The sequence below is a fragment of the Neolamprologus multifasciatus genome, chromosome 19 (assembly GCF_963576455.1).
Source record: "Neolamprologus multifasciatus chromosome 19, fNeoMul1.2, whole genome shotgun sequence".
Taxonomy (NCBI): domain Eukaryota; kingdom Metazoa; phylum Chordata; class Actinopteri; order Cichliformes; family Cichlidae; genus Neolamprologus; species Neolamprologus multifasciatus.
This window is the reverse complement of record NC_140457.1, coordinates 16,350,453-16,494,631: the sequence shown is the minus strand read 5'-3', so window position 1 is coordinate 16,494,631 and position 144,179 is coordinate 16,350,453. Positions and strand designations below refer to the sequence as shown.

Genomic DNA, 144,179 nt, shown 5'->3' with positions numbered 1-144,179 from the left:
TTCCAGCCAACCAGTACCTGAAACATGTTAACTACTACACCACTGGAATGCATGCATGATTTTCTCAGTGTCTCACTTTGTTGTGGAGTTATTCTGGCCCACTGTTTTTTTCAACATTGCTTCAGTTCATTGAGATTTACGGACATTTATTTATGCACAGCACAATCAAGTTTCAGCTACAGCATTTCAGTCAGGTTAAGATCTGGACTTTGACTAGTCCCTCGATTTTTTTCTCTTTTCAGCCATTCAGATTGGCTCCTGTACAAACCTATAGCTGTCAGGGAGACACTCTCACATTTAGCTCTGATAGTTTTCTGTACCGATGAGTTCATGGTTGACTCAGAGACTGTAAGGTGCCCGGGTCCTGTGGCTGTAAAAACAAGCACAAGTCATCACCACTCCACCAGCTGGTGTTATGTATTATTGCCAAACATCTCCACATTGAACTTGTCTGAAAGCAGATTGTTCCAGAAGTCCTGTGATTTGTTCAGAACTTTGCGGACCATTTTCATTTTAAAGAGAAGTTTTGCTTTCTCCTGGCAACCCATCAAAATGAGCCATACTTGTTCAATCTTTTTTAAATTTTACTGTCAAGAGTCTGAAATGCAGCTCTTGGCCTTTTTGCAGTTTCTCTGAGCATTGCATGAATTTGCTGGGATGTCAACTCCTGTAAAGACTGTGACATTATGTTAACACACAACTGAACCAGACTTGAAGTCACACTTGCCTCCAATCAGTTAATCTAGCACCTTTGATTTTAGCGCCCAGTACTTATCCTGTTAGTTCCTATGGAATTAGCAACCGTACATTCTTGCTGCTTAGGTTTTAAGAGGACTGCATAGGAAATTATTCTTAAGCAACTTGTTTAATGTTTAATGCAGGAACTTACAAGCAGCCTTAAAGTCACAGTACATTGTTATATCTGCCCATTAGATGCATTTCAGAAATAAACTCTTTGTCAGTAGAAAAATTGCAGATATACAGTATTTACCAACCAGGAAAATAAAGTCTACTATAGCACAAACTATTACAAAGACAGTCTTCAGTACTTTAGCAGGAGTCTATGTCTATGTCTCTTCTCTTGTGTGTGATCTTAGATTAAAGTTGAAGCTCAAACTTTTCCTTGAAAGGCTGAAAGAAAGCACCATCAAACTTTGTGTAATAGAAATGTCTTTTTAAAGCTGATGCTTTCTTCTCAGAACTTGTGTCGATACTTCATGTGAATGGAACTTAAAAAAAAAAAAAAACCCTCTTTGATCGCTTATGTCTTTTGTATTGTATGGTAACCTTATTTTTATCACCTTGACTCACACAGATCACAGTGGCTTTGTAAAAAGAAAAGGCTCACGAACATAAACGAGTTTGAATTTTAGCCTTACTTTGTTAAAGGGAAACCAAACAATTCTGAATCTTGGCTTTCATCAGCAAGTATAAAGCAGTTCCCATTACCGCTGTGGATCAGATAATCAGTTAATTTCATGCAGGACTAAACAGATATGTAACACTAAAGCAGCATGGTGATACAGAATACAGATTAAGCAAGATGTCATTATTATCACTGGGAACATGAGCCATTAGTTTGGTGACAGTATGCTGGTTCGCCCAACTTACTTGTGCCTGATTAAACTAGCATAGTTAAAAGGAAGCAAACGAATCAGGCAGTGGAAAACAGCTTTGTTGCTGTGATTCTCTGAGGATTACCAACTAAATGGTCCTGTAAGCAATTTCACTTTGCTAAATTGTTTAGAAATTACACTCACTTGTTTGCTCTCTAGTTAGAGCACTGTCACTTAAAAACAATAAACACATAAAATGCCCACCAACAGCAATAGGTGTTTTATTTATAAGTTACTACCGAAGCTGAGTGAATATGCTCAAAGCTTTATAACCCCGTCTTCCTGCAGGGAAAAACGTTTATAATGTTTATAAATGTTTTCCATTCCCAGTTACTCAGTGGTACAGACAGAGGTTTACACTCACAAAGCGAGGTATAGCCATCCTATAATCAATGCAGACAAACCCCACAAAGATGTAACACAGTGTAAATGGCTGTTTCATTTTGCTGCAGCTAATTTCAAGGCAGTTATTCAGTGGCATATTTATATGCAGATTTGAGACATTCAAACCTTCTGTTTAACTGTTGGCACATGTAAACAACCTATACTGTTTGCAGTAATCTGAAAATATGCCAGATAGGACAAAAGAGGAGAATAAAGCCTTTGGTTTGCCACAATGTAATCAGGTTGCAGTGTAATCTGCATGCATTAGGCTAATGCAGCACATGTAAATTATGGCATGTCGGCATCTGCTAAGGTGGTGAAAAATGAAATGAAAATAGTTTTATAAACACATTTTTGCGAATTGTTTGTGTAATGGGGTCCTTAGGGACTAGTAAAGCGCTATACAAATACAGGCCATAAGATTAGGTTCTCAAACTAGCTACCATGTTAATACTCCTTTAAATTTGGGAAAAGACATCCCGCAAAACGTGTTTACCCAGTTAGGTGTAAAAACCTGTTAATTATCTATTGTGATTCTGCTGGGTGGACTTTTTGTTTAGAGACCCAAAAGAAAGGCGAAGGAGACCAAAGAGATAAAGTCAGCATTTACTGCTAATAAGTCCAGGGAGCAAACAAAGATCAAAGCATGGAAATCCAAAATATCCGAAATCACCACACAACAGAGGAAGACTGAGATAATATAAATGAGAGGGGTGGAGGAAAGAGGTTATTAAGAGTTTTTTCATGTGCTATGTGCAGAGGTGTTTTTTCTGTTCTCAAACTGATCTCCCTGTTGGAGTTCAGTCTGGGGGGAGTTATTTTTTTCTCCTTATCTTTCCGTGTGGTGCATTTTCCATTGTTATACCTCTCTGACTTGTCTTCCCCATGTGATGTTTGCGTAATGTATGTATGGTCGGAGGGTAAGATGGCGCCACCATTGCGTGCAATAGGTCGGCAGCCTTATGAAATTTCCCCTTGTGGGACTAATAAAGGTATATCAATATCAATCTATCAATCAATATACATCTTATACAGAAAGAAACAAAACTAGAAAATAACTCATAAGAAAATAAACAAGGTTTCTAAAATTCTAAATACAGGGGCTAAATATTTATAAGGGCCATTGGGGAGGTAATGAAGAATATAGCCATTATAAATAATGATCCCCAAAAATAAAAAAGACCAAAAGACATTATGAAGTCAAAACCTCAAGTCCCTGGAACAAAGATGTAGGGACCATTAGATATAGTGTGTAGTAGCACACCCATCAAATGTCCAATTCTGGGAGGAGCGAGAACCCTGCATGTCCAAAAACCCAAACTCTATTTTATGTAAATATAAATTCTGTATCTGTAGAAGATGAACATTAGAAGTCAGTAAGTGAGGCCAGTATCTGATGGATGCTAAGATGCTAGATTTAGTTTTTGTTTTGCTAGGTTTTATTAGTTTTTATTATCATTATGACAGTAGCACAGTGAGGAACTCTTGTATACCTTCCAAGAGAAAATAATTCACGTACTCATCAAATTTTAATGCAGTGGGAAATTAGGGTTGTACATATCAACCACCTACTCAGCACGTCTTCTCCAGGATGTCTGTCTCAGAGATGAGCAAATTAGGTAGTGAGAAGCAAAATGTACGTTCCACTAATTCCCATCTCATATTGCTTCATTTGATTGCTTTTGCAATGTGGAACAGATGCTGACCTTTAGTCACATACACATTTCACACACACATGTGTGCTGTCATTAAGCTTGCTTCAACAGGAATCTTGATTATGCAGATTCAATATTATAAACTCTTAGCCTTTGTTAATGCGGCTGCGTTGGTCATGAAGTTCACCTGCTGATGGTTAATAGAGTTTACAAGGCTAATATTGGCAATCTGCCTCCTGAATTCATGTAGGTGGAGGCTGATGAAGTGAAATGGGTCTAATAGGGTAAACATGACCGTTCTGTTACCTAAAGTACCGTTCAGCTAGTAAATACAGGGAGATTAGTGTTCAAATTCACTTCTATACACTGCATTAATACTGGGAGAAGTGGGAGATCAAAGGTTTTATGAAGTCTGTGGTCTGGTAATTCTTTTTTTAAGTTCAGATAACAAATGGCTGGAGTAATTAAAGATCAGTGTGTAGGCCAGAGGGAGGATGGCACTGTGCTGCCAGCAGGCTGGCATAAGGTGATATATGGAGCAGCTGATCAGGAGGAGTCACTCCTGTGGGGAACCTCACTCAACTCTTTGGCTGCCCTGATTTTGAGAAATAAGGAGGACTGTAAATCTGGTGATTGCAGTATGAGAGAAGGAAGATGAGAAAATAAAGAACAGAGAGGCTGGAAGAGAGTTCAGAATGAGTGGAAAAGACAGAGATTTATTACTGTATATTTGTTATTTGCCTTTGTTCTGGTTTTTATCTATCTCTTAAAAATGTGGTTCATCTCTCAGCCAAACTATGATTTTAAATGGTTTCATTGTTTTATATCCAGTACTTGGCCATTGTTAACCAATAATCAGAACATTGCCATTGCATATTAATTGAAGTAAGCTAAACTTACACAGGCACTTACAGATTTTGATTTGTATTTCACCCAAGCATAACATGTAGAGTCCACAGCACATCAAAGAATCCAGATCTGTGACACAGCATTATCAAGACCCAGAAACAGTTACAGTTGACTGAAGTCAAAGCCTCAGTTGTTGGTTTAACAGTGACTATAATCCAGGCAGAAAACTGTGTATTAATCTAGTGTTGGCGTGTTTACAGCAGTGTGCATTCATGAATAGGGGTTCTTTACCCTGAGTCTGGTGTTGATCAGGAGGGTAAAATTCTTGAATGACTTAACTCTTGAGTGCATCTTTGTTGTACTGCTTCAAGTAATCAGCTTGTCCGGATTATCACACAGTGTAAACAGTAATAGGAATGAAGGAAGTGGGCAATTACTGTAGCAAGACACACATAGTGTCTTGCATGAAGACAGTTGCAATCAGAACAGTCAGTATAAGCCAAAGGGAAGGATTTTTTCATAGATTTCCCTGAAGGTTTCTGTCTAAAACAGTTGATTTAACAGTTTTTGACTTCGCTGACTCGTCTCAGCAGAGTGATTAATGATTTATTGTTTAAAAGTTGGGAGAATCCTCTTTTTCAGGTAGCAGCAGCTGACGTCAGCTTCAATTAATGTCAGCTCCAGAATGACTGCAGAATGTCCAAAGAAACTTCTTAAACCTTTCGTTGAGCACAACGCATTTCTTCCCTGTCCATATGCTCAGTATGTTCCAAACACTGCTATTTTCAGCAAATGTAGCAAAACAAACTTCTTCCAAATTACAATGATTGACAATGACTGCTAAGGTTTGGGATTTTCAAGAACATTGGCTTAATTTATACTCTGACTCTGAGTTTTTTAAGTTTGTATCGGTGTGGGGGACTGTATGAAGCCTATGGTTTATGTTGTTATGTGGTAATTATGAGACAATGCATTTCAGGTCATTTTACAGAAGAAGAAGAAAGTAATGTATCGAGTAGTGTAAGAGTTACTTTTGTTGATGAGAAATTAAGTAATGTACTCCATTACTTTTAACAAAAGAATAGAGTAAAGTGCAATGCACTTATTTTTGGAGGTAACAATCCCAACACTGTTGAGCAATGATGTGGCATGCTGCCACTGACAAGCTGTTTGTCTCTTTCTCCATACTTTTCTCTTCCCATTATTAAGGTATTAATCTTTGTTTTATCTGTCCAGAAATGTACTTTACTAGAATTGTGCAGGCTAGTTTAGATGTTTTCTGGCAACGTATAATCGTACAGTCCAGCCTTGAGTGTAACCAGTGGATTGCACTTTGCCGTAAATCCTCTATCTTTACATTTAAGACTGCACTGCTTTGCACTGATATTGACTGATGCTTTCTTGACATGGTTCGATGTTGCAAAGGAGTTTTGTTAATCAGAAACAATTCATTCATTTTAGTTGTCTTCTATACTCTGTCAAATCAAATGAGATGCTCAGAGCTTTCCTTCTCTTTAAGAATTGCCTGATTGTTGATTTAACTACTCCTAAGACTTTTTTCGATGTTGCCAAAAGGTTGATTTTGGATTTTTCAGCCTATTTTTGGCTTCCTTCACTTGCATCTTCTTGGACTTCACATTGGCAGTTCCAGTGAAAAGTTACCAAAATCTATTTCAACACTTAAAATCAGCTCCAGATCTTTTTATGGTCTTGGTGAAGCTGCCTGTCAATCAATCATCAAATTAATTTTGAGCCTCTGAAAACACTATGTATAAAAGTGTCAGCAATACCAAAGCAATTGTTGTTAAATGCTTTGAATTAAAGGTAAAAGTCTACACTTCAGTCACATCTTAACTGTGCCTTTTAAGGTGTGCTGCAGTGGTGTTGAGAGACATTGTCCAAATACTTGTGGACCAAACTTAACAAATACTTATATAACATGAAAGTCTAGCACAGATCAGAAAGAGGATGAAGTCATTACACTTTATCACAGCTGTCTGAAAAACAACATTTTCCAGACTGCTGTAAATCTAAAAGTAGTTCCATCTGGAATAAATGTAATATAAAAGTGACACAGACTGTGAAGGATACAGGGCAACACCATATGACAGATGATCAAAAAGAACATGTGATTCATGTAAATGCACTCAGTGATGGAGGGCTGTTTAATAAACCAAGATTACCAAATAAAAAGTAGTCAGATAAAGCTGCTTCACAAAGAAGGATTACATAATTGGGACATGACCATGGAAACCCCATCTCTCCAAGCTAACCCTCACCTGTGGTTAATTTTTGAGCTTAGCATTCACTAGCTTACATTGTTTACAGAATGTTTGGCTGCTCCTTTGATTTAAATAAGTTATGTTCTGATATTTATAATCTGTCCTCAAACTGGAGGATAAGGTTAAGGTCAACCCGGATTGAACCATCAGCTACGACCACATGGGGAACAACAACAACATAACCCCTTTCATGGACTTTCACGTCTTATAAATGCTCATTTTCACAATGGATTTTTGATATCATTTTTATCTTTGGCCCTGCGACATTCTGATGGCTTCTCCAAGTGTAGCCTGTCTATCACAGCTGGGTAACCTTACTCAGCTTATGACGATATGATAGTAGAGCCCTTCTTCTGTGACCCTGAAGTGGATAAGTGGAAGAGGATGGATGGATCCATCGTTATATTTTGGGGGTAAAATAAAACCCACATTGTGAAAATTAAACCTGTGCCTGTACATGTCGTGGTCTTGAAATCAGAGTTTTGACTTTTGTAGGTTCATGATTTCTTTTGGGTTTTGACAAGGGATTTGTATTCTAGCAGTATGTTGGTTGTAGTCTTCTGTTTATTGTGTTATTTCATGTTCCCTGGTGAGTCTGAGTTTCTTTGTTATCTGTGTCTTTAGTTCTTTGCTTTAGAGGATGATATGTTTGATTTTGTTTTGATTTCTTTTTGTGATTCTGCTTTTTACTATGTACATTCAGCATAAAAGGCTCACCTTATGTTCACTTTGTGTTTATTTCCTGTGTCCTGCATCTGGGTCTACAATTTGCCTGCGACACAGCTAAACATGACAGTACAGCCTTTGACTGCTTGGTTCCTTACAGGAAGCAACATTTCACTCATTGTCCTTTTTTTAAAGCAAAGAAACTTGCACACGTAAATCTCTCTGTTGGATTTAGAACTAATCTGAAGTCATTTAGCAATATTTTATTAATTAACTCACTTTCTTACTATAAAATAAATTACCGCACCGGTGTCCAGATGAGTACTTCAGGATGTTTACACATCCTATCCTATTGTACACAGTCATTCATAAGTAAACTCACACGATGATGTGAGTAAAACCAGTGCACTCCTTTTATATTTTATTTCTGCATCATGTGTAATGTGTACAGTTTGGGTTTCCATGTCAGTTTTCTTCATTATGAATTGATGTTTTCTGTAATTTATAGTCAGTTCTCAAATCTGATGTGAATTTGTTTGATATCATCAGCTTTGAAATAGCTTTATTAAACAGATTCATTGACATACTGCGCTTTTCCCCCTCATAACCTATTCTATAAAATATGATGAAGAGATGTCAGAAACAACTTCATAGGAATTGTCCCTTCCCTTCAAAAGCAGTGAAAAGCAAACCAATGACTGACGGGCGATATAATGTGTTATTACTAAGCTGTCCCTTTGCCCATGTTAGCTTGTCCTTGAAATGTAGAGCCTGGGTGGTAAAGTTCAGTTTTTTCTTTCATGTTTCTTTATGTCAAAAGAATGAAAAATGTAGGTGTCCGCACCACAGAGCAGAACTGACAGGCTGAAGAAAACAGTCAAAACCACCTGAAAATGTCGCTTGTTTGTAGACCTTTTAAAGGGTTTCTTAAACGTTTTCACTCTATCATTGGCAACTTTATGGCAAGAAAAACAGGTTTGACAGGTGTTGCTGGAAGGATTTTTTCAATCTGACTTTCTTGATTTCCACATTCCTGGTAAGTTTTCAGCAGTCAGAATTTTAATGTCTGTTGCTGGGTTTGTACCAATAGTAAATTGCTACTTCTGGGACAGGGCTCAGAGCCCGACTCTTACTTGTATTCCCCCTAAAAACCTAAACATCACACAAAGGAGAGGGATCCGAAAAAAGAAAGGTAGTTGTGCAGTTGTGATTTCCTGATTTAGGGAAGGGAAGGTTGGGAAGACTGAAAAGCAGCATCGGCCACATAATGAAAAGGAATGGATGCAGAAGCAGATTTAGTGAAATAAATCTGCTTGATATTTTTCTACAGTCGTTTCTTGTTTTTCTCTTACAGTATCAGGTCATGTTAGGTAACTGATGCTTGATCTCACAGCAATATGTTTTCTTATTGATAAATAAATGTAATAATTTGCTTTCTTTTTAGACTGATTCCCAAAGCGACATGCCGTTCTTCTTTCTTTCCATCTTGTCTATATGTCATTCTCCGTTTCCCCAGCTGGTCTGTCTTTCCATCTGTCATAGCCAGCGTGCTTGTGGGCTCGTGCACGTATGTCATCGTATTCTGGGTAAATGCTAAGAGGCACTTGCAGATTAAGAAAATTGCATCGGAACAATAGTCTATAATAGACTTTAGCTGTATGCTGCCGGGGGGTGACACCCCTATTATACAGACAAGTGGAGCAAGTCGCAGGGCTGTGTCAGCACAACAGAACTGCTTAGAGGAAAAGCCCCACCACCAAAAACAGAAATAGAGGTGCCATGTGTAGAGATATGGAATGCAAATATGTTTTCTCAGGCAGAGTCCAGAAGGTGCAGAGTCAATTTTATTCTTTCTGCAAAAGGTGAAATGTGTTCTCTTCCAATAAAATGCATCAGCTTTCAGTACTTCAGTGTACTTAGAAACTCTAATTTACCGCCTGCATTAAAGGCAAATATTCAGCATTTAAATGATGACTACTACTTCAGTGGTTTAATCATTAATCTTGTGCAAGATTTTCTTTCCCTATTTACAGCTTTAATTACATTTTTAAAGCTATAATTGCATCATTAATAGCTTAAATTAAGTCACCTTCTTGATAAGATAAGCTTACGTCTTTGTGACCTTGAATGTGATAAGCTGCTCAGAAAACTGATGAATGGATGCATATTACATTTTCTATGAGGCATCTCAACCTTTAATAAAAACCTAATTTACCTCATTTTTTATTGAGCATTAAAACAGCTGCTTTTAAGATTTAGGAGCTATTAGTCACAGCGGTGGCTGCTAACCACTATTAATTTTATTCTTGACCAGGGTAGGTAGCATTAATAATAACTTTGGACCTTCTGCATTGGGAGACTATATTTCAATAAAAAAGTTTTTTTAAGAAATTAATTTAAAAAATAATTAAAAAATTAATACTTTATAAACCAATATCATGCCTCATTTAGTTCTAGTAATATGACATTATTAATAAGCTGGCAAAAAAAGGACACATGAATAATTTGAAATTAAATGAGAATCAAAACAATTAGTGGTATTAGAACATACAGTGAGGTCTAAAGTTTGACAGTATGAACAACTATTAGCCAAACTCTTGGTTTTTCTCAGCATGATGTGCAGTCCCTAAAAAATGTAGAGGATACTGGACAAGTGGAAAACAAAAGAAGTGTCAGGCCTAAAAACACTATCTAATCTAGAGCAAAACAACAGTGTCTGAAAGTTGTGCCCTTAAGACCTGACACAGGATCTGAAAGACTGATCAAGGCCAGTTCAGTTTTGCTATTCACTGAAGACTCATCAGAAATGTAAGGGTGGCCAAGAAGCCATTCTTAAAGGAGAAAAACTGGGTGAAAATGTTGAATTATGCCAAATTACACAAGAAATGGTCTCAAAACTTGACATTTTTGGTTCAAACCACTGTCAGTATGTACAGAGGAGGTCAGGACACGGGTACAGCAGTGAGTGTCTACAGCCATCTGTAAAACACGGTGGAGGCTCTGTCATGGTTTGCTGCTGCGTTTTAGCCAATGGTGTTGGGAATCTTTAAAAAATGGAAATATGAATACAGAAAAGTAGAGTCAGCTCCAATATTCAACACCACACATTACTGAAAGAGTGTAGCATCATCTTGACTGAAAATGGACCAAAAGGCAGCTGACATCAGTATTGAAGAATAAAGTTGGTCATATCAAATTCTGACTTTTAAGCAAGTTAGAGTTGTCATGTATGCTGTATTTACATCATTTATATTTGCATAATAAATTACTGGAATTTCCATCTATCCTAGCAAAAAATGTGCAGGTATTGCATATGAATTGTAAAATACCAAGAAATTTGTGCAAAATCTGTGTTATTCTAGCATAATTGTACAATGTTAAAAAAGATTCTTGGGATCTTAGGAAAGACTGACTTTGTCTTTCTTGTGTCCTTCATTAAATTTTCATTGCAGCAGTTGTAAAACAAAACCATGAGAGTAAAAAGTTCTTTGGTCTTAAATAGTTCTTGCAAAGCTTTGAGGTGTGTTTTGGATCATTATGCTGCTGTAGCAATAATCCCCCAACAAACCAGTGAATGATGTTGGCCACAGTGGAGCCAGTGAGCGAAGGTGTGGGCAAGTCATCTTCAGAAAGGTTAAATTAGTATTTTCCCCCCCGAAGAAGTGATTTAGAGTCAACTACTCATCTGCTGAAACTCCTTAAAGACACCCTGGACAAAAATTCTGAAGTCTGTATCTGTGATGAAGTAGTTTGGATGAAGTTCTGAAATGTGATCTCAGACTTTTGAAACAAATTATATACATCAGTAGAGTCATAAACATTGTAGGCTGCAGGGAGAACAAATTGCATAATACTTCAGACTTTTGAGAGGATTACTGCATCAGCTCAAGCATGTATACTGTCAAATTCTCATCACTGGAAATGGAATGAATGTATGTGTTAGACCCTGGTCTATAGCTACCTTTTAAAACCTGAACAATGATTAAATATGATTAAGAGGACTTCAGCGATTGAGTTTAATGTTAGCAGGTATCTATAGCTATAGAAACAAGGTAAGCATGTAGATAAATAGCAGACATTGTATCTGCAGCTGCACTTACTGCTTCTAAAATCGAACTTATGGTCACAGACTCAATGAAATGATACATTTTCATTCCTCTTACACAGGACTGTTTACAGTTGTCCATGGAAAAGCAGTCTGTCCTCCCGCTGTAATGGTCTCTGTCACAGAACACATCATAGAAGTTGTCAAACAAGTTAAGAGAGAGCAAAGAAACACTGACATGCTCTTTTGTCATGAGACGTCCCAGATTTTGTGTAAGTTGTCTGTTAAATCGGAAACTATGCTTCTAAATCTGAATTTCCACCCCTTCTTTGTCAGCTAGGGTTTTTTCATGCTGAACTCATGGAGTCTGATCTCAGTGATCAGACATTTAATATCAGTTAGGGTCAGGAGTCATGTTGTGCTCAGTGAACATAAGGCAAGGTATTGATTTTGTCTTTATGTGCAACTAAATTCCTTAAATTTACATTTCCCTTTACTCCACAACTCGGGTCTTTTATTCAAATCACTGAGTATGTTTAAAGTTGATGTTCTTTTCAGACAACTTTATATACTCAAACAATACCAGACCTCCTCATGAAAGATGTAGGAAGAGAAGGAGCATCTCCGTGAAGGAAAATACCAAGTTAATGACACAGTGGAGATTTAAGCTGATCGCTACACGAAGAAATCTTTTGTAACTGGGAATGTTTTCAAGAAGCATTGGAGTGCAAATCAAATTGTAGGAGGAAGAAAATATTTGTACAAGCCTAAAATAGATCATCTTATCATAGATAACAAGAGGAGAAACAAAGGCTGTAAGATTTACATTAATCTCATGCACACTGTAATAAGAGTGTCTGTGCATGCGTTCATGCACGTAAGCATGTGAATGCTTGAATTCGGTTGTTTCTGTTTATTGTTGTCCTGCTGGCCATCCAACATGTTTATGTTGTCCCTCACAGGCTTCTTGGCACTGCTTCACCTCAGATGCTATTAACTCCCTCTGAGCACAGCTATTTATCATATGTAATATTTTCACTTTCCCTTTACTTTTTAATCAAAGGGTTGGATCCCATGCTGAGAGGCTTATTCAACTGTGAAACAAGGTCCTGTCATCCCCAGCTAACCATACGCATTCTTAACAGAGTGAGCTGCTTGCTGACAAATGAGTTCGGCTCGCACAGCAAGAGGACAGGCTGCTGAAAATAAAGGAAGGAACAAGAACAAGAAAGGAAAACAATACTTTATATACAAATGAATCGCTTCTTCATTTATCATATGCCAGTCTTTTCATGTTGCAGCATGTTTGCAGGGCTTAAAAAAGACAGTCTGTTTAAAATATTACTGATTACTGATTATATTACTTCATATGTTACAAGTGACGGGAAAAGTGCCTTCAACATTGATCATCTACAACATTAAAACCACTGACAGCTGCAGTGAATAACCTTAATTATCTCATTACAATGGCACCTGTCAAGAGATGGGATATATTGGGTAGCGAGCAAACAGTCAGGTCTTGTATATCACTGGGGGCAGAAAAATGAGCACGGCTTAGGATCTGAATGACTTTGACAAGGGGCCAAACTTTAATGGCTACATGACTGGGTCACAGCATTTCAAAAACAGGTCTTACAGTTGTGGCCAAAAGTTTACATAAAGTCATGATGAGCGTGAATGTTATGGTAACTTGGAGCTTTTGATTTCTCTTTTCTTTTTTTAGGATAGAATGACTTTCAATGACTTTCAAAAACAATAATTGGGTGCACAAATTTGAATTTATTTTGATTTTTTTTATGGTCAATACTGGGCCAAAAATATACATCCCCACTAATATTTGGTTAAATGTCCCTCAACAAGCTTTTGGATGGATATTTGACCACTCTTCTTGGCATTCTTTGAGTTCATTACCACCCAGGAGCCACTAAGGCTCAACCTTGCCATACTGCTGGCTAGTCCATTAAACTTGATTTTGGAGTTTGTCATGGTCTGGGTGGCAGACCGTGGGGGTGTGAGGAAAAGGAGGACCCAGGCACTGTGTGCTTAGCAGTGCGTTTATTTACAGTGGTAAGGAAAATAACAGTAAATCCTCTGTGCAATCCTGACTCCCGTGACGTATTCTCTTCCCAGTGTCAGTGTCCCTTCTCCCCGCTCCTTGGTGTCTGAGCACCCCGTGCTCGCTGTCCTCTCGTCTCCCTGTTTCTCCTGGGGAGATAACAAACAGGCAGCCGTAAGACACACACAATGCGGAAGAACAATTGTACTGACTGGCCGAGAGACTGATGTGAAGTCACGCAATGATCCCGTGTTGGAGAGAGCTCCACCACACTCTCAAGTAGCTCCTCCGACGAGGCCTGATCAGCTGCAGGTGTGTCACGGACTTCAGCAGGTGTGGCCAATCACCTGCCAGGGCCACACACACACACACACACACACACACACACACACACACACACACACCTACATACACACATATCTACAAGCAGGGAGAACGAGGGACAGCAATAACAAAATACATATGATAACAATCTCTGTCAGGGTCCTGGGTCGCTCTGACCCAGGACCCTGACAGAGATTGAAAAATTTTCTGAAATTTGCAGCTGCTCTCATGGACAAGCTAAATGCTTTCTGGAGAAAAGTGTTATGGTCATATAAGACAAAGACTGAACTGTTTGTCCTTAGTGACACGATGTATGTTTGGAGGAGTTAAGGTGAGATTTTCAAACCTAACAACACAGTACCAGCTGTCAAGCATGGTGGTGGCAGTATCGTGTTGTGGGGCTGTTTTGCTGTCAGTGGTACTGGTACACTGTGGAAAGTGGATGGAATAATAAAGAAGGAGTACTACCTCCAAGTTCTTCAACTTGAACTCAACTCAACAGTTTGTCAGTTGACAAGGTGACAACTATTGTCTGTTCAAACAAGACAATGATCCCAAATTTATATCAAGACTGGTTTTGGAACAGGTAAAGCAGACATTAATCTTCTGGATTTGCCTTTCCAAAGAAGCGACCTCAACCCTACTGACATTTTGTGGACTATGCTTGACAGCCAGGTCTGTGCCAGGAAACAACCAATATAAATGAATCTTAACAATTCCTGCAAAAAGAGTGGTCAAATATCCAGCAATAATTATGCAAGACACATCTGTTAGAGGTGTGTGTTTATATTAGAGCATATAAAGATAGAGAAAATCGAAAATTATTTCAAACTTATGTACACAATTCTTGGTTTTTAAAGGCATTAACGATATATGACATACAATCGATCCACTCTGGAAACAAAAATAACAATTCAGACAAACCATTAAAAGCTCCAAATGACCTTGAATGTATGTAAATGTATGTAAATGTCTGACTTTGACTGTATGTAGGAATCTAAAGAGGGGTAACCAGTGAACCACTGACGTATTCATGTGTGCCCAAAACTCACTAAAGGACATGGAGAGCAAAAACTGGCCCAAACTGCTCTGTGGAGCACGGTCTTGAGGTTAAATAATAAATTGGAAGAAAGCAAAGTGGCAGAAATAGTAAGATGCTCTGAGTAATGTTGTGCTGACAAACCACAGTTCCTAAAACTCATGTGTATATTACTTTGACTTATGTCAACTACCTGATGTTGCTCAGACCTTAACACCCCCATGGTGATGGTGTCCCCTGATACCCCTAATGCCCTATTTTATGTGGCTGTTGCACCCTGCAACACTGCAAATATGGTTTAGGATTGGTTTGACAACACGGCAAAGAGTTGCCTTAAGACACCATCAGAGGTCTTGTGGAATCCATAAAGGCAGCCCAATATTAGCCATGTGGGCTCTTTATTGTTTCTGAATGATACAACTCAGAGGATTAGCTTTGTGCATACATGCTTACATTACATCTTCTCTAAATGAAATCTTGAATAGTTGAAAGGTACATAATATTTTCTGTACATGCAGTGATGTATGCTGGTTTGAATGGATATCAAACATGGTTTGGTTTCAGGCTTTCAAACCTATTCTTTTAATCTGTATCAACAAAGTCTGACTGTTCAGTGCAAATCAATTCAATTTTGTTTAAGTTATATACGCCAAATCACAACAGTTGCCTCAAGGTGTCACTGTTGATGTCAATACTTTGGAACACGAATAATTGTTGGTGATCTCATATATGTTTTCAGTCATTTAACTTTACCGGTTTGATGGCTAAACATTTCAAGGAACAGTTAATATGAGCCCACAACATATAAAAATTAACCATGAAACTGAACTGCCAGAAATTTCTAACTTTTATGGAAAATGGAGTGTTTAGTGAGCCTACTGACAAATAATTTGCATATATGATTTTAAATTTATATCATATTTGCTAAATCACACATTCTTTATTAATTTATTTCTTTTAAAAATGTATTATTCAATTTATTTCATCACACTGATGATGTAGAAGTCTCAAAAACCCATATCAAATATTATAAACTGATAAACTTGGCTTTAAAGGGTTAAAAATGTCTTCCAATTACTTTAAATCAACACTCTGTGAATTTGCATTTTCTCACATGTAACACATAACAGGTAACAGTCTTCTTAAAATGCAGTCTTACCACAGAAAATGCACGTTTTGGTTTAGGGGAGGGTGCGCCTGTGAAGATCATGCAGACACCCGGACATTAATTCGCTGGCTGTGAATTTACTGGACAATTACCAGCTGTGTTGTCACATGCCGGCCATCAGAACATCACACTGAATTTGTAAACGTCAGCAGGCAAATTAAAATTTAAAATAATTTAAGTCGTGATTTGAATGCCTTGGGCAGTTGCATTTTCACACATACTTCTGCAGATGAATGCTTGGACAAGTTAAGAACTATATTGTAACCATAGTATTATCCTCCGGTGTTATGGGTAGAGTATTGTTTTATCATGGAGGTCCCTTTGGTTTACCTCATCACAAACCCAATTTGGCTTGGCTGGGTAGATGCTGTTACAGTCTGTTTTACCTTCCATGCACACACACAAAGCAGTCTGCTCTGGTGAAGCCTACCCGGACCACTGGAGCTCATACAACTGATAAAAACAAATAAGGGTATTTGGTTAGGCTTGCTGCACATTCTGGCATGGCTGTATCTGCTGGCATTGCCCTGGTGCGTGGTCGCCAGGTTTCAGGGGGCTACTGCATGGAAAAGCAAGGTGATTAGAAAATATGCTAATCATCTCCTCACAAAGGAAAATTGAGGAAGCAGCCTTCCCAGTTTATACCGCCAAATTCTGTAATAGCTCTCGTCAAAATACTAGGGAGGCAAACTCTACAGATAATTTCAGGAAGTTCAGGCCTACCTGCTGAGTTCAGGCACATTTAGTATTTTGGAAGATACAGATCATGTACATCATTACTATACTGGTCTTCTACTTCAGTTACTTCTGTTACGTAGTAATACTGCTTTTATGACTGTGTGGGTGTGTATGTATTTAATTATTTCTGATGGGCTGCTTGTTTTTCTGCTTTAACTTGTAAGTGTCTTTGTTTCCTATTATGTTTTCATGCCCGTGAAGTCCTTTGAACCTCTTTATGGAATATAGGACTGTACAAATAAAATTTAAGGGAACTGAACATTTTACGTGCTACATTGTTATATATTTGATACTTGTTCTATAATCCAACAATGAGCTTGTTATCAGCAACAGCACAATTGCAAGCAACAAAGGCCTTTCTGTGAAGTCCATGACTGATCAGTTTTGAAAAGTTCTTGCATTGTTAAGAAACACAGGCCTCAAAGTTATCAAAAAAAAAGATGGCAACATTAGTATTCTGTGAAGAAGATAGTGCAAACATCTTTCTGAAAATGAATGAGCTTGTTGACGCTCTCAGTGAATAATACCAAACCGTGCAGCTGACACTCTTCTGTCAGTCTGATATCTGCTGTTGTAGCTGCTTCAAAGAACACGCTGTTGTCTTGAGTTTGCAGAATTTGTGGACTCAGTAAGAATTTTGTCTTATGTTGGTAGGAGTATTTCAAATGTTTTATTTATACGTATTTATTGTCAGTAAATCTCATGAGAAACACACGAGAAATATGTTAGACTGTCTCTCATACTCTCTGACTTCCCTGCCTTGCCTCTGGCACCTCATCCAAAAGCATAAATCTTTATAGACATCACAGATATACAGTATAGTGTTTTTTGTTGTTTTCTGAGGGAGAATTCTTTCTTAAAAAGTTTCCAATTTTCCAAATAAATATGGCTTTAGTTGTCGATACTGATAAATCCACAGCGAAGCGTAACCTGACTCTGCAGCTCCCCTTGGCATTACAGAACTTAGTAAATTTCTTCCAATTGATTGTCTGTCTGGCCCACTATCACTGCGGTTCACTCTTAATGCTCCTTTTGTGTTGTTTTTGGCTAACAGCCAGTATCAACAACTTAGTGATACTGGCTGGCAGAGGGGAATTGTGCAGCTAAATAACTAGATATTTTCCTGGGAAGATTGAAAAGACCAAAATCAGAGCTGAAAGAGAGGGAATTCAGGTGACCATAACACCTCCAATGTATATCGAGACTGGTGGTGTTACAGAGATTGGTGACAATCTCGACTAAAGTCCTTTATACACCTTTTGTGTATTAAAAATATTTCTGAGACTCACCTATTCTTATTGCTGCCTTTCACACAGGTCAATTTGTGTCATTTTTTGGATCAAGCTCCATTTAAGCTCGAGTAAAACAACACTATTTTACTTTAGACACTGCTGCTCTGGATCAATTGGCTTTCTAAGTTAATTCCTCTGCCTCCTCAGATGTGGTCCCAACTCTGCCAACCACAGCTCAAATGCCCCTCTGACATCCTGAAATATGTACAAAAGCTGCCGTGATCCAGCTCCAACTCCTGGATCAAAGCATGAAATTTTCCCAGCTGATTCTTTCTCTTGAGATTTGAGGAACCAGGAATCTCAGTTTCTTCCTTTTCTTGTTTAGAAACATCAGGAGCACCTCATCCTTGCTTTATGTCAGCTCCTTTTTTTGTTCTGGTGCATTTTTGAGGATGTTTTTTTTTTTTTTTTTTGCAAAATCCGAACCCTGTTCTGATTTTTTAAGTTCACATCTGAACACTTTGGAATTTTATATCCATTTTTTGCAATAACTTGCTGCCTGATTCTTAATGGTTTACTTTCCCTGATTCGAATTTCAGCATATTTTATATAACTCTTGTTCACGAGTGATGGGAGAAAGGAGTGGGAGATTGGTGCTGTGGCTGCAGTGATGCAGATGCTGTACTGGTCCTTCATGGTGAAGAGAGAGCTGAGTGTAAAAGCAAAGCTCTTGATTTACCGGTCGATCTAGGTCTCTACCCTCACCTATGGTCACGAGCTGTGGGTCGTGACCGAAAGAACGAGATCACGGATACAAGCAGCAGAAATGGGCTTCCTCCGAAGGGTGGCTGGCCTCTCCCTTAGAGAATAGGGTGAGAAGTTCGGCCATCCGGGAGGGGCTCAGAGTAGAGCCGCTGCTCCTCCACATCGAAAGGAGCCAGTTGAGGTGGTTTGGGCATCTGAAAAGGATGCCTCCTGGGCGCCTCCTGGGTGAGGTGGTCCGGGTATGTCCCACCAGAAGGAGGCCCCAGGACATGCTGGAGAGCTTATATCTGTCGACTGGCCTGGGAACGCCTTGATGTTCCCCGGGAATAGCTGGAGGAGGTAGCTGGGGAGAGGGAGGTCTGGGTTTCTCTGCTTAGGCTGCTACTCCTGCGACCCAGCCCCAGATAAACGGAAGAAGATGGCTGCATGGATGGATGGATAAAGATATAATTATACTGTACTTAAATTTAGGTAATGTGTAACTTATTTCAAATAAGTAAGACCACATGTCAATATTGTGTTCAGATCATGTTGTTTTCTTCCAGTTACAAAAATAGATTTAAAGCACCAATTTTTAAGAGTGTATAGCTACAAGCTCCAGGAGCCTACAGTGTAATGCAAAGGGAATATGCATTAAAAACAACATCACTCTATTGGGACTGAAAGTTTGTCTGATAGGGTTACTGTGGTAAATGACCTTGAGGTCACTAAAATCAATCTTTGTAGCATTAATGTGCTTGGGAATGTCATGGCAATCAACCAGTCAAAGTGAGAAGTTGGCCTTTTGGCCTTAAGAAAGTGCAAGTGGAAAACTAATTGAGTTCCTGAAATGAACAGGAGAGATCCTCTGGGGACACAGCGGGATAATGAATGCTGAAATCTTTCTCTCATATTTTAGGCGCCTATCGTGAAACAAAAGTGACTCATTTCAAAATATTGAATTTATCTCTGGAAATCCTGCCTGCACATAAAGCAAGCATTTTGTTTAAACACCAGTTCCTGTTTGCAGTAGTCTTTTACCACGAGGGACGTGTTTTTGCTTTGTGAGTGTGATAATAATACAATGATATTTTTGTTCTGCACTTTGCCAAAAGGGAGGGGCGGCACTTTTAATCTTTTATGTGTTTAAATTGGAGATGCAATAAAGATTTCTGGTTCCTTCTTGGTGGATCTCCAGAAGGCTAATGTGCGCTAATATCTCACTCCATAAAGATACGACAGGATTTATTACACGCTTACTGTTACCACATGGTACTTGTATGTAGTACCTATATTTGTAATTTGGATGTCTTTTTATACTTAGTATATGCATATGATATTAAAAGTGTATTTAACATATTCAACAAACAAACAACCGACAAAAAAATACATTGTTAGTATGACCTTTTAATGAGGGACAGTTTAAGCAATTAAATTTGTATATTCTTGTATTCTGACTTTTGCAGCATCCTTGCTTTTACTGATTTGTGAGCTGAAGAACCTACTAACCCATTTCCTTGTACCTGACCATTTTCAGAGGAATGTTTTTTTTGTTTATTAAGCAAATTAACACTGACCTGCAAATAGGATTTTTGCACCAGCAAAGTGATTAACAAAGTGTTGTTAGCTGAAAACTTAGCCTATCTGAGCATGGTGTTCAATGCTGAAAAAAAGTGAGGAAACTGGATTCATGGAGGAAAAATGAAGGGGTGGGCCTACAAAAACTCTCTACAGCAGATGAGCAGTACCTGAAAGTCGAGTCATTAGGAAAGGGGGGGGGGAAAAATCTAGCAAAGACCCAAAAGATGCATTTGGACCTTCAGTTGCTCGATCTACTGTTCATATCATGGTGGACAGGTGGTAGGATGGTCTCAGTGTTAAGAAGCCATTCTTCATGCAGGAACAGGGAGAAAAGACTGGGGTATGCCAAATTACCTAAGAACTGTACTAAAAAAAGTACCAACAGCTCTTATGAAGTGACAAATGTTTGCTTCAAATCATTTACACTGTACAGAGGAGGTCTTGAGAAAGGTGAAAAAGCCATCTCTGAAGGCTCTGTCATTCTTGGGGCTGCATTTGAGCTTGAGGTGTTGGGGATCTTCTCAAAATTGAATTTTATAAACAGAAAAGTACAGCCAGATTTAAGTGACTGTGCAATGCCACCTGTAAAGTATGTGATTGGCCCCGTCTTCAAATATCAGCATGGCAATGATCTCAAACACACTGTCACTGAATTAAATGTAAACCTCGATAGAAAAAACACACAATGGGACTCTATCAGTCATGGTTTCGGCTCCCCAGAGCGCATCAACATTATTACTGCAGTATATTATCCAGACAGAGAACAGAATAAAAGGCAGCCGGCATCCAGAGAGGAGCTTTGAATGTCCTTCAGGAAGTCTGAAGATGTATTACTGAAGACTACATAAAGAAATTAAAAATAAGCTTGACTAAGAGAGTTCAGGCCTTTCTAAAGAATACAGGTGGTACCAAATATTGATTTTCAAGCTCTCTTATTTGCCTTATATAGTGTTTTTCCATGTTTGGTTGCACATGGTCCAATATGTAACTGCATCTATTACCCATTTGCCTAGCAAAATATAAAAAAACCAAGTCACGCCTCAAGGATTTTGCACCAACAGCTATGTACCTCATCTTTGCTATAACAACAGTTTAAGGCCACTAATACTCTCCAGTTATGGAGAAGTATTCCACTCACACTAAAACACACCATCAGTTTTCATTGCTCTGTGTTTCAGAGAGATGATAAAATCAAAGTAAAAATTAAAATTCCGTTTTAAAGCTGAGCAGCTTTTTGTTCTGTGTAAAACATCACATAAATCCTTTATGTACAAATGTGAGCCTACAAGCTCAAGTGATATGCTTTATTTCTTCCTTAACATTTACTGTAGATGAAGAGTCTGCTAATTTGCTTTCAAAGAGCTGGTATTGATTCAATTAAAGATAAGACGTACAGAGGATGGGAGAGAAACAGCAGTGCACACAAAGTACTTAATGAACTAACAAGGCTGTTCTTTGGGTGAATTAGTTTGGCTCATGTAAAATGATGTCGTTCCTACAATTTGTCATGTAATTCTTTTGAGGCTAAACCCTTGATGTCAGAAGAAACCACAACTCTAACATGACGTGCTTAAGCAAGATGCAAATTTAAAGAGAAACCAGTTGCTAACAGGCAGATACTTTTACTATATTCTCAATAGCAGCCTGTATCACACCTTTGTTTAAAAATAATGTGACCACCTAGCATTGCTCCTTGGGGGCACTCTTCAATTTCAGCTAAGCTGTCAAAGTTACTCTTAATGTATGTGGCCTCTATGGCTGCTCGTTTTCTCTACAGTCTCTGAATCAATCCAAGCAGAAGTTTCCCTCGAGGTCCAAATAATTTCCTTATGGCAGTTGCTTATTTCTCATTACTGGCATCTGTGCTGAATTCCACTAAAGTTCCCAGGAGTTGGCAATGCCAATATAAAAATGGATGAGATGTGGATGTATGATGAATAACGCTTTCAGCATATCTCCACTTTTGGAAGTTCACTGCAAAGTGGTAAACAGCGGACCAAGTTTCTGCAAACTCATCACTGCACAGCCACGCTCAAGAGGGTATCTGAACTGCATGCTGCAGCTGTCCACATCAGTTTAAAGTTTTATTTTGATAGAAATCACACGCTGCTCGGGTAATCTGTTCATGCCCCATGTGGAAAACAAAGCAAAAACAGTACCATATGTAAATATATAAGACCTCATGCTTGTACCAGTTTTCACCATCAGATTTTTAACATCCTTTAAAATGACAGTAATATAGTATTTGTTTGTGGTGTAAAGTGTAAGGGAGTGATGATGTGAGAGTGATTTGTGAATTACGCATGCCCTCAACTATACTCCCTTTATGCCCTGTTTTACTCTACAAGAAATAATTTACAAAATAAACATCATGTTAAATTCAGTGACACATGAAATGAGCACTTTTAATGATAGCATGATTGGTAAACTGCTTCCTGTGCTAATAAAGCCAGTTAAAAATAGATCAGTGTTCTTCTAACAGACTTCTATGCAATCACATTGAATTCAAACCAGGGGATTGGACCTCCGGCTGCGTATGAGAAAGAATACAGGTTTAAGGTATTGGCTTCACTTTTCAGACGCAGAAGCCAATTCTGTCTCTTTTATATACCTTGCTTTTAGCACGCTTCCAAATAGACTATCTCAGTGTCTGTTTTCATTCCCAGCCCACACTCCTTTCTGGAAGAGCTTGGTGAATGACAGAGCTGGAAAGGCAAAGCACATTTAGTTGACTGCATCGCAGCTGATCAGGCACAAATAAATCATCCTGTCATTTCCATCTTCCTCAGCGACTGATCATTTTCAATATAAATACAGCCGTTGACATCACAGCCTTTGTTTTATCATGATTTTGTCAGAAAAGGTTGCAATAATAAAATTGGGGTTTCAGCAGTGCAAAGGAGCGACGTGAAAAACTGTCATGTAAGTCAGAACAGGTTATCTTGTAGTTAATGGTGATGTTAGATGCCTGTATTTTCTGACAACCAAAACAGGAAAATATGCCAATGAGATGAGCTTCATTGGGAATTTAGCTCTACTGAAATAAGGTACTGTATGTTATATGCAAACATAGAAGATAGAAAAAAAGAAAGCTAAGAGCTGAGAAAAACAAAAACACTGTCAAGAATATAAGCTTTTATGTGCTCAGGTGTGGTGCCTCTAAATGTGATCAACTTTGTGCAAAACTTGTCAAAGAGAAAAAAAAGTCTTCTGATTCTGGTGTGTTTCCAAAATGAGAATCGTTTTCCATGTAACAATCATGAACTTTGAGTTCCATTTGAAGGTAAGTAGTAAATAGACTGGTACCTAAATAATGCCTTTCTACTCAGCTGAGCACTCAAAGTGCTCTCCCCAGTCACACATATTCATGCAGTGCTTTTATTTACTTTTCTAACTTTCGCAAACACACTCACACTCCGATGGATGCCTTAAGGTCACCTCAGGGTTCAATATCTTTCCCAAGGCTCTATCACTTAAGCCACAGTCCCCCCAACTAGATTGTAGCGTAATCTACACCATGCACTCACCTAGAGGCAGCAAGGTTATGCATACTTCGAGCTTGACAACTATTGGTTCTGATAAAAATCTTACTGTGTACCATCTTCCAGTTTGTGTGTATGGTACAAGAATGTAAAGAGTAAGAAGCAACAAATTGCAATAGCTTTGATTTGACACCTCTGAGTTAATCTAGAAAGAAACAAACTGAAAGCATATGCATTTTCACAAGATGATTTAAAAAAAAGTGTATCACTCTTTCAAGAACACCCAAGGCTCTTAAGAATGTGCTTTTCTTCAGTCTTAAATGAACCTCAAATATACTTGGTGGGTTTTTTTGTAAATAGCAAAGTTTAATAGCAAAATAGTTTTGTTCAGGTACAGTACAACAAAATAATTTTATATGATGCTATATGTCAAAGCATGCAAAAAGTGAATGCAAACTTACAGTGAGGGTTACATTTTCATTGTAAAGCGGGAGGCCAACGCATGCTGCATCAGCACTGCAGCGCATGCAGTGAAGTCTTGCACAGAGCTTTAAAAATCATCAAATTTTGATTAAGGCAATACATGCAACTGGGATGCCAGCATATGAGAATGACTCTTACAATTTAAGTCCTTAAAGAGCTTGGTGGAAACAGGAGTCTATAATTTAGCCCACATGTGGAGAAAACCGCGTTATTCCCTTAATTTTCTCTTTATTTTCTCCAAAGTAATATTGTTTAGTCTGTGACGCCGTCTTGGACCCTACACCCGGTCTGGAGCACCTCTAGCCAATGCTGTAACACTAACGGGGCGGACTGTCTAATGAATTACTTGGAAACGCGCCTGTGCTTGCAGCGGGTAAATTCGCTCTCAGTGCAGCCATGCAGCCAGTCTCAACTAAACCTTCTTAAAACGCAGGTTTGAATGCAACTTGTTGGCGTTTCTCTAATCTTCCCGGTGGAGAATTGTTCGCATCAGCTCCAGGAAGTCCCCGTGTCTTCCACCGGGGGGTTAATAATTACTGGAGACACCCCACAACGATCTGCATCCTTGCGCATACAACGATGGTTCGCCGGTACAGCAGTTTTCACACTTTTCAGACATAGTGGGGATTTAACTCTGGTAATAAAAAAAGAGAGCAGCTTTGCCAGTGACTGTGAAGAACTCGTTGAAAGTGTGAGAAAGTGTCAAATATCAGATTTGAACGCTGACCACACGACCGCCTTAACTGTATTTATACCCACACGAAGGATCTGCCTTTCAGATAAGTGTTGAAGGAACCTCAGCGCGCACAGCAGCAACATCTACAGAAGCAGATGCACTTTTAGTATAATCAGTCTGAGTTCCGACTGTTTGTACTGGACGTGCGTAAATAAAGGACGCCTCCGAAGACATTCCGGGATAGCTTTTATTCTTTGCTCCAAAAAGAGACTGAATATCAACAGACGAAGAACATCCACGGTACGTTTTATTGTCTTTCTTTCTTTCTTTCTTTCTTTCTTTCTTTCTTTCTTTAATAACCTCTGGGTAGACCGGTGACTGTTTGTTACCAATACGCATGGATCTGAGTGCGCAGAGCCGATGATTCAAAGACATCTAGTAAAGTTTATGTTTTTAAGTACAAAAAGAACTAACACAAAGACACAAGTAAAAGGAGGTACGCAATAAAAATTAAACAGCTCAGCGGAGAATTCTAAAATAATATATACAAAAGATACGACGAAGTGTGATAAGGTCACTGGCGCAGTTTACGTCCCTTTAGGATTATTTTAAGCGACACGGTAGGAAATGAAGAAATTTAAAGTAGGCTACAATAAGGCAACAATATGCTATAGACTGAATATAGAAGTCCCTTTGAGAAACTAATGCGATCTTAACATGAGCGATAAGACGTAAGAGATGTGAGGTGAGAAAAGAACAAAAAACAAAACGCACATGTAGAAAACCTGCATGAACCTGCATGAAGCTCCAGTGTGCCAAAAACGGATTCACAGGGCGAGTAAGCCTGATCTTGTCGGTCTCAGCTGAAGGTTGTTGCAGCGTTTAAAGGCAGTTTTGCTCAGGGAAATCAGGAAAACCCCAAAGACCTTTTAGCTCCCTAATAAATATAATTGATGTTGCAGAGTTATTCTTTTCAAACAATGGTAGCATATATTTGCTGGACCTGACTTCATTTATTTATGTAGAACGCTCTTTAAAGCTTCTTAAGTAAGAGGCTCAAACTTACAGATCTCATGTATTACAGAGCATAAGCTGCAGTGGGGGGACACAATTGAAAACATGTCGTACTTTGGTATCTGTAGAAGGTTTGAGCAAGACATTTAAATGAATTTCCGCCTTTACAACTGTTAAGGTGGATTAGTGAACAGCAAAGTCAACTAGTCAATTTCAAGTTGGAAAAATAGACCTGTGTGCTCTGTTGCAGTTCCCCCCCTTTTATTAGAACACTGATGTGAGAGATGATAAGCAAAATGAAAGAGATTCACCACCACAGTGCTCTGATGAAATGTGTCTTTCAGCACAGATTGTAACCCCATTTCACCACTGAGAGACACTCTCACACATGTGGAGTTTCCACTCTCACGTTCACCCTCACACCATTTTCTCCCCCTTCCCCTCACAGTCAAGCAGAAATGTGACACACACACACACACACCAGGAGACACACACAGACTCATCGGTGCACATACACCTTAACTATCAGGGTGTGACTGAAGATGAAGAACTGAATCCACCATCTATTTATAACCAGGCATTGCTTAATAACACTGAATAGAAAAACAGAAAAAATTGAAGATTATATTATTTTTAAATGAGTAGCTTTACCGTATTATGATAAAAGATTTTTCTCCTATTATTTCAGGCAGGAGACGAGCGCAGACGGGCACAGACAACTCATTTGCAGTTTTTTAGGCATTATATAAAATTCTGGTTTATCAGTTCATGTTGCACGAGTGCAGATGTTTAATCTCCTCTTACATTTAGAGAATATAGAAATTCAAGAATCACTGGTTGCTTTATGCCTCACTTGTTGGAGTCACATTAATTTTTCACCTATAAAATATTGAGCTATAATATATTGTGAGGTATGAGGACTTAAGTGAACATTATTTGTTTTGTGTGTCAGTTTCAGGTTGAATATTTATTGTGGGAAGTAAATATGCCCATTTTTTTTAGCTTATAGTGGCATTTTGATGAATATTGTCTTTTCATGTATAACACAGGATAGAAGAGCAGGATGAGCATCTGCTTTGGCATTTAACATGCAGCTTTAAACTTTAGCAAAACATCTCATATGCAGCCATCCGTGTTACTGTATAATTATGTGTTAGCTTAAAAATCATCCATGCACATTTTTATCTAGCTCTTGGAGCATCACTAGCTAAAGCTAGAGCTGATGAAACCAGTACATGTCATTTGATATGGCCACTGGATACAAATGAGAACTCTGTCTTTGTCTACCTCTGAGATCACGAGGTGAATGGTCCACCACTTTCAGTGTTAACTTTATATTTGCTGTGAAAGAATGTAAAGGTGTAGTAATGGTAACTAAGAGAGACAAGCCTTATTAAATGTTTAACTGTAAAATCTAGAATTATATAATGAAATGAAAGTCAGTAGACAGGAACCCAGTGAGACGCCAACAGCTTATTTCTCTCAGCTTCTTCTTTCTGGCACAGGGATTACCAAAAGATATGGACAGAAAAGCACAGTAATGACTGAGTCTTCCAGTGCATGTGAGTAAACACATGAAGGTAACTACTTCAGCTGCTTCCCAGAGCTGAACATTTGAGAACTATAGAGCTATGGTTCACACTTTTAGTATGTAATATAATGCAAACTTTATTGTCCCAACATGTACGTTTCCAAGACACAAAAACACTAGAAGCATAGTGTCATCCTTACATCCTTACACAAGTGCTGCACAGTACATTGCAGCATTACAGCATCTGCTTAGCATTACAGCTAAGCAGATGGTGAAGCAAGCAGTGTCTGTGAAGAAGAGTTCACCATTTGGCTATAAAACACTCCATCCTGAGAACATATTTTTGCTAAAACTCCTGCAAATTTCAGGGGAAGCTATATTCATTTGATTATTGCTTCTCTACCAAAGAACTGTCAGTGCCAATGTAATGACTGCTACTGAGTGTCTGTGCTATCACTCATCCATCTCATCTCAGGATGAGCCTTCATGCCTTAGTCATTAAGTAGCTCAACTTCTGACATAAAGGAGAGCTAACTACTGGCAGATAGAGTGTATTTCCCAAGACACTATCAGTCAGTCTGATAGCAGGTCTCAGTGGAGCATAACTTACAGACCAATGCATTAATGCTCTAAGCATAATGAATTTGTCACTGTGTGAGTCCATCGACTGTATATAAAAGGAGAGCGGTGTACCTTACTGCGAATGTAGCAACTTGTCAATCACAAGGCTGCACAGTGCTTTATTGTCTTTGATTATCAAAAGCAGACAATAGCAGAAATAAAAACTATAGTAACACAATGATAAAGCTTTAATTGTATAGCCCTTTTCAAAAAATAGTTACAAAGGTGTTTTACAGAACACATTAACTGACTCAGGGCTGTGGGGTGACACTATGACACCTGTCACAGTATGAAAGACTGGATACGTACTACACATGTCACCAATTTGTTACATGGTTAACACAGAGACAGACAACATAATCACATTTACACCTACAGCCAATCAAACCCCACATGCATTGGGGATAGATTACCCAGAGAGAGCCTACTCAGACAGTGGGAGAACATGTAAGCACTACACAGAAGGCCCCGGACTGGATTCAAACTGGTACGCAGTTTGGTACTGGGTGACTGTACTAACCACCACACCATCATGGTGTCTGTTAAAAAAAGAAAACAACAAGAAAAATAAATAACACAAGGCTAGATAAAATACGTGAGTAATATGACAGGTATAAGACTTGAGACAAACAAAACTTATGGGGAAAGATTTTAGTGAGGTATTAAATCTTGTAATAATAAAATTAAATTTCAGCTGTGATTGGTGGAAGGCCATCACAGCAGTCTTGATGACAGAAACAGGGAGTGCTGCTTGTCAAAGAGGGCTCGATTACATTAGGGTGGAAATGTTATTAAAAAACACACGCATGCACACGCACATGCACAAATATAGGCTATATTTAGAAGATATTTAATATCAGCTATACATTATCGCTGAATTACCAGCAAACCGCTCAAAAGTGAAATATTACATATAATTAAACTACTAGTTTAATTATATTTTATTAGTAACACAAAACGGAGAACAGATCAGGTGGGAAAGCTGTAGGAACTGTCGTCAGATACATAAATATGCAAAGTGAGTCAGCATGTTGTAAGCACAGTAATCTATGAAGTGGAGATGTGTAATAAGAGTCCTGCTAAGTGTCATAGAGGTGTTATAGGAAACATTTTTATGTGATGGAAAAAATTACTCAGACAAACTGTCTGATTTAGTAAAGCAGCTGATTGGTTTGAGAGATCACATTGTCTGATGGTTTTGCAGTAAATAAGACAACAATGTAAGGTGGTGAGTGAGCTGCTGCAGTATTCTAACTACAAACTATGTTTTTAAAAGCTGTGAAAAGCTTAAAGAAACAGACCCACAAGTCAAAACCAGTTGTTGATCTCTAAGAAGAAAAATGAGCAGGCTTTGTTAGATAAAACGTGCCAGCTCACAGTCGCCATTCAAGCTAAAGGGTAGAATTGAATCATTTCAGATTTGAGTTCTGTGATTTGCCTGGAAGGTATATAGTATTAGGAACCTTGAACTGTAAGAACTCTTGGAAAAAAACAAAAAACTGTTTTTAAGGTCCTAGGACCCTTATGCCATCATTAAAAGACCCTTACTCTTATAATACCTTTATTAATACTACTGCAGTAATAGTTAAAAAAAAAAAAGAGAGAGGCTTAAGTGCAGAGCTAGTGTTGCATGTTATTTCAGGAGCAACAAAACAGCTTCACATCCTTATACTGAGTTTAGTTAAACAAAAATGGCGGTCACACAATGAAGGTTACATACATTACACTTCTGTTCGTGCTTCCGCTCATTAAGTCCAGAAGAAGTGAACAAGTCACTGATCGCAGCGTGCAGCAAAAGGTTGAATGAACTGCACTCAGACAGTTTCAGGCTGAAATGGACTGCTGATGACCTATAATGAAAACAGTTGTGAACACGCTGTCAGCAGTCCAGAAGACAGTGGTCCGCTGAGGTTGTCATTTATGAAAACATGCAGTTTTCGATATTTGAATATATCAGGACCGCTCACCCAAACATTTTGTGAGAAAAAAAAAGTTTTCATAGGACTCTATACAGTCCTGTCTTAAGCTAAGTACATCTCATTAATCAGTAGCTTGCAGAACCACCTTTAGCACCAACAACTTTTTCTGTATGACTTTCTCAGTCTTTTGAAATTGCTTCAGTTCATTGAGGTTTGCAGTCATTCATTTATGCACAGCTCTCTTGAGATCCCATCACAGCATCGTAATTATCCTGAACTCTGAACTTTAACTCGAACATTGCAGCACCTTAATTGTTTTGTTTGTGCATGGCATTGTCCTGTTGTGTGACCCAGTTTTGGCTAAGCTTTAGCCGTTGGACAGATTTCCTCATATTTGACTCTAGAATATTTTGCTGTACAGATGAGTTCTTGTTTGATTTAGGCACTGCAAAGCATCTGGGTCCTGTGGCTGCAAAACAAGCCCAAATCATCACCCCTCCGCCGCCGTGCTTGAGAATCGTTATACGGTATAAGGTGTGTTTATTTTTTGCTAAACATGGTGCAGTATATTATGACCACCATCTCCACTTTAGTCCAACCTGTCCAGAGGTCTTGTGGTATATTCAGAGGCAGCTTTGCAAAGCTAAGCCTTGCTGCCATGTTCTTTTTAGAGAGGCGAGGCTTTCGTTTGGCAATCTTTCCAAACAAGCCATGCTTTTTTAGTGTCTTTCTAATTGTGCCGTCATGACCTTTAACATTTAACATACTAACTGGGGCCTGTAGAGTCTCAAATGTAACACTTGTTTTGTTTTTTTTAGTTTCTCTGAGTATTACACAGTCTGACCTTGGGATAAATTTGCTTTGATATCCGCTCCTGTGAAGATTGTGGCACAAACCTGAACGGTCAAAACTACCAAGCTGCAAAAAACTTGTGCCTTTAGAGAGGTGGTCACACTTGCTGATGATTAAAAAATGCAGTGCATGTTACTAGCAGCACGATGCTACTACTTAACCTCTTAATTCCTAATTCCGAAGCACGAGTGGTGCACTTAGTGTTTCACATGACTGCACAGAGAGCTGTGAAAACTTTCTTTTTCACATATTGGCTGACCTAACAGACACGTGTCCACATTTATTCAGATATTCTTCCGTACTACTTTGATTTATCAACTCCAGGATCCAATATGAGTCTTGTTTTGAGTTTACGTGCTGTGTTAGCTTTCTATTTCAGTTCTTCAAGTGTCAAAACATGAAAACAGCCAAATGGAAGTTAGAAGAAACAGTGCAGTTTGTTAAACTATGCTGAAAAAATATATTTTCACTTCTACAGATAGAAGTTATTCCAAGTCAGTCTTCATTTCATGGTACGGGTCGCTTCTTTCATTAAATCCTCTTGTTAGTTTTCATGCTGCTGGGTTTTCGCTTTACACTGGAATTAAAGCAACCCAGAAAATTAATGCTGTATCAATGGTAATCCTGCTGGATTTACAGGCGAGATTATTTGAAAGGGAACACAATCAGTGTGAGATTTTTTTCACCCAGGAAATGACACGCCTCTGTCAGTCTGTCCTATTTTTCTGTTTATCGTTTTCCACATCATTTCTCCAGCAGCGGAGACAACCCACCACGTTGTTTCAGGCCTTGCAATGTTGTTCAAGTTTTGTTTTTTTTTCATGATGATTTCTAACCTCAGTCACCCAAAGTTTATGTCTGTTTTCAGTCTGTTTTCCTGGCTCTCTTTCCAGGCCCTTGATTTTCTGGTCTTGACTCTTTTGCTTTCCTCACTTTCTTTTTAGTCCCTTTCTTCTCCTTATTTCCCGGCCTTGAATTTTTTTCATTGCTGTATCCCTCCTCCTTCAACTAATCTGCAGTCAGGCTGTCGGTATAATTAGAGCTGATTCCTAGGGTTGGGCCCTCCAGATGAAAGCTGTAATTTTAAACCATGAGAATTTGTCACTTGCTATGAAAATGACTGCAGGGGTCATGTTTGATTTCACAGAAAGCTGCACTCCCTGCTCTCACAGCAGCAACCTATCAGGCCATTAGTGGTCAGTGTTTCAAGATGGACTACATCTTGAAAGATGTATATTTCTGTTACTTCAAGGCAGCTCAGGGAAATAGTTAGCTCACATTATCTCAGAGCCTGTAATTTGCTGACTGAAAGCTTCTAAGTTAAAAATGTCAAACAAGCGTAACATAATACAGTATAATTTCTAATACTGTAGAAAAACAGTTTTTAAGGTTCACTTAAAATTTTCCTTTTGCTTGAAATTTAAAAAGACAATTTAGGGTAGGAGGAGGACCAGAAAAGTTTAAATATTAGTAGTTTTACATGTTACTTGCTATATTAAAAAGATTTTAATGATAATAGCTCAAATAATGAAATTTTATGTGTTTTGGCTTCTACAGGGAAAATTAATTTTTGCATGTTAATAATTTATACTGTAAAATGCAGAAATACAACAACAAGGGCAGACTGAATGCTTTAAATTTATTTATAGGTCCAAACCAATCTAAAAGAATAGATACAAACAGATATAGGTGACATGCATAATTTAAGAGAATTTCCAAGTTTTCTTGTACTTTGAATTTTCACTTAGATACAAACAAAATGTCATAGCGGTCCAGAAGCTGCACTTGCCACAAGTGATCACCCCAGTGGGTAGCTTGTACACAGAGATGCTCCTCCTGATACAACCCCAAAGGGGAATTGTGCTTCTGGAGCCACTTGCACCACTAAGCTTATAAAGAGAAAAAATCATATTAAGCAGAACTGAGTTCAACTGATGTGGCCCAATCCAAGTTGTAATGTTGCACCTTGGGAATGGCAAATTAATTTCCCACCCTGTCTTAATTCCCAAGTAACACAAAAAATGGATCACATTAGCATTTATGTTAATTCACGTGTTCCACAAAGTCCAGCTCAGCTGATAGCCTTCAACGTATCCAAATGTATCCTTTTAAAGATGCTTTAGCCTTCCCACAGTTGCTCGTTATCTGCAAGCTGCTTTACAACCCCCTTCCATTCAAGCTCTTCCTTTCATGCAGCTGCAGACTTAATCATTAGGTATCATATTCTGTGTGCAGATGAAATGGCAAAGAGGAGTGCTCTTCCTTTCGTGTGCATATGCGAAATGCAGAAGTTCAGGGAGGTAAAGACATGCAGCCAAATATAAACAAATAATATAAACAAACGCCTTAACGCCCACTCACATCCTGGGCCATTCGACCTCAATAAATCACATGATAAGGTGGGGCTTGGTTTCACAGTGGGTTCACTCAAAACTGATTGTGGCCCACACCCGTTTTCACACCTTGGCTCATGTGATTAGGTAGATAGGGACACTCCATAGGGCTTCAGATCTAGGAGTCTCCACCAATTGTGCTTAGAGCTGAAGAAGCTTCTTGGATGAGAGGTGAAACATCTTCAAGAATACTTAAAGAAGTCCAGACATTTTTCTTTTCAAGCTCCTTAGACAACGATGACCTGGATGTCTGAGAACCTTCACAGACATATTCTTTTTTAATTTTTTGCTAACATGTGACTGAAATTTCACCACAAACACAGCAGAATGGATAATCTTATACGGCATTAATATAATGATGAAAACACACAAACACACCTTCTCATGAACAGGTGGCACTCCTGAGGCTAAAATCAACTCCATAAGATTGCATGTTTGAGACAGTTTTTCATTTGGAGCCTTATTATGAATAAACCACAGAGAAATCAGGGGAAATAGTGATAGAGTATTGGGCTAAGGGACATTTTTTGAGACAGGGACAGCATTTTTTCACAGTTAGCACACCACTTATGACTACAACGTAGTATTTGACCTTTAAAAGCAAACAGATATGGGGAAATAAACCTGGAATAAGACTGAAGATTTAATTGCGTTAATGTCATTTTGATATTTAAAGAAATGTTTTTGCAGGCAAACGTTGCATTTGGCATTTGATACACACCTGAGCTGTGTAACTGCATCCTGAACACAGTATTGTCAGCTCATCCTTAAAATTTTAAAGGCAGCTGAAAATGTGTTAATTGACAACATCTTTCTGTTAGAAATGTTACTCAAGTTTTGCTCAAAACTTCTTTTAAATTAGATAGTCAAGATGTCAGACTATACTGATCCTTTTACTTACAAATAGGCTTACACACATATTTTCTGGGGTTCTGCAATGCTCTATGGATCCATCCAGTTTAATTGACAATAAAATCGATATGCCATCTCTGTGAGAGCTACAGCTGTCTCGGTTTACTCACCAACTAACTGTTACCGCTCTTTTTTAGGCGCACTCCGAAACCATTGTTTTACTGTCAAAAAGTTTATTTTTCTGCTATTTTTAAACACACCACAACTTGACCATTAAAAAAACCTTTATGTACATTATAGGCATGTGTTGAGAGGCTTAAAAAACAATGAAGAGTAAACAAAATGACAAGCAATAGTGTGATAAGAAAAAAAGGGATTGCAGCTTTTGGATGAATACGTCTGTAACAAAGCAGCATCACAAAGTCTGAATTCAGTAAATCAGGAGTCACATAAAGTAACACGAAAATAAATCTTTTTTTTTAATTAGGTGTAACGTAAACATTGTTTCCCTGTACATTACTATTTGTATTCTCTGTCATGTTTCCCATAGTATTAGGTTATACTTTAGCATTTGGAGTTCTGGTCTATCTTTGGCTCTCTTTGCTTTTTCTGCCTCATCCATTTTTGTCACTATAGGAAGACTAAACCTACTATAGGCTTTCATGTTGTCCTCTTCAGTATCAAACATCCGCTGTTGTCTCCTGGATGGATCGTTGATCCTAACCTCTGGTGAATCACTACCCCTTTACTTTTATGACTCATATACACAGTCTAACACAAAAGATAAAGATAAAAGCACTCCCGTTTGTCACCGTCAGGTGATATGAAATCCAGCTTTAGTACTTCCTCTTGCACTCTCTCTGTGTGTCTGTAACACACACACACACACACACACACACACACACACACACACACACACACACACACACTGCAAATTATACTGTTGTTACAATTATCTAGACAATTTTATTTATTTCATTTTTTTTAAATGCCCAAAGTAATGGGTAAAGTGAATAACACTGATTATCTCTTCATCCTGGCACCTGTTAGTGGGTGGGATACATTAGGGAGCAAGTGAACATTTTATCCTTTTGACAAGGGCCAAATTGTGATAGTTGGATGACTGGGTCGGAGCTTCTCCAAAACTATAGCTCTTGTGGTGTGTTCCTGGTCTGCATTAGTCAATACTTATCAAAGGTGGTCCAAAAGAGGAATGGTGAGGAACCAGTGACAGGGTCATGGGTGGCCAAGGCTTACTGATCCAAGATACAAGCTTTGGTATTCGTTCGGTATTCGGTATTAGTTTGAATTGCTCAAAAAGGTACTGCTGGTTCTGATAGAACGATGTCAGAATGCACAGAGTATTGCAGTTTGTTGTGTATTAGGCTGCATTGCTGCAGACCAGTCAGGGTCCCATCTGTCCACTACCAAAACCACCAACAATGGACATGTGAGCATCAGAACTGGACCATGGAGCAATGGAAGAAGGTGGCCTGATCTGATGAAGCATGTTTTACAACATGTGGATGTGTGTAGCTTACCTGGGGAACTCTTGGCACCAGGATGCACTGTGGGAAAAAGACAAGTGTGCAGAGGCATTGTGAAACTTTGGGCAATATTCTGCTGGGAAGCCTTGGATCCTGCCATCCATGTGGATGTTACTGTGACACGTACAACCTTTCTAAGCATTGTTGCAGACAAAGTGCACCCTTTCATGGAAACATTATTCGCTGATAGCCTCTTTTAGCAGGATAATGAGCCCTGCCACAAAGCAAAAATGGTTCAAGAATGGTTTGAGGAGGACAATAATGTACTTGAGGTGTTGACCTCAAAATCCCCCAGATCTCATTCCAATTGAGCATCTATGGGATGTGCTGAACAAGCAAGTATGTGGACTATGGGGGCTCCACTCCCCAACTTACAAGACTTAAAGGATCTGTTCCTAACATCTTTCTGCCGAATACGACGGCATACCTTCGGGGGTCGAGTGGAGCCCATGGGTCAGGCCTGTTTTGGCAGCAAAAGGGGGACCAACACAATATTAGGCTGGTGGTCCTAATATTATGCCTCATTGTTGTGGCCAGACTGCTTTGAGCTGATAGAAAGGCAACAATAGCTCAAATAATAATTTTTACAAAGTATTTAGAAGATTACACTGTGTGGTATGTGAGCTAAGGACAGGAAACTGAGACTATAATTTACTTGGGCTGACCAAAATTGGGAAATTGATTGAAGATCTGGCGAGTTTCAGCCTCTGCTGCATCATTCACAGGGTAGGATCAAACTTTGGTATAAACAACATGAAAGCATCGAGCCATCCTGCTTTATATCAGTGTTATGTCATTGATGTGCAATCGACAAACCAAGTGTGTGACACTACCATGGAAATATATACCACACTCTCTGAGGAATGTTTCTGACACCCTACTGAATCAGTGCCACAAATTCAGGTAGTTCTGAAAGCAAAAGGGGATCCACCCTGGTACTAGGAAGGCTGGATTAAACATTAAAGTATAGTAAATTATTTATATTCACAGGACATTAGCTTGTCTTTATAGCCAGGCATAGGTACTACCAGTGCACTTCACAAAATTCAAATATACCAACAGTTTTCTCAGTCTCAGTGTTCCTCCTACAGCATCCTATAACATTTGCATTCTGATAATCTCTGCACTGTGTTATTTTTTTTAGGCCAGCTTTCAATGAAGGGCATCTAAGGTGTCCCAGATTTACACTCGTCCTGTTCCACTTTCAAAGGGTCACGCACATTATATTACTGGTGCGAAGACTGTCTGCGTGTTGATAAAGTTTATTTTGTGCAGAAATGAGGAGAGAACAAAAGTCAGAATTTGCTTTTAAACCAGTTTTATGAAGCTGGTAAAACTAACCATTTGGATGCCTTTAATTTATGGGAATGAATTTTCTACCATCTGTCACTTTCCTTCTCAGCTACTGTAATATGTCCTGAAGTAGACACAGAAAACTATAAACATACCGCGGGTTAACCTCCTCTTCTTTCCACACTTTCTAGTCATTTTCTGGCACCACAAATCAACATGAAGCTCCTTCAGTGTTCTCTAGTGCCAGTTACTCCAAGGACTGTGTGGTCCTTGGAGTGAACTGCGTGGGTTATGTTTCTCTCTCTCTCTCTCTCTCTCTCTCTCTCTCTCTCTCTCTCTATATATATATATATATATATATATATGTTTCATTTTTCTGTGTGTTGCTCGGTGATGCAGATGTTGCGTGAGTTTGTGCCTCTACATATGCATGCTTCTCCACATGTGCAGCCCACACAGGTTGAGAAAAACACCTACTCTTTATGCACCCAAGAACACGCAAGTGTGCAACTTGTGCAAGTTCCCCCACTTAAAATGATGACAGAGGTCAGTAATTTGCACCAGAGGTACACTTCAACTGTGAGAGACAGAATGTGAAAAAAAAATCCATGAATTCACATGGTAGGATTTGTAAAGAATTTATTCGTAAATCAGGGTGGAAAATAAGTATTTGGTCACCTCAAACAAGGAAAATCCCTGGCTCTCACAGACCTGTAACGTCTTCTCTAAGAAGCTTTTCTGTCCCCCACTCGTTACCTGTATGAATGGCACCTGTTTGACCTCATCATCTGTATAAAAGACACCTGTCCACAGCCTCAACCAGTCAGACTCCAAACTCCGCCATGGCCAAGACCAAAGAGCTTTCGAAGGACACCAGCAAAAGAATTGTAGACCTGCACCAGACTGGGAAGAGTGAATCTACAATAGGCAAGCAGCTTGGTGTGAAAAAATCAACTGTGGGAGCAATCATCAGAAAATGGAAGACATACAAGACCACTGATAATCTCCCTCGATCTGGGGCTCCACGCAAGATCTCATCCCGTGGGGTCAAAATGATCATGAGAACGGTGAGCAAAGATCCCAGAACCACACGGGGGGACCTGGTGAATGACCTGCAGAGAGCTGGGACCAAAGTAACAAAGGTCACCATCAGTAACACACTACAACGGCAGGGAATCAAATCCCGCAGTGCCAGACGTGTTCCGCTGCTGAAGCCAGTGCATGTCCAGACCCGTCTGAAGTTTGCCAGAGAGCACATGGATGATACAGCAGAGGATTGGGAGAATGTCATGTGGTCAGATGAAACCAAAGTAGAACTTTTTGGTATAAACTCAACTCGTCGTGTTTGGAGGAAGAAGAATACTGAGTTGCATCCCAAGAACACCATACCTACTGTGAAGCATGGGGGTGGAAACATCATGCTATGGGGCTGTTTTTCTGCCAAGGGGACAGGACGACTGATCCGTGTTAAGGACAGAATGAATGGGGCCAAGTATCGTGAGATTTTGAGCCAAAACCTCCTTCCATCAGTGAGAACTTTGAAGATGAAACGAGGCTGGGTCTTCCAACATGACAATGATCCAAAACACACCGCCCGGGCAACAAAGGAGTGGCTCCGTAAGAAGCATTTGAAAGTCCTGGAGTGGCCTAGCCAGTCTCCAGACCTCAACCCCATAGAAAATCTGTGGCGGGAGTTGAAAGTCCGTGTTGCTCGGCGACAGCCCCAAAACATCACTGCTCTTGAGAAGATCTGCATGGAGGAATGGGCCAAAATACCAGCTACTGTGTGTGCAAACCTGGTAAAGACCTATAGTAAACGTTTGACCTCTGTTATTGCCAACAAAGGTTATGTTACAAAGTATTGAGTTGTATTTTTGTTATTGATCAAATACTTATTTTCCACCCTGATTTACGAATAAATTCTTTACAAATCCTACCATGTGAATTCATGGATTTTTTTTTCACATTCTGTCTCTCACAGTTGAAGTGTACCTCTGGTGCAAATTACTGACCTCTGTCATCATTTTAAGTGGGGGAACTTGCACAATCGGTGGCTGACTAAATACTTTTTTGCCCCACTGTATATATATATATATATATATATATATATATATATCTATATATCTATATACATATATATATATATATATATATATATATATATATATATATGTATATAGATAGATAGATAGATAGATATCGTGTCCCACTGATCTATAACTCTGTTACTGTTCTGCACTAAGCTGCTAAAAGACAGTTTTTCCTTACACCTGTTGCAAAGAGGTTGCTCATATAGGAGATCACTGGATATGCATAAACAATTTTTGCCTGTGTGCTGACTATAATGATAGGAAACAGCATCCAAATGCATTGGCAGCACACGCTTGGCTAGAACACAGTTAAAAGGCAGTTCACCTACTCAGATCAAATGAACAATGATTATTGTCTGAAGCCAGGCACGTAGGTTTGAGAAGTGAAATCGAGGAGCATAAAATGTATATTTCTTGCATTTAAATTAATCAAGAAAGTTCTTAATTCATGCATTTTTGACTTTCATTATTGTGCACAAGAAAACACTGACTTATGCTAAGTTATGAAATCTTTAACAACAAGTGCATAGCTGTTATGTGTACACCTTCTAGGTCTGTGTGTTTTTGTGTCTGTGTCACTGTGCCAGGAACTTTAAGGAATAATAAAGTTTTGAAAAATTTAACTGAGATCAGAATGGCGTTGTCTGATCCATTAGTACTGAGTACTGATACAGTAATGTAGCAACACTCAGCGACTACTCATGGGTCAGATCGTCAACATTGTGACAGGATTTGTGGCTGGTGCAATCCCACTGTAAGATGATTTCTAACCTTGGGAAGGTTTCTTATTTAAGAAATGTTATACTGATTTAATGTGTTTTTGTGATGCAAAAATCAAAGTTACTTTTGTTTTTACTCATGCCAGCAGCAGTAGCTTAGCCATGCTTACTGTTTTCAGGTCATAGCTGGTGTAATTATATCAACATTTGTAATCAAATTAGGCAATCTCTCATCTGAATGGTCTGGGAATAACTGTGGTTGCTGGACAGTTTCCATGCATGTCCTGCAGCAATAAACTTTACCACTGCATCTGTGAAACCAAATGTCCAGAACTGATAGTAAATGGTCTTTAAGCTCTGGTCTCTCGTCGAATGTTGTACGAGCAAGTCCAGAGGATTCACAACAATAGAGTGGACGGCAAATCTTCTACCCACTGCACAATCCAACCTGTTCCTTAAACCCAAATAAAGGTCTCTTTCAACCCAGTATCACACCAGACATGTAACAGACAAGCCAAAAGAAAGTAATCATGGGAAAGCATTTAAACAGACATTACTAACACATTTGCGTGTACGTACGTATTAGCCACCTATCTTAATAGATTCTGGCATTGATGGATCCTAGAATAGACTTCATATCCTTCTTTGTCACTAGCAACTTCTTGGCCTTAAATATATCATCTGCCCCTGCTGGTACATATACATCTGCATGCCTGTCCTTTTCACGACTTGGAGAGGCAAAGCTTGAAATTGAAATGGTGGACCTGGTCTGTTACATGCTCTGCGATGCCATTGGGTTGACTATTTCCAGCTATGTGCTCGGACAAGTTCAGTTCAATTCAATTCAGTTTTATTTATATAGCACCAAATCACAACACTCACCTCGAGGTGTTTTATATTGTAAGGTAAAGACAAGCAGTAGAAAGAAACCCCAACAATCTGACTACCCTCTATGAGCAATCACTTGGTAACAGTAGGCAGGAAAAACTTCCTTTTAACAGGAAGAAACCTCAGGGTAAAAGAGGGACAATCATCTGCTGGGCTAAGAGAGGGAGGCAAGACAAAAGAGACAAAAGTACAAATTTGGTCATTGTCTAGTTCATGTGCGATGGACCTCTACAGAAACTGCAGATGCTGTCTCAGAATGTATCATTTTACACCATCACTGGGTTCCCAGATGTCTTTCTCAGTTGGCATAAATTGAGAAAGACATAACCCTCATAAGCCCACCACACATTCAGGCACATAGCACATCCATGCTCACCTACCATTCAGTGCATGCTTGATTAAACACTAGACATTAGCTGACAGCAAAGGTAGCAATGGCTCTGCCTCTTGGTTAAATCAATTTGCCTATCTACACTGGGCCATACGTCATATGCAGGCCTGCTGCATTTGGAGGGTATTATCCTTTCACCCAGACCAACAACCAGCCTGCCTCACATGCTGCAGCATCTGCTTTGACTTAACCCAAGCCTGAAATAAATGAATTTCTGATTTGTGAATGGCATGTGGAGCAATGGCTCCAACTGGGCAGAGATGCAGTATTGTGGGTGCTTCAGTTCTGCTTTTTGTCACACCCACATGAGTAATTGTAACTTTTTTTTCTTTTTGCTTTTTATTATTGCAATCTTGAGATGTTGTTCCCACTAAGTTTTTTAAAGGATGATAAATGCACATTTCAGCTTAGCATCAGGCCTTACTGCATTAGACCTTCAATTTCAAAGCCAGATGTAGACATAATCGCTTTCACACAAACAGTATAGAGCCAATTTTAGGCAAGGTCTGGCCTTGATTGAAAATCTTCCCCTCTTATCCATTCATTATGAATCTCATTAAGTCATTGTGCTGTAAACCAGGCCCTTAGGAGATAAGCTTTGTCCTTCACTTGTCTGATGTGTAAACAGATAAGCTGTTTAATCATCTATCATACATGCTACTAGCACATGTGTTTGTGAGTGTGTAGGTGTGGGGGTGACATTCACTAGAAACATATTAGAGTATAGCAGCTTGCATCAGGGATAAGTGAATGAATAATTCAGCGTTGTCCACAACAGTCTTATTGCAGCCTCACTCTGTGGTGCATTCAGTATTACAACACTAGGAGTAAGCGTCATTACCAGACACTCTCCGCACGAATCAGTCACTTCTGTGCTGATGCAACGAAGCACTGGGATGACTGCAAAGTAGTCATGCTGTGTGAGCTGTGTGATGTTTCACTCAGCACCTCTGACACATGTGCACATCGTGTTTTTTGGTAATATTTTATGTGTACTATGAATAACTATATCTTGAGCTACTCTCATACACAAGGATGACAGCGCTGTGTTTGTATGCACATCTGGGAATGAATCTCCACTCCTGTCTCGGTGTTAACCATGGTCACTGTTGTTGTTCTTCTTCACCGTGTTACTGTTTACGCTGCTGTGTGGACACTGAGTGATGATGATAGGCAGAATGCATATGCAGTAAAGCCAGAAGTAGCCATCCTAACGACTCAGTATTACGGTTTTAACAGTGGCTGCTTAGTTGTGGATTATGCATGAATCAGACCTAAAAAACAGAACAAAAATTTGATGTAACCCACTTGGATTTATAGCCAAGGCTTTTGTAAAAATTATTATTTTAGTTTTCTAATTATTAAGCAGCTGGCTTATGCTTGTAGCAACGCTCACCCTGGGGTTAAAAAACAAAAGGCAAAAATGTTCAAAACCAGTAAGTACTTACCTTCACAGTACCTTTTAATAAGGATTATTTTAAATGAAGCTGCAGTGAAGATTAGCAGGGCTCGATTACCATTCCTTGTGTGTCTGACTCAGTTTTAGTAATAAGCTTGTATGTACAGTGAGTACTCTGTGCCCTTTTCTTGGCTGTTTAAGCATACACGTCTTTGATGGAGGAAAGCCAGTAGTCGACTGACCTCTCAGCTATTCGAATGTCATGGTCCTGGCTTGGAGCAAAACAAAGCAAGCACGAAGAATTTGTATTGTATGATGTGAGGGAACTTTAAATAAAATATCTCAGTTTACACTAGCTGCCTTGGAGTGAAAGGGGGATCCCACAGGAGGAGATGAATGAAGTAACTACAGGCAAGGAGACTGATGACTACCCGGGCCCTGAAACGGACTAAAGGGTTTGATCAATGAATGGATGAATTAAAACTCTTTTATACTTGCTAAGCAGTCCATAGGACACTTATAATGAACCACAGACCAATGAATATCAAAGCTGTCTCCATGTTTAATAGCGGTCACAGCAGAAAAATATAGAAGGTTAAGTCACTATAAGGAAGGGATTAGATGTCTTTGTCTTTAATTTGAAAAAAAAAACAAAACAGTGACAACTAATGTGGTTAGTACATGGTTATTAGCAGTTGTTAACATGTTCACACATCTTTTCCACGTACTCTGTCTAGTATTATTTTTATTTTTTAAAACAAAACTTTTAATACATTATGATATCTATGGTTTTGTACAGTAAATATACAGTAGAAAACAATTCTTTTATTAAACTTACTCTTGCTAAGAAGACATCACGGCAATGTCGCCTCGCATCAACGCTAAGAGAATATCCATGATGTCGATTCAACTTTCATTTTGGAGCTGTTACCAAACTATACTACGATTAGATGCTGAGACAAGGCTGCCAGCTGATGGTTATTTGCCATCAAAATAGTAGTCCTCATCCCCAACCAATCACTACAGATGGATCCCCCAACCCGAGCTTGCTTCAGAGTTTTCTTCCTGTTTAATGAGAGTTTTTCCTTCCCACTGTTGCCAAGTGTTTGCTGTAGGGGATTGTGTGATTGTTGGGGTTTTCTTTCTAATATTGTCTTTATCATACAATACACAGCACCTTGATTGTTGTTCCTTGTGTTGTTTAGATGTTTTAGGTTGTTTGAACTTTTTTTATTTTTTCATAGGGGTCTAACCAGCTATTACAGCAGTAAATCTGCAAGTACGTCATTCCACATAGCTAATTGTGACACATTTACTGTTGTGCTGCGGCATTCGTTGAAATGTTGTTAAAGAGACACCATCAGTTACAGGAAAGAGAAATTGATTAGTAATGTCTTTTCCTATTTTCCCATCAGAGGCAGAAAGACACAACACAGGAACTTCAGATTAGAGTCAGCTGACCTTTATTGTCTCAGTGTTTGGATATGATTCACTTTGAGTCATGCTGCCTGTGGAGCTCTGTGGAAGTCAGCGCTGGTTGTTAGATACACCATTCTAGTCTTGTTTGGAACACCTTAATAAATATTAGATGCACTGCCAATAAATTTGGTCATTCGTGGTCCTCAGATGATGGTTGTTTTTAGGTAAATGTCTCAATAACAACTGGTTTGATTGTCCTGAAATTCGTGTTCATCTAATTTAATGAGTGAACAGTTTTTGTTTTACCTGATGGTTCTTAAGAAAACAGCACATATGAGAGCAAACACTGCAAAAACAAACCTTTATAAATTGTACTGAGGATGAATTATAAAAATGGTCATGGCCGCTTGAGAGTTTGCAAATGAATGCATCAAGACTGATGAGACTGGCACCGAGACACCAAGAATGTTTCTTTTGCTACTTAATATGCCAATTTATTGTCACAGCCCAAGCACAATAATCCCTCTCAAGAGCCCAGCTGCCAATCAACACTTCACTTAATGGAGGTGATTTGCGGAGTTGTATCAGGAACAAACATACACTTGGAAATCGGTCTTGACAGCAATAATGTGCAAGCTGAAGGATGTGTTAAATGTGAAAAGGCAAACATTTGTAATTACCGTGGCAAACGCAGTTGTTTGTTTCCCAGCCACCACATTCCTTAACGCTTCAAAATCACTTCAAAGCTGGTTGATGTGTGAAAAATTAAATCAACAAAATCCCTAAAAATAATTAACAACTTTGCAGACTTTGTTCTGCTAGTAACTCCTCTCCCTAATCATTTCATGTTTAAATGAATAAAACCCACTTCCCACACAAAACTCAGCTGAGATTTTACAATGTGGCTTTTTCACAGTACCTGACAAGAATAAAGATTTACATGACAATTTGCCACATACGCTATAAGTGGTAAGTAAATCATGCTGTTGCTCTTCAATGATAAATGAAAGCAAACGTAATACATGGATGGAGAGCTGGAGGGTCGTGATTAGCAGTCATTTGAAGTTTTCGTTCCTTCTGGGACATAACGCCACTTTTCCACATTTCAGTTCCTATCTCTTTTGTTGTATTTGAAATTGAGTCAGCTTCCCTCGTGTGATAATGTTCTGGTACCGTTGCCTGGAAGAAACATTTCCCTTTGTACTGCTACACTCCAATTTACCATCTCCCTTCAGAGTAATGTGAATAAAAAAGTAAATACTTTCCAAAGTATTGACTTTTGAAGAAACTTTTTTCATTTTTTTCATGAAATATTAATTTGTGCTGCAATTATTTGAGATAGAATATCGTTTTTATGTAGTTGTTGACAATTTAGTCTTACAACTACACAACAGGAGTGTGGGTGTTAATCCATGGATCAAGTCACGATACTCTTTTCAGAAATCACAGTTGAGTTTGCAGTTTATTCACATGCGGTGATTGTAGGTGGTTTGTCTGTGTATGTCTCTGTTCATATAAATGATATGATGATGCACTGCAAAATACAACATTGCTAATAATTTTTCTTTCATTTGACTCACCTAGAAAGAAAATGCCTCGGAAGAAGCTGGATGAAAATCTGACAAAACCTCGCAATCTTTACGGACTCTACAAGTGAACATCTGTCTGACAGGCGATGCTGTGAGAAGAGAGATATGGATGTTGAAGAATTACCTATGAGCTACATTTATAAGTTTTTCCTTGGTTTGATGCTGATCCTGTAACTGTAGTGCTTTGGCTTCCCAACATCATTAGAAATAGGGAGCAAAGCCAAGTTACAGTCAGAACCTGACTAAGCTTTCTTGTGGACTTCAGAAAAGATAAGGGAGAGAGAGAGAGCAAGCAAACCTCTGTATCTGTTGTCATCATCTTCCTACGCACAGTTCCCTGGTTTGCTTTATTGAAAAGGAGGAGCCCATTAAAGCATTTGATAGATAGGAAAAGCTTGGTCTGAAGGTGTGGTTGCTGGCTGGCTGCTGGTTGGAGATGAGATAAGAGCGTGGGGGAAACGAGAGAGACAAGACGTGCCTTTCTGACGGGAGATGAATACAAATTAGGATTTTGCCCTCCTGCAGCTACACCAGTTAAGCGAATCAATACTGAAGTGGAGAAATGGTCAATTTTGTCTCTGATTCATGCCAACTAATCATCAGTATCATTAGTTCTAAACCAAAACTGTGGAATGAGTTGTTTTCTAACGGTTAATATGAAATAGTTTTTTTGGAATAAAAGGGTTGATGAATTAAGGAGGAGATCCGTTTACAAATGCGGTTTCAAAAAAGTTAGAAAAAAGAACATTAAAAGACGGACTTCTGGTCAAAACCATCAGTGCCACACCATCATGGCCTTTTTCAGTGTTACATCTGAACTGATCCGTGTACAGTTGTAGATTATAGATATGAGACTGGATTCAAAGCAGGTTTAACAGAGTGGAGGCGAGATGGAGCTGGACAACAGCTCACTGGACTACTTCATTAGAAACTTCACAGAGATTCCTAACACCACTACAGCACCACCCTGGAGCGAGGCCACACTCCTCGGTTTCCAGGTCTCTCTGTCTGCTCTGTTAGCCATTGTCACCTTGGCTACTGTCCTTTCAAATGCCTTTGTCATCGCCACCATCTTTCTGACCAGGAAGCTCCACACACCTGCCAACTTCCTAATTGGCTCCCTCGCCGTCACAGACCTGTTGGTTTCCATTTTAGTCATGCCAATTAGCATCGTGTACACTGTCAGCAAGACCTGGTCGCTGGGGCAGATTGTTTGTGACATCTGGCTGTCATCTGATATCACATTCTGCACCGCCTCCATCTTGCACCTGTGTGTAATTGCGCTGGATCGCTATTGGGCTATCACGCACGCGCTGGAGTACTCAAAGCGCCGCACCATGCGCCGTGCAGGGATCATGGTTGGGGTGGTGTGGGTGATATCTATATCGATTTCCATGCCTCCACTTTTCTGGCGGCAGGCCAAAGCCCATGAGGAGCTTACAGAGTGTATGGTGAATACAGATCAGATCTCTTACACCCTATACTCCACCTTCGGCGCCTTCTACGTTCCCACAGTGCTTCTCATCATCCTCTACGGTCGGATTTACGTCGCAGCCCGCTCTCGCATTTTTAAGACACCGTCGTCGTCTGGGAAGCGTTTCACCACAGCGCAGCTAATCCAGACCTCTGCAGGGTCCTCTCTCTGTTCTCTTAATTCCTCCTCCCACCATGAAGCACACCTACACTCGGGCAATGCGGGGGGTGTGGGAGGAGGAGGGGGAGGGTCGCCTCTGTTCATGAACAGCGTAAAAGTCAAGCTGGCAGACAATGTGCTGGAGAGGAAACGTCTGTGTGCAGCACGGGAGAGGAAAGCAACCAAGACACTGGGCATCATCCTGGGCGCGTTCATTGTCTGTTGGCTTCCCTTCTTTGTTGGCACGCTTGTCATGGCGATATGCAAAGAGTGCTGGTTTGATCCAGTGCTGTTTGACATCTTTACATGGCTGGGATACCTGAACTCCCTCATCAACCCTGTCATCTACACCGTCTTCAACGACGAATTCAAGCAGGCTTTCCAAAAGCTCATCAAATTCAGACGGTGCTCCTGAAAAAAAGACAAGCGTGGATTAAAACTGGCATATCCAGTGAGAAAAAATGGAGCGAAAAAGGCAAAACAAAAACAAGAAAATAGATAATAGTAAGAGTGGAACTACTGTGCAAAAAAATGTATCATCTTGATAAATGTGATTTTTTAAAATACATTAAATATCTGTGCATAGACCTTTAGATACCTACAGTATTTCAATTATAAAGACTTGTGCATGCATCCTACAAAAGACCCCCCCCCCCCCCCACCTTTCCAGACATTGCGATGTGCCAGAATTCCCACACCTAAGACGAACTAAAAAAGAAGTTTGGGAAATCTATTTAATATGAGAGAGACATTATTGTTATTTCTTGGAGCAAGGAAAAGCTTCTACACAGATAAGGACCGGTGCGACTGTTTGGAAGGAGCAAACTCTGAGCGACTGAGTTCAATCGAGCCAAAAAAGAAAAGCCATGAAATGTATGTTGTCTTCATCTCTGTGTCATACTGTACGCTGCTTCTCCTATGTACTGTAAAGTTTCTGTGCAACAGTAAAGAACTTAGAAAGACTCCAACTTCTAAAGGCTCAGAAAAGGTTTGTCCATGTATGCAAATGTGCATTAAATGTGTGGTGGGAGGCCTGTGCGCGCGCATGTGAGTAAAGGTAGACGTGTTTGAAGAAGAAGTGAGGATTTCGAAAAGGAAACTGCATTTCAAGTCCAAATATTAATTCTGACAAATAGACTGTGGCCTGATATTCATGACTGATTTGCAAACTTTTAGAGAATCCCTGAGCTCCCTACCATGAGGAACAGCACAAGGTGGACGGCCTGCTGGCTATATAAGTACATATTTGTGGTAGCTTCACTTTGTCTCTACATCAGTCTGACAATGATTGGATGGATCGCCCAGTGTAATGGACAGTCTTTGAAGATATTATGCTGAACCACCAGCTCAGACCCTTAAAATGAATATATTATTTATGTGCAATTTATTTGTTCACATTTCCTGAGTGTGCTTTTTGATGCTTCAGCTCATTGTGCAGCAGAGTAAGGCTCTCTTACTGCGAAATGTATTTTTAATGAAATGCTTCTTTTTTGTTGAGCTCAGCAAAGGCATCTCAATAATGGTGTACATTTTCCTCATTTTCTGTCATTTACATATGTTACATGCTTGGACGTTCATATATTTTTGACATGGATGAAGTTAAAAAAACATGAAAACAAAGAAAGGCAACCATATGTATTAGGTTTGAACCAGAATTGAGAAAAAAATCTGATTTAAAAACTATTAACAATGTTTGGTTGTCAAAATGTTTCTTTTACTTTTTGCTGTTTGGCATTTTGGCATAGATTTCCATACGTGGTAATTACAGGTTCGGTTAGAGGAGGCAAGGCTTATAGGCTCCAGTTTCTCTTTAAAGATGTCAGATGAAGAGCAGCCAATCAGAATATCAGTCAGTCAGTCTTTAGCCTTATGTCACTGGGGGCAAATATGTTGATTGTTATTTGAAAAGCTTCAGTATCAGACTGAAGTTGACTGAAGATTCTTTGCAAATCAAGTAAATAAATATTAGCATATATAAATAAATATTAGCTGTTTGTTTGTAGTTTTACACGTCCCACATGTTTCAGTATGTTCATCAGAAAGCATCAATCATCTACCATTTAATGCTGGGCAGTTAGTGCAGATGAGATTTGTTAGACATGAGAAATAGATGTATACTGCTATGGGAGCATTGAGCCTGAACTGAAATAGTAAAAGCAGGGCCGAACAATAAATTAATCAAGCTCATAACTTTATAATGTTCTGTAAAACTGACAATAACTCCAAAGCCAGGTGGTAATTGTATGTAGCTTTATTACTGCATACATGCAGAAACGCAATCTAGTGTAAAAATGAGCAATCATTTTAGTCATTTTAGTAGTTATTTATTTTATTTTTATTTTGCCCCAGTCATCAAAGCAGAAAAGGTTTTAGGTCAGAATTGCTGCTTCAATGCACGCTGACGACTAATAAGGACAGAAGTCAGATTTTCCCTTTAACATTCTAGCTAGACTTTAAATAAGTAATCATTTTGAAAGCGTATGGCCTTCACAGTGTCAAATTAATTAGACAGTGAATATACAAAGATCTGTGAAAAGAGGTCACATTTGCCTGAATTTGTCTGTGGATTGTGTAATTCAGGATACAGAATTAAACATGCCACAATTAGTAAGATGGCTATGGCCTTTGGGATTTCTGAGGTCATAGATAAATATTGAGCAGAAATCAAAACAAATCACAGAAAACTGAATTTCTGTACAAAGATAAGTTAAGATGCAAAAGAAGTGTTCAGACAGTTGAGCTGCTCAGACAAATACCACATAATCTTGGGTTCAAATCAGGCTGCACATGCCTGTTTTAACTGAGTTCTCTAATATAATCTCCAAACATTTATATGGATGAAGAAAATGAGAAAGCCAAAAGCAGTCCTGTCACTCTGGATGAGCTTGGACAGGAGATGGCTTCAGATAACGAAAGGCTGTCTTAAGCAGTGAAACCAAAATGTCAGGATGCACTTAACCTTATGAGATGGGAACTGCCACTTCCCGACCTGAGCAAGGCTGAAAGGGAGCACAGAGGGAAACAGCTGCAAGAGGGTAAGTGGATTTAAAGCAAGTGACAGTCCTACAAGCTCACAAAATGAAAGTGTCCAACAGACTGTTGAACTGTTAACCAAGTCAGGCCAACGTGTAATAAAGTACCACTTGGTATATAACATACACATTATGTTACTTGGAAAAAAATCAAGTTAGAAGTATTCTGGCAGATTTTCTATAAAAATATCCTGTAGATTTGTTTAAATGGCGAATTTACGTACATAAACTCAAATTGGATGTTTTCATAATGTCATGACAAAAAAATTTGCACATTCTCTCAGCACCTTCCTCATGAAATGTTCAGATCAGCACAGTGTAAAAGCTAAAGTTGGCTGTTTGCTGATGTGGAGCATTCGGTTATGTGTTAAAACAGTGCCACAATCTTCACATCTTCACAATTCACCCCAAAGTCAAACTGTGAAATGCTCGGAGAAATTGCAAGAAGCCTAGGAGCTGCATCGCAGACTCTCCAGCCTCATTTAGGATGTTAAAATGTTAAAGTTCATGACAGTACAATTAGAAGCAGACTGAGTGAGTCTGGCTTGTTTAGACGGATTGCCAGGAGAAAGCCTTTTCTCTCCAAAAGTACATTGCAGAATGGCAAAGTTTCATCTGAACAAACCAAGAGATTTCTGCAACAGACAAACTCAACGTGAAGATGTCGGGTCATGATGTTCAGCACCACATTTTGCAGCACAAACGCCTTACACCAACAGATAGTGATGGAGGTGTGATGATTTGTGATGGTTTTTTCAGCCATAAAACCCGGGCACCTTGCAGTCTATGAGTCGAATATGAACTCCTCCGTATTCAGAGTTCTGTAGAGTCAAATGTGAGGCAATGATGATAATGACCCAAGACAAGCAGCAAATCTACAACAGAATGTGTGAACGAAAAAAATTCCGGTGTTGCAATGGCCCAGTCAAAGTGCAGACCTCAACCTTATTAAAATACTGTGGAAAGACTTTATACTGTAGAGAAGAGCGAGCCAAGAGTCCTCCAAAATGATGTGAGAGACTAATAAAGTCAAACGGACACTGATTACTTCAAGTTTTTGCTGCTAAAGGTGATTCTACAAGCTACTGAAGCATGGGATGTATTTACTGTCTCAAAGCACTGCTTTTTATTTGTAGGCGATGTAGTCATGACCCAAAGTCCTGAAATATAAAAAATACTGAGCCAAATGTGCCTGAAGACCACAACACATGAACTTGAAAGTAACAGCTGTTCAAAAGTCTTTGCAGGTCTTTACACACACACACACACACACACACACACACACACACACACACACACACACACACACACACACACACACACACACACAATCACAATCGCACAATGGAGTAGTAATACCACAACAAGCAAGCTGACATTAAATTAATTATGGTGATACGACAGCTATACTAGAATAAAAGAAGCAATCTTCTTTTAGACCAAAACGCACATTTAAGTCACTGAACGATTTAGCACTGCAATCACATCATAAACTGAAGCAATCAGTCTGTAGATTGAATGCATTTCTCCAACCACCAGGAATCTGTGAACCTTGAATCATAGCTTTATAAAAAGTGATAAACTAAGTCGACTGAGATTAGAGTCACTTGTGTATACTCGTGCTTTTCGTGTAGAATAACTAGAAATAAATAAGTAATGTGAATGGATTGCTTCAGAGATTATCTTGTTCTATTCCTTCTCTCTTATACGTGCACAGAGACATACCTACAGATTTTTTTTCTTTTCTTTTTTTTTTTTACCTGAGCTGAGAATTCATGTTTAATGTATGAAGACAGAACAGCAGGAGTGTATAAAAATATTTCTTTAAAACATGTATGAGCTTCAGACACATTTCTGCAGAACTCTGCCATATGGCACAGGTAAGTTATTCTTGGTTTATTTCAAGTGGATTGCATTGTCAAGTACTGGCATCAGCACTGTAAGTTATCTGGTGGCAGTTATGTCAGACACCCAGTTTACCATACAACACCAAATGAGACTTTCAAATTCATATAAAGAGTACACAAAGAGTTAAAATCAGGGAGTAAGGGAAAAGAACGATTTGCTGAATCCACAAGAAACTGCACAGACTGAAGGTTAACCAAGCACGAAAATGGGCACAGAGGGAGCACCGGTGTACGGCAGATGGGCCAAAAGCATGATAAATAGCTGAAGGGGCTAAATTCAAAAATGGGAAAATCAGTACAAAAAGTGAACAAAAACCCTCTCCCTCTCTTATCTTTGAGCTGTACAATTGTACAAGATCAGTTTTTTACAATAAGATACTGTTGGTTTTCTGGATACAACAAAATGCCATGGTTATGGTATGACATCCAAAACTCAACCATGTATAGAATTTGACTTTTGTTAAAATGGTTTTCTTAGTTTGTTTTCTGTTTTTTTAATTTAATTGGATTGCCTTGTAATGCCAGTCGTTGTCTTAATGTGCCAGCATCCCGTCTCACTGAAAGCTGGTACATAAATAGCAAAAAAAAAAAGCAAAACACAGACTGATACTTAGCATAGTGCAAACCACCATAAGGATAAACTATTAATCTTGTATTAAGCTTGTCTTAGTTGTGCGCTTCAATTATTTTTCTCCCTGTGGAGACAGGCACAATGCACAAAAGCATGACCAGCCTTAAAATGAGGAAATTACTGAATGCCACAAACGCTCTTAAATCTCTCGTGATAAAAAGAACAATTGTACTGAGGGCCTAACTTCTTTTGAAATTAACAACAAACGATGCTATTAACACCACTTATAAAACATATAAACATAGCATCCTCGGGGTGCTGTTACACAACGGCAATATTCTGAGTGTTTCTGTGTGTGTATTCAGCTGAGAGGCTTCATCTATCAAATTCTATTTGTGATACTACCTGATATTTTCTACACCCAGAAAGCCAGGATTTGCAATCAGTGGAGACCACTTATCCTTTGATGTGGATTCTACAAATGCTACAAATCTTTGAGTAAATTTTCAGTAAGCACACCTTCATAGAGCTTTTTGAAGATCTTTTACTTCTTTGTACTGCTTTCCAAAGATCTGTGATACAGCGATTCATTCTCCGCTCCTGAAGGGTTTTCAGAGTTACAAAAAGTCTCATGATGATGATAATTCTTTAAAGCAGGATTAGAGTATAAAGAACTGCGGTGTAACAGTGCAAGACACACACACAGCTATAACAAATTACAGCACTGTGCAAAAGTCTTAAGCTTCAAAAAAGCCAGGCATTTTTGTCATTTAAGTCATGTTGAGTAGTTCTGCAGGCTTTTTCTTTGGACTTTGGCTGCTTTTTTTTACTCATTTTCAGTTCAGTCCTTACACCTAACCATTTTCAGAAAAATATTTGTTGTCTGTTAAGCTGCTTAACACCAACCTACAAATCTTTCAAGCTTAAAAAAAAAGCACTAACTAAACTACAGGAATGAGCCAGTGTTGTGTCTACACTGTCACCGTTTGCACTGGCAGACTGTGTTGAAGGAGGAAGAGGACCCAAACACAGACACTTGGAACAAAACTATAATTTAACAAAAGACGAGCCATTTATTTGTGGCTGGGAAAAGGTACAAAACAAAAGGCAGATGCACACTGGGAAAAACTAAATGCTAAACACAATAGACAAAGAACAAAACCTTGAACATGGAAAAACCTGGAAAAACCTGGAGGCATGAAAGCATGGAAACATGATGAGAACTCAACAGACAACCTGACCAGGAAGGAATGAAAATACACAGACTAAATGCACACAGGAGATGATGAGGGGAAGTGGAAATGTGGGGAAACAGCTGATTAGAATCAACATAATGATGCCACAAGGGAAGTGAGCCTAAACACAATGAACATGGGACACCAGACCTCTTCAAAATAAAACAGGAAACATAATGAGATGCACACATGATACACATGAAGGGCAAGGGAGACTTAAACACAGGCGTGAAGACACAAGGGGAATCTAATAAACAATGAACTACAACAGGACAACATAGGCAAAATAGAAATGAACTTAGATAAGCTAATGAGCTTAAACATAAACCATAAATATCAAAATGCTGGGTCAAATGACCCAGGAGCGTGACATACACCTTACAGAAAAAATGAGCTTCAGTGAAGAATTTTGTCCCTAATGTCAGCAATTACACATGCAGTTGTGTAATGGCATTTTTAAGTGTTGGCAATTCACAGACTTTAAGAAAAATTATTTCTGTTGCTATCTCAATGATAAAAAATTCCCTTTGTGATTTTCAGAACGGAGATATCCAAAATCTACCTTTAAGTTGTAGTGGATACGCTAATGTGGACCTTGCAGGTTTACATTGTCATGCAACAATTAACCTTTGATATTCTCTCCTCTGGATGATTCTGAGATGCAGGACAGGAAAAGGTCATGATATTAAAGGTGACTAAAGGTCACTGTAACATTTTGGTCACTGAGGTTTTAGCAATTAACAAACACATGGCAGGTAAAGCATTTCATGAAGGAATTGGACAGTCACCAAGGAAGTACACATTAACCTTATAAACCCCCTTTTTAAATCTACCCACCTGTTTACGCAGTGACGGCAATGCCAGACAGTAATGTCAGCTACCATAACAACAGCAAAGGACACTAATACCTAATTCAGGTCACAGATACAAACACACAGTGAAGGATTGATGCACTTAAGGAAATACAAAAAATTCTCCAGTGACAGTGTGTAGGCTTCTGCTCCCAACAATGTTAATCACAATGAGGAGTTCCTGACAGAGAAAATGCTGGGTTTTAAGGTGAGAGGAGTAGAGAGAGAAAGTGGAAGGGCGAAGGGAAGTCAGGAATACCACACATATATACAGACACACACAAACACAACACAAGGGTTGTCTGTTCAAGATTATCTACCTAGATTAGAGCAGATGAACCACGGGTGAACCTAAACAGCATGAAGCATGGAAATCATATTTGTTTATAAGTCTGCAAACATGCTCATTTTTAAATGTTTGTCTGAACAAAGATTGAGAAAGTGATTTATTTTCTGCTCATAGATGAAACTGTATACATACATAATTAACAAATAGCTTCACTAATCTGGTGTTGTCATTCTTAGACTGGGTCTCCTTATAAATACAAAGAACGATTCTGTGACAACCAAAAGCAATAATCTTCATAATAGCATGTATTATTCAGAGCCAATATTAGATGATGTCTGTACAGAGCCGTTGAATCTCTGATATTCATATGAAAAAAGCTTCACCTATAGAAATTCATATTAATAAATACTGATATTAATGATCACTCCAAAAATATATGGCTTTTGGCATTATTATAGATAAATAGCTTCTATTATGTCTGTCTTTGCTAATAGCTGCTATAGTTTCAGCTCTCATTTAATTATAATAGGACATAATGCCTGCAACTGCAGTGCTGAGTGGACGACCCAACCACAGTGATCCTCCTACGCTGGACAGTGACAGCTCCAATAAATACTTCATCGCTGCTGCTGCTCCTCCGGAAAACTCATCCTGGAATAAAAATGTCCTCTTTTTCAGACCTCAGGCAGCAGCAGTTGGAAATTCATTATTCCCATAGGCTTTCTTTTCAGAAGAAGATATCCTAGAAGATATCATATTTACATTCTTTTATTTGCTACTTACCATGTCATGCAGATATATTTGAAGCATGCTACATAATTGTAGCATACTGACAGGCCAAGATTTCCATTCCTATAAAATGAGTGATTCAAATAATTGAGGTAGAAATAATGAATTTATTGGACGTTATTATTCCAGAAAATCTTCTTTTCTTCCAACTTTAAAGCATGCACACAAGACATCTCAGGAAGAAATATTCTGAACAGTCCTGACCATTTGCAGCCAAATTGTGCACACACTCACACACACACACACACACACACACACACACACACACACACACACACACACACACACACACACACACACACACACACACACACACACTTATCAGATCATTGCGCTACCTAAAGGGCACACAAATCCTCCAAGAACTGCCTCTCTGCCTAACTTTGACAGAAAAAAAAATCCTCCTAATTTCCAGTCTTTGTACAGTGCTGCCATGCAACCATGGAGCGGAGATAAAATGGTAAGTAATTTCCATACTCGCTGTATTGCCTGAAAAATAACTGAGGGACTAATTAGTGCAGAATGACAAAAGAAAACTCTTTTTTTTCTCTGCATATTTTGAAACACCCCATTAAAGGCTAATTAAGTGAATCCATACCTTGCAAGAATCACATTTTACATTCCTGAATCTGTGCTCAGGGCTTAGGTGAAAAACTCCCACAAAACAATTTCACTGCCGTGATAAAAGGTTTTAAGCATGAATTAACAAAACCCTCATTAGCGATCCACAACACCCACACACAATTATGCAATTACCCATTCAAAGAGCTGTTTATTTGCAGACAGATGATTGATGTAAAAAGGCTTCCTATTATTCTCCTGTTATTGGTGAATTTTGTTAACCTCAAAATAACCAATATACAGCATTATCTCTTCTGTCGGTCGGAGTCTTAAAGTCAAATTTAAATTTCTACTTCTACAAAGTTATTCTGAACTTCACATTCTGGGCGATAGAGTCTCTCTAGATATGAAGATGCATTTCTCTTTCTAACGGCCAAGCACATTTATAGGTCAGGTTGGATGGTATCTGACTTGAGGCATGAGCACAGCCTTTTATCAACCAGGAAAAGCTGGCCTTTCTGTCAACCTCTGTCTTGGTCTTCAGCTGCCTGTATTCCCCAGATTATAGCCTGGGCAGCTGGCTCATTTTCTGACCCGAGTAACTCCCAAGCAGAGAGGACGGGGCAGAGGCTGAGAGAGAATGCAGAGGATAGTGTGAGGAGGAGATAGGATGAAGAAATGTGAATAGGATAGAGGAAAACGGGAAAGCAAAGTCGCTCTGAGAGAGTCAGCGGTGCAGAAGAGAGGAGTCAGAGGAGCCACTGACTCACTGAATGAGACAGCCGTATTTCATTTCAGAAGCATGCTTTTCACTCGAGCTTTATCTCGAATGAAATATGGGGTATGAAAGCAAGATAGAAACTCCAGAGAATTGAGGCTTTCTTAAAAGCCACTATCATGAACTACACGTTTCCCCACTCATTTGTCAAGGTACCATTAAATCTAAAAGTCAAGTAATGAAATGAGACAATTATGAATGCTAAAGTCGATCCAAGCTGGAATAATATTTTACAAGGTGTTTAGGATCACAAAACATTCAAAGGCAACATTCAAGGGGAAATATGCAAGGCATCCTGTCTTGTCCTTTATCCTGTTTTGTTTCTATGGTAACACAACCTTCAACAAGTCCACGTTTCCCACCAACACAGCAGCCACAGATAAACCATCACAAGCTCTCTCTAAGGAAATTACTCAAAGCAGACTTGCACTACTTGACTGGAGCATATTTGATTTGCTGCTGTTCTCTTAAAGTCTGCTGTGTGCATTTTTCAAAGAATCAAGGTTAGGCTAAATGTTTGCTGTCTCTTTTAATTTGCACACTCGTGCGTTGCTCTCGGTACTAGTGTGTACTGAAACCATGAAAGCATCGGTTTATTTCAAATTAAACACTTGAAGGAAAGTGGAACAATGCCCGAAACTTTAAATCTTGTCATTGTTTACATTTCTGATGATGGAATTTAAAGAGATATGACTAATAGTCCCTGGAGAAGAGCAATATGAATGTTTTTAAGGAAGTTTAGAACACTGTGCTTTACCCAAATTAAACATTTGATAGCAAAAGTGGGGACATTTCATAGAGGACATTTCATAAAGTCAATTGTGGCTCCACAACCCAAAATCAGCGTGAAAGGAAGGGATCATAAATTCAGCCAGCAGGAGGGAGAAACTTAGCTAATGCTAACTACCTAGTTAAGATTATTTTTTTCAGGTACTAACATGATGTATTGTGACACTGAATGGTTTTTATGCATAGTAAATTATGGAATTGGGCAAAGACGTGAACATATGTCATTAAGATGTAAACATTTATTTAATGAGCTGCCCCGAGAATCCCTGGACCCCTTTTCTCCCTCTTCTGTACATATGTAAATATTCCACCTGGTGCTATAAATAAACCCTGTTCTGTCTGCACAGTTCTGACTCCTGCGCTTGAGTCCACCCTAGTCATCATGACACATAGTGTGTGAAAGTCTGTATTGGTCCAGATCTCCTCTGGCATTAACATCAGCTGCAGAACTGTGAAAGCTTCATGGCATGTTTCCACGGCCAACCTGCTCCTGTATGTGTAATGTGTATTTCACCCATGTAAGTAAACAAGTAATGTCACATACACGTAAGAAAACACTGAACTGTCCAAATCAACTGACTGTCGTGAAAAGAAGATAGAAAAATGTTTATGTTAAGTCTTAGCAGTTGAATCTGATTAAAATGTTCTTCCTGTCTTTACTCTGAGCCATCGCCTTTTTGCTCTTTCTTTCTATTTCTCATCTTATGGCACTGACAGCTGCAGCTGTTACAGCCTTTTTGATCAGTCTTTCTTTTCCAATGTTTTTGTTTTAACAGATAAAGGGAGCCAGAGGCAAAAACTAAAAGAAAGGACTGATCTGCATAATGAAAGAGAATTCAACTTAATTCGCGATGTCCACCATGGGGTTGAAGAACTGGCAGTTTTCATCCCAGTGGAGAGCAGCGCTCTCTTCTTTCGCTGAAGCAGTCGGAGAAATGACTCGGGACAGCAAGAACGTAAACTGTTGAACAAAACGTATCTCTTTCATTGCAAACAAAGATTGACAGTGTCAGTGTCTGTGTGAACGTAACACTGAGATGACAGCTGTGGCTTCAAACTGACCGCCCCTTTTAGAAGAGATAGCAAGTCACAAACACATGAAAGAAGGTACAATGCTTGGGTGGTATAACAGTGTTACTGTATGTGTTTTACTTAGCAATTCAGATGGTGATGCTTTTGGAAATGTAGATACTCGTCTTTCCATTAAACTGACAAGGAGATTCTGCAATAAAGTAGGAAACCTTGTTGCACTGTGCACCACATGCTGCCAGATATCAGTCTTTTCTTGTGTAACATGCAGGTTTGCTCAGTGAACTATGAAAAATCTAACTAGAATAACTGGTAATAAAAAAGAAAGAAAGAAAGAAAAGTGCCTCTGGTCTTGTGTGATAGTATTTTGCTGCAATAACCACTTTGCATTTAATCATTAGTTATTTTTAAACTCATTCTGCCTCCCCTCAACCCTAGCTGGTTACAGCAGATGGCCGCTCCCTACCTGAGTCTACTTCAGGTTTCTTCCTGTTAAAACGAGTTTTTCGTTCCCACTGTCACCGAATTCACAGTCAAGGGGGTCATGGGAATATTGGGATTTCTATTATATGGTCTTGCAATATAATGTGCCTTGAGGTGACTTTTTTGGTGACTTGGTGCTATGTAAATAAAATGGAATTTAATTGTTCTTCTTTTGTTTTAAGTACATACAGTATAATGTAGTAAGAGAATGGATGGATGGAATCAGCTGCATTCTTCCTTTGCATCAATAGTATCAAAAATATGAATATGGCCGTGCAGTCCTCCCATCGAGAGGTAACGTAGCTGGAATATATTTGACACTGACTACATACAACTACTGATGCTGTGTAGCATAGACTATGGCTAAATAAACCCAATATTTCTACACTATATATACACTAGCCAGTGTGCTAACCTTTACACATTTAATAGTCTGATTGTGTACATCCATAGCTACAATGGCTTCTACTATCATGACATGAATGGTCATAGAGGGCTTTAGCTAGAAGGGATGATCATAGACCCAAGTGTAGGACATGAAAATCATTCTGCTTTTGTCTTGTGTAGGATAGTGCATGTGTTTAACCTGAATCAAGTCCATTTAGACTGTTTTTGTTTTTATCCTTCATGTATGTGATGATGTTTTAAATGTTTTATAACCAGATATATTTCTTAATTCTTGCAATCTCTGTCATGCATTTGTCTGCAGCTCCAAAGTTCATCCATATCTTTTCCTCCGAAAGAGGATTCAAAATGTTTCTGGCAACCATTATTAGTGTCAGTATCTTTATTAATTAAAGGTGCATGTCGATCTCATATTGATTGTTTGATTTGGAATCTACTTTGGTGTTCGTAAAAGGAATGACAGACCCGACCACATATTTCACTGGTTTACACACTTTTTATTCCTGGTTGCTGCTCTTTGGTCCAATACTCAGCTGCAGCTTTTCAGCTGCCAGCCACACATACACAACAACAACAACAAAACTCCTCCAGTCCTGACACGTTTAATATGGGAGGCATGATGAGCCGATCGAGGTCAGGTGTGTCCGCCTCCCCTGCAGCCGCGTCACAAAACATGCCGTGCCATGGTGGCGTAAAGGGACAAAAAAAGCCCCCAAACCATGTTACTTTCCTGCAATCAAACTCATTTCTGGAGAAAATGTTTTGCATTGTCTTCACTGAAAATGACCATTTTGCTTCCACAAATTACAAACATTAATATTTCAATTTGTTTAAATTTAAGATTCCTTTCTTTTTAATGTCTTGACAATGTTGTTGTTGTTTTCTGTTTATATGGCACATGCTATCATCATTACTTAAAGGTCCAGTCTGTAATTTTTCATCATATTATCAAAATCACCTCCTGACTTTTGAATTTTGTATTCAGTATTATTATTATCACGTTGTTTGTTTGTTAAAGCTACATTTTTTAGATATAAAATCAACCAAAATATGTTATGTGAACTTTTCAGGCTGGCTGATAAAAACTGTAGAGTATAAAATCTCTGTAAAAGACAGATATCAGGCAGAAACACAAACGCAAAGGGTAAAGTCCAGGGAAAAGCTATCTGGAGAGCTCTCCAAAACCCACGGGAAAGGAAAAAAGGTCGACGCTGGCACAGCATGAGCCATAGCCTGCAGAATATGAGTTGAGACCAAGTGGAGATGGCACGAAACAACAAAGTGACTGCGGAGAATAGCTACAGGTGAAAAGAGTTAAAGGTCACCTTGAAGAAACCAGAAAGTTGAATCCCGGAGGATGATGTTGCAGAAGCAGGTGGTACATGTTGTTTTTTCAAAATCATCAAGCCAGTCATCTGCTGAAGCAAACTGAAGGCAGCGGGGTGCTACCACTATTCATGGTGTGAGAGCGCTGCATCATGCTAAGCATAAGTATGCCCCGATGCAATACTCTGGTTTACACATTATCGTTTTGCCATAACTACTGTCTGACTTTTAAGCTTTTTAGTAAAGGATCAACTAAAGACTTTTTAGTAAAACCTTCAGTTGATCCAAAATGCCGCAGTATAAATACTAACAGGGATTAGAAAGAGAGAGCATGTTTCACCCATATTAGTTTTTCTTGACTGACTTCCAGTTAAATTAAAAATTCAATTTGAAACCCTTCTCCTCTCATGCTAAATCTCAAATAATTAGGGCACACCATATATTAAAGACAGCTTATTATCCCATCACCTCTCTGACTGCAGGTTTGCTTGTGGTTCTTAGAGTTTACAAAAGTAGAATGGGACGTTTCAGGCCCCATTTCCAGTGGAACCAGCTCCCAGTTTGGATTTAGGAGACAGTGTTATGGCCCGTCTAGGCGCGGCCAGACCACAACATAAAGGGTGATCCATCCCCGTCCAACCCCAAGCAGCACGTCACACACTTAATATTTTGTGACAGTGATTTATTTACAATAAGTGCAGTTAAACCAAGGAAGGGAGCATATCGTAACTTCAGGGTGAACCCAAGGCCAAAACAACAAACAAAAGGTAACCTATCTCAGGAATAAACAACTTACCTACTCAAAAGAACTAAACCAAACGATAATCACTTTCCTCCCTGCCTAACAAAAACAGGAGAAAAGTGATCAAACAAAAAGGCGGTCCACCCCTACATGCTCTTACATTAAGTAACATAGCAACATAGTGACACAGTGACGGTCTGCCGATTGGATTGGGCCGAGGATGAATGAAGTGGCAGCCCCGGCGGTCTCTTCTTATCCGCTGCCTCCCGGTCCTCAGCCAATCGGTGCGAGCCATCCACCCTGGATGCACCAATCCCGGAGGAGCACCTGGACACTCAAATTTACACATTTACACAGTCGTAACAACAGACTCACTAATTTTAAGATTATACATAAAACTTTCCTTTTTGATAGAACTTATAGTTAGGGCTGGATGAGGGTATAAAAGTGAAACATGAAGTTGTAACCACTTTGCATTTAATCATTAGTTATTATTAAACTCTGTCTATTATACGAGTTAACTGGACACTTTTTTTTTTACAACATTAAGAAGAGAATTCAGGTTTTGATTTGAGGCACTCAACCTGCTGTGAAAGGGGAAATTGTGAGCTGTTGGTTGCACTTACAGGATCACAAAACTAATTCTGAGTCATTCCAAATGAAATGAATTACCCACTTAATCAACCTGCTGAACAATCACAGTTCCCTTTCAAGGTGAAAGCAAGTAAACAGACCAGCATATGAGTCCCAGCTTGTGCGACATAATCAATACACATTTGTGTGCTATCAGTGGAGATCGTGCACCTGTGATAAAGCACAATGATTACAGTCAACCAAGCCATTTCTACCTACCGATTCACTTTTGTCCTTTCAAGCAATCTTCTTCTATTATAACAAGCGGCCCATTTCTCTCTCCCGTCATTCTGTTCCCTCTCCTGGAAAAATAAACAAGCTTTTTGTTGATCAGCCCCCTAATTAGCCTCTTTTTCCAGGACAGTTTTCTTACAAAAAACCTGGTGTTATGGTAACTCTCACTTCACTGACTATGCTGCATAGCTCTCCGTATAATAGGTTCAGTGGCTGTAGCAAATAATTAAATAATTTACATCAGGGGGATCTCACTAAGAGCTGTCTAATGAAGAGTCTGGAAAAGGGCGCAGAGAAGAGTGAGGCTAAGTTTTAAGTCGATAAACAGGAAGAGATTACTGGGAAGTTTAAAATGGAGAAAAAAATCACCCCTTAAACTCCCGATAATTTGTCATTACAAGACTAAAGCTACTCCACTTATTATCTTTCTTTGGGAGGAGAGGACAGATTGTGCTTTCTCATGCACATTCATCCACCCAAGCACCCAGGCACAAAAAGCAGACCCTTTTTCCCCTTATGTTGTTGCATTGCTGTTGGTGAGACAGGAAATGAAGGGAGCCGTATCATCGTGTAATAAAACTGCGATGATGAAGAAGCTCTGACCATGGACAGAGAGGGAGGGAGATGGAAACGCAATGATTCAGAGAACAGAACACTCTCACAACCTAATCAATACACGCCAGCATGCCGCATCAACAACCAGAATAGAAAACAATCCTACTCCGTTTGTAGCCCACACATGCATTTATTACTCATGTCAATCTGCACTTTCTTCTCCAATCAGTCAGGATAAAACGCTGTGCTCACTGTATTTGCCAAAAAAAAAGGCAGGTGTCAAGAGAGGGGAACTGTATCCTCGCTCTGGTTTAAGTAGGAGTTTATAAGGTTTTCAGAGACGGGGAATGAAAATAATAAAACAAGAAGCCTAATCTCCCAGAGGTTGGCCTAATTAATTTTTACTACAAGTTTACACTTACTAATTGGTGTTTGGGTTGTCAGGGTCACATAAATATTGCTGAATTTTCTACACACAACACTCACGGATGAAAGAGTCTGTCCTCGGTTCAAATTTTATATTGATCTTCTTATTAACACCTGCTTTGGGGCAAATACATTTTACCAGGCATGAACGTTACAAAGTTCAAAGGGATGCACCACTGCCATCCTATGGACAAAAACGCCTGTTACAACAACGTAGCAAGTTAAATGGGTATAAAAACAAGGGGTTAATCAACCAAGGACAGCTAGTTAATTAAACAGTTATATGCAAAAAGAATTAGTTGATTCCATTCATACAATTACTGAAGATAGCTCAGGTAAGGAGGAGGGAAAGTTGTATCAAGCATGATTAAATAGACACAGTTTCATTCACGATATTTTCTGTTGGCTGAAAAACTTGAATTGGTGTTTTTATATATTTATAGATGTGACGATTTGTCTTTGGTACCCTTTTAAAGCTAAAGTTTAAAAAAATACTTGAAATTTGCAACGAGGCTGTGGAATTTTAATAATAATTGTAAAAGTTATTTATTTTTGACATTTTGTTATTACTCAGTTGGCTTATTGATTCAGAAGCTCAGTTACAATAAAACATAGTGTTCAAACTTTGCATTCATGATTTAATTGTAAAAATATGGAAATATATATACAAGTTTGTTGTTTTTTTTTAAACAAAACAAAACTAAAGTACTATTTAGCAAAATCCAATTAGTATTTTCTTTCATTTAAATGTGTCACACCTTAGGTCCTGAGGATTTGTAGGAATGATGTTGCATTGTGGGCATAAACTGAAGAAACAAGTGCGCTTAATTTTTTATTTTTTATTTTTTGTTATATGCTGTTTTCCAAAGCAAGCGATTGTACTGACTTAAAGAGCTTGTCGGCCAATATTTATAGTTTATAGCCAATAATCTGATCTGAACTCGTCACACACACGCACATACACACAGAGCTACCTCCGGTTTTCCATGTACAGCCCTGCCCTCTTGTGGTGGTGGTCCACTTTTACAAGCGACACCGGAGACACATCACTCGTTTAGGGCTGGAAAGTGCAGCTATGACCAGAGTAAGTTGGGTGTTGACAGCGGACATAGACCGTATTTGTTTGAGTTGTTAACTACATCTCTACAAAGGGTGAGTAGTGCTGGATGTAGGATGACTGCTTGCGGCTCCGACTTAGTCACATGGTGTTTGAATGGTCAGTCGTGGAAGCCTCATTATTAGTGTATAAGAGCAGACGTGTTTTAACCAGGAGCCTGCTGTCAGTGTGTGGCCACACTTTCACTGCTGACACTGGGGATTCCCATGTCAGTATGCCTCACAAGAGCAAAAAAGAAAAGGTAAAGTGGACTTGGATAGGATTGCTGAATATTTGTATTCATGTATCTGTTTATTTCTTTCTTCTTTTTTATTAATTCCCTTGCTCACTCTTTAGGACTCCTCCAAATCTGGAAGATCCAAGAAATCTGGGAGTAAAAATGGGCCTGCAGGCGACCAAGACGTAAGTATTTTTAAACTTCTCACTGTCCAGCGAGGATCTGCATTGAACCATAAGTACTAAATTTAAGGTTACTGAGCATTTGTTACTACATGGATCTAATGTCTGTAGGCCAAAACTTTTATTTTCTCTGATACTTTTACTTATTGTTTATTTATGCAATTCTTTGTACTAATTGTGTTCAAATGCTTTACCAGCATTAATAGGTGACAAAGAGGAGGTTTTCTGTTGATTTATGAGTTTTCAGACATCATGCATATCATGAGCACATATTATAACGCTACCTTGACTACAACTGCTTTTACTGCTTTCTGTGAGCGTTGCATTTGTGTTCTTCAAGTATAATGGCTTTCTGTCCTCGTGAAATTCAGGCAAACCTACTCATGTGACCTGTGGCATGATCTTATGACTTTATTTTCTTTGGAAAATGCTTGCATTCAATCCCTATTTTTACCCCCACTGTACCCTGTTTGACTTCTGCATGTAATACCAGCCATTGTCGTGGCTATTTTTGTCCTTGTCATTTGTACATCGGTGATGTTGAGTGGAGTTCGGAAAAGATCTGATTGATTGACTCCTGGACCTGCTGTGTGTTCCCATTGACAGCTGTATCCTTTCCATCTATGTTCAATTATTCTATCCACTGAGGTCCATCACAATCTCTGTCAGCAGATGCAGTACAGCACACCGCCGGCTGTGATCAGGTTGCTTAATTGAGAATCGCCCGATCTGATTCAGAAAGGAACTTGAGCCTTAACTGCAACACCCTCGCCCCTTCTACTCCCACTCCCCCTCCCTTGGACTCTGCAGTGACACTTGAGAAAAATAATTCCTGTGCCATTTCCTTCGGGGCAGGAACTACCTTGCCCTACCTTGCTCTAGTAACAAGAGCCCTTCCTCTATGACTCTTGTTTCTGCAGGGCTCCAATAAGAAAGTGCCTCCTGCAACTCAGCTGATGAGGGTAAAGCAGCCAGGGTCACAATCGGCCGTCAAGAAGGAGAAGAGGTTCAGCACTTCCTTTTTCCCTCTCAGTGCTAACAGAGAACTACAGAAGCTACCCGAGCTAGCCGGTATGCCTCCTTCAGTATACAGTATCCCAAAAAGGAGCTGTCTTTCTTTTCTTCCTGTCTTCTACATATGCAGCTCAACTACAGTTCGCTTATATGCAGAGATAAGCTACACTTCTTCTGGAAAGCACAAGCTGACCTTTATCTTAGATTGCACGTTTGGCCATTATGGATGAAGGGAATCATATTAACAATTCATAGCCTTGGTGGATCCTCATAACCATCTTTTTAACCTTGAGGTCTCACTACATAATTTATATCTGAGCAGACTGCCCATCAGCTTTATCTGTAATGCAAATGATGTGCAATCAGCTGTATCTGCAATCGTACCTGGAAGAAACAGATATTACCCACCGTGGAGGGCTCATGTAAGATAACACTGAACGAATGGACTGAAAGAATCTTTGAATCTGGGCCACTGGATAACAATAAAAAAAAAGAAAACTCCAAATCAAACATTTAACGTAAGCTTGAGCATGGCCCGTAATGTTAATCGTGTCAGATAAACAATGTTGCATAAGCTAATGTTATAACACAGCCCGGCCAAGCCATGTGGATAACTGCGATGGGAGACTTGTACTTGTTTCAGTGTCAGTTTAGTATTAATATTAAACAAACCAGCAAACAGACACCTGTAATTATAGCAAGCATGTTCCACTGTCAGTTTGCCAATTTACAGCATTGACTGATTCAGTTGGTACATACTGCACGGATGCTGACTCTGAATTAGGTTGAGGTTTGAACATTTGCATCAATCTTTCATGGCTTCTTTCTTTACACCCCACATTACAGACAGGATTTGGCCTAAGTGGTTTCCTGTAAACTATACCCAGCTATGCTTTGTTCTCATACCTGGATGAGGTGGGTGACACTACAAAGGAACAATAGAGGCGTGCAGCACAGACAGATTGTGAGGTGGAGTGAGACACGCACACGGTTGGCAGAGTGTGGCAGTTTGTCTAATGATAATTTGAAAAGTAATAATTAGCTTGGTGTTTCTGTTACTGAATGTTCTCTTGAACCCTGCAGTGAGGTGATCTGATGGCTGCAAATCAATAAAGCTGTCTGATGACTGTGAAAATTACATAAGTCATATTGATGGCACTGAATACACGTTGGACATGTATTGGGAGTTTTTTAATAATAATAATAATAATAATAGAAGAAGAAGAATACATTTAATGGGATTATACAACAGCAAACCTGAAATATACCATGACAGAGCATAGCTTAGCAGTTAGTTAAAAGTAGTATTTAAAGCTGTATCATAAATAAATTAAATAAAACAAAGAGAATATGGCTATGGCTTCAATCAAAGTGAATAAACTTGTTTAAAAAGTTTGAAGAGCAGTCTTAAATTATATCAAAGAGTCCAGCGCATGAATGTGAGGAGGTAGAGTTCCACATGTAGCTTAAAGAAATGGCCCACGTTTCTGAGATTTAATGAGAGTTCTTGCAAATAAACCTGCTCATGAAAACCAGATCAGTGACATATGCAGGGCAGAGACTATGAAGAACCTTAAATGTTAACGTGAATATTAATGGAAATGCTAAAAGATATATGTACATGTTACACCTTGACTTACATGAACTTGATTGTGATTATTATTGTTCACATTTTCATTGCAGATTTTTTAAACCAAGTTATTAAGCAATGAATGAAAAAAATAAATGAGTACCACCCACACACTTTATTAGTTACGTACTTGCTCTGAGCAGGAGCTCACTGTGAAGGTCTTTCATTAGGACAATGTGCAGGAGCTTAGCCGAAGTTAGGTTGTTATTCTTCACTCTTACTGGAAAGTATTTAAATGTTTTCTTCTATATTACTATATTATGAGATATGCCCCAAGACTACACTGAATCCCAATAAATTCACACAGTAATCAAACACATAAAAACAGACAGCTACAAACTACAGACAAAACTACTTTTGCCTGTATGTATTTTGTTCATGTGTGTATGCTTTTGCGAGTAATGAAAAGTAAAACATGTTACAAGTCTACAAAGGTCATGCATGTGTTAGATCTGCTGCATGAAAGTTTTTTATCTGTTTCTTTCATACATGGAGTGCGACCGTGGTCTCATTTGGTGAGATGGACAAAATCTTGTCAGTAGGACAACGTTGCATGTTTAATGAAGGCGAGTAAACAGCAAGTTGCTCCAGGTGTTAGTAAAACATTTAGTAGTAGCTTTGTGTTTCAGAAGCCTCTTGCACAGATGGCCCAGTCTGTGCTGCCACCTTTTGACTGAAAATGGAAGAGCTGTTATTTTGGGAGCTGTAATGTTGAGATTTTTCATTGAATTCTAGCATAATCTCAAGTCTTACTGTCCTATGGTTGACTGTATATTGAGAATAAGACAAGTAGCATTATTCAAATAGATTTCTTTTTCAACAAAACTAATTACTTTTAGTATGACTTCACTGGACTTGTGACTCTAAAAAGGTGTAAATAGTATATCTGTTGAGTAAAAGACAATTTTTGTATGTATGGCACCAAGTGCAACAATGTGGCTTACTGTTGTGTTTTTAACACTTTTGTACAACGGTGGAGGCCGTAGGGGGGAGGCATAATGTATAATTGACCACTCAGACATGTTAATAGGATAAATTGTGCTGTTGGTTTTGAGTGGGAGTTTTAACAGTGAACTAATATGCTAGATGTCAGAAACCAGAAGTGTTTCTCATAGAGTAACAGTGGTATTTGAAGCTTTTGAATATGTCCAATTTGTAAGAAGTAAGTGGCAGCTTTCAGTAAATACTGGTTCCCGTTGTCATGGCTGTGGAATGTAATGGCACCTCTTGGAGAGGCTTTGGCCCCTGAGAGAGAGAACAACAAGAATAAAAATTGCAATACACTTGGCCTGCCTCTCCTCTGCCTTTGCTTTAATTGCTTAATATGTTCCTCTGTGTCACTGGGTGCTTCTTTTCAATGAGTTTTAATTCACACTGTAATGAGGTGCAGATAACTCAAAGCAAACTTACGGTTGTACCTGCTAATGCAGAAATTACTTGCCAAGAGAAATTTTTACCAATTAAAATAATGAAGACATTTATTTTTCAGTTATAAGTGAAGCAATATACAGTGTTGTGCAAAGGTCTTGAGGCATATATTTTGCTAGGAAAATGAGAAAAAGGTGTCGCAATTGATTGAAATATGTGCAACCATACATGGAATTTCAGTACACAAGGCAAATACAGAGTTTGTACAATTCTAATAAGCTTGAAAGTGAATATTTGGTGTGACCACCTTTATTCTTCAATGCAGCCTGAACTCTCTTAGGCAGCTTTCTTGTCGTTTCTTAAAGTAGTCTTCAGGAATTGTTCTGCAGGCTTCTTGAAGGACGTTCAAAGCTCTTCTTTGAATGTTGGCTGCCTTTAGTTCTGTTCTCTGCCAAGATGATCCCACACTGCTTCATTAATGTTAAGGTTTAGGCTCTGAGGAGGACAGTTCATGACTGATAATGTACCATTGTGTGCTTTTACTGCACTGAGAGTGTGTTTGTCAGATTAAGAAATTAGACTGTTGCCACTCAGACGCTTCCAACATCACTGGCTGGCATGCAGCCCCAAACCATGACAGAGCCTGAATGCATACTAACAATAATTTGAACCAAAAATGTCAAATTTCATCACTGCATCAGACCTGTCGCCACTCATTTTGAGTCCAGTTCTTGTGTAATTTGGTGTACCTCTGCCTTTTCTCCTTGTTCTTTTCCTTAAGAATGGCTTATTGACAGCCATCCTTCCACTAAGACCATTTCTGATCAAGCTTTAGGGAACAGTAAATGGATCAACTAAAGAACCAGATGCATTTATCCCATCTTGTGTTAGGCCTTTGCTTCATCTACTGTAGACAGTTTTTAAGCCATTTTGCTTCTGTGATCCATTTATTCAGTTTCCTCTAATTTTTTAAGGACACATTACACAGCCTTGCGAGATATGCCAAAGCAGGGTGTTTTGCTAAGTTGTCTGTTATGTGTGGGCACAACTCTTTTTCATCCCTTGTGTTAGGGGCCTTTTTTATGCTTGAATGATTCATAGGTCAGTGCTACGTGGCTTAGTGAAAAAACATGACCATTCCTTTGAAAATGGTCCTTTGAAAAAACTTTGAAAGACCTTCAAAATGCCCAAAGAACTATTTTTCATGACCACTGTAAAAGTAACAAAGTCTCTCTCATTGGAAGCAAAATATACATGTCTTTTAAATAAAACATTTTTTGTGCAACAAATTTCCTTTAGAGTAAATCCATTTTCTTCTATGTTTGCTTAATTGTGATTTGTAAATTATTTGAACGTGTCCAACATTCATTAAGTGGCATCAGGATGGGACGGACACTGACTAATAAGGGATTCAGGATAGCTGGAACATACTGTACATCTTGGCTTTTTTGTTGGACTCTTCATTAAATTCCAATTAATTGTCTGACTGTGTCCATTGTTGCAACACAGCACGGTCCCTTTGTTTTTAAATGACTGTGAAAATGGCTTTGTGAAGCCCTTTCTGTTATGAAAAGCCTAGTCTGTCTTGTGGTGTGAATGTGGTTTCACTGTGTCCTCTGATAAATCACATGAAAAGCAGGACAGCCTCTTCATTATGTAAAGATGAAATGCAGATTAATCATTCAGTGTCTGCAAGAATTACTTGTGCTGGAGTAAACATTTCCAAAGTAATTATTCACAAACAAAAACATTTGTCACATTATTAACAGTAACTGAAGAAATAAGCATAGACGACTACTACATTTTACAGATTAATGTAGAACATGGCATACTCAGATATGTAGTATTTATCTCATATTTCTAACTTCAACATTTGTCTGATCAGGTAAATTGTGAGACAGGAAACCGCTGCTGTTTGGAGTTTCTATTCTGTGTCTCTATGCATTTAATTTTCTGTGTTCTCGCTTTCATTTCCTGCTTACAGCTAATTGTACTAAGAACGCCGGCATCACTCACAACTAGGGATGGGTACCGGTATCCGGTGCCATGATGGCACCGGTTCTGACATAAACGGTAGTAACCAGACCGAAAAGCAGCGCACATGTCGGTGCTTTATTTCGGTGCTTTTTTTTCCTGAGATGTGATACACTTTGAATTCTAGCCAATCATTTTACATAGTAGGATAGTAGGCGGGTCCAGGTACGTACGTTCTTTTAGAGCAGAGCTACAGATTAAAAATGCCCAAGGCGAAGCGGTCAAAAGTCTTGCTGTACTTCACAGCAAAAGATGCAAACTCAGCAGCCTGCAACAAGTGCTTTAAGGTGATACTGTGGAAAGGAGGTAACACCTGAAATCCGATGAAACACCTGGCGACGCATAGCGTTTTTTTTAAAAGCCGAAAAATGCGCCGTATTTGATAGCTTGCTGCGAGACCTCACACCGAGCGCATCTACTGCAGGTGTGGTGCCTGTTATCGGACGAAGAGTTAGCAACATTCCCCAAAAACCCAAAGAGTAGAGTCCTGGCCCCTATCCTGCAAGTGTAGCAGAAATGATGAGGATGATGATGGCAGCAGCAGCCGTTCTTCTCTGCGTGAGTAGCTTAATGTTGTTCGTGTATAATTTACGTTGAGTAGGCTAACCGCTTATTACATTAATGCATGTAAGGTGAACTAGCAAACATCATCATAGTTACATGCGGCTGTCTTCTTGTTTGATGGCAGATACTCCCTTCACCCTGGCCAAAAAGGCTAAAATGACCAAAGAAAAAGTGGAAAACAGTTAAACATGAGAGGTTTTTGGACAAAGTTTTTGTTTTTTCCATTGTTTAAGCATTGCTTCCAGCCAAGAGTGATACCATATATGCCCTATAGCTGCAGAAAAGGCTAACATTGTTATCTTTTTACAAAAAAAAACAGCTGAACATGAGAGGTTTTTGGACCAATTTTGTGTTCTCCATTCTTTAAGCACCGGTTCGAGCACCGTTTAAGCACCGGCACCGTTTCAAAAGTACCGGTTTGGCACCAGTATCAGATAAAACCTAAACGATACCCATCCCTACTCACAACATAATGCAGTATGTCCTGCCATTGCTCAGAACAGTGTGCGATTCATAAGGCACTTTCACAAAGTATGCCAGGCACCAACTAAATTTTATTGTAGCTTTATTTTATTTATATTTATTTGATTTCACATTGTTTTACATGCTATAAATGGGTCTTTCATCTTGTGTGCAGTGCCTCCACTGGCTCTCTGTGGCTCTTCTTGCTGGAGACCACTGTTGTTTCAACCCTGAGCCGTCCAGGTCTCAGTTCTCATGTGGTTTCCGCTTGTCTGTGTTGCTCATTGAATCCAGAGACTTTAGCCCCCATCTGACCCTCTTCTCCAGCTCCCTTTGATAAAGAACCAAGGAGAAATGACAGGAGGAAACAATGAAAGACTTTGAAGATTGAGCCAGGGCCTCTCTCTCTCTCTCAGAGTAAGTTATTTCCAGCTGCTTATCCTAAGTCAGATTATGCCGAACCCGCTGCTAACGGCTGAACTGTAGAAAAGATTCAAGTTAATCTGATCTAAGATCTGTAGCAGGGCCTGCCTTGCAGAGCGTCACAGGAGACCAGTGAGTGGAAAGGAGGAGCAAAACCAAAAAACCAAAAAATAAAAAATCCGACGTATGACCCACCTCCTATGCAAGATCTCATCCAATCATCTCCCTTCTCTCGAAGCAGTCCTCGTCTCGATTGAGCCAGAGCAACATGGGCTCAGCCAATCAGCTGGCTCCTTCGCTGTTTACGTCACTACCTAGCCAGTTCCCTCCAGCGGCACAGAGCTTCATTTTCTGATCTGCTTTTGTGCTAAAATGGAGGCTGGCCTCTCGCCCTGAGTGGAATCGCCTTCCTGGTTGAGGTTTAGATGTTGACATGCAATAAATCTGGAGACAGGATGGTTGTGGATGCACCAAATTCCAATGGGCCGTTTCAGCCGGTGGCTCTTGTGCACTTCAGAGGTATGGAAGGACAAATTATTCTTCCTGTATTGTCCTATGGAAATTAAGAAGAGCGAGAGAGAGATGTGTGTTGCTGCGCTCCTGTTCCCCTTCACTGGCCTGGCTAGTCAGCCGTTTAGTGTACGCTTATTGCGTCTTAGTTTTAGAAAGCGAGCGGTTTTATCGGAGAAGCAGTCGTTGCTTTTTAATGTTTCGGTGGTTAGCCGTGAGATCCGGGAGCTACATAAAAAATCTGGTTTTAGTAGCTAGCTGCCCATCCCCCCGCCAAGCTAGTGATGTCAAAGGAAGTGAGGTCATAGCCTAGGGAAGGGTCTCTTCTTTAGTTTTTCTTGTGTTTGGATGTAATTGTGTATTTCTGGGTTTGTTGTGCACCTGGTAATCGCTGTCCGCAAGGAAGAGATAAGTGGAAGTCAGCTATTGTATGATGGCTTCACCTTCTCGGTGACTCTTAACTGGCCTAGTGTATTTTGTCATCTTATAGTGAGTGGGCTATAGGCAGCCACTGCTCTGCAGCAGGCTGCAACCCCTTTCTCCAGCTCCCCCACCCTTTTCCCTTGTTACCGGCTTGCCAGTGGCATGCTTAAAGGCAACCTTTTGCTCAAAACAAGAAATTCAAAACAGAAGGCATCTCATGGGTGCACGTCTTGTAAGCAAAACACTGTGACCCAGCCATTTTTGTCAGAGCATAGCAGCAGTATTTTAGGATTACAACATCGGACTCTGCCTCTTAATGCCTGTACAATGTACTCAGTCATGTCTGAAAGGGCCAGCCTGTTACCACTGTACTCCGGGTGCAGCCCAGCGTTAGATGAAGCCTTAGGCAATTATTGATTACTCTCTATTGAGCCACAGAGGCAAATGCCTTGAATGACAACAGTGTTGTGGTACAATCGGGCTCTCTTTCTCATTCTGTTTCTTCTCTTTGTGAGTCAATCGTTCCAGCCGTGTTCAGATCAAACATCTCTTATCCCAGCATTTGCAAATTTAATCCCGATCCAGCTGAAACTGATTGCCATTCATGCTTGGCATATGAATGAATCAGGCTAATTGCTGTGTTTCAATTCAGTTCTTCCTCTTGCATTTTTTTGTGAGATACTTATTCTGTTACTAAACAAAAAACGTATTTACACTTGTATAGGTGTGTAAATGCATATGGCAACTCATCTCGGGGATAGACTTGAAGACTTGCATCTATGTTTGCTTAGTCTTAGAAGATTAACTGAGCCTTCCACGTACTACACTGCAAGTATTGTTAGCGGAGCAAAAGCATTCACACTATACTCGTTTGACACAGTTAGCTGAACAGTGGTAAATTAGGCACTCCAGGGCTTGCAAAATTTCAAAATCCCTGGTAGCCCTTCGGGCAGGGACTCTTCGGTTTTTGGTAGCCCAAAATAAATTTAAGTAGCCCGAATAAAAAAGAGAGCAATTTTTTGATTGATGTTTTGTTTTGTTTTCATTAATCAAAAAAAATCATTGAAACACAAATTACAACATTGTATAAAAATTACAATCATCAACTCAAATACTTGGTTCTAATTGAACAGAAATTTCTATGAACTTGTAAGAACTGTGTAGGACATGAATCAGTCTGTGTCAGATCCTGAATTTGAAATGTCCACTGAAGTCACGGGTAAGAGGAAAGTGGAACCAAGATCTAGGCCATTTGCTTTTTGAAGTTTGCAAAGACTGCTAAATTGTGCCAGTGGTAGTTCACTCTTTGCAACATAGTACGCTGTTCTAAACAGATTTTTTTCAGGTTTATTTTTAGTATGTTATTTGCAATTGGTGTTTGTTCTGGGAAAGATATTGCAGACTGAGCAATAATGCATTTCTTGCATTTCTCATGGGTTCTAATGGGGGCCTTTCTTAAAATTACTGGTCCCAGTAACAAAGGCGCTTGTCGACTCAGAAATCGAGGGAAAACCAACAACACACCCGGCAGAACATTATGTTATTTACACGGGTGCACTTAAGTGGTCCGCGTTTGCGCATTCGCTGTCAAAATAAAAGACGCGCACCAGATAAGAAGTTGCAACGCGCACACCAAAGTAATTGCTTAAAGGAGCTTGCTTCTTCGACATCTTTAAGAGTTTTAAACAAATGTCTGTCCTCCTCCAGAAAATCTTATGTACGCAAACACGCGTTGCAACTTCTTATCTTGTGCGCTCTTATTTATTTTGACAGCAAATGCGCACCTGCTTATGTGCCACTTATGTGCACCCCTGGTTATTTAGCTTGTCATATTGCAGCCACAGAAATTCCTTTGTCCATGAAACCATAAAGCTGCACTTTATTTTTGCCTTATAGTCTGATTTGTCATAACTTTTCCGTTTTGTGGTAAGCTTTTCTTTGGCTGTCACTTCTTCACCCTGACGTGTCATATTTGGCTCAGCAGAACTAAAATATATATCCTGCTGCTTTTACACACGCACTCACATAACGCTCAGCGATTCTCTGCGCGATCAACTTCTCACATGTTTAAGCTTGCTGCGGGAGATTTCACTTGTCATGTTTGCATAGTAAGCTAACGATTGATAAGCAAATTATCGTCACTCACCAAACAGTGCTGTCGCTCTCTATACACAGTTTGCGCGATTGCAAAGTGAAAGCAAAAAACAAGCCCACAAATTCAGGCTCACAGATGCCAATGCCATAATTACCCAGCTACATTTCCGAAAGAATGCAAAAGAATTGACATATATTTTTCCTTTCTATGACAGCCCGACGGGCAGGGCAGAGATAGATTTTGGTAGCCCGACTGGAAAAAGCGCTAGCCCCGGGACGTCGGGCTAGCGATTTTGCGAGCCCTGCACTCCACCAGTACTTTGACAGAAATCTGGGTTTATGTGCTTAGTTTGTGAAAAATAAGCCCAAAGTAAACAAATGAAATGTGTGATGATACATTTTGTCTCCCAAATATTCTGAAAACATGAACATGGTCCTCGATCCAAAGCTAAGTTTATATGTGAAACTTTATTTGCCTCCTTGTCTGTTTCGTCAGAGATTATTTAAACAGCAAGCAGTGAGACGCACTCCTCGCCATTATTAGTCACAGTGGAAGCTCCAGCTATAAATGTGTCTCAAGGGTGTCAATGATGCATATCTTTTAACTGTTACCAAACAATAAAAGGGACCTTCATCCGGGTGCTGCACTTGACAGCATCTATATCATGGATGTATTTTTAGGTGTTGCCTACAACCCATTCAAATCTGTTGAAATGGTAGAAAGTGGCCAAACTGGCTCCTCCTACACTGTCAAACCTATGACACAGTTTCTTTCTGTGGTGCTATAAATAGTAATTGGTGAGTGTTTACATTGATCATATCGTACCGTCAATAAGGCAGGTTGCCAAACCCGTCCCGGCTTCAGACTAGCAGCTGTTCATTTGACCCATTTACAGAGGAAACCGTATTGACTATGGTTCCAATGTGACTCCCACTTATTTATTATCTTGGATTGAATAGAGGGGTGTTAAGATAAATCTTTCTCTGTTCTCCACAAGACATGATGCTTGGGCTTGTGTGTTCATGCACATGCTTCTTCCCACCTAAGGCTTCTATGAGTTATATTAATAGAAGTCACACTATGGTTAACATCATTTTTGAGACCACAACACTGGGCCTTTTTATGTGTTACACAACAACGTGGTTTGTACATTAGGAGTGCACAGAAACTTTACAGTATAGACAGACAGACAGGCTTGTGTAATAGGAGTGCCACAAGCCTGGCAACTCATCCCAGGACAGCTTTGTGTCCTGCAGGTCCAATTACCAAATATGTTACAACGCAGTTCTTATAGGCTATAGATAGAAATGGTTCACTTAAGGACTTTGGTGCTTAAAAAGATAATAAATGTTAATTTAAGCCTTCTTACAGTTCCACTTATCTCAGATTGGGAGTTTAAAATGCTGCTCCTCAAGTTTAGTCTACAGGCCTTTTTCTAAAAAAAAAAACAAACGCTGTGTCAACTTTGGAAAATGGTTCTCACCTGCTTTTGACGGGGTAATGAAAAAAGATGTATATCTTGGATGAAGCTCTCACTCCTTGTTTTTTCCATCGACAGCCCCGTCGACTGTCAAATCTTTATGGAAGTGGCTGATAATGGCTGTGCGCACACTTGCCTTCTCCTCTGGAATTCCCAATCTGTTACTGTCGTCAAGATAAATTGGCCAACTTGAAACTGACACTGCAGAAGTGTGTGTGTGTATTTGTGTGTGTCCGAGCCAAGTCTCCATTATGTCTGAATAGGAGATCTCTCTTCTTACCTAGAATCTGCCTGTTTGCAAGAATGTGACACACACAGGCTTTGTGTGCGCGCATGCATGTGCACCATCCTCTATAGTGTGCTGTTGACTTTGTCACTCTTTGTGTAGGTTCAGTAAAAGTAGGGCAAAGCTGAATATGTTTAGCTGTTTCCTCATAAGTTTCTATCGAGTCGCAATGATTGCCTGCTTGTTTGTTTATTTGCTAATTAATTGAATTGTAATTAAAACAAAATGGAAAAACATAATGAGACCAGATGGAATTAATCTCAGAATAATATGATTATATGTTGATTTCAAGTAACCAGTTTGCAGTGCTCAGTTTAGTGTTATCAGCTGGTAGCTGGTTGGTGCATATGCACACCTTTTTCTCATTTTAGTCCTCTGCTAAATTCATAAATCATAATTTGCCTCACAACCTAATTTGCTTATCTCAGTAATAGTAAGCTCTAAGCCCACAAGTTGCAGTACAGTCATGGAAGACAAATGGGATACCCCCCTCCCCCTCCGGTTGCTGTGCATATATATGATGTACCTCTAGTCACCCATAGCATCATCAGCCTCCTCCAGTGCAGGCCGCATCCAAGTCTAAGTGCCAGCCCTCAGTCAAGGCTTCACCTTCACTGATTAGTAACTATGTGGCACAGGGGCAGTTTTGCTGCACTGGACTGATTGTTATTGTTCTTTTTAGGCTTGTCAGCATATATGGTGTATTTTGGGGGCATGGGGGTATTTTAAGGTGCATTTATTTGTTTGCTGAAAAAGTTGCACACTTAAATAATGTTAAGTCACATTTATGAATCCCTGACTTCATGTTCAAGTTCACTTCAACAACAACATTTAACTATCATGTTTCTGATGATCAGGAAAAAAAGAGCTCCAGAAACAACCACACAAGCAGGGAAGGAATATGAAAACACCACATAGAAAAGACAGATCAGGGATCTTGGGTTTGAACAGAGGACTGTGTTACTGCAAGTTGCTCATCGTGTATATTAAATTAGACTGCATTAAACTTCATACTCAAAAAATACTATTTGTGATGCCACATGGGGTTACAAAAAAGCCTAAATTAAGAGGCAATTTGTTTTTTAAAAAACGGACTTATGAGTGACAGACCACATTTTAGACAAATAATTATTTTTTGCTGTTATTTAACATTTATTTATTAGTGTTGCACATGGGCAACACTGATGTTTGCTGCCTAGCTTCAACAGTAATAAAAGATCACTTTATTATTAGCCATAGCCACTAGTCGCTGCCTTAATGATAGAGGCAGCTCATGTGAGTAATAGCTAATAGTTAAATGGTTAATTTTAATGTATCCACCACCCAGATAATGTTTAGTACTTAAGTGTTGTTGAAATGGAAGCTTTACTGACCTCTCAAACTCTTTTAGAGCCCAGGCTGTCGGTCTTTAAGATGCTTCACCCAGTTGTGCTAATATTCAGTGTTCAGCTGCTAGTGGGGGCGGAGCTTTGTGCCTCCCTGACTGCAGCATTGCTGTATGTCAGCTGGAGGAAGCAAAGATGCCACTATTGGCATCAGTAAGGTTGCAAGTGAATATCTAATACCACTGTAAGTTTTTAGTAACTAGGTATGTTTACTTTATTTATTTGTTTATTTATTGCTACTGTAGATGCCTACAATATTTAAAAAATTACAGTTCTGTTTTCAGAATTTTGGTCTGCATTTATGGTTTTTTGATAAGCAGCTGGTTTCTATTGGCATTGGGGTTTTGTGAAGACTTTTCTTCAGTTCTGACTTTCAAAGGTAACATTAAACATCATAAAAGAGGAAGAGAAACGGGCTACATCAAAGTTGTGTCAAGTAACTACATAATTATGGTGTCACTATGTGTTATTACTGCACCCCATGAGCAGGTAGCACCGAAAATGGTTATTTCCTCCTTGGGTTTTCATGTGTGAAGTGTGCACTTTGGCAAAGGTTGTTTGTTTGTAAGCCTGTGCTCTTGAGCTCAGCTGGAATCAAAGCAAAACAGAGAGTCCTCAAACCACCATGGACAAATGTAATGACTAGCTAAGGTTCCTTTAGACATCTCTCAGTGTGTGAAATGGTTAGTGTGACCGTTCACCTAGTTCCCAAATCCTTCTCCCTCTATCCTCCATCCTGTCTTTTCTGCTCTGCTCTGTTAGCCTAACCATCTTAGTCTTTCTCTCAGCGCCCTCAGTCTTCGTGACTCATTTGCTACTCTTCACTTTGTTGCCATTTTACATGTTGCAGTTTTAGCTGTCATCCTTGACAGATAAACCGCCTCCCTTCCTTTCTCTTGTGACCCCCTCACTCACCCTCATACGTCTCCTTTCTTCTATATTCTCAACCACTTTATTTCATCACCACTGTTCAGCCTTCAACACTCGTTCAGTTGTCCCAAGACTTTTCTCCCTCCGCCCTTTTTTCACCCACCTAATTTTTTCCTCCCCTCTCCATGTTTCTTTAGATGTGGCCCCTGCGGAACAGGAGAAGCTCTTCATCCAGAAGCTGCGACAGTGCTGCGTTCTTTTTGACTTCCTGTCTGACCCACTGAGTGACCTGAAATGGAAGGAAGTGAAGCGGGCGGCTCTAAGCGAAATGGTGGAGTACATTACCCACAACAGGAACGTCATCACAGAGCCCATCTACCCGGAGGTGGTTCACATGGTCAGTAGAGCTGAAGGGAGTTAGGTTTGTCCTTAATGCTAAAGATGAGGCAGAAACTTTGGCTAAAAATATTGATACTCTGCTAATGTTTCCAATAAGATTTCAGTGGAGCGTTTGTGTAGTACATCATGGTTGGCCTTTTTTTTTTTTCCATTCATCCGGGTTTCAAATGTTTTTTACTGAGGCTTCTTTCAGTATTTATTTTTCCACACAGGAAACTCAGTTTTTTTTTCTTTTGTTTTGTTTTTTTACTGATGACTTAGGAAAAACGAGCAATGTGAGGCTTTATAACACTATAAAATATATATAAAGAAAGCATCCTAAGTTGAAGGCGTAAATTAGAGTTTTTGCTTTCTTCTAGTATTAACTTTGCCTTACTGATATGTAAGCCTTTTCTAAACAAGAAAATCTCTTCTCGTCACTTGTATGAGTTTTTTTTTTTCTAAAAGAATGAAGTAGGTTAAAGCCACTGGGAATGAGAGAGAAAAGGCACATGAAAGCTCTTACATTAAAAGGGGGCTTTTCCAGCAGAGGACTTTCTCTTGGCACACAGAGGGTTGCATTTTATATTTTCAGGAGCTACAGCGGTTTGTTTGGGAAGTAATGAAAGAATGGCCTTCTCATTTTTTGCGGCAGCAACTTAACCTTTAAAAAGGTTAAAAATCAAAGTAAAACAAGATTGTTATGACAGGAGGAATTGTGCTAACTAGACCTGCACTAATTGATCAGTAAGTAAGTGAGCACCACACATATTTGATTCCATGCAGATCCACCACATCCTGAGATTTGCCTGCCCAGAAATGTTATTGCACGTCACGCCACCGCAGACAACAACTGTTGCCATTTTGCTTGATATCATTACGCCAAACACGCAATCTACATGTTCGTTTACGCAATCCACTTCCTTCTGAAAGCAAAATGTAGCATGTAAAGACCTGCATTGTACGTGGTTACATTATAGGGTTAATGTATTCACCAGTAATCGGCCATCATTTGTAGCTTTTTCCTTATTTCCACAGGCCTGTCAATCTGTATATTTATTCAGTGGGTTGGTGGTCTAATGTCTATTTGACTTGTATCCAATTTCAGTTAAATTAACCGTTTATTAGTTCATATTGTACAATGTGAGAGGTCCCGGGTTCAACTCCCGGAGGAGCCCCCAATTATGTTATGTCCCATCTAGGGGTGGCCAGACCACAACATAAAGCCGTTTCATCCTAGGCTCATCCCAACCACCAGACCTTTTGTTGTCACTTGCCCAGTGCTGTTTGCCTGTCCACCTAGGGGTGGACTTCCTTTTTGTTTGATTATAGTTTTGTCATGTTTTTCTTAGTTGGGGAGGCAAGTTGCTATCATTTGGTTTAATAACAAATCAACATATTGTAAATAAATCATTATCAAACTTTACCACAATTGAGCTCATTAAGTCCTCATTGTTTGATGTACATGAAAGAGCTGAACACAACATGGAAACACCATTGTCAGCCAGCTCATTTGTCTGAATGAAGGCCCTGTTAAGTTGTCGGTGTTTTATGATAAATATGAATTTAAATTAAATTGTTTATGATGGAAACAATATAATTGTGAATTATTGTATCCAGTTGCATTCTTCTGTTCACGTCAACAATAAAGCATTTAACTCGGTTAAATGGAGCATAAAAACAAAACAGAGAATATTTGAGTTTTACACTCGCTTGTTGTTTGAGAGAATAAAGCTCAGTTGTTTCATGAGTTTCCTGAGACTATCACAGTCTTTACGAGAGAAGACAGCTGATAAGTTTTTTTTTCATAGTTGTGCAGCAGTTGTGTTTGCATTTCTATATTATTAACCAGCACACAATGTGACCTTTAAATTGCATCTTTTTATAACTTTGTTCCCATTTTGAAAAGATTACCTGTAATGTTCAGAAATGCATATAGAGGTTACATAAAATGCAGTGTCCTCTTTTTATTTGTGGCTTTTGTTCTTTTTTTTTTTCCTCGTCTTTTTTCTCTTTTTCATTTTAAAATGAAGAAAGTGCCCTTGGTTATTGGTTGAAGTGCAGCACAGCGCAGCACAGCGCAGCACAGCGCAGACAGTCTATCTACCTTGTAGCCTGTCTTTTCAAACAAGGCACTCAGTGTTTTAGTAGGCCACCTGCACTGTCCCATGATCTGCCTTGTGGGGAAGAAGCCCACAGGGGAGTCAGTTGACACTGTGAGAGACCAGAAACACAAGATACTTGGATTATTGTGGGCTAAACCCTTGGGGCCCAATTACAAGGACAAAGCTACTATTACCCTAGAAAGAAAACATATTTTATGGTCAATCAGTCTTTTTTTCTTTTTTATTTATTTGAAATATCTTTTATAACTATGTTTAGTTTAACGGTGGGCAATATTTTATGTCAAAAATATCTCTTTAATATCCTAAAGTTGTAGTTTATATCGTTCCCTAACAAAACAACAAATTGAAGTCTGCTTAAATTGCATGCAGTCATTTACAGTAAACATAAACATTTACAGTAAGCTATCGTTTTCCTTTTTACTTGTTTCAGTTTGCTGTGAATATGTTTCGAACGTTGCCTCCATCATCCAACCCAACTGGAGCAGAGTTTGATCCTGAAGAGGATGAGCCAACACTTGAAGCTGCATGGCCTCACCTCCAGGTTGACATTTTATTCATTCAGTTTTCTGCACACAAGTCGAAAAACGTTTATTTCTAACCTAGAAGACACTCAGAGATTGATTATAATGTGCTTGCATATATTCTGCTTTTGTCTGTTGCAGCTCGTCTATGAATTTTTCCTTAGGTTTTTAGAATCGCCTGACTTCCAGCCAAACATAGCGAAGAAATACATCGACCAGAAGTTTGTTATGCAGGTAAGAAGAGGGCCTAATATTTTTTTCACGGAACTCTGAAAATCTATTATGTGGTTAAAAATAAATCAAGAGAATGGTAGTAACCAAAAAGTTTGAAAAGCAAAATAAATAATAATATTAACATTTCACTTCCCATCTCTCAAAGCTCCTAGAACTATTTGACAGTGAGGATCCCAGAGAGAGAGACTTTCTCAAGACCACCCTCCACAGGATCTATGGAAAGTTCCTGGGGCTGAGAGCATACATCAGAAAACAGATCAATAACATTTTTTATAGGTGAGTTCATTTTGGATAAGCTAAATGCTCCTTTGTCAAGAGTTTGTTTATTGCTACTGAACAAGTCTGAACTTGTTCTTACAGGTTTATCTATGAGACAGAGCACCATAACGGTATAGCTGAACTACTGGAAATACTTGGAAGGTATGGCGCTGGTGTGCGAGCTTTGGATTTCATAATAAGCACAAGGTGTCCTTGTGTTTCTTATGAAATCTGAGTTGTTGTTTTTTATTTTAGTACAAAACACATTAAACTAAATGTAAACTCTTTCTGAATATGAAGGCTGTAAGTTCTTCTCAAGCTGTTGCATCATGCCAGACAGTGTTTTAGATGTTCTAATGATTCTTTAATGGGTTTTTCTTTTTTTCCCCTCTTTGACAGCATAATCAATGGATTTGCCTTACCACTAAAAGAAGAGCACAAGATTTTCCTGTTGAAGGTTTTATTGCCTCTGCACAAAGTCAAATCACTCAGTGTCTACCATCCACAGGTAAACCATACAAGCTTTTTTAAATATTTTTAATATAAATTTTTTTTTTAAAAATATTTACGTATACATATTTATATGATTTGTGTAGAGACTCCTGTTTTCATGAGAGCAGCAAGTCATTCATTCACTACATGTCTCAGCCAGTCGTCTCGTGTCCCCTTTCCTTTTAATTTGCTTGTGCATCGGTTCAGATACTTTGACTGTCCAATGAATGTATTTGTTTGTGAATTGCAGCTGGCCTACTGCGTGGTGCAGTTTTTGGAGAAGGACAGCACTCTAACTGAGCCGGTATGTCTAATAAAAACATGCTAGGGTAGTTCTCATTTAGCTTTATGCTGTTTGTCGAAACTTTGTAATTTATGTGCCTTGAGTTTGAGTTTTACACTGTGACGCCTTGTTTTTCATTCAGTGTATTTTCCTTATTTTTAATCTCAAAGCTGCTATCTGTTTATTCTTCCTGATTGGTTATTTAGGTGGTAATGGCTCTACTAAAGTACTGGCCGAAGACTCACAGCCCCAAGGAAGTGATGTTCCTCAATGAGCTGGAGGAGATCTTGGATGTTATTGAGCCCTCTGAGTTTGTTAAGGTGCAAGAGCCTCTCTTCAGACAGCTGGCCAAATGTGTTTCAAGCCCCCACTTCCAGGTACCGGATGGATAATCACAATTTTCATAACCCTGCAAAGAAGTGCTTAAGTTGTAGTGGCTGTGACTCCTAAATAAACACTGTATATGTTCTCTTTAGGTGGCCGAGAGAGCTCTGTACTACTGGAACAACGAGTACATCATGAGCCTGATCAGCGACAACGCAGCAAAGATTCTGCCAATTATGTTCCCCGCTTTGTACCGCAACTCAAAAACCCACTGGAACAAGTAAGCTGCATCTCCACAGCAGATGTGCTGGTGTGGAGATGGTTCTGTGTGTACTTTTGATTACACATAACATCAATCTGACACGATGCCTGGCAGAGTAGTTCACATATTTCCCTCAGTTACTTTTCATATCTCAACTCTATTCACATCACTCTAGACTCAAATTAAAACTGGCTTAAAGGGGGCATAATCCCTATACATGTTTGCACTCATTCTGTCAATATGTTTCATTTAATGCCACCTGTTTAAAATGTATGTTTTAAATTTTAAGTCAGTCTGTAGTAATAATTTTAGGTTTGATCCTCCAGGGCAAAAGTGACCTTTACACAAATGCTGCTGCTCTTATTTGACTCTCAATACCTTTTCCTTGTGTTCATAGAACCATCCACGGCCTCATCTACAATGCTCTGAAGCTTTTCATGGAGATGAATCAAAAGCTCTTTGATGATTGCACACAGCAGTACAGGGCTGAGAAAAACAAGTAAGCATCAAAGTCTCATCTTCCTTCAGTCTTTTAAAGCGATGCTGAAGTGGGGCATAATTACAGTAAGCCTTAATGCTGCGGATGAATTGTTGTGTTGGATTTCACATTAATCAGAGGATTGGAACCGATTAGTGACAGGAGGGTTGGTGCTTTGTTAAACAGGGAAAAGGCAAAGTCAAAAGAACGCGAAGAGGCTTGGCTCAAGATTGAGAACCTCGCCAAATCAAATCCACAGGTGAGCAGTATGCGAAGTTATTTAAGCACAATCCCTTCTTAACTGTTTGTGAGTCTGTTTGTGTGTCAACCTATATGATATGCACTCCTGACCCTAACTGTTTGGACAGGTAGTCTCTGTGCTGAAGTGCTGCCGGTGAATTGGTAAATACTGCATTCAAGTACCAGATTCAGTCTCATAATATGCAACTGAAGTCAAAATGCATAATATGGCTTAAAAACAAATGCTACATATGTTTTCCTCATAACGAACTAAGGCCAGGTTGTCCTTTTAAACCCCTAGCACCAAATGTGGTGGTGATCCTGACACAGCTTGGATATGTGTAGTGAATGCTGCATGGTGAATGCAGATGTATAGAGGTGCAGTGTGTGTGTGTGATAGTCGAATTTTCCTTATTTTGCAGGATATACAGAAGCAAGCAGCTAAAGATGATTGCAGTCTGATGAGTCAGTTAAATGGCATCAGTCTGATAGAGGATGGAGTCAGCATTTTTGTAAAAATAATGGTTTTGATTGAGTGAATGGACTGTTTTAAAACAAATACAAAGTTCTTTCTGTGCTAGTGCATACACACTCCAATTAAGCCAATTCATTGGAATTTATTTTACCATCTGTGATGTCATTACCGAAACACAGAGCCTAAAGGAAAAACTGAAAATGTGTAAAACTGTCCAAATACTTGGGTCCAGGTGTGTTTTCTGCGTGTTCTGTGTGTAAAATTGTTGCTGAATTCTAGTTTCCTTTCTGTTCTTTCCTGTTGAGGTTTTGTTTAGTGGTATTTGCTTAAACCCTAGCTTAGAGATTCATTTCCCCCTCCCTAGTAATACCACTAGTAACAGTGGAAAGATCTTTGAGGAACAGTGTGTGTAGTTGTGGTGAATGGTTGAATTGGGAATTTCTATCCTTCTATGAGAGATCTAAAAACTATGGGAGTCATTTTAATTGGGCTAAAAATTTGGTGTGAGGAATCCAAAATAATTTCTTTAAAACTAAAATCAGCATGAAATACGATGGTATTTTGTTGCTAGGCGTCATTAAAGGAAAATTTCAGCATTGAAGTGTAAAAATTGATATCACCTTTATACCTTTAGACTAAACTGGGAACTAAAACTAGCATTTGATTACATTAGCTTAGCACAAGACTGGCTAGCCGTTTCATGCTAAGCTAATTGCTACAAGCATCTGCTAGTTGTAGCTTATTTACAATATAGCCATGAGAGCTGGTATTAATATGAATGAGTATATTTCCCAGATACACTCAGCAAAAGCAAAAACGTAACATTTCCACCCCAAAGAGCACAACTTGGCTTCATTGTGCTTCAGGTACAATCAAATATTTAGTTTAGTATCTTTTTTTTAAATTTTCTAAATCTGATACAATATTTTTTATATTTCCTTAGTAAAAACTCAAATTTCTAAAATCATTACTTAATGTTTTCAATCATTTTGATTCCAACACACTCTTGTTCCTTTTTTAAATCATTCACTGACTTTTGGATTAATTCTTCTTTGCATGCAACTGAAAGTCTTTTCTCCATTCTTTTTGTTTCTTTTTTTCATCATAGTTCTCTATCTATGTTCATTCCTCTGACCTCAATAGTCCTGTAGCAATGGAGACGGATGTCCCTTTGATAGAAGATGTTCAGAGGTTAAAAAAGACAGTTGAGGAGGGCGCAACTCAGGTAAACCTGACTTTCTCTCTGTCTCTTTTTTCCCTTAAAATTACCAAATACTTTAAACACAACTAGCTACAGATAGCAGTTTTATTCATTATTATTATTATTATTATTGCAACCCCAATTCAATAAAAGTTGGGAAACTGTAAAATGCAGATAAACCCATATTTTATTTGCAGTAGAGCACAAAAAATATTAAGTATTTACACTCAAGAAATATATAATGTTAAGAAAAAAAATTTTTTTATTTGATGGTAGACATCATTCATCTCAGACAGTTGGGAGAGGGCCATGTTTACCACTCTGTAGCCCCTCTTTTTTTCCTAAAAACTGTCTGTAAATGTGAGGCGACCCCGTTAATGGACTTTCAGGAGAGGAATGTTGTCCCATTCTTGTGTCTTATAGGATTCCAGCTACTGTCCTGGATCTTTTTTGTCTTTTCCTTTTTTTGTGTGTTTGTTTGTCTTTTTGTTTCATGGTGCACCAAATGTTTTCAGTTGGTGAAACGTTTGGACTGCAGGCAGGCCAGTTCAGCTTCTACTATGAGCTGCGGTTGTATTTGAATGCAGTATGTGGTTTAACATTGTCTTGCTGAACTATGCAAGGCCTTTACTGAAAGACAACTTCTGAATCTGACCACTTGTTGCTCTTTTAACATTGAGGTTGCCTTTTCACATGTGCAAGCTGTTCTCTAAAAAGAACGTCACATTTCGATCCGTCTGAGTTGAAAGCTGTTTTCTGCTTTGGCCCAGAGAAGACCATGTTGATCATGTTCACATATGGCTTCTTCTTTGCATGATAAAACTTTAATCTGCATTTGCGGCTGGCACGGAGAACTGTGTTCACAGACGGTGAATTGTAGAAGTGTCCCTGAGCTGGGTCATGTTTGTTTTTAACGAAGTGCTGCTTGAGGGGTCAAAAGATCCCAGGCATCCAGTGTTGATCTTCAGACATGTCCCTCGCACACAGAGATTTCTCCACATTCTGTGAATCTTTTGATGGTATACACTATAAATGATGAGATCTCCAAAGTCTTCACAATTTTACAACAAGGACAATTATCCTGAGATTGTTCACAATTTGTAGATGCAGTTTTTTGCAGATGTGCCCATCTTTATTAAAAAAAAAGAAAAAAAGAAAAACAACAACTCTCTGTTAGATGCTTTTTTTTAATGCCCAGTCATGTTACTGATCTGTTGCCAATTAACCCAATTAGCTGCTAAATGTTCCTCCAGCTGTTTCTTTTGAAGTACCACTAAGTTTCTAGCCTTTTGTTGCCCTTTCCCAACTTTTTGAGGTGTTACTGCCATCAAGTTAAAAACAAGTCACGTTTTTTTCTTAGCATTATACTTTTTTCCCCATTTGATATGTTTTCTATACTCTACTGTGAGTGAAATGTGAGATCAGCAACATTGCATTGTTTTTATTTACATTTTCCCCGGCGTCCCAACATTTTGGAATTGGGGTATCATTGTTATTATTAGCTACAATGGACTACTGGAAAACCACTTTGTGTGTGTGTGTGTGTGTGTGTGTGTGTGTGTGTGTGTGTGTGTGTGTGTGTGTGTGTGTGTGTGTGTGTGTGTGTGTGTGTGTGTGTGTGTGTGTGTGTGTGTGTGTGTGTGTGTGTGTGTCCATGCTTCTTTTTGTGTGTTGTGATGGTAGTTTAGAGTTCAGTATTATGCAAATGACTAAAAACTGTATAAAGTATATTGCATTAAAGCTATTGTGTAGTTTGTAACTTGTTGGATCATGATATCTGTCGCTGTCCTGAAGATTATTTAATAACCCTGAAAATAAAAATGAGCCCAACTTTTCACCTCTTGTTCTTTTCTGTTATTCGAACAGTTGCAGCATGAGCAGCGGAAAGAGCGACCCATGATGCGACGCAAATCGGAGTTGCCTCAGGATATCTACACCACAAAAGCCTTGGAGTCCCACCGCAGAGCTGAAGACATGTTGACCACCCACGATGGACTCTAGGTCCCACCATCTGCTGGCTCTTGGTTCAACTAACCCTCCTACACTCTACAGCCATGGACATCTTTTATGCCCGGGTGCCAGAGTTACACTGGCGATCCAAGCTGGGCTTTCCATCCCCTCCCGTCAGTCCCCTCTCCCAGAATATTTAGTTTTCCTTATTCCTGCTGCTCCAGCACAGAAAACCTGTATCCACCTCCCTCCAATTTCTGCTTTCTCAGGTTTTTTTTTCTTTATTTGAAGAGGAGTAGTAGTATATGTGTGTGACTTTTAGACTCGTATTTTCTCATCATTTTCCTCATTTGTTCACCTTCCATTCTCCTCTCACGTCACGGTGCGCTCACTGTAAATGTGGAACCTGAGAGTACAGACAGCACAACACAGGTTCTTCATTCCTTCTTACAAATGTGTTCACAATGGATGGATACGGAAAATTAGGAACTGCCTGACTAAATGTCTAAGGATCGTCTCTTGGTCTTTTCTTTGTTTTCTTTCAAAGGGAACAAAAACAGACCCGATTGGTTCAGATAGAAGACGCAACTTTCTGTTACCTGTTGTATGTTTTCTTTATTTTTGCTGTAACACGCATCTTGTCAGTGCCAAGACTGTTGTGTTCTGTTCGATTCATGTTTGTATCTGTGACTTTAACAGGGACACCTGACGTTGTTTCCAGTCACTGGTGTTTTGGGGTTTGTTTGTTTTTCTTTATTTGTTGTTGTTGTTTTGGTTTCTTTTTCCACTTAAGACCAAACTGAGGCCTGTCCTTAGCCTTGCAATCTCCCGAAAAGATGGATAGTAAAGACTTAGTTGTCCTGTGGACATCTTGACACTTTTCATTTATTGTTTTGTGCCATATGCCGTTCTTTTGTATGCTTGCTAATTGACATTCATTGGCAATATTTAAAAAAACAAACAAAAGCAAAACAAAAAAACAGACCATGGTAAAGCCTACAGTTCAAACAATGGTACTGCATGAAAATTGTGTATTTGCTGCCTATGTTGTTGGAATTGGTTGTAGCAAGGTGTTGTAAGCTCTCAGTCACATGTAACAGGTGCCTGCTGACTAGAAATGCAGAGCATGGTGCATTCACGTGATGATGTAAGATAGGGTATGAATATATTTATATAAAATAAATGGGGAAAATGTAAAGGGGAATGCAATAGAGTTTTTCCTGTGTTGAATAGAGAATTTACACCTGCAAACTCAATTTGTTCGTTTTTAGCATTACTCAGAACATTTGCTCATTATGTTTATTGAATAAGTTGGTTTAATATCCTCCAAGAATTAAATATGGAATTGGTTTATTATCGAACAGAAGTTTTTCCGATTTTTTGTTTGTTTGTTTTGATTTTTCAAGCCCGACCACAAGAGTTACCAAATGTAAAGACGTAGCATGTTTGTTTTGCTACCAGTCCTACTTTCACTTTTCTAGTTTGTAGGTTTTATAAATTGTGTCCTTCTCAGCGAGGAAGATTTTTAAAGTTCAGGAAATATTTTCCAGTCAGTACCATTGTTTAAACCAAGGTCTGCTAGAGGTCTTCATATTCGATGTGTTGTATTTCTTTGTATTGTCTCTGGAGGTTAATAGTGTGGATGTCAGGTTTTGGATTTTTTTTTTTTTTCTTTCTTTCTTTTTTCCGGCCGTTCGGATTGCTCCGCGCTGAAACACGCCGGCGTGAAACGGCCGCAAAAATACCAGATGCTGAAAATAAACTGACATTGTGACTTGGCTTGTTAACTGTATTAATACTGTATTTGCTTGAATGCAAAAAGATGTAAATTAAAACTACCATGTTAAACATGTACCTTTTACCCTGGAGGAATGCCATTCACCAAACTGATTTCTGTTTATGAAACAGTCCTGCTTGCTGGGAGAGATGTTTTAATGAATTTTAATGAGTTTGAGTCAGAGGTCGGAGGTTTCCTTTTAGTGCTGAAAAACAAGTCGACCGTGACGAGAAGAGATGATTTAAAAATGATTCGGTGGCTTGTTCTCTTTCTGCAGGATCTTCACAGATCTTTTAATTTTAACATATTATTTCCAAAACATAACTTAAAGTGTCCTTTTTGTATGTGACCTGTACTATATGCTTCATTTAATATTGTATATATGATTTACCTTGTTTCATGTAGTGTTATATATATCTAGATTAATTTTGTACAAATTGTCCCTCTGTACAGAATAAAACATCAATAGCAAGTGAAAGAAGTCGATCTGGCACATACCGTCTTATTGCTCCTCTTTTTGGCTATACTTTCAGCATCATGAGAATTTAGGAAATGGCTCTTATTTTTATTATTAAAAGTTTCCTCCTCCATCAAATAACTGAAAAATATCCATGCCCATTGTGTGAACCTATCCCTGTCTTTAGTGGTGTAAAAATTCAAATGAATAAAGAGATTATTTGAATATATATTTTCAACCATGCATCCATTCTGACTTTACTATCCAGACGTCTTGAATGAAATACACGTGATATGCACATTTACCACAGCGATGAAGAGTATCGGCTCACAAAAAACTCATCATTAATTAATCAGGGTGTTGCGTTACTTATTCTTTTTTACAAATTTACAATCATGCGTGTAAATCTATACAGATTATAATAGTGTGCCACACAGGGATACACTTCCAAACACCAGATTCATCAGCTTAAATTTCTGTTACTATAAACTGAAATGAGGATAAATCTGAGATAATACAAAATATACTAAAGGCACAATTTGGATAACTGTTTTATATAACATAATATATATTGAATACTTTTTGGCATAAAAATACATATTTTACATGCATAAGTTTGTGTCAAATGGCATATAGCTGTCTTCAATTTTCCTGCATGTTCTATTTAAAAGCAAAAAGAGACAAAATTACAACCAGCATCAACTTAAAACACGTTGATTAAATTTTAACGTCAACAGGCAAGTAAAACCTCTGGCAGTGCGTTGTTTTGGCCACAAGGGGGAGGCAGATCACTGAAAATCGCTTGCTGTAGTCGAAAAAGATGCACAGAAACATCTGCAGTACCACTTAAAACTATAAGCATCTCAGCACTGATGCAGAAGTGCAGGCCATCCAGACTGTCTGGATGCATTCGCAGTAAATAAAAGCCAATATCATTCACATCTCAACCAAATAGAAATTTCTCATAATCAATCCCTCACACACACATTGCAAAGAAAATGTCAGTCTTGCTTCAAGCAACAGCAGCACCGCAATACAACTAATTTATCAGTGCTTACTGTGAAACATGTTTGCAATCAGTATTTGTCATTATCATTATTATTATTATTGATGTTTTTGTTATTTTCCAATATAAAACCTGCAAAAAGAGAGCCAATATATTACCTGACTTGATTATGTGGAGATTGTTTGTTTTTCCTTGCCAGTTGGCTGTGTTGCAAACACACATATTTTGTTCCACTTTCCAATTTCTTTAGCTGAAACAAAAAACAAAAATGCCAATGATAAAAGTCTGACAGGCGTGAATTTCATTTTTTCCCACCAATAACGTGATTTCCAAAAAGCTATTAGCTGAAAACTTTGGATATTTCAGTACGATGTGCAGTATGTCATTAAAAAATGAAGGAAACTGGACATATTGGAGACAAAACAAGAAGTGGCAGGCCTAAAAAGAAACTACAGTATATAGACTAGTACTAGTAATGTTAACTAAAGCCTCATCAAAAATCATCAGGGAGAAAAGGCTGAATTATACAGAGGCCAGTTTATACCAGAACTGGACTGAAAAACCAGTGACAACAGTTCAAATCCTGGTGGAGGTCAGGAGAGAGGTAAAGCAATGAGTGTCTACAGCCATCTGTAAAACACAGTGGAGACTCTGTCATGATCTGTGGCTCCCTTTCAGCCAGGTGTTGGTGTTATTCCCAAATTTGATAGGGTCATAAAAAGAAACGTATCAGATTTTGATCCACCGTTGATACCATCTGGTATTGTCTCTTATCTGCTATATTTCCATATTTGTTTACACATGTTCCAATAAATCACTGCATTTTCCAGGTAAAATATGATATCATAAAGAAATGAGGGGTGAGTTTTTACAGCACTGTAAATGAATACCCAAGATTGTGAGAATTGATCATATTTAGGTGGCAAGTTTTAAATGTTTTCTATTTATATTAAGTAGATATCATACTTGTTTTTTACTTAAATATATGTGGCATCACATAAAACAGTAATAAATGAATATCTTTGTTAATAGAAGAGAATAGAGGAGAATAGAATAGAATAATCACTTCTAGGATATAGAATGTATAAGTTATATACACTTAAGAATATAAGTGAAATTTGTCTATATTATTAGTAAGGAAAGTTTACAGAGTACTAGAATATAAATATATACTACAGTGTACAATCATCATTGCAGGCATTAAAATCCCACTGGCCTTAATATACAGTCATGGTTCATGAAGTGTAGCATGGAGGATCAAAACAGTATTAAAATAAAAAAACAATTTATTGTGTAAAAGTAGGTTAATACTCGAAATTTAACTGGAAATTCTGTAACTAAAAATCAAGCAAATTTTGCAAAAACAGTCAACATGTGATTTATTTCATTATTTATATCTTATTTCATCTGCCAGTTTTAGTTATGCAGTTATTCAGTGTAGTGACTTCATGCTCCCGCACTGAACAGATTGGATTTGAGAAAGTGGTGTGTACGTATGTGTGTGTGTCTGTCTGCAAATTCTCTTCACTTGGAAAGATAGAGAGAGAAAATAGAGACTCACTCTTTTTTTTATTACTGCACATGCTTTCTGGAAAACTTCCTGTTAGTAATGAGTGTTTTGTTTTTGATGTCATTGTCTTCCTGTAACAGTTGGCTGCAGTAGCTTATCTCCCTTTGCAGAAAGAGTATTAAATCTTGATCTTACTAAAGGTGAAGATGAAGTCACGAAGGATTGGTGAGCGGAAGGCCAAGTGTAAACAAGTCTGTTTGTTTTTCGGAAGAGGATGATTTCAAGGAAAATAGACATTGGTTGTTCCCCAGAGACATTTCGGGAAAGATCTGCTGCCTTGTCCTGAGCTGACACCACTGATGAAAATAACTCTGAAGTACAAAGTTGGCCCGAGGGTCCAATGTTGTAAACTCAGACTAACTTCATTAAAAGAAGGTAAGTTAGGTAGAGAGCGAACAGGGCGCTGATTGTACTTTGATTGTACATTTTATTTGTTGAGGATGCAGCACTAAAACCATCGGTACATAATCATCATCCTATGTGTGTCGTCTCTGTGTGACTGATGCATTTATATGATTACAATCTGATGGGTCATGATCGCAGTCATGCACAGTTTATATTATTGCAGCACCTCAAGAATAATTGGATAATAGGGTAAAATTTGATTTTTATTACATTAAAAGTTACCAAAACAATCGACTTGGACAGTTTACATCTTCTCACAGTATGTTTAACGTAATTCTGTTGTAGTTGCAAAGAGCCACAGGCACACTTTTACAAGCTCTGCCATATAAATACTTCCCATGTCCAACAATAAAAGTATGACAAATGCAAAACATAAACGTCACATTACAATACATATGCATTGTTGTATTGCATTTGATTATCAAAGGTAACCACCAGTATTTCATTTTATCCAATCAGTTTAGCCCAGATTTGATGAGATGAGACCCACTAAGCATATTTCCAAGGGACTTGTGACCAAGTAGGCAGCAGTAAAAGCTGTAGACAGTATAATATATTATACAGTATAATATAAAAGATACAAAAGCAGATAATGCTAAAACAAACATGAGGGTAAGTTAGATTACAGATGTAATATATTTCTTATATGTTCAGGTTTTGTACATAAAAATACACGCTGAAACATAAAAGCATCCCACGGCTGCTTGTAATCCTATTTTACGTCCGATGGAGACTGCAGGAAATTGAAGATTTAAGCCAAAACAGCAAGATTACAATTACATCCAGATGATACGCAGTCACGAGCCAAAATGCGAAGATCTAAATTGTCACATGTCAACATCAAACTGTAAAAAAGCTAAATAAATAGGAGAGCTTTAGTGTTTCTCTGATGCCCTTATTTGGCCTGGAGAATCAGTTGTTTTAGTGCAGCTGCCAAACACTTCTAAGCAGAACGCCTTAATGTACTGTGACTGCAGTTATAATGAAGGATTATCGGCTCAATTTCTGCGAATGATTCTGTATATTAACTGTGACCTGATGAAAACCTGCAGTCTGGGTGTCAGCCTGCTTCTTTTCTCGGGGCTTATTGAGCGGGATCATCGAGGGTTTGCTTATATCACCAGTTCTCAAAGTGGGGTCTGGAGACCATGACGAAAAAGATAATTTTGTAGGAATGGTAACAGAAAGGGACCATGTACCAAAAAAACCATCACTTACCTCTGAAGTGTTTCAACCTTTAGGTTGAAAGGTTTTAGAATGCAAAAAGGTTAAATGGCATGTAGGAATACAAAAGTAGTAAGCGTTTAGAAAACAGATGTCAGGATTATGAGGGGATTTGTACATTTTACCCTCCTTGTAAGAGTCCCCATGTCCCCTTAAGTGCAATCACTGATCAATTTCTTAACCCTCTCAAGGCAGGCGTTGCCGATTTGCAACAGTTAAAAACTAACAACCTGATTACACCACATACATATTCACTCAGACGTACCACTGCAGGACTTGGTTGTGCATTAGCAACAAAAAGTTTAATTTGAGCCTGAGAGGGTTAAAGACAAAGATGTTTTACTGACGGTCCCCAACATTATATGCTAGAAAAACAATACATTTTATATGTCATCACATTTGGTTTCTCTGTTTATATTTCTAACTTGACCAACATTCCAGACTTGCCCATTGGGATTATAATCTTCTAGGTCCAGTCCTTGTACAGACTATGAATGCAGAAATTGAGTGAAAACCAAATTGAAATCAAAAAGCAGCAGAACACCTTCACAAAAGGAAAAGGCTGGAATACTGCTTTGTATTTTCAAGGAATTTAACATTGCACTAACTGATACTCTTGTTTGTAAAATGTATTGCAGGAATAAAGCCAATGCCAAAATTAATTCTTACTGATCCCGGTCCTCTGTCAAATCCCACAGCTTCTCCTGGGATTGTGTATCGCAGTGTGTTTTCCTGCCAAGTTGTCCTCACCTGCCCCTACCTTACTCACAGGTGGCTCGGAGCCAAGCCTAACAGACTGCTGGAAGGGAAACTCGCCACCATCTGGAATATCACAGCCTGCCAGAAACAACCGAAGCCAGCTCAAAGACAAAAGTTACATTTACGTACTATTGTGTGTGGACCAGTATGCGTCTTTTTAAAGTAAAGCTATTTCTTTATTATTTTATCCACACGGAAGAAGTGATATTAAAATCCATTTGATGTAAGATAACGTGTTAAGTAAATGCCACATATATGTAGCATTTACTACATATATGTATGTATCATTTACTACATATATGTATGTAGCATTTACTACATATTTGTGGCATTTACACATATGGAAAAAATGCACATAGAGAAAAAATGCAAAGCTTAAAGGGAATACCGTACATTTAAACAAGCACATATTTCTAATACCTTATGACAGAAAACACACTGTAGGGGATCTGTAGTGCTGGTTATGATTTCTTTCTCAAACCACAAGTTGCCATGCGCATATTTTGTGCCTCGTTAGTATGTATAATTTTCTTTTTCAGTCCCTTTCTTGTTTGCCAGGAACTCCAGGCTTACAGTTTAAGCTATTATGCATGCTTTTTTGGCGTAAACAACACTTTTTTCTAATATAGAATATCTACTGTATAGGAGCCACCCACAGAGTGTCATATCCACGGATCTTCTTCTGCTTGTCTCTTGGGAATGAGACACTTTTTTCTTTTTACTTAAATTAGCATGTTCAAGCTATTACAATTCATATGCACTCTTTTATGTTTGCTTGTTTCAAAGGTGAAAGGAAGACATAAAAGCTATTATGCAGATGACATGTTTGCATGTGTGAGGCTGCGTATCGGGATTAGTCCTAAAATCTCCAAATATCAGTGAAGCTGAAATGTTTTACAGGAGCGAGAAAGGGTTCAAAAACAAGGTACAGTGCTGTGGGGGTGAATAAACAAATATTAAAACAATGCCATCAGTCCATCCATTTATTCTCTTCTGGGAGAGCTGGAGCCTATCCCAGCTACCATAGGGGGAGAAACAGGGGACACCCTGTACATGTTGCCAGGCTATCGGTGGGGCTTACAATAATGCACTGTACCATAATCTGGTGCTCTACATTTCTCTGAACATGTGTAATGCAAAGCAATACAATACTGTACACACACAGACACACATGATACCAGTAGTTTTTTTTTTTATTCTGTTTCGATTTTTCTTGCTTTGAGCTGATGTAACCAGTACATTTCCCCAGCGTGGGATCAATAACATCTCATCTACATGTCATTATGTTTTGAGTTGACATAGATCTTTCACATTTGATGACCCACATAAGTATGAGACAGCTTGCATAAATAAAAACAAACAAACAAAAACAAAGAAAAAATAAAACGTATGAATGAAGCAGAGAGAAGAAAAATTATGCTCATGTCGAATTTTGACTTGATTAGAAATGCAGGATTTCAAGTGGATAGGAAAACCTTGAAATTATTTGAATGTCATGTCACAAATAAGCTGTAATATTGGAATGTTTACTCATCAATAACCTTTAAAATACCATCATGATAACTTAATTCGTGACAAATGAAAGAAAATTGAATACTAATCCAGGGAAAACATGCACGGCAGCATTTTACTTACCTCAAAAGCCTCAGTGAAGCTTCGATGAACTGCAGCCAGTAATTGCAGATAGCTCAGAGATTTTCCTGGCTTAATCCTACAGGGGGAGTTGTTACTCTGCAGGTACTCGAGCACCTGGATGAAGGGAGGAAGAGAAAGACGAGAGAGGGAGGAGAGTGCAGCTGAGGTGAATGGTGAGATGGAAGCCACAGCCCGAAGCCTCAACACAGTCTGGAAGGGTAATCTAATCAGGTGTTTCCGAGACTCTCTTATCCCCATCTCTCACACACTTTCTGGGAAATAAGATGAGCTTATTCTTCATTTTTTAAGTGATCTTTTCCATTTCATTATCTTCAAATACTTATGTAAAGGTATGAAAACAAGAGATAAACATGCCTGGGTATCCCCTGCAGGAAGTCTAGAAATCTAGACAGGTTTCAGGATATTTACCTGCACGAAAATCACAGAATTAAGGTAATTTAATTTAATGCTGATAGCGAGTCAGGACAACACTGTGTGTTTTAGTGTACATGTAATGATTTTGGGTTGGAGAATGGCTCATATACAAGCTTCTACCAAATAATATATCAGAGTATCTAAAGAGACAGCATTTGCCACAAAGGATTCAACATTTTCTCCACACTGTGTCAACATTATCTACTATTTTACACCAGAAATGCCATATGGGCTACTGAAGAGTGCGGCTGTTAAAGCTGTCATAGTTACTTCCCAGCAATAAACCACTTTACTGTTCATCTAAAAGCAGTTAAAGAGTATAACACCAAAGCAGACCTCTTCATACATTTCTAAGACCCACATTTCAGTGCTAGTTGCAGAATTTGGCAGCTGCCAAATTGCTGCTGACATGTGCACTGAATTTATATGACTGACATCTTCTTACATCCTTTTTTTCTGCAGCTGTTAAAAGGTGGAAAGGTTTTATTATAAGTTGTGTAAAAACACAAGATTATCCAGATAATAAAGATTAAGAAAACTAGTTGTAAGTGTTAACAGTTAAAATTTTCTGCTATTATTTTAGCATTGCAAACAATATTACAAAAGTATAATACTGTGTTTATTATGTGTTCTTGACAAAACATAGACTGGATCCTTCTTAACTTATACATACAATCTTGCCCTTGTTTAATACTTTTTCTTATATAAAAACCGAACATTAAAAGAAATTTAAAAAAAAAAAACTGTGATTAGTGTTTAATTGTGATATATCACCACAGCTGAAATCATTGGATTTTCTTGAGAAATGAACAGAAAATTCTTCAGAATTCACATTTCGGTGTTTTTTTCCTCGCTACCTAGCCTGACCTGTCTCCCCAATGTGATGTTTGTGTATTGTATGTACGGTCGGCAAGGTCTGTCATCTCGGTTGTGGGCAAAAGACCTGCAACTGACAAATAAAGGCTATCTCTCTCATCAGAAGCCAATTTCTATAATTGCTTTGTTTTCAGATCTAACTGAATAAGCGCGTTGTACTTATTTTATAGCAAAGCTGTCATGGCTGCCGGGGCAAGCCGTGTGGTTTAGGAGGAAAAGGACCCAAAATGCAGGCAGTTGACTGGTGATGAGAGTGACGTTTATTTACAGAAGTGGCCGTGACAAAAACAGGCAAAGAAGGGTGGGGAGCTAACCGAGACCTAAACTGGAGGAAACTAAAGAACAGACCTGAACATGGGACAGAGAACAGAGGATGCAGAGAGACGTAGAACACACTGACTTACGCGGAGTTACACAGAGAAACGACGAGCAGAGGCAAACACACACTATAAATACACAATAATGAGGAGATGACATGCAGGGGTGGACACAGCTGAAACTAATGGACATAACGAGAAGCAGACCTACAAAGTAAAACAGGAAACACGCAGTTTTACAACACAAACTCAGGGACACAAACAGAGCACAGAGGGAAGACACAGGTAGGGATGATAAACACGACAACCAAACCCAAAGAACTAATACAAAATCAGAATAAACACCAAACCCAAGATGAAGCCAAAAGGAAACACAAAAAGCTGGGTCAACGACCCAGGACCATGACAAAAGCACATAAAAAGAAAACATTTCAGTTAACAGTTACGCAAACAAACAGTCACCAGTTAAAAGAATCCGCATTTAAAACTTGTATATTGTTGTGCACTGACAAACAATTTTCTCTGATAAACACATCTCAAAGCCGTATTGAGTTGATGGCTTGTTGTTTACAACATTTTTGGGGGAGCCACAACACTCATAGTACATTCACAGTGGTGTAGATTAAGCATAGTTTGGCCAACGCTAACTAGATTTTATTTAGCTTACACGTCTCCCGTTTTTATTTATGAGCTATATATCTGATTTGTTGCCCTGGAGAATCTACTGTCGAGGCCGGTAGATCCACACCTGTGTATTTTAAATGGCTCAACAGTTACATTAGTGTTTGTCCTTAAACTTGTTCAGCTGAACATAGTTAAAAGTTAGCTAAGTTTATGTTCAAAGACTTTGAACACGGCAGATTTGATTCTATAATTCTATATATTCTTTATAAATAAACTATTGCCATTTTTAAGATAACATCTCTAAATGCAGAGGATGTCCAAAAGCAGGTGGGGTTGAGCAACAGAAGAAAACAAAAATGTAACATTACAAATTTTACTTGGTCTAATTTATGCTGTGGCACTCAGATGATAGGGTCAGAATTTGATGCAAACCTTGGCTTAACCAGCAGCTGCTGGTGTTGTAATAGAGTGCAAAGCTTTTGTGACACACTGTGAGATCTTTAGTGGCACTTGTATATTATCCAAATACCAGAACGTGAGCATAGTAGTTAACAATGACCATTCCTTTAAGTTAACTCCATCCAAATAAGTGAGTTCTGACGGAAAACTGAGATTTGCTATTATAGTGTGTTTAACAAAGTGATTACGTCCAACAGTGGCTTTACTGTATAATCTGTTGTAATAGTGACAATGTATTATGTCCTTGTATGATCCTGGGATCATGTAGCATAACATAAGCTGAAAGAACAGGCCCCTGGGAAAAGAAATGCATTTTTTGTATCTTTTGTTTGTTTGTTTTTTAATCAAAAAAAGTCTCATAGTGGACAGCCTAACAAATATTGTCACTTTTTTACAACTTCAGCAACAGATTCAGTAATCCAGAATCCTGTACAGGCATGTTAAAGCCAAAGTATTGATCTTATCTATTTACATTACATACAATTTCCTAATGACTGTTCTGTTGACTCATTTAAGGAGACAGAACATGAAAGTCCCGAAGTCTCAAGCAGCCACAGAACAACTTGTTAAGACAACTATAGCCTAACAACATAACCCAAAGAAACAAATGAAAATACGACAGCTTAGCTCTCTATCTAACACAAACAGGTGAAAAACAACTCAAATAAATGGCAGCTCGCCCCGCCATACTCCTTCAGACTGACAAGCAAAGAACCACAGGTGTGGCCTGCTGATATGAGAGAACTGGAAACACTGTTAAAATCAAATTATTTCCATTATAAAGTTACAGTCATTCTAAAATCACAGGTTGCTGAATCCCTGGGAAATTTAGCTCTACTGTAGCCTCGTGTTACCTTCAAATGCCTTCTATATTGTCAGCGACTCGGGTTTCATTCCCATTCAACAAATTCTGAGTTAAATAATTACAATAATGTTGCATCACAACAGATTTTTTTCTTTCAAATATAAAAGCTGAATGCAGCAGTGATGGAGGAAAAAAACAGTGTCTGTCTATAACACACTCCTCCTGTGCGTAAGCTGCCTTTCTGACATTTTCTTCTTCTTCTGCATTTTTGTCTCCCGCTGATTCGTCCATATGGTTGACATGTTGGACTTACTGCACATGTTCTGTTCTCATCCCATGTCTCGCACATCTCCTCTATCACTTTCCAGTCAGAGATGAAACAGAATGGTAATGGACAACATATTTTAAAGCTACTGATCAAGCCTGCTTCAATCTGTAATCATATGAAAGCTCGCAAATTTTACGAGGCATCTGTGGAGAACATCTGAAGACATACAATGTAAATGCATACTGCTTCATGTATATGTCTTGATTACGGGAGGTTAATGGGCTGAGCTATAATTATCACGTTGATGAAAAGGTAAGCAGTTCATACTGACATTTCAGTAATGACCATGTTTGTAGAATTATATACATCCACATCCTACATGACGTGACATACGGATAATTTAGGTTTGGCTGGGGAAGCTGAAGTGAACGTCGGAGTCATTCAGTTATTTAGATGCCCTTCCATAACCTGAGGATGTGTGTTCATTTATGTCTTTTATTAGGTGAGAAAGGGTACTATTTTCTTTTATGAGCCAAATATCCTGGAGATTTGAGTCAGATTCAAGGCACCTGGTGATGGGAAGGATGAAAACTTTATTCATCTTTAACTATCTTTAGTCTTGTGTATAGTTATTAGATGTCTATATTCCTCTTTGAAGAGGCGGGGGTTTAAAGGGAAAACAGCACAGATCAGTAATTGCTAGAAAGTTGGCAATAATCTCCCATATCCATAATGACAGAGAACGTATATTTCCAGTGTTTTAAAAGTTGAAATCTTGCAGCAACACAAACATCAACGTACAGAAACCTATTATGACCACTTAACTATCACTGGAAGTTCTTTAGAAAAGAAAAAAAAGCAACATTTAACAGACAAACAAGCCTCTTGGGTGGTATACAGACTCTGAGAACACATGACAGAACACCTGCTAAAACATAATGTGTAGTCATTGGTGTTTTGTATGTTTATGTCAAATTAATGAGCACAACTGCCAGTAAAGTCCCAATAAAATTCGGCTTTCTCTTCTTAGACAGATGTTGAAGATGACGGTGCAAGCCAATACCTGCATACTTATAAAGTGTCTCCTGGTGTGCTCATTTAATATCCACGCCATCATCTGGTGCAAATATTGATACCTTATGTATAAACTGCAGGAAGCTGATAACAACATCAGCATTTGTTCATTATCTTAGCAGTCTTGAAGATACATATATGCAGCAGCTTAGAATAAGAAAATGTGAAGAAATTGTAGGTTTCTTGTCACACATGCCACACACCAACATAGTCAGACCAGACATTAGCCAGTAACTTAACCTGCTACTCACTAGTATAAAGTCTCTGTGATGGAGGATTGTGCCGTGTAAGAACAGATCATCTGATTTTCTGTGCACTGACCATTAACTAGCAGGCTTCCTGTTTGCTGCCTCCTGCATGCTCCAGGCAGCTCCCACACCTAACCCACACAAAGTATTCCCAGTAGTGTGAACATGTCTAAAACAGACTATTTCCTGCTGTGTGCTACATGTGAGAAAGGACAACTGTGCAAAACAACATCCTTGTTAGCTGAATCTTTATGTCCAGTGGCTTTTCCATTGTAGCGTCTCTCATTATTAAACAGAGGTGGCACACCGAGTCAGAAGTTCACAGTGAGCTTGAATTTTGTGGCCAGATCATGTATTTCCGTGCTCATCTTCATGTGTGGGGGTTCAATGGCTCCACTTAACTTAATGCTAAACACTTGCTGGTTAACTCTACTGATAAGTCGTCATCAATATGATTGAATTCAGAATTTACTTAAAGATCTGTTGATTCAACATTAGACAAGAAGACTGTGTGAGTGATTCTAATGACTATTTTCGAGACATTTTGTTCTGACTTTAAAAACAAATTAAGGTTTTACATTTTGACACTAGTCATAGATAAGAGTTGCCTCACAAACTTTGTTTTAACTGTCCCACTTTTAAGTATTTTGAGTAACTTGCACATCTTTTCAACGATCACTTAAATACATTTTCCTCTTATTTTCATTATACTCAACCATATGGTGTCCTTTTGCTGTATCCTTATGATTTCTAAAACTCTGGCTTATTTGAGTTTTTGTAACACCAATCTGAGGTTATATCTTAGTGTCTGTTTTTATTGATCCCATGACTGTCATAACCAAGACAGGACACCCAAAAGTCAAAGCCTTAGACATGCAAGACTATCCATAAATGCTGGGTGATGTTTGGTGCTTCAGAATTTAAATCAAGTTCACAGGAGCCAAGCTGCCTCTCTACGCAGCCGCGCCATCACCCAAACAGCAGGGGTATCGAGCCGACATTCACTCTAATTATAAATCAACCTCCTGCTTAGTCTCCTCAGATTGCTCACACTGTTCTCGCTCTCTTCCTCTCTGACACTCACTCTTTTTTTCCTCTCAGTCTCTCTCCTACACTCTGTCTCTCTTTCTCTCTCTCCCTCTCGCCCACGTCTATCTGCAGCCAAATGCCGGTTCATCCGAGGTAAATCTGCACCGGATGAACAATCACCACCACAGTGGATGCAGTTTAGACCAGATTCTGAAAACTTCTTTTGAACAAACAGGTGTTCTGTCTGCAGATGGACCCCTCAAACGTGTTTCTAGCTGTCAGTGACATTCATACAGCTGGTTGTATGAATGTCACTGACAAGTAAAGGTCGACATCTTTACATGGTAGCTTCGCAACCTGTAATTCTCATGCCTTCATTACCCCGCCTGACAGTAACACGCAGAACTGGAGATGTACCCTGTCATTATTAGGAAATTGATGACACACTGAACCTTCCATTAGTGGGGTAACACATTGTAAAGTGTGACCTTAGGATGGCGCCAGATGAGAGGACATTTCAGATTTGACTCATTCCACGCATACCTGTCTAACTGCCATAAGTTTATGAGTCCTTAGCCTCACAAGCGTCACAATATTGTGGTTAACATATCATCACATAACTTCACAGCAATCCTTTTGTGGTAATTCTCTCTGGACAAAGTTGTTTGATCAAAAAGCACAACTGGTTGATAATCCCATCCTTGCCCAATCCCAGATGATTTCAACATTAATGTAACGTTCAAGTTAAAAGTTATTTATCAACCATACCACTGAATGTTTCTATTTCATTTCCTGCTGTTGTGAAGGTAATAATGGGGAACTATGTCATGTTGTTAAGGGATTCCCTGGATGCCTAGTCCACTGACCTGATCTGTAACCAGGTCCCAATCCTCCTGACCCTGGTGATTTGGCCTGTAATGCCTAGTGTCGCAGTGGAATAAAATCTGCATCTCACGTTAATCTGTCCTTAATTACGGCAAACGTGAGCTTTGCAATGTGGCACAGGGTGTCACTTTTTAAGGACAAACATCTGATGATTCAGTGTTGATACTTGCATGAGGGTTGTTCATTTGAATGCGTGCATACTTCTTATTATGATAATAAAGACCATGCAAATCTCAACCGTTTTAAGGGAAAAGAAGATCCAGAAGGGTGGTGATGAGAGTCCTACCAGTTATTAGTGACAATCACTGCATAGATAAGTCACATGAGCCAATGATACTATACAGCACTTAAGCCCCAAGAGTGTGCGTATAACCCGAGATGACCCTTCCAAACTGAAGCTCTATTAAACAAGCTTGACTAAACAATTAAGTCAAAACCAGTGCACCAAAACCAAACCAACCACACTTACTGGTTTTGGGACATGTGAGAAATATCTGTCTACAAATCCGGGAGGAAATAACTGACTTGCATATCTGTTTTTCCATAGCTGTCCCCTTTGCCTCTCCATTTGTCTAAACCACACCCTGAGGTGAAACAAGTCCAGAAGAGTGTGGGGGGCCCTGCATTGTGGTGGCTGAGCTTAGGAAGGATTTAAACACTACTACTTAGCAGCTCTTAACCCCACTGACCCTTTTCGAACTAATACAAATCCTGTTGTGCGAGAGAATTACATTAAGCCCTTGCTTTGAACCCAGGCTTCAGTAAGCACATGGACAGGAACATTTATGCTAGAATGTTAGCTCTTAGCATAACTTGGTAGGTTAACTATGAGTTTTCTATTTTGATGTGTGCCGCTGATGTTGCTGTGCTAGACTGCAATGAATTGGTGGAGAGATGGACCACACTGAGTTTTGTTTCTTTGAGGTTTGGATGATGGTAACTTTTGATGTTTACTGCTGGCCCCTGATCACTGAAAAAGTGATATGAAAATGCAAGTGTGCATCAGTGGCTTACTCAAGTTGTCTGATGGTCTGTCATTTTGTTTATAACTGTATTTCTCCCTTTTACACACAATCTAAACAGAGAAGCTCAGCATCATGAAGTCATCCCATAAATTTCCTGATCTCACCTCTTTTAGCCGGGGCTGAAACAAAGTGGAGCCTGTGCAACAGGTGCTGGAAGTGATTCTTTTTTCCCTTTTTCTCACTTCTGAAATGATCCAGAGCGCGTTTTGTGAACAGAATGCAGTTTTCATACACAGACAACTGGCAGATGTAGTGGTGGGGCCTTTAACAAGTTACATGACAGCAAATTAATTGTAAAATATAATAACAGCCCTGTAGACACACACATCTTTTTGTTCCATTTTAGTTACACACTGTAGGCCCTTGCAATACCCCTGTGACATCATCCTGCTTTGAAACCTGGAGTTCTATTATGTTAACATCTTTTGGGTTTTTTTTGTTTTGCTTTTTGGGATGTTGACAAGACTACATGATTATGTTTAGTTAGAAAAAGGCATTTCTTTCTTCAATCCTAGAGGTTGATGTGCATTTGATACATTATTTAGATTTGTCATCAAGGTGGATGCTTTCATTAATTTCGTTAAGCAGGCCTGGCTGACTTGTCAGCCCATATGGCATGCCCCAGGTGATTATGAATAGGATGTCTAATTTTTGTCTATGGTGCACTTCTGCATATGATACAACCACAACCCTTGACTTTCATTAATCTTCACATAAAGCGTGATCAAACAATTCTGGGGTGCGCCTCTTACAATGAAAAAACCTGGTCAGATTTAAATTTTGCTGATCTCCTACCATCCCATATACAGTGTGACTGCATTGTCTGTTATTTTTAGAAGTCCTGTTATGTCCCCTCATACTTGTAATGCTGGATCTTCTCCACTCTGCCACCACAGAAAACTTTAAGCTTGATTTTTGTTTTCGACAGACAATTTGGGCCAAATAGAGCAGGTGGCAACCAAAGATTGCAAACCAAAGATGGCATATGCAGTAGGCTCTGTGCCTACACACGTTAGCAATATACATGTTAGCATCTTGCTAAATTAGGACATTACAGGAAAAGTCCACATTGACAGTTTTACTGTTGTGTTTATGGTGCACATGGTGAATATCGAAAAAATGTTCCTGGTGAGTCTCTCCTTATGTGATGAAAAGTGACAAGTTGAGTGGAAATCGACTCAAAAATGATTTGGTTTAATGAGAAGCCAATGTTTCACGTTTAAGCCCTCTAGAAGTTAGCGCTCCATGTAGCCGAACTGGAAGCTGTCTGGACATAGCAGAGAAGATGGCCTTGAAGGGGAGATAGTCAGATTTAAATTAGAGGTTTTTTGTTGTTCTTGTAAATTTTTTATTCACACCTTGTATATGACATGTGTGGGCTGAGTCTCATAGTCAGATAAACACTTGATTGTTATGATCTTTGTTTCTTTCTTTGTTCTCTTTCCTTCTGCAAAATCAACAAATCCACAACCTCTTTTTTTCCACTTACAGCTGCCAAAATAAATTAAATAAATTTTGGAAGAATTTATGCAAATTCAATAACTTGGAGTCAAAGAAAACTAATACCAGGTTGACTCTTAAGCAACCACGGTGTTATACCGGAACCAGTGTTGTTATAGCTGAACTGAGTCACTGCATATGTTAACCACTTGCCGATTCTTCCAGTAACAGTATCTTTATATCACGTCTCTACTGGAAATGCATGACTTCAGTGTAAGTTGAGACAACTCTGATGCAACAGCACATCACAAAAGCATGCCTGTTTTCACGAAAACCTTATCCCAGACACTGAAAACAATTAGTCACGAGCCAGACATTTAAAAGAAATTTTCCTGTAAATCCTGATGAAAGAGTCTTATGTTGCACAAGTAAACACTAAAAATGAAAGAAAAAGGTCCATCCAGCTTTTTGTACCAAAAATGATCCCTGTGACTAAGTATCTCGAGGTATTTACTTGCTCTTCCTGTCTTTTACAGCAATTAAGTTGTACAAGACAGCTTTGAATTTGTGCAAGTAACTAGCTGTGCACACTGGCCGTCTTGTTGTTTTTTAAACTCACCTCACAAACGCAAACCTGAACATTTTGGCTAATGTGTAAATCAACCATGGTCTCTCATTCACTCCATCTCTTCAAGGGCAAGCTGTTGGGCTGACATTCAAAAGTTCTTTTTTTCTGGCAAGGGAAAGCTGTTTTAGGTTAACAGCCCCCCAGATTCTTGGAAAGCTTCATATTGTAGACTATAGAAAGAGGGCCTCACTGCATAGTTTATGGAAACCTCAGGGAATAGTTCACAGTAAATGGAAGAAAAACAACAGAGTGCATAGGCCAGGACACAGAATGTGCAATTTTCTCTGTCAATTTGCATCAAACTCCAACATTTAAGACAACATTAATGAGAAAATTAAGTGCTCTTTGAGCATCATCTGATAAACACAAAGAAAACTGAGACACTAATCTGTGGGGAGAGAGCAAGGTCTAACATAAGCAAGTTAACAAATATGCTGGCTCTCACACATGCCGAGCACGTACCCTCCACATACGCTCTGCTTCTCATTAAGCTCACTTACATGCTTCTCATTATGTTCGGGCCATCCTTTCCCTAGGCCTATAGCCTTATAGCCATTTATGTGTCAACTGAATTACCACGGAGAAGCATCTCTGTCTCACATGAATGTCTACTTCCTCTTCAGCCCGGTCTGATGTGTAACTCAACATGTGATCCTCCCCTGATCCTCGATTAGCCTTAAATGTCCCCCTGTGCTGCCTATATACTCACCATGAACTGTTAATACATTGAGGGCTAAGATGGTCGAAAAAAACATGACCCGGATTAAATAGTTTGCTTGTGCATCGTCACATGAAAAGGGCAAAAAATGCCTAATTTTAGAGATAGGATTCATTTTACATGGTTGAAGTTCGGTTCTTTCTCATGACTGTTGCCCCCCCACCAAAAAAAAAAAACAAAAACTGGCTAATCTCAAGGCAGCGAGTGTACGAGTCTGTCCTCGTCTGAACTCTGGGGTGGATAAAACGGCGAACACACAGCTGAGTCCTGCTGCTGCGTAGCCTCTCTCTCACTCTCTCTTCCTTTCTTTCTCTCTTTCTGCTCAGCATTAGCTTTGCTTTGCTCCATTGCCACCCGCCTGCTCTCAGCATGTCAACAAGTTAGATCTGAGATGTGACTGTGTCAAGTTGGACTCATGTCAGGTCTAAATATATATAAGAAGAATGCTATTTGGAATTCAAAGGAAGAGATACTAAAAGCATTAATCAGGAGATAAGCGCACGTATGCAGATGCACACACAGACAAATAAGTACGTATGCATGCCCATGCATAAATGACATTCAAAGCTATCCAGTTATCTAATTCCTAATGAAAAGTGCAGCAATGACAAGGGCGTAGAAAAAAAAGGAGCTTCATTTCTGTGGCAACCAGGGAAACTGAAAGATGGAAATACAAAAAATACTGCATTGCGTCGCAGTGTAAAATCTGAGTGACTGGTTCTTGCATAGCTCCAGCTTTATTATATCTTCACACTCCTGCTGAATAAAGTCCACCACAAGAATAACAGTACAATAACAGGACTTTTTTCTTTTACCCCATGGCTTTTTAACCTACCAGCAAACTCAAAATAATCCTTTGCACCTATAGTTTCACAGAGGATGTGTATATTTCTCATCGGTGGTTTGTAGCCTGGCTGTGTAAATATTTAGGAGTGACCTGAATGTGGTCCAGATGTTCTTCATGAACAGCATGGGATGGCAAGGAGAGTGTTTCTCCACCATCTGTCCATAAACTAAAGACTTTGATCAGAGAAGTTCTTGGATTTATCAACAAAAGGCTCAGCTGTACTGTGTAAGAATCGAAATGGCAATGTTATATAGACTGCTTTTGCCCTATGAATAAATATGTCTGTGTCTCAGTACCAGTAATAACTACCATCGTCCTTTAGTGACTTTATGATATAAAGTGATCTGTTACCCCAGCTGTCTCATTGCTCCTTTTTTGTTTTGTTTTTTGCATACTCCAATTTAGTGCATTGTTCCATTTGTCACTATGTCTGTTTATATATGCTGGAATTTGTATTGTGTTCATTTTATTGTCTGGTCTGACCACTCTTAATGATGTTAGTGCAATTGTGCCCTAAGAAGGAAATCATGTGTTTTGTTGAAATAAAATTGCAAATGGTCTGCCTTTACTGCCTGTATCTCCTTTTACAATTAGCAATCACCCGCCATAAGTGACATATTGGAGTCTGCAACCCCTGCAACTTGGTGGGCAGCTGTCTTCATCACCACAGCCATCAGAACCACAAAAAGCAATGCTTTTGCTATTGTTATTTAATGAAGGTTGTAACTGTGACGTATCATAGCAAGATTAGCATGGTGTGCTACATTGTTCACTTGAGAAAAATTTGACAATTAAAGCAAATATTTAAAGCCATTTTCCAGACAATGTCAGCAGAGTGCCTAAAGTTACACAATGGGAAGTAGCCTAGTATTCGCACTATTGCATTTGGTCTTGATGACTGGAAAAAATCTGCAGTCTAAATATAAGAAGAAAAATTGAAGATCCAGACTATAATCAAGTGAAATAATCTGCCACCGTAGTAAGATGATAACACAGGGTAAAATTTCTTAAAATAAGAAATTTTTTTTAGATGTTTCATTCCAACTTTTTTAAGCAAAATAAACTCAAAACTAGCTCATAAATGCTTCTTTCAGTGACGCTTCTTTCTCACTTTGAGCATACATGAACCAGGACCGTGTTAGTTCATCAACCATGAAGTATATCCTGCGCTGTTTTCACACTGGTGTAATCGTACATCCCACAAACTTTGCTTTAGGAAAGCTAGCGGCCATGTGCCAGGCTTGCCAGGCCTGTCTAGGAAAGGTCAGGGTTCCAGTGCGAGTGGGAAAACACAGAGTTACTTAGCCAAGACTCAGAGTGATAAACTTCACACCCAGGACAGTGCTCGAAATCACTTTGAGGTTGACAGCTTTGCTAATTGAGCTATCGTTTTACTGCGACACATCTTTATCAAGCTAGGACGAGTGCTACATTCGCCAGTGACAAAAACACAGATGAGTATCTTATGAAAAACAGCTTTTTGAGTGCTCATCAGTTATCTTGTAAGCCAAGTGTTGCTTACAAGATGTAAAACACATTAGATAGTGGAATAAACAGCGATTAATAGCGCTCTCATTACGCGTCTCAGTTTTTACCACAAAGTGCGGCACGAGTTTTTCACATCCAGCAATTCAAGAAAATGGTGCTGAGATAGCATACTAAACTGAACTAAGACTGGATTAAGAGGCAAGTGTTTTGTTTTTACATTTGTACTTTGTGTATAAAGATCTTAAACCGCAGCTGCTGCTTTTCATTTGTTTGTGGTTTGTTACAAGCAAACTGCTTCTCAAAGAATCGTCTCATTTGTGTCAGCGTTCAGTTTGAAGTGCCAGAAATGTCTTTAATCTGCCATTTACTGTTCACTGCGCAAGTTGTCACAGAAATTCCTACATATTCCAAAAAACAATCTCTTAATGAAAAGATGCCACAAAACCCCCAAAAACTTGTAAAATGTGTCAGTGACAATGCCCAGAGCAGAGGGGGTAAATGTGGGCCGTGCTAGTCCCTATAGTTGACATTGTATAGCCTGTATTTTCTTTCAGTTTGAGGCATTAGATCTCAGGTTTAATGACTCTTTTGCAAAAGAAAAAAACAATGAAAAGTAATTTGTTGCCACAGCTGTGTCACCATCACTATGGGGAAAAAAATTATGGTATGTGGGGATTTTATTTTAAACACACATGAGAGAGTTATGACCGATCTACTTACTTACTGGGTTAAAAATGTAAGAAACACACTGAATTGCATTGCATTAAATTACACCTGGCAGACAGATCTGATCACACTGTGAGCCAAACCACCTCTGGAGGTCTGGCTGGCCTAACCACTCACCAATCACTCTTAGATGTAGACTCAAATAGTTCTTTAATACCAGGCGTGAATGTGGTCAAATCTGTTTCTTCTATTATCTTGTTCTCATCAGAAGTTTGCCAGGGCACATTTTGTGTTAATGACCTTATATTACCCACTCTGTTATTCTTTAAAACCGCATTTGAAAAGAATAGCTGTTTTGTTTTACACATATAGTCAGTGTGCTTGGGGCAAAAATACTTGTAGAGCAGATGTGCTGAAATGGGATAGTGAGATCGAGGCACCGGAACACAACAGCAACTCACGGTCTACTATAGAAATATACCACGAGTGGGAATGTCTCCGACACGGATGTGCAATCAATTTTCCCAATAAGGGGCCGCATGTTGTGGAGGGCCAGACCTGATTTAAGCTTACACATTATTTTTAAATAACTGAGCGATAAGTTCACACTGCAGGTCAGTGTAAGTAAATGTGACACGCGTCCTACCGTTGAGCCAAAGCAGCTTCTTTTTGCCGAATCTGACCTAAGCTGTTTAAATGTTAAAAACTCTGTTTGATTGTCAATAGAGATGAATTTGCAGAGTCTAAATTGTTCAGTAGTTTCGTTTGTTTAAAACGTCTGAGTTTGCATGTTTCCTTATGGCCTTTTCCCTCCTTCCAGACGGCTCTAACACATTGGGTGCTACGTAGGTAGGTGTTTACTCCTTGAAAAACCTCTCACTTCCCCCACAAACACATTAAATATGGAACCATAAATTGAAAGTGGACTCTTTGCGGGCTTCTTATGTAATGCCACCGTATGATGGGTATGGTGATTTGAACAAAAAGTTTCTCAGCCCCGTGTAGGAGGAAAAGGACATTAACAACAGCTTTTTCTAGACAGAAACTCATGTTTGCAAAAGTTTTTTTTTCTCTCGTGAAGTCTTGCTGCAGAAATAATTGCTATGAATTTATATACAGTTGATAAAATACTGAATTTTCTTTCATTTCCCTTTGGGTGTATCTTTAAAAACATGGGCTGGACAAGGGTTAGGGAGAATCTACCTACTGTATACACTGTACAGTATATTGTAGCAGCATTAGATATATTGGGGATGTAAGGCTGCTTGCTTACAGTGAAATCAAATCCTTCTGCTTAAAAGATTAAATTCACTGTTTGAGAGAGTGGCAATCATGGCAAGGAGAAAGCACACAGATTTAATGTCACTGGAACGGAGAAGACAACTTAGCCTTACTTCAACTTGTGCATCTTCACTGTAAACAGTCTCTACCAGCACTGAAAACTTGGAAAAAGCACAAGAATGCCAAGCTCTGTGTGTGTGTGTGTGTGTGTGTGTGTGTATGTGTGTGTGTGTGTGTGTGTGAGAGAGAGAGAGAGAGAGAGAGAGAGAGAGAGAGAGAGAGAGCGTAACCCAGACTTATGCACTGTAGCTTACTGATGTACTGATGTGCTGTAGCTGATTGATGGACACCTGGTGCACATCAGCTACGCGCATGTGAAGTTTCTTAGAAATCCCTTTTAGAATGACCTAAATCTACATTTTTGAAAGGGCTGGTTATTTCAACAATGAAAGTTCGTGCTCAGGAGAAAAACAGTCTCAAAGAATCAGACTGTGGCAAGTTTTTATTTATTCTATTGTGGTTGCTTTTAATGGTAAAGGTTTTTCAGAGCCTCTCTAATCTGATGCATGATGGTATTTAAAATGCACCTAAGTAGCGTGTCTATCTTTGACTCTTCATTGTATGCGACTGAACAGCATACAGGCACAGTCTTAATTAACTGTGTATAATGACACTTTCTTTGCCATGCTAATTTTCTCCGGGCTTTTTAAGCACTGTTGGCTACGTTCCCTTCAGCCTATACAGGCATTTTTTTGTGCACTCTTTGCTTGTTTCTTTCCCAGTTATCTCTCCTTTCAAATCTCTTTAACCTCCACTTTATTGCTCCAAAGCCCTTATCCAAAACACCTCGCCCTTTGCATGATTACAATACATAATGCGAAACAAAATGATCTCCCATGTTGCCCAGAGTCTTAAACTGCATTGCTCTATTTATTTTGCATTTTATATTTTGGCTGATACAGGCGCTGGTTCTTATTCATTCTGCCCTTTTAAATATTTAGGGAGCTACCAAAGATTAGCTGAGGGCACCCTTATTCGTATCCACTCTTTCATTGAGTTAGAGAAAAGTTTATTGTCTTGGTGTAATACAAAAAATTTTTAAAAAATGCAGTGACGCAATCAGCATTTACCTACAAGTACAATCTTTTCCTGAGCTTAAGTAAAAGTGCATCGTTCCCTAAAACCAAACACAGGCAGAGCTCGGGATAGAAATCCTAGAAAACTGTGTCAAACAGGCCTGAACTTTCTACTCCCTCTGTGTTATTTTTCCTGTATGTTATGCATGAATGCTTGGATGTCCCTTGCCTGTTCTTTTCTCAAGTGGTGAGTCACATACACCTGATTATGGCACAGAGTGTCCTGTGAAAACAAGGCCACTAAAGCAACAAATGCACTGCAAACACAGTGACCTCAAAAAAATCACTGGCGTCACTTGCGGTTTCTCGGTCACTACCTTGTCTTTCATGCTCGCTCCAACTTAATCGCTCAGTCTCTTTCTGCAGTCTGAAACGGGACCTGAAATGACCAGCACACGTTCCCACTGGGGGGTTCAGACTGATTCATGTGGGAGCTGCTGCAGAGCTTCGCACTTCTTGTCTTAATATGTCCAGGCAGATGAAAGGGGGAGCAGAGCAAACCGATGGCACAGACCAGTGCTGCATTTTCATTCCTTTGAAATGGGAGTGTGATGCCAGGATCCACCAGGGGGTCTTACAAAGCCAAGGCAATAATAAAGAGGAGAGGAGGGTTACGGGGAAGGGAGGAGGTGTAGTTGCAGATTGGTGAGAGAGAAGGGAAAATAAGGAAAACGAGACAGATGGAAGGGAGATGGTGTGAAAAAAGAGGAAGGGGAAAAAAAGCAGTTCAGAGCTGCGGATGACGGCGAATGAAGTAATGTGCAACAACAGTCTGTAATGTGAAAATCCTTTAAAAGACTGGCTTTATTTTATAGCCTTTAAGAGCATGAAATCTTTTGAAATAAGTGGGGGAAACAGTTTCTCTCGGTCCACACCGCACATAAATACATATGAATGAAACACCTGCGATCTGACAATTCAAACACAGCTGGACTCAGTAAATTATCCCATTTTGTTGTTGGGTTGTTGAACACACTTATTTTGATCAACTTCAGAAGAAAACCAGAGAACAGAGTCTGACAGAGAATTCCAAATATTTGTAAGACTTTAATCACCTGTCAAACATTTGAAGCACACCTCCCCCCGATGACACACGGGCATTATATAGCATTCTGCATTTCTGATGAAATATTATTTTTGGAACGACTGCCGACAATTCACGCAGGGCACAAAAACAATCAGGGGCATATTTCACTAAAAATTGTTTTGCAGAGAAGATGTTCAGAAAGTAAATACACATGTTTTATTTATTTATTCAATTGTATTTTGCTTACGCTTGAACTAAGATGTGCTTTTGACATCGTATTAGTCATACAGACGTGTGCTTTAGCCTCTGTTTAAATTTTTTAGCAGTGTATTTTCACACCGTAAAAAAAAAGTCAGCTGTGAAAATCACAGATTTTTTATGACTCGATTTCTTTTCTTAGTACAGTTGGAGAATGTAAAGCAGCAGAACATATTATTCTACTGTGAATGAAAGAAATTCATCTAAATATTGACAGTAATCTTTTAGCTCACTTATTTTCTCATATAACTCACATTTATTGTTCTTAAATTATGTTTAATTTAAACAATTTGTATTGTACAACTGGATCAATTCAGTTGTTTCATTTCTACGTATACAGCCACACAATCTCTCCCCGACGTTGCCACAGATCGTTTTGACAAAAAGCCGACGTAGTTAAAATAGTTTCACATATTTAGTTTTTCTGCTTAATTTAGGCAAGGCAAGTTTATTTATATAGCACAACTCAACAACAAGGTGATTCAAAGTGCTTTACAGAGACATTAAAAAACAAAAACAAATAAAAAGCATGATTTAAAATTGATTAAAAAAACAGTAGATAAAATCAGTAGTTAAAATGTAAGTTTTGAAATTTAAGCTTAAACGTGTGGATTTGGTGTTTTATTCAAATGCAGCTGAGAACAGGTGAGTCTTCAACCTGGATTTAAATAAACTGAGTGTTTCAGCTGATCTGAGGCTTTCTGGGAGTTTGTTCCAGATATATGGACCATATAATATTCACAGCCAGTCGAAAATGGCCAGCCTACAAGCTGAGACAGCAGTAAATGTGAAGCTACACAGCATTTCATCATTAACTGAAGTCTGCTGAATTGTATCGTGTCCACAAACTAACAAAGGGAAGTCAAAGTCTAATAATAAAAGATGCCCAGTTCCACTGAATGCAAGGACAACATCAAGTTAGGAAAAAAAGTTTAGCTCAGTGCTGAAAGCACTGTTTTTGGTTTCAAAGAGGCCCATTAGGAGCAAAAGAATACATGACAATGAAGCGCTTACTTAATAAATTCAGAAACATTTGAAAAAAATAACAAAAAAACTCAAAATCTTCAATAAAGTCCTCACAGCAGGTCCTCCAGAGTGCAAAAACGCCATGGCTCTGGGACATAAAATAGCGGTATGTGTCTGGACGTGCACAAAAGAGACAAACAGAGCCCTTTGTGGTTTTATGTAGCTTTGCTAGTTACATGTAACCAGTGATGGGAATAACGGCGTTACAAGTAACGGTTTTACTTTTTTCAGTAACGAGTAATCTGACTAATTACTATTTCTATCGTTACATCGACGTTACTAACAGGAAAATGCGGTCGCGTTACTATTTTTCAACAAACAGACGGTTGAAGCTGTGTTCAGCTTACCGCCGACGGTAATCACTTTCTGGCAGACATCACTTTTTGGCACAACACCTGTAGCTAAGGGGGCAAAACAATCGCATGAGTGCGGCTGTTTGACTGAGGAAGAATAAAGTAGTCGGTAAGCCAATTACATGGCCACTTCAAGATGACAAAGCAACAAGGTGATATATACCAGTTTTTAAATTGTGCTGATAGACCACGTAAAACCAGAGTCACAATAAACAATATATACATGTGTTTTTTCCTCAATAGTTTCGTTACTGTCTAAGGACAGCGCTAGCAAGCACTCTCTGCTTGTGACCAAACCCCCCCAAAACAGCCCTTTCGTGTTGGTGGAAAAATGCATCATGTCGACCAATCAAAAAATGATATAGTAACATGACATGTGGTTGTTTAGGAAGAGGGGGAAGTTTTAGGAGTGACTGCGAGAGAGAAAGAGCAGAAAAAGAGAGAGAGCGAGTTTTGAAATGTGAGAGATTTGTGACGTTTAGCGTGTTTGGAGTGTGTAGTTAATGTGTTGTCTTGTGTAGTTAGTGTGTAGTGTTGTGGATAGTTTTGTGTTGTGTGTCAGAACAATGAGGCCACTGCTGTCTCCAGAAACCTGCTGCTGTCAGACCTGCAGGTATCAGGCTGTGATGTTCTCCTTTATAGTGGACAGAAATTGTTTGGTTTTTTTGGAGTGCCACAAATAATTTGTGTGGCATCTTATTGAATGCAGAACAGCTGATGGTTATGTAAATAGTTTGAAGTGGTTATTTATAAAAGGGTCAAAGGTAAATGGCTGCAAATAACTTTGTTGTTTGCAAAACTTGTGCTTATGATTTTAAAATTGACAATTTATATTTGCATTTAAAGTTATGAATGAACATGTTTGTGGTTGTTACAGTAAAAAATGTAACTTTTTCTACTCGGATTTTATGTTTTTTGTCTGATTTTTAGATCCATTGTGTTAATACAGTATGTCAAAATGAAAGCATGACTGTAATTTCAGACACGTGAGGTTGTGCCGAAAAGAATGATACCAACCAAGGCAAATAAATAGTTTTTAAAGGTGAAATGTGGAGGAAACATCAAAAGTAGCTAAAAATGGCCAATTATAGCCTGGACCCCAGAGGGTTAAACATTTTTTTTTTAAAGTAATGCAATAGTTACTTGTCAAGTAATTAATTACTTTTAGAATCTTGTAACTCAGTTACTAAGTTACTTTCTTGAAGAAGTAACTAGTAACTGTAATTAATTACTTTTTCAAAGTAACTTGCCCAACACTGCATTTAACTGACTAAAATTAACTTGTTTCACACTGGGGGAGAAATCTGTGAAATAATAGTTATAATAGTGATTTAAACATGACTGCCTTTAAAAGAGGGAGGAATTGTTGGTGCAGGGTTTTCATGCATACGAAGAGATTAGTAAGTTTGTGGTTTGAGCTATAAAATCAAAAGGTGAACATTTCCTAAAGTCTACAGAAAACTGATCCTGATTTGATGGAGATGAGTGAGAAAATGAAAGACTTATATTTCAGATTCAACTGGATCATTAAATGACAGAATTTTAACTACTAAAAATAATGTAAGAAAAGCAATTTGACAACAGGATTTGGCAACAGGATAATGTTGAGAAAACGATTTTAAACTGTTTAAATTACCTGGGGCGGGGGGGGGGGGGGGGGGGGGGGGGGGGGGGGGGGGGAATAATTAAGTAAATAGGTAAAACCTCCATGCACAATCACGTTTCACAGGTCATCCCAGTTAATGTCTGCGCCTCAGTTCGTTAACCTAGTCTGCCCTCAGCTTGCCTGAAAATCAGCCATCAGTGTTTTGCTTCACCTTCCTGTCCAGCATCACAAATGCTGCCAGTTGATGTTTGTCCCACTGCTTTAGCGGTATCCCGCAGAGACAACTCAGGGCAGAAAACACATCCTATTAAACACTGTTGAGTGCACAATGACCTTATGAGGACAGCAGTGCTTTGATTCTCCAGGGATTTGGTTTTTGGTAAACACATAAACCTCGCATTAACCTTTTTCACTCTTCAAACGCAGCTAATTCTGGCTTATTTAAAACTGAAAGGACACATCGTTTCTGGATGGATCACTGAAAACCAGGATTCACCGTTCTTTCCCAAACACTAAATGCTTTGTGCTGCACCAAAATGTCGTACAAGGCTGATTTTCAAAAAAAAGAAACATCTGATCCCATTTCATCAAAAATAACAATTCATAAATGGACCAACATCACACAAGAGAACATAAAGAAAATTGTTTACAGCAGCTGTGAGTGCACCTCAGGGGGCGAGAGACATCGAGACAGAGAAAGACAGACAGAGAGAGAGAGCGGGAGTGTATGTCAGAGGTTTTCTCACTCACCCTGTCTTGCCACCATCTGTCCTGAGGACTGGCATCAGTGTTATAGTGCACAGACGGGAACTCACTAATAAGCTCACACAGCAGTGAAAGAAGCCACATGAGGACATCGTGCGACATGCACACCATCATCATTACTCGGAGAGTGCAAATAAGGCCAGGGAACACTAAAGACTCTAGCCTGTGTGGAGACCTGCCAGAAACCCCTCAGACTACAGATAAAATATCTGTGAGAAACAAGCAAAGTTGCTCTCGAGGTTTTTTGTAAATACCTTTGAAACTATATTAACACACAGTAAAAGGATTTTGCTACAAATGAAAAGTAAATTGTAACAAAACCTTTGTTAAGTAGGTCAATCAGAAGCACTTTTTTCACCCCTCCCCCCAAGAAATATTACAGAAGATAAACATACATTTAGGCTTACTTTTTAAATGTTGTGCTGAAAGCGGACTGTTACGAGGATATGAAAATAAGTGTAGACTTGTGATGCTGCAACACAGACGGGCAGAGGTAGTGACGTAAACTGGCCAAATCTAGGCCAAGTATAGACTCATTCAACTGCAGCCGCAACTGCAGAACTACGCGAGCTACACATGAAAAGAAAATGAAATTGGCTTTAAAATTGCAGGACTGCACCATTCAGACATGCACCATCTATTGGTGGACAAAGCGAAAGTTCCTGCACTTCTGGCACTTGTGCCACCTGCAGGCAGTGCGCGTTATGGTGCGTTCAGACAAGCACGGAGCGCGTTTTCACCTTGTTTCAGTCGAGAAGATTTGCATGCTGAACGCGCCATGCAGTCTGGCCATTTTTGCCCTGAGCAGTAAATGTATGAAATGTAAATGACTGTATGTCTAGAGTGTGTTCAGCACAGGCTCCGACACTGCTGTTCTTTCTGCTGTTTTGCTTCTTTATTCTTTCATCTCTGGAGCTTTAACTGCCCCCCAGTGAGCAAAAAGCTGAAAAATAGTTCCAAATATTGTCTTAGCCTCAGCTCGCACCACTCTGAGCAACTATGCATCAGTAAGTTCTCACCTTCTCATTGACTTTCTACTGCATTTAAATTTACGACGTCAACACAGCAGCCCTAACGGCTCCTTCTTTTGTGCCGCTTCTTATATATATTTTTGTCTTTTTTTCCTCCTCGCAGTTTAAATCCACAAGTCCAATTTCATTTTCTCAAACTAGCTGCGTCCTAATGGAGTTATCAAATTGTTTACCTGATGAAATCTTGTCCTCTATCCACAGACAATGCCCACAGCAGCTCAGATGTCAGCACTTCTCTTGAGATCTGGCGTGGAAATGCGTTGTTTTGTTTAACGCCAGACAAAGAGAGACAGAAACTAATATCATCTAAACCATCTAAACTTCAACAGGTTGTATTTTTGAAACACTAGCACAGACCCTAAAGGTATACTGCAGAGACATCACAATGCCATCAAAGTTAAAGACTGTATAGAGTGACAGTATCGGTGACACCTTGACAGTCTCACAGAAGACGAGGATTTCAAAAACATCAAGCATTTCTTATTCTTTCAGAAAAGGTAAAAGTAGGTTTAGAAAAAAGAAAGAAAGAAAGAAAGTAAATTGTTAAAACGCTGTTTCTTCAAAGACTTCTTTTCTGGCGTGCTTAAACTGAAGGACTACTTGAATCGTCTCGTGAGCGATGTGACCAGCAAGATGAAACGGATTATTATAACACGTTGGTTCACTCCTCATTGGCTCGCCAGTTGCTGAGATACAAACAGCCCATGGGACAAGCAACAGCAGTTCATTCAAGTTGAGCATGAACACTAGTTCTCTTTGATTTAGACGGGGTCAGGGAAGGTGAAGCAGAGGATGGGGAAGAGGTAGATTTTTTATCCTCTATTCAATTCAGTGCAATGAGAGAGATATCAGTGACTTGAAAGAGAAGGAGCAAGCATTGAAACTTATCATAAATCTGTTTTGTGGGTTAGTCTTTATGATATTCCATCAGTTGTGGTTTCTGGAGTTTCGCCATCTCAACAAGTAAGCAGCAGAAAAAGGGCTGTTTTCCCAGATCTGCATTGTCCTCAGATGAACCTGGAGCCACTGCCAAGAATCCAGCAAAGTTTATAGGAGGTAAAAGTAAGTAGGTTAGAGTACATCTCTGGTTTTCAGCAGCAAGAACAAAAGAGTAATTCCTCAAAGCAAATTTAGGCACAGTAGGTGAGCCTTTTTTCCACTAGCACACTTCTGTTTTCGCTCTGTGAGAAAGTAAAGGTTTAGATAATAGAGTGTTAATACAGTTTCAGCGTGGGGAGGAAGCAAAGGGGGAAGGAGTAGGAAGGTTGGCGGAGGGAGAAAACGGCTCCGAAGTGAAAGAGCTGGAGGATTAAACGACGGCAGATATGTTAAAATGTCTCCCAAAAAAGAGAACGGCAGATTGAGGAATGGTGAGTCAGCTGCTGAATTCATTACAGTCATGTTTCTGCTTCCCAGTCTAAATGAGACGCCCAATAAAGAAACAGCCTGTCATCACACGCATCTCTTGTAGCAGTGAAACATACCAGGCACATTATAAGCAAACGTCCCATTTATTCTCTTTAAGTCAAACATCAGGTCTGTGCAATATGAAGTCTGATCAGATGCCGCTCTCCACGCATATTTGAACACTTTTAAGCACATCTAACAGGGTTTAATTTGTAGGTACAACATGCTATCGATAATGTTACGATTACATTAACAACGCCGATGTTTGCTGTTATTAATTTTTAGAAATGTCTACCTTTGTTCAGGTCATTGAATTGGTTGTTTTTGCTCAGCCTATAATCAAACAAATTAAGATGCCAAAAATTAAGCTGGTTATACTTAAGCTTAAGAAAAATTCAGTTTTAGGTGTTAGATCAAGTGGTGTTTAATATTTAAGGAAAAAGCATGATGCAGAAAATATGTAGATACAGTAAAACATACTAGTATTTAGTGAGTTTAAAATTTCCAAAGAAACAAAGTCAGATAGAAAAAGGAAAAAGGCCAAAATAAGACAGCATGCCAAATAAAATAAAATTAGTCTAATACTACAGCCTGACAATAAATCCTGTATTCATAAAGGTTAAAATGTTTGATGTTAAAATATATTAAGATGGTATTTATTGTATCTTCAACATTAAAACAGCCTGTCTAATATTGTGTGGTTCCCACACATGTCTCAGAAACAACTCGGACCCATTTACGTATCAGAATGAATCTGCAGGGACTCTTGTGGCATTTGGCACTGAGACATTGGCAGTGAAGCTTTTGAATCCTGCGGACTGTCGCAAGGCTTCTCTGGGGTTTAGGCTCTTCTAGTGCATCCTGCAGGTGCTCAATCGATAATAATAATAAAATTTTGTGACCTGATGTGGGGTCAGGTCATGCTTCTTGCTTTTTTGTTGAGTACCTCAAACCACTCTTGGGAAGTTTTAGTATTGCGGTGGGACATGTTGCTCTGCTGCTGGTGGTCCCTGCTGTCAGGGGTTGCCATTGCCTTGGGGGTGCGCATTTGATTCGCAACAATATTTAGGTGGGTGGTACCAGTAAATAACGTCCACACGGATCCCAGGATCCAAATATTCCCAGCTGAGTATAGCATTTACAAGATGCAACATGATGATCAATGTTATTTACTTCTGCTGTCGGTGGTTTTAATTTTGTGGCTGATTGGTGTAAATAGCATCATGAAACCTCACCATCAACACCTGCCTGAAACAGTTTGAACAAAGCTAAACATTGTAATTGTCATGATAAAGTGATGACTGACTGTGGAGTCAAAACACAGATACACAATCTTAGCAAAATGGTTTGAGGATTTCTGAAAAACGCATACGTGTCTCTGTCGGATTACATAATAACTGATATATGATCTTGAGAAAAATCCTTTTGTTAAGCTGATGAACCGCACACACACACACAAAAATTGGACAGCGATATCAACTTACAGTTTCTCTTCCCTCCATCTGCTGTCTGACTCATCAGAATGACTGTGACCCACAGACAAATGACATCTTTCCTTGTGTGGTTTACAGACGTCTTGCAGTCATATATGACATGGATTTACCGTAACAGGAGATTAGGGCTTAACCGATATACCACGTGATCACTAGACCAGGAATGCTTTTGTTAAATAAGCACACCAGACCGGTAAATGGCATTTTAGTCCATAATGGCTAATATGTATGACCAGATGTTAAATCCCTGTGGAGCACAAAAAGATTTTAAACAGAACACCCGTCGAAAAGCACGGTCGGTTACTGAGTCATTAACATTGATCCCACGGATTAATGGACATGGATCTGATGAGGATATATGTGCTTCCTATGTCTAATCATCTCATGTGTAATAATATCTGCTCTGCATCAGAGGGGGTGGGAATCTCTGGCTTAAAATGATGTAATTCAGTTGCTTTTATTAAGGTGTAAGTTGGGTTAAAATCATTTTTCTTTGTCTGTCATTCTATAAAAAAATCCAATGTGATTAGCAGCATACATACAAGAAGAAATGAAAGTTACTGCTTTCCTTCCAGAGTTGCTTAATTTGCACATTTGCTTTAGCGTTGATGCAACAAATGAAGCATTACTTCCCGTGAGAAGATATTTTTATTTTATTCCCAGTTGTCCCATAACACATGCAAAATATTGCTACACCTTCACCTGGGATGCTTCAAATTACGGAGGAAATAAAACATGCACATGTCTTCTTCTTCTCGTGGTGATTCTGTTCCTACTCATACCTTACGAAATTTTAAATAAGAATTTGAAAACACATTCAACACATACATGGTACAAAACATATAGCAACTACTGTAAAGAAAATTCAGTTTTTTATTGCCAGAATGTGAAAGAAGTTTGTACAAACTTATGAACTGATTATATTATTTGACAATGTTATGCTGCAGTGTTTCCTGATAATCAAACTAGACAGGATCTAAAGGAAAATATGACACTTCTAAAACAATCTAACCAACTTGTATTTTCATAACCGTTAACTGTTTGCTTGTGTTTTTGACAGAAGCTACACATCTAGTGTCTGTTAACTGTCCGATGTGTCAGCTCTGCTTTAGCTTAATCCACAGGCTGTTTGGGTTTTTAAAAAAATCCATAACATGAAACATTACTCCGAGAACCTGCCTTTAGTCGTAGTATCATCCTTCCCTCTGGAAACAAGTTGGTGTCTTTTTTTATATACGTGTTGCACATGTGGCTGTTTATTTTGATGGGCGAAATCTCACTGGTGTTTTATTGTCCTTCCCCGGTGAGAATGCCACTTTATTAAAAGTCTTTTAAAAGTTTCCGATACCTCCTTTAACTTGTGTTCTTTATAATTTGTCTCTCAATTTCTAAGGCTTCTTCTAAAGGTTTATTTTTGTGAAAGTCTCTAACAGCTGTGGTGAGAAGGTTTGGAAGGATTTTGGATGTATTGTTGAAGAAATCACCCAAAGTCTTGTTCCAGTGTTTGCTTTAATGGGGTGTTTATTGATATTCCGGTATACAGCTTAGAGACACAGTCAGTGGGTCTGTGCAACATGTTGTAAGGTTGATGAGATCGCGATATCTGGCAGACAGATGACAGCAACAACAGGGTGATGAAATCAAGGAGTCAAAGCACTCAAGTGTAGGAAACTGTCTCCACTGCAGTGTTAGAAACAGGATAGGTTGCAGGTTAGTAGATGATGTAGAGAAGTAGTCACAGTACATTTTTCTGTGCTGAAATTCAGTAATCACATTACAGTTACTGAAATTACTTATTTAATTTCCATTAGTCTTTCAACTACTTGCATGATGTGTGGATAACAAAAAGAGGGGCCCTTTCCCTGCATCGTTGTGCTACTGGCAGTGTAGCAAAGTTAGCATTTCACTAGTAAAAATATGAACATGACTTTCAGTTATATTAAAGAAAAGGATATAAACGTGAAGGCAACTTGCAAATTACACAAAGGCCAGAGACAAGTCTGCATTGCTGCTAACATGACATCAACTTTTTCCAAGCATTTGCAAAGACAATGTGCTAACACTAAGCTAGCAGCAAAGAACCTGAAGCTGAGTGCATACTGAGTTCATTCAAGCAGCCAAAGGTTGATTTTCAGCAGGTAACAAACACAGTAATCAGCAGGTGAGCTTGTAGCTTTGTAGCCTCAGTTTCTACCTGCAGCTGTTTTTTAATTTGTTTTGTGCATGTGTGGCAGACGTAAGCTGTTTAGTGCAATGATTTGATAATCAGACAAGATGAGGTGTGAATTCCAACACCATAACTATTCATTATTTGAACCTTTATTGTCATATAAATTGAGTCTGTATAGACAAAAAAATAGCTAACTGGCGCCTAGATAAACTCTAGGCGGGACAGAAACCCTAAACCAAAGTCTGATGAGCACCTCTTCAGTAAAACAACATCTGTGATTGTTCTTCTTGGGAACAGGCATTGCAAAATCAGTACACTGATTAGAATAAAACCTCTGAAACAAAATAAGACGTAATAGGCTGTAACTGTATCTTGCCTGTTCACAATGCTACACCAATGACCAGTGTAGACCTACAACATTTTATCTTTCAGTCTGTGCATAGATTCAGTAGATAACTCCAGCATGGTCTCCCTATCTTAACATGCTATTGTTGGAAGCACATGAAGAAACTAAACACAGCCTAGCCCTAAAACGACATCAGCTGGTTGTAGAGGCCACAATCTAAGCTGTGTAAAGATTCAATAGAGTACAAATGAAGCTTAAACCATCCTTTCCTCTGTGTTGCGCTCAGTGGTTTTCCCCTCTTGATGGTTTCCTACCAGCTTTGCTCAACCATGTGGTCTGACAATACAACAGGATAAATGGAATATCAATGAAATTTAGAAGTGGTTGGTATAAAGCATACATGGTAAGAGGGTGTTGCAGGCAAAGCAGTGAATCGGTGAGTTTAATTTTCTGTATCGATGGCATTTCATTTTTTTGAGTTCAGTCAGCCAAGCCCATCCGATTATCTCGGGCTCAAAAAAAGTGTATTTTCTTTTTCAGAAATGATGTCAGTGTATGTTATCTATTTAACTAAATGACTTTTTCCCCCTAAAATGTTGTTATCTGATTATGAGTATTATAAATTGTGATGTAGTTTAGACAGTCTGAAGTCTACATTGAACTAGGCCATTATTGGCTGTCTGCGTTTAACAGACAGTGTGCACATGGCCTGCCTAATCTTGTTTTGTGGTACAGTCCGCCCGACAATGCCGCACAGTCTTTTTACATGTGGTAGATATTTTTGTTTTTTGTATCAGACAACTGGCACAAAAACAGTGGAGACCCCAGTCCTTACACCAGGAAAGAAAAAATCAAAACAAAAACCAACAAAAAGAAATCAAAACAAACCAAAGGTGTTTCACATTTTTGGAGACGTCTGAGTGAGGCGAGGAGCACTGGCACCCTTTTACTCAACAAACAGATGTGTCCACTTGTGTTGTGATGGAGGACAGAAGAAAAGGATTTGGGACGCATGAAAACATTTTTTGGCTGAGACTGATTTGAAATGTAAGACCTCACAATTCACAGCAGGAATGTGTTACTAGTTTGACTTTCTGTTTCTGAGTTTAAGTTAAGAATTATGGGAAATAAAAGCTTTTTTTTTGTTTTTAAAAAAAAGCGTTTGTTTTTGTTGTTTTTTTTAAAAAAAACATTTGTTTTTTTTGGTTTCCCAGAGTCAGACTTTTAAGCTCAGATTTTTATGATAAAAATTTCCTCAAATGTAACTGCTCCCCCCCCCCCCCCCCATGTCACATTAATGAGTTTCCATATCCTTATATTTCTCCCACAGTTGTACCTAACTTCATGCAGCCAGACTTGCTTTTAACATCTCTTTTGACATTGTGATGATTAAAAACAAATTATATATGAGAGACTGCCCATAACGCAGCGCTTTGGTGCACCCTATCCAGCACCGTTGGCTTTTGGCTGTGACTACAAGCTGCGGAATTGACAGAAGGTAATCCCCGCCATGTGAGGCCTCGACCCCGGTTTGGAGGCGGGGTGTGATTCATTCAAATCTGCCAGTGCTATAAAAAGAGGGGAAGTTGCAAGTAACCCAACTTCAACCCACAAGATCGTGGCATAACGCTAGACAAATCGGGTTGTTATTAGAGGTGATAATGAATACTCTTAAAACTATTAAAAATGCAATAGTTTGTTTAGTCCTGTTGCCTCGTTTTTTGGTGGCAGCTGTCATGTTTTGGCTGCTTGACTTTTTATGCATAAGAAAAAGAGTGTTCTTCAGGATGAAGCAGCAGGAGGGCGATGCCATTGATCCTCCTCTGTGCATATCGGACTCCAATCGGCTCTTCAGCCTTGAGTCCCTTAAGGCAGTCTGGCACGGACACAAGCTGGACTTCCTGAAAGCAGCGCATCTTGGACAGGTAGCGCCCAACACCGAAGTTGTCCAGCTGGAGGATCGGCGGCGCAGCCGTATCCTCGACTACGCACAGGACAAGAGACCGCTTATCCTCAACTTTGGCAGCTGCACCTGACCACCGTTCATGGCACGTCTGAAGGCTTTCCAGGAGGTTGTGAGGGAGAATGCAGACATAGCAGACTCTTTAGTTGTATACATCGAGGAAGCACACCCCTCCGACGGCTGGATGAGCACCGACGCGCCATATCAGATCCCCAAACACCGGTGTCTGGAGGACAGGCTGAACGCTGCGCAGCTGATGCATCTGGAAGTGCCCGGCAGCCTGGTCGTGGTTGACAGCATGGAAAACTCCTCCAACGCTGCATACGGAGCTTATTTTGACAGACTTTATATCCTGAAGGAGGGAAAGATAGTTTACCAGGGTGGTAGAGGACCTGAGGGGTATCGGATCTCAGAGCTCAGAGACTGGCTGAATCGATATAGAGACGGGCTGGACAGATCCAATAACCAAGTTATACACGTGTAGATTAATTTTCACACTTTTAGAGCTGCTACTTAAAAATAAAACAACATATGCTGCATTTTTTCAGTATTGTAACTACCCTTAGATAGATTTTCATTAATGGTTTAAGTGTATTTATTTTTTCATAAGGGACTGAATTAAAGAAAGGTGCTGTATAGGGTGTCCTCCTTCCTTTAATACTGGACATCTATACATCCTCTTAGGACCCACCTACAAAAGGTTAGTTTGTTTGGACTTTGGTGCCGAACACATGCACTTTGTATATGTCTGTATACGTTCTCTTTTCTCCTCGTGGAAATGCGCCTCTATGATTTTTTTCCCCCCACTCGGGACTTAGAGATGTGCGCATCACTTTGCTCACCAGTATTGTTATGAAGTTCGGTTTTTAAATGGGTTAAATCCAGAGAACCGATATTGATGTTTTCCATACTAGTGAGCAGAGTGAAGATGGTTCTCTCTGCCTTGCGTGGCGCAAAAAGACTTTGTAAATGTTCCGTTTTATGGATGGTATTTTATTGTATCCAATAAATTCTTTGGTTTACTCCTTCTTTTGGCCTTTTTTGTTTATTTATTTGTTGTAAGCACAATACTTAAAGTGGACAAGTTAAATTATTGGTGCCTGCATGCAAGCCAGGGTTATGGCATGCGCGCGCGCGCGTGTGTGGCTTTATATTTTGTTTTTACAATGAAGCATGCTGTGTACAGATTTAACTGCCCTTCGGTCTCGTAGAAGTGAAAGACGATTGCTCATCTGAAAGATGTTTTAGATTAAATCTTTCTCAAGAGCATGACGGTAATTTTGTTTAAATTGAATCAATTTCAATATTTTTTTTCTCTAAAATCAGCCATTTGCTGCAAGCAAGTTTTCTCTTTGCAAAAACGGTGAAATATTGCATCTGTAATTAGTGGTCAACCACTTAAACTATATAGTTGGTTATGGTGGGATGGCTCTAGGAAAAAGAAAGAGAGAGAAAAAAAATCCATTGTTCTCCACACCCCCACCTTCCTAAACCTTTGACCTCTTACAATTAAATGAGGATCATCAGAGTTTATCCTATTATGCTAAGTGATACTTCCACCTGCAAGGGTCTAAATACACTAATGTTTTCAGGGTTAGCAAACCAATCCCACAGCAGAACACAGTGAATGAGTCCTTCAAAACGTCAGACGTCTGCAGCTAATACTGAATATCAATGCCGTGCCATCACCCGGTCTAAAAACATGCATAATGATTTGTAATGATCTAATGTGATTTAATTCAGCCATGCAGCGTAAAAAGTATAAAACGGAAGAAAGAGCTCTTCCGATGCTTCAGACACAGGTCACGACCCAATGAAGACACAACAGTGGGCAATGGCTTGGACACAGATGACTCAGGAAACCAGATAATAACTCTGACACAGCCCTTACATGGAGCAACATTTTGTCAGATGATTTGGTTCCCTGTGTGGTTATTATTCATAGTCAGCTGTGGGATATAGAGTCCTTACCTCCAGCAAGGAGGCAAAGTCACAACCAGGGCATAAATCACTGTAGACACAACACAACGAGCTTTTAGAAGTTTAAATGTATTGACGACACAAGGATGCTCTTTGTTGTCAAAGTGGGGTTTTTTTCCTTTGTCAGAAAACGGTTCTTACGAATCACGGCTTTGAAATGAATCAGAGTTTGCTCTAAATATCACTTGGTCTGTGAGATAAGTGGGTGGAGTTGATGGAAATGAAAGGAGGCTTTTGTTATGGTTCAGGAAAACTACATCGCTCTGATTTCTCTTATATCCAGCACACGGCAGTAAAACAGATAATGCCCTTGCAGTTTAAAGTATCTGGCCACCAGGCCTTTTTCAGTGTCTGTGGTCCCAGGATTAGACACTCAGCTTCTGCAGCCAATTGACGCGCTCACCCCACATTAGTCTCCCATAATAAAGAAATGTACTAAAAAAAAATGTTGTTGAACATCACAAGAGCATAAATATTGCACAGATAAAACGGAACCCACCTTGGTTGACCTGACAATAGTTTATAGCAGGCATCTTTTTGTTTTAGGAACTCACAAGCCCAAAACATTTGGCGCCAGAGTAACAGAGAGGAGAATTAAGTCCAGGACCGTTAAAGAACATGTTGCTGGTCTGACTACAGAGGCTTACCAGTGACCTGACTTTACAGCTCATCTGGAACACATTTAACACACAAACACACAGTATTTATGCGGAGCTGACAGCTGACAGAGGGGTACCTGCCTGAGTGAAATATAACTTTCAGTGTATCCAATGTGCACCCCTGAAAAGAGACCCCAACTGGAATGCTTTAGATTTGGATTCTTTCCATGTGTGATTTTCCATATGCTGAGTCTCATCTCTCTGCGGAGAGGCAGACGGGAACAAAGGGTTAAGGGTCTCAGGCTGAGTGGTGAGATTTAACTTTTGCTGCTCTGTTTTGTTTTATGACTTAAAGGGAGCAGACTGGGTCTGCTGAGGTGGTTTTTTTCTGCTTCCCTGGTCAGCTTTGAAGGTGAGGGCCCCTCTCTCCCCAGGGTCATAACTCCACAAATGAATGTCTGGTGGTGGGGAGCGAGGGGGGCCTCAGCACACACAAAAAGGTTTCAGGGAAACTAACGTGTTACTACTTAACCATCTTTTAAACCATCTAGTTTATAATGGTCAAAAAGAAATCCAAGTTCTGAAGTGAAACACACAAATAGAGGCACTATTTGGAAATAAGAAGTGTTGCATTATTAACATGAACTCGTTTCGTGTTTTATTTTTGCAGTACAGATGCTAAAAGATATTTCAATTTTCTGTTTAAGGATAGGTTTAGTGAGTGTGTGTGTTTGTGTGAGTGTGTGTGTCAGATGAGGGATATGCAGGAACACAGCAGGAGTCCCTGAAACATTTTCCAATGAAGCTCAGTCAGCAGTGAAAAATGGCTGGGTGTAACTTGGAAAAAACACTGATTGTCACCCCAATCGTGAACTGAAATGGCCTGGCAACAAAGTGGAAAATTATCTGTTATGTGGGACAGGCAGCACTCATCCCCGAGTCTTGTGATGGCTTGCATTATTGTGCAGAAGAAGAGCAGCAGATTGGAAGCTGGAAAACATAACCTACATATTTTTACAATCTTACCAAGTATGCAGTTTCCATACATTACAAATATATATTATATATAGGAAATATTAAAATACTAATCAAGCAAAACATTTAAAAAAATAATGGTTTTGTATAGATTTAAATGATATAGTGGCAGCTGTCTTGCTTCCAGATGTATAAAAACTGTGTATAGCTTATAAGTAACTGATGAAAGCAAAATGCAGCGTTCTCAGTGCATTGAAATGCTGCACTCGGTGTCCAGCTTGTGGCTACAGCCTTTCCTCTTTCTTTAGATGGATGACACCCTGTGGCCATACTTGGTGACTGCATAGCTTTTTTTTAGAGCTGCATCAGACTGAAGCACAGTGAGTGGAACACAGCTGAACTCTTATTTTGATGTTGGAGAGCCTTAATGGAAAACAGAAAGCCTTCGACTATATTGTTAAAGAAATGTCAGTCCTACTTGAAGAACTGACGATGTGTTTATCATTCTGATATTGCAATGAATAACGCTTTAATTGAATGTTTAGTGCTGGATTCTTTAGATGTTGTAATAAAGTTCTATGTGATGAGCTTTTAATGTTCAAAGGAAATTTGCCATGTCTCTGGCCCACGATGGCAGTTAGAGGAATCTGTTTTAAATATTTAGACGTTAGAGCCTGTGCACAATTATTCTCCACTTATACAAGTGTTTTCACTTACGCACCTCTTTGGGCCTTTCCTGGGGACAATTTAGGAATGTAGAAGTGCTCCATAAACATCGGCACACTCTCTGCTCTTGGTTTTGTTGCACCTGTCAAATTCACAATTTCTCCTCGCCTACAAAATCATGAGTAGTTGGGCCTCGTCACATCTTAATGACCTCATTGTTAGCATGTTATACTTAGTTATGCTGCAGTAAGCTTAGGTTTCTGTGGCTTCCCTTCATGCTAAGCCTTTCTTCTTCACTCTTCATATGTTTATACATCACTATTGTTCAATCTCTCCCCCCCCCCCCCCACCCACCCCCCAGTCAGTAGCTGCAGATGGCCGCTCCTCCCTCAGCCTGGTTCTGCTGGAGGTTTCTTCCTGTTAAAAATCAGTTTTTCCTTCCCACTGTCACAAAGTGCTTGCTCTAGGGAGTAGTCTGATTCTTGAGTATTCTAATATTATAGTCTCTTTATTTTATCATATAAATCTCCTTGATGAGTTTTGTTGTAAATGTATGTTATATGAATAAAACTGGATTGAATTGCAGACATTAGATTAGGAAAACTTTATCCGGTTATACGCTGTTTATAGTTTTATACACTGTTTGTAGTTTACAGTCTGAAATGTACACATGGTGGATCAAACAGCAAGTTTGAGAGGTTGTAACTTGGAACAAGCTTCTAGTCACTACAATCACTTCAGCCTGGCACTTTCCTGCTATCTGTTCTGCTTCTATTCTTTAAAATGGTAATAAATGCAAATTGAGACTTACACTATTATATCAAAATTAAGTCAAAATGAACTCGACATGAAACAAGAGAGGCAGGATCTACTACTCTACTACTAACTATTGAGAACAGTAGTGTTTTATCATTCTCATTAACACACAGTTTAAAGTAACTGTAATTTCACCTTAACCTAACCGGGCACATAAACACACAATTTGACTGAAACAATTTGAAACTGTCTTTGTCCTGTTTACTGTCCTTCGCTACAGTCTCCAACATACACTGCACTTGCTATCTTTTCCAACCATGGTTGATAGTATAAAAAATAGCAAACACATGATCGAATCCAAAGATCTAACAGAGAAACAATGTATCATAAAAAAGAACTTATAAAAACATCTTTATTACAATTTGTAGAACATTTTAGGCTTTTACGAGGGGTTGGCCTGCCAGATTTGACATGGCTGTCTGGAATGGTGCCGTAGAGGAGTAATGTATAACTGTACCAGAAGATGGAGACACAGACTGTTATCTGAAACCTTTACAGCCAGTGGAGGCGGGTGGACAGAGCCTTTATTATCACTCTGCTGAGAACCATCGAGACGGCCTTGGGGAAAAATTTATGAAGGAGATCAGAGCAGGAGAGCAGATGTTTGCATGATTTTAGAACAGGTGGTGGTGGTGCACTCGCAGCATGTGTATCAGTTGGACTTTGCACTGTTAAACAGCTGATGCACTGTATGAGCCTTGGGGAGGATCTGATCTTGTCTCCTACTGTCTGTTGTGTGAAGAAAACAGCAGCTAAATCAATAAAATCAGGACCAATGACCAACTAAGGTGGAAATCAAGTCAAATACAAGACTAAAGTCAGCTTTGTGTACAAATATGTGACACTGCAAGCATTTTAGTTAGGCGGACACATTGTGGCTTATTTTATTAAAAGCGATAGACAACCAAACGTTTTCAAAGTACAACAGTGAATTATCTCAGAATAATACAAGTCCTAAATGACTGTAATTGCAACCTCCTGCTAGATAAACCACTTGTACATCATTATGTTTTACTTCTGCATGTCAGAAAATGAAATGTAGATAACCAGCCAATTAGAGAGTTATGATAAACAATAAGGAGGCTGAAGGGGACTTACTGAGAAAGCGACAGAATCTTTAACCTTGAAATCCCAGCAATCCTCATATCAGGAGTTAATGGATTTGATGCTTTACACACAACACTATTCACATCAGTCTGCATATTTCCTCTGTAACAGACGTGTATTTTCCATATTTTGACATATATTAGGTTTTCATGGCAATCACATTTCCTCCATTCAGAGGGGGTGGCCATCTCATGCGTGAAGCAAACTAATAACACTTAAACAGGTGTTGCAGTATCAATTTCAGGGCTCACTGATGCATAATAACAGCGACAGTAAGACGCACTAGTGGAAAATCTTATAAAAGCTCATGGAACACGGGTTTTAGAACGACCAGGGATTAATCATTGATATAAATAGGTGAAAACGAGTTAGCAAAACAAATAATGTCATTATATCAGACTCGACATCTATACTTACCTTTCAAATCAATGTCTGATATGATGCAGTGGGTAGCAGTGTGTTATATGAAAAAGTAAACTACCTTTTTAGACATCTGAAATACATTTATTACATTAAAAACAACATTTTCTGTAGAGTTCATCCCTGCAGGATTTGCACAGCTGTTTGGGTGCCATGTAACATGATCTATAGCCACGTGTTATTTGCACTGAAAACACTCACAATATGTATTTTTGCATTTATAAAGAATCTGGAAATTCACAACATGCTGTATGAAGGAGGTTTGGGCTACGATAAACGATGACGTCTTATTTGCTTATCTTTGAAATGAGAGATTGCAGCTCTGATGGTGCTCATGAAAGTACAAACTAAAAGTCAGCAGCTCAGTCACTTTGTACTGACTATTATGAATTCAAATATATTTTTCATTTTCTTAATTAACCCCTCTTTCTAATTAGATCAACTCATGAGAAATAAGTAAATAGAAAGAGGCCACGCAATGACATATTTTTAACAACATGCTATGTGAGAGAACATGTTTCACATAATTATACATTTTAATGGTAATTTTGGATTAAAAATACATTTACAAACCAGCGTCATGTATATCCATTTGGTCCAGCAGACGTTACATTCAAACATGTACCGGGATATCCCACCAGCTCTCGGTTATACACACTTTAAACACAACTGCACGACAGTCATAGCTTTTTAATCGCTGCTATTTTTACACATTCACATTTGACTTCTTCCAGGGGGAGTGTGGGTGAGGACGAGATGATTTTATCAGATGGAGGTGTAGTGCCTCCCAAAGCTGGTGAGTCTAATCTTCTCTGGCAGGATGATGTTTACCGAGTGTTCCGCCTCTTCCTGGCTTGTGCTGCCAGCTTCTCTCAGCAGGTGCTCCCTTTGCTGCCGGACAAGCTGGCTGTACTTGGCATTCGCCAGCCACGTCTCACAGCGGCCAAAAAACACAATGCCTGTAGTGCCCAAGATGACCAGGCAGGTGAGCAGTGCTAGCAAGCTGAAGCAGACAAGCTGACCATGCGTAACAAGGACACTGGACGAGTGAACCGTCTCCTTCAGGGTGATCTTGAGCAGATCTCTCTCAGGTGGTCTCAGCAATTTGTGGAAGGCATGAGCGGGGAGGGAGTAGTGCTGTGGAGTCAGAGCAAACACTCTGTCCACAGGCTTGGCAGCAATCGGCTTGGATCTGTTTCTTGGTCTGTGCTGCAGGGAGCATGTGGGACCTGTAAACCATTTCTGGCAAATGCACCGGAAGGTTCCATCAGGTTGACCAACACAGGTGCCCTCATTGGCACAGGGCCGCCCGGCGCAGGGAGAGAGGCTGGTGGTGTCATTACAAGTGAAACCAGTGAAGCCGTGTGGACAGACACATGTGAAAGTCAGGCCATGGTTTGTACAGTTGCCACCGTTGAGGCAAGGGTTAGGCTGGCAGCTGTCAATGCCGATCTCACAGAAGTCTCCAGAAAATCCAGGGGGACATAAGCAGGAAGAAAAGGCTGCTGAGCCCTCGGCATTCATACATGTGCCTCCGTTCTGGCAAGGAGAGCTGGAGGACAGGACATAAGAGACATAAAGGAAAACTGAGTGTCCTGTGATTTACATAAATTTAGAGCAGTACAGTGCATGCTTTAGCCTGTGGTTATAAAACAGCAATAAGCAGGGGGAAATTGGTTTAATCATACGTGTCGATTTCAAGGTAGAGATGTTAATGGCAAATTTACAGGAATAATAAAGGAATCAATATTCCTCAACAGGGGAGAAAATTCCTCTAATCTTAAAGCTACAAAAAAATCTCACTGAATTAGCAGAAATATGAGTTTTCACAAAGCTGGAATAAACATTTATTGTACACACATGGTTGTCCTTTCATTTAAGGAAAAAAATAGGCAACTTTAGTTGATTATTAGTGTTACTTTACTGGGCATCAGGCTGTAAGACAATAATATGAAGGTAGTTTTTGTACTAGCCTGTTAACACAGCAAAGCTGGGCATTTGAGTTTAGGGAGATTGACATGCTCGATTTAGCAATCGATGCAAAAATTACACCAGGACAATGCATTTGATGTTACATAAAATGTAAAAGTTCAAGTAAAGTGTAATTAACAGTGAACAAAATTAGTGTTATTGTTAAACACAACAGCAGCTTCCGACAAACATGAAATTCAAAGTAAGGAAAATGCTGTTGTCTGCTGTGTTGCGCTTTATGAGTTAACTACATTTCTAACAATACAGTTCCTTATCAAACATTTCCTTGCTTCCGTCCTACTCTGTCATGCACAATTGCACAACAATTGCCTGACTTCAGTTTGTGCAGGATGAAAATGATAGAGTCGATCACAGCATTTCCAGATATGCACATTTCTGTGGATTTAAGACAAATATGGCAGATAAATACAGACGTAATAAACTAGTAGTCAAGCTAATTACTTTCTAGAGAGTAGGAAAGTTTTATAACTTGTTTTTGAAGAAGTGAGAAATGTATAATACATTACTTTTTTAGAAAGTCATTGTTAGAGTAATGACTCTAAGACTGTGATGAATATGAACTGCTACTAGCGATTATTTATTTATTAATCTGGGGATTACACTCATGATTATTTTCTTGTTCTTCAGGAAAATAAAAGGGCAAAGATGAGGCTGTATTGATAAATACCCAATACACCTTTTGAAACTGCTTATTTTGACCAAGCTCCTGTCTTTTTACAAAAACACACAGTTTATTAGATAATTTAAACAAAAAAGCATCAGACCTTCACAAACAAAAGGCTGAAACTGAGTAACAACTGTAAAATTATTGAATCAATCGAAGTCAAAACTTGTAATTGCTACTGCACGTAATGCTTATTAATACTGTGATATTGATTTCGTTCATTTCTCTCAGCACTAATGGCTTATTTTGTGCAAATTAAAAATCTGTACAAGTATCATGATGACGCCTCAGCGCTGCATCTGCTAATCTTCTCGCAGCCGTATAAGCAGCAGATCTGATCGATGTAACCATGCTTCACAAAGTGCATGATGAGAACTTGGGATAAAAAGTAATCAATATCTGTAGGAGTATTTCATGTAATTACACAAGTCTCTAACACTGTGCCTCAGTGAGTCAAAAGAATAATAGCGCCATACTTTTTTAGAAGCCTCTGGTGCCTCGCAGAGGAGCTGATTAATGAAACCTCGTGCAGGGTTTCTAATTGAGATTAATTTCCCCAGAATACAAGTCAAGGTTCTTTTGTCTCACTGTTGGAACTGGGATTAAATGATTTATTTATTTTTTAACCAGAAACAAAGCCAAAAAAATAATCCTGGATATAGCATTATTAACCACTGAGAGAAGTCCAAGCAATGCACTTAGCTGTATGACATAAGATGTGGAGATGGATTTGCTGCTGAGGGCAGCACAGTGATGCCTCCCAACCTGCGAGGAGCTTATCCAAGGCTGGATTGGATAAGCGATTAAGAAAATGAATGGATGGGTAATTATTTTTGAAAATAAGAGGAGAGCTGACAATTCTCTATCGATGTTATGTAAGCTATGGAATTTTAGGTGTATTTCAAGTCAACAACAAGGCTGCCTGACAGAGGAAAATACATGCTGTGGTTCAGAGTGTGGAGGGCTGTGTCAGACAACCGAATCCCCAGAGAGTCTCTTATATTCATTTGACAGGCAGGAGGAAGATTCCTTCAGGGACCAATTCTGTCTGCAACCCATCTGTGTGCAGGCACGGGATGCAAGGCTGTTTTTGTTGGAGATATTATCTCAGATGTCCAGGCAGGGTTTATGTTTAAAAGCATCACCTACCATTGAACGGATGACCAGATTAATACTCAAATGTTGCTCATAAGCCAGTAAAAGTGGAACATTTTTAGGAATGTGACTCTAACGGCTTAAGTAGTGGTAAAAGCAAATAGATGTGATTAACCTGGGAAACTTATCTCTAAGTTCAAATTTAAGTTCTGTGTTAACATGGCAGGGGTCTTTGCAGCCTATTTTCCAATCAGAAGTTGCTGGGTAGACTAGTATGAATCTTATATATCGATAATATTGGATATTACATTAAAAACGACAAAACTCTGATTTTGAGTCGGTTTACAACAGTTACTATTTTTTGCAGGTAATGAGGCCCCCGACAGACATGAGTAGATGCTCTAAAATTTTCCCGGCGATGCTCTCCCAGGGCTTCGGTACAGCCAGCTGTCATGAAAGCAGTCGCGGATTTCATCATTATGCAAATGATTTGCATAATCACAATGATGTGCATTTTCGTGCACACCTGTTGTTATCCAACTGATTTTGGAGAACCACTGATACCTCTATGATAGAAGCCTGCTTTGTTGCTGTCATCGCTTTGACCCCCGCCTCTTCGCTTTGTATATTGACATTCAACTCCACCTAAATCTAAAAGTCAACTCGCAATCAGCTGGGAGCCACGCGTGAGCTCTGTTGTGCTTGGACTAACACTGAGACAACACACACTCACAGACAGTGAAATAAATCCACTGAAATGAAAGCTCAGACTTAAGAGATTAATGAATCAGATCAGTTGTTTTATTTTAAATTTATGGTGCTGAAGAGTGCACAACAAATCATCAAAATGTAACTGTCCAAATATTTAGGCTTTTGGAACAATCATATCAACGAGTGATGACCCTTGTGCTATGGTAATATGATATTTCTGAACAATCTGCCAAAGGCCTTGAAATTCATCTTTGATACAGATGTTAAGTGCGCATCAGTTGTGTTCTCCAGCTGCCAAAGGACGAGCGGATTACTGGTCACATTCTCAGTGATGGAGTATCTGAAATGTGACAAGCAATTATGGTGTATTTGATCTTGAAAGTTTGACTTTAAAGGATGAAGCCTCTGAACTGGGATGCAGCTTATGATGCTGCCCTGGTACACGCAGTCAGCTACTATAGGGAGGAGCACAATAAACATGCAGCTGCAGGGCTACAAATTTACTGAAATTCTTTCTTTATACAACCGAGCTGTCTTGGATTTGACATGAAGGGGAATTGTTTGCCCAAAGCCATATTTTGTGTTTGTTTTGGCTAAGTGAGCCTCATCATCTTACACATTGCAGTGTTTTACAATTGCTGGTTAAAAGTAAAGTGTGACTCCATCATGCAAAAAAACAACAAAGATCAAATGAGTACAAAGCATGGTTTGAATGTGACACTGGGGTATTTGGCTGCAATTTACTTCATGGCTTACCGTGTTAGTGACCAACACAGTTTAAAGTTAGTGGACAAGGACATTTGATACAAAATATGGGCATAGCATCTAGATCTTAAACTTAAGCCAACACAATATGCATTATCTCTAATCTTCAAGAGGGCCAGTTGCTCTGATTGGAAGAAGTGCTCTGATTGCATATAAGTCAAGGACTGACTTTATTCATGGCCCTGAGTAAATACTTTTCTTATGGATTCATAGTGTTAATCAATATTTTCAAGTGTTATTTAGTCCAGCATAAACTTTAAGTTGTACATTATGTTCCCATTTAAAGTGGAACTGATGATAAATCAGTGCAAGCTTTAGTCTGTGGCTCTCTTTTGATTGGCAAGTCATTTAATGTATGAGTGTACAGTTTGTTCCACCTCTTGCTCATCACATCTGGTTTAAAAAAACAAGCTGGCAATAGCCGAAAGCTAAAGGCAAGGCTTCAAAAAGGTTATGATGATCTATTATATACAGCCAGTGTTTGCAAATAAGCCACTTTTTGTCACGGTTCCTGGGTTTTGGACCAGAGCTTTTAAGTTTGGGGATTTTTAGGTTTCTCTATTTTTCCTTTCTGTTTTCCCAGTCGTGTCCCCGTGTCTCTCTGGTCCCTCAGTGTTTTGTCTCCATTGTTGTCTGGTTTCCCTGTTTGTTCTGTCAAGTTAGTCCTGGTCTCTCTGTTTATCACTTCCTGTTTTATCTTGACAGTCCTTCATCTCATCCGTGTCATGTTTTGCATCCCCCGTCTCGTCAGTTAGATTCTATTCAGCTGTGTTCCTCCAGGTGTTTCCACTCACTGCCTCCCTCATGGTGTGTGACTCGTTGTCTGCCTGTGTAGCCTCAAGTCAGTTTATTCCTGCTTAGCTTAGTTTGTGTTTTTTGTTTCTTTTGGCCCTTTGTCAGCGTTAAAATGAAGCTGTGATTTTGAGTTACGACAATCTGCTGAGTCCTGCATCTAGAGCCACACTCTGTTCACCGCACACCCGTTCCCATGACACTTCTGACAGATATAAAAATACTGGCGGACGGCGGTGCTTCCCCTCAGGCTCCTGCTAGATGCACTTGTGGTACAAATTTGAAAATCCTACGTCACCTCGTTCTAGAGTTGACATGTTCACCTACCCAGCCAGTGTTGTGATAATAATATCCCATCACCCTTTTACAGCCGAGGAGGTAAAAGGTGTGACTGTTATGTTATGTTTACGATTTGTTGCTCTATTGTATAGTATTGTACATTGTATAGTCTGAGGGCTGATATACCTACCTGCACGCATACTAAATGGCAATAGAGCAATTAGGAAAAAATAACCATAAAATATTTGAGGGACCATAGGGGATAAGACTGAAAATAAGTATTCCCCTGCTTATGAACTCAAAAGTTTTTTGTACCCATTTGTAAGACAAAGTCCTCTCCTCCGGTGGCAGTTTTCTCCAGAGAAGCCAGGGGGGCAGACACACAGGTAATGTCCCTCTCCGGTCTCTATGCAAGTGGCATTAATAGCACAAGGCCTGGATGAACACAAGCGAATATCTGTGGTAAAAAGAGAAAGGAAAAAAATTACTAATAAGTATGCTGTTTTTAGATCTGGTGGGTTCTCTCTCTCTCTCCCTGTGTCTCTGTGGCTGATTATTCTTCTCGTCTTTGTTTCCATTCTCACACTACACTCCCCTCCACAGCATCTTGTCACCAAGAACAAAACTGAGAACATAACCAACTGCGTTACACAGGCAAGTGGCTCATATGCTCCAACAGAATAAAAGATGCACTATGCGTGCTGATAAAGAGGTCACACTGAGCTGGAAGCCAGAAAAAAATCTCTCTTCTTCTTCCTTTGTTTCTTTGTTTCTTCCTTTGTTTCTTCCTTTGCTCCAAGTCCTTTTGTGTGATAATGGCCACTATAGATACTATGATTATAATCAAAATCCTTAAACTAAAATAGGGCATCTAATTAAATGTTAATGTGACTTTAACAATAACATTTTCATCGGGGTATTTTCATAAATTAATAATGCATGCGTTATTCAATGGCACAAGTGGAGGGGAAGGTAGTTTATCATGAGGATGCTGGCAGTTTTATTAGGGGTTTCAGCTTCCCTTGTTGGCAGATTTCCATAGTCAGATTATTTATGCTCTGACTATGTTCTTGGGAAAAAATACAGTTAACTATATTATAGAGACCAGCCTGATCTCTCTGGACCCATGTATCTCTAGAACTCTGAGACTCACCCTGACCTCTGGTATATCAGTATTGGGAGCAGATTGAGATAGGAGTGCCTGGGGAGCCTAATGACACTTACCTTGGTCACACAGGCTACCCACCCAGCCCTCCTCACAGATACACTGCCATGCCTTCTCACATGTGCCGTGCAGACAGCCAGGGAAGGGCACACAGTGGTCACAGTTGTCTCCTTGCCACCCTGGTTTGCACCTGAATGAGGTTAAATAAAGGCATTAAATCTAAACTATTAATACACCACCCAATGAGCTTCGCGGTCCTGCTCTTGGTCCGATATTATCTGCACATTTTTACAATTAAAGTGACATCAAATGCTGCGATTTACGATTGCTGTAATTGGTTAATCTTTCTAAATACCCACAGCAACAGGGTACAGTCATTTTGGCTAATGAGTAGATTCAAAAACATGAGGAAACCTTTTAAAGTATCTGTCGGGATAACAATGCTTTTTACTGTTTAAACAAAGAACAAACTTGGCAGCTGACTTACACATAATACAAGCGCCAAAAACAGAGATTCACTTGGCTGGATTGTTATTGTATTTCTCCAAAAGCCATTTGCTTCTCCTGAGGTAAAATAGAATCTACACAGAAATCTGTGGTTGTTCAGTACCTGCACTTCCCTGGCTTCTCACAAAACCCATTTTCTGTGCTGCACCCTGCGCTGCATTCCCAACCTTTGAGAAAGGAAGACATCAGCATGTTGGCATCACAAAATTAAAAAAAACACACGAAAGATTCACAACAATAAAATATTAATCCCTGGTACTTCTATTTCCACGCAGGGAGAAAATGAGTTGGGGTTGTTTCTTTTTTCTTTTTTCATGAACTGACTCAAATCTCTTTGTGTCGCTGTCAGCTGTCTCGGCTGATCGAAATCTAAGATTACCTTTGACGATGCTTGTCACGGAGAAAATTAAGACCACCGCTGTGAGATGCATCGTAATTTCGAGGAAGACCCCTTTTGTCCTGCAAAATACAAAGCAGCTGATATAAAGAGCTCTCGCTTCGTGGAGAAGCGACATCTTCAATCTAGAAAAAGGACACTAGTTAAAAGTTAATTTTTGATAAAAGAAAACCACGTTAAGATTCGTTCACAATTAAGAGGATCCTACACAAAAAGATCTACATAGCGCTGTTAGATTTTTAGTTTTAAAAATATATCTGTACGAGATTTTTTTTAAAATACACTGAGCTTGACTTTAAATATAAATATAAATGCGTATGCATATATTGATTTGGGGGTGATTTACTGTTTTCCTGTTTATTTTTGGAAACTGACGCACCTGAACCGTATGCGTCTTCTCCCAAAGGTATCCATTACGCACGAGCACGCAGAAAATGAGAAAAGACATTCATTTAAACACAATCGTCATCTTTTGTAAAAATAAAAATAAAAAACAAAAACCTCTGACTTAAATGAACTGCCTTACCTATGTCGCCCAGTCGTTCTGCTCCCAAGTGACTTCGACCATATTTCACAGGTTTGCTTTTTTCTGCTTTCTTTCCTTTAATCCAAGCAACGTGCTAATGAAAGTGATACCACAGGTGTACTCGTGGTCTGGCTGCTGAAGGTGGACCTGAAGGTTTTGACGGGACTGCTGCATCGTGCAGCGTCCCAGTGCTGCACGCTCCTCCCACCTTCTGAGGGAGAATGCGTGCACCAATCTGACCCCGTGGGAGAGAAGTGCAATAGTTGTACAGTAGTCACATTAGCTGGCTGACTTTAGTTTGCAAATGTCTAACTTTATGTCAAGCGATGAATGAGGTCTCTACGATTCATTTAAAACAAAGGAAGAAAACAAACAAACCGATGTCTACGGATATCTTGTTTGTTTGTTTTTCACGCGATAATAAATTATTCAAGGGTGATGGAGACAGATGATTCTTGTAGACATGATTCTTCATCTTTATTTTTGGAAATTGGACACATCTGAAATATATACGTCTTCTCTCAAAAGTATCCATTACGCACGAGCCCCACAGACAGGGAGAAAATGATAACAGTTAAGGCTTAGGTACATAACTAGGCCATGTATTTGAAATATTAAAAGTATGGGTATATCTGAAATGTCCAATTTTGGTGTTAATTATTATTTTTATTATAATAGACTGATTTAATATTAATACTCGTGTTAACCACAGATTTATTTTGCTAAATATAATAAAGCATTTATTGCAAGAGCTTTTATACAGAACTCCTTATGACATTTGGGCTGAACTTTACTTTTAGCCAAATAATATGAAGGAACAACACAATGTGAAATTTCTACTGCACAGAAGGGAAAAAAATGTAAGAACAAGAATAAATGTTGTTATTTTCATTTCACCAGGTCTGAAAATCAACCTCACATACAAAGAAAAACACACAATGCAAACGAGATAAAAAGCAAACAATAAGTCACAACGTATTTTGAAAGCAAGCCAGAGGACACTGATGGAAGAATATTGCACTATACCTTATCCAAACGTCAAAAAAAAAGCACTGTTGAAAGAACAGAAGTTCAATGTCATAAATTTTCACGTATCTTAAAGAAATATG

At 39.1% G+C, this 144,179-nt stretch overlaps 4 protein-coding genes and 2 long non-coding RNA genes across 11 annotated transcripts; 3 read left to right on the top strand and 3 right to left on the bottom strand.

Moving 5' to 3' along the window:
- The first annotated feature begins 24,637 nt into the window (after positions 1-24,637).
- On the top strand, positions 24,638-51,533 carry htr1d (5-hydroxytryptamine (serotonin) receptor 1D, G protein-coupled). Its single transcript, XM_085143562.1, has 2 exons — positions 24,638-25,320; positions 45,533-51,533. Exon 2 carries the CDS (start codon positions 46,428-46,430, stop codon positions 47,583-47,585), a length of 1,158 nt encoding a protein of 385 aa, XP_084999688.1. The 5' UTR covers positions 24,638-25,320; positions 45,533-46,427; the 3' UTR covers positions 47,586-51,533.
- A 13,588-nt stretch (positions 51,534-65,121) lies between these two features.
- On the top strand, positions 65,122-91,550 carry ppp2r5ca (protein phosphatase 2, regulatory subunit B', gamma a). 2 transcript variants are annotated; one of them, XM_085142616.1, is made up of 16 exons: positions 65,122-65,163; positions 65,259-65,324; positions 66,242-66,392; positions 80,063-80,262; positions 82,800-82,910; positions 83,032-83,124; positions 83,270-83,400; positions 83,485-83,544; positions 83,782-83,890; positions 84,125-84,178; positions 84,364-84,534; positions 84,634-84,761; positions 85,141-85,242; positions 85,408-85,480; positions 87,045-87,161; positions 89,004-91,550. In XM_085142616.1, exons 1-16 carry the CDS (start codon positions 65,137-65,139, stop codon positions 89,136-89,138), a joined length of 1,728 nt encoding a protein of 575 aa, XP_084998742.1. In that variant the 5' UTR covers positions 65,122-65,136; the 3' UTR covers positions 89,139-91,550. The 2 variants fall into 2 exon arrangements, with proteins under 2 accessions (XP_084998742.1, XP_084998743.1); XM_085142617.1 differs by lacking the exons at positions 65,122-65,163; positions 65,259-65,324; positions 66,242-66,392 and adding an exon at positions 73,194-73,335.
- On the bottom strand, positions 72,159-73,141 carry LOC146496298 (uncharacterized). Its single transcript, XR_014871070.1, has 2 exons — positions 73,012-73,141; positions 72,159-72,724 (listed from the first exon to the last, which is right to left on the bottom strand). It is a non-coding gene; the product is annotated as an uncharacterized LOC146496298 (long non-coding RNA).
- Positions 90,738-123,285, bottom strand: LOC146496296 (uncharacterized). Its single transcript, XR_014871071.1, has 2 exons — positions 119,190-123,285; positions 90,738-98,034 (listed from the first exon to the last, which is right to left on the bottom strand). It is a non-coding gene; the product is annotated as an uncharacterized LOC146496296 (long non-coding RNA).
- A 3,959-nt stretch (positions 123,286-127,244) lies between these two features.
- Positions 127,245-128,644, top strand: dio3a (iodothyronine deiodinase 3a). Its single transcript, XM_085142629.1, has one exon. The coding sequence runs from the start codon at positions 127,313-127,315 to the stop codon at positions 128,096-128,098; it is 786 nt and encodes a 261-aa protein (XP_084998755.1). The 5' UTR covers positions 127,245-127,312; the 3' UTR covers positions 128,099-128,644.
- A 6,017-nt stretch (positions 128,645-134,661) lies between these two features.
- dlk1 (delta like non-canonical Notch ligand 1) lies at positions 134,662-143,288 on the bottom strand. 5 transcript variants are annotated; one of them, XM_085143939.1, is made up of 7 exons: positions 143,071-143,288; positions 142,924-142,941; positions 142,527-142,606; positions 142,251-142,314; positions 141,700-141,830; positions 140,791-140,932; positions 134,662-135,729 (listed from the first exon to the last, which is right to left on the bottom strand). In XM_085143939.1, the coding sequence occupies exons 3-7, from the start codon at positions 142,576-142,578 to the stop codon at positions 134,943-134,945; spliced, it is 1,176 nt and encodes a 391-aa protein (XP_085000065.1). In that variant the 5' UTR covers positions 142,579-142,606; positions 142,924-142,941; positions 143,071-143,288; the 3' UTR covers positions 134,662-134,942. The 5 variants fall into 5 exon arrangements, with proteins under 5 accessions (XP_085000065.1, XP_085000064.1, XP_085000063.1 ...); XM_085143938.1 differs by having other exon boundaries at positions 142,924-142,938; XM_085143937.1 differs by having other exon boundaries at positions 142,527-142,941.
- Positions 143,289-144,179: the final 891 nt, after the last annotated feature.

Coding starts and splice junctions, on each gene's coding strand:
- htr1d (XM_085143562.1), top strand. CDS start 46,428: ATGGAGCTGGACAACAGCTCACTGGACTACTTCATTAGAAACTTCACA.
- ppp2r5ca (XM_085142616.1), top strand. CDS start 65,137: ATGCCTCACAAGAGCAAAAAAGAAAAG. Junction 65,164..65,258: donor ACAAGAGCAAAAAAGAAAAG/GTAAAGTGGACT, acceptor CTCACTCTTTAG/GACTCCTCCAAATCTGGAAG. Junction 83,891..84,124: donor TCAGTGTCTACCATCCACAG/GTAAACCATACA, acceptor TGTGAATTGCAG/CTGGCCTACTGCGTGGTGCA.
- dlk1 (XM_085143937.1), bottom strand. CDS start 142,662: ATGTCGCTTCTCCACGAAGCGAGAGCTCTTTATATCAGCTGCTTTGTA. Junction 142,315..142,526: donor CGTGACAAGCATCGTCAAAG/GTAATCTTAGAT, acceptor CCTTTCTCAAAG/GTTGGGAATGCAGCGCAGGG. Junction 141,831..142,250: donor GAGAAGCCAGGGAAGTGCAG/GTACTGAACAAC, acceptor AACCTCATTCAG/GTGCAAACCAGGGTGGCAAG.